Here is a 136,914-nt window from a genome sequence, read left to right as displayed (position 1 = left end):
AAATTAACTGTTAACAGACAGAGAACACAGGTGTAAATACACTGGGGATAATGAGGAAGATGGGGGATACTTGGAGGGGGTGGAGACAAGCACAAAGACAGGTGAAACAGATCAGGGTGTGACAGTTTGAGGAGCATGCTCTTGCTGCGCGACAGGTAATTCTGCCCAAACTCTGTATGCCATGGGCTCTCCAACCCTGTTCCTGCAGCTACCCAGTGCTTAATTTAGGAAACCAAGTGAAAATCTGTTCGGGAACATCGATTGTAACATGTTTTTGCAATAAAACATACAGAATTTCACTAAGCTGTTGACAGCCCGTCTACGCTGTCGAGAAAGGAATAAAAGAGAGAGAGGAGGAGATGGAAACTTACGGTGGTGAGATATTCTATGTAGCTAAAGGTAATGTCTCAGCCTATTAATTATGAAAATATAAAAAATGCCATATTACTAGGCTATTCAAAATCAAATACAAATGCACTATAATTATAGGCTAACTGTGAGCCTCCCTGCACAATCAATGAACCAACAGCATCGCCTAGGGCTATAGTTTCTCTCCTAGACTCGTGGATAGACATGTTTGCATTTTGGAGCGTAGCATAATGTACGTAACCAGTCCATCCAGTATGCATAATAATACAGTCCACACTCGAAGGCGTTTAACTTCTTCAAATTTATTATCACAGTGAGGTGAGTTTTAAAAGCAAGATACTGTTTTGATGATGAGTGTTTGATGTGATTTTTAGATTGTATTTGCATTGACGTCAGAGTGGTTAGAGGGACAGTAGAGCTCTGAGTACCAGGTCATTAGTGACCTGATGGTCATTAGCAAGTAGGGTACTACCAAAACATGTCCAGAGTACATAAAAGGAGATTACCGTGACTCAACGGTCATATGGAATTTTACTGTGGTCCTGACTCATGACTGCCGGTGTGTCGGTAATAAGGTCACTGCAACATCCCTCTGCCTGGCACTTACCACCATACCCCGTTCAAAGGCACTTACATTTTGTGTCTTGCCCATTCACCCTCTGAACGGCACACACACACAATCCATGTCTCAGTTGTCTCCAGGCTTAAAAATCCTTCTTTAACCTGTTTCCTCCCCTTCATCTACACTGATTGAAGTGGATTTAACAAGAGACATCAATAAGGGATCATAGACTATCCAGGTGAAAGCTGTGTCACAGAAAGAGCAGGTGTTCTTAATGTTTTGTGCACTCAGTGTATATTAGAATGAGATACGGTATGTGAAGAATGCAGTATGTAAATACACACTGTGAAATCGGTATTAAAAGAAACAGGAAGTGTCCAGTGTTGAATTAAGCAATAAGGCACGGTGGTAATTTTTATTTATTTTTATTTAACCAGGCAAGTCAGTTAAGAACAAATTCTTATTTACAATGAAAACCTAGGAACAGTGAGTTAACTGCCTTGTTCAGGGGCAGATCGACAGATTTTTACCTTGTCAGCTCAGGGATTCAATCCAGCAACCGATCGGTTACTGGCCCAACGCTCTGACCACTAGGCTACCTGCCGCCCAATCCTTGGCCTGGCTAAGGGCTGTTATTTTGTACGACGCAACATGTAGTGCCTGGATACAGCTGTTAGCCGTGGTATATTGGCCATATACCACAAACTCCAGCGGTGCCTTATTGCTATTATAAACTGGTTACCAACGTAATTAGAGCACTTCAAATAAACGTTTAGTCATACCCTGGTATACAGTCTGATATACCACGGCTGTCAGCCAATCAGCATTCAGGGCTCGAACCACCCAGTTTATAATGTCTCTTTATATGATAAACATAAAACACAGGCGAAGAATTTACATGAATCCACAGTATGTACACTACATGATCTGTGCTGAGGTAAAAACAAAAGTTGTCATTCGCTATGAGTAGTGGTTTGTTTTTGTTCCACTGGCTGTCCTCCCAGAGGATGAGCAGATTTTGGAGGTGGCACTCAGAATTTTGAGAGTGCTTTCAAATGCAATTTCAGACACATTTCCATTCCATAGCTTTTAGCTCATAACTTTGTGTCTGAATTCTACCCAGTCTATGTGAGCTCCTCATATTTCATTCATGAATCTTAAATTATATACACTTGGTCCCTATTTCACCAGACTAACCTGTTCTGGGAAACAGAGTTATATAAAGGTCTCAAAGGCCTTGACTTTGCTATTGTATGCATCACACATACTGTCATTGTTTTAGTATTATAGGTGGCTAATTCAATTTTAGTCCTTGTGTCTTCTGGGTGATTTGAACTAGTATGAAATAGAGACGGGCGTAAAAAGGGCATGTGCCAAACAAATTTCACAGTAAATCATAGTGTACTACATGTTTATGAACATTAGAAAATGCAATGATTAATAGTGAAGGAAATGGATCTGCGCGTTCGAAAAGCAAGTGTGCATATATTTCAGCATGGTTTCTTTCCTGGTTAGCGGGCCAGGAAGTGTAATGTAGAGGTTAGTATGAGTATGTGAAGAATCACAAGTAAAGCTGTAGCCTGCTGTTAGATGAAGCTGAGTGAGCGTTTGAAGTGATGGAATGAAGTGCTATGCACAGGAGGGCTTTTTAAACCTCTCTGTAAATCATTCATAGAAAGGTGGCGATAAATTAAACATGAAACATACACTGCTCTCAGCTACAGGCCAACATGCATGGTGCTCGGATGGAAAGTATAATAACTCTTAATGTACTGTATAAAGAATAGGGTCATTGGGCTGCGTAGTACTGCTCTAAAATTTTAACATAACATCACTGAGTGGAAAATGAAAAAGTGTCAAGGGCTCATTTGTAACCAGGTTACTAAACATTACAGTAATGGGTTGTCTGATGTTGCTCACCAGACTCTGGTCATGTGACACGCTGTGCAAACATTTCAGTGGAGGGAGGAAGGAAACGAGGGAGGGAGAAAGGAAAGGCAATGTGTTGGTGATGGGAGCTAAGGCCTCTTAGCTGAGTTAACAAGAATGTAAAGCCAGCCACCAAACGTCCCTGGAGAACAGGAGGTGAAAAGAGCCCAGTGAACCACACAAGGCGAACTCAGCCAGACCCAGCCAGACCAAGCCAGACCCAGCCAGACCAAGCCAGACCCAGCCAGACCAAGCCAAACCCAGCCAGACCAAGCCAGACCCAACCAGACCAAGCAATGGAAAAAATTAAGAGGTCATACAGTAACTGTTACAGAGGAACACCAACACAGCCATCAGACAGCTACAGGGGCAGGTAGAGACCAGCCATCAGACAGCTACAGGTACAGGTAGAGACTAGCCATCAGACAGTTACAGGGGCAGGTAGAGACTAGCCATCAGACAGCTACAGGGGCAGGTAGAGACTAGCCATCAGACAGCTACAGGGGCAGGTAGAGACCAGCCATCAGACAGCTACAGGGGCAGGTAGAGACTAGCCATCAGACAGCTACAGGGGCAGGGAGAGGCCAGCCATCAGACAGCTACAGGGGCAGGGAGATAATAGCCATCAGACAGCTACAGGGGCAGGTAGAGACCAGCCATCAGATGGCTACAGGGGCAGGGAGAGACTAGGCATCAGACAGCTACAGAGGCAGGTAGAGACCAGCCATCAGACAGCTACAGCGGCAGGGAGAGACCAGGCATCAGACAGCTACAGGGGCAGGTAGAGACCAGCCATCAGACAGCTACAGGGGCAGGTAGAGACTAGCCATCAGACAGCTACAGGGGCAGGTAGAGACTAGCCATCAGACAGCTACAGGGGCAGGTAGAGACTAGCCATCAGACAGCTACAGGGGCAGGTAGAGACCAGCCATCAGACAGCTACAGGGGCAGGTAGAGACTAGCCATCAGACAGCTACAGGGGCAGGGAGAGACCAGCCATAAGACAGCTACAGGGGCAGGGAGATAATAGCCATCAGACAGCTACAGGGGCAGGTAGAGACCAGCCATCAGACGGCTACAGGGGCAGGGAGAGACTAGGCATCAGACAGCTACAGAGGCAGGTAGAGACCAGCCATCAGACAGCTACAGAGGCAGGTAGAGACCAGCCATCAGACAGCTACAGGGGCAGGGAGAGACCAGGCATCAGACAGCTACAGGGGCAGGTAGAGACCAGCCATCAGACAGCTACAGGGGCAGGTAGAGACCAGCCATCAGACAGCTACAGGTGCAGGTAGAGACTAGCCATCAGACAGCTACAGGTACAGGTAGAGACTAGCCATCAGACGGCTACAGGGGCAGGTAGAGACTAGCCATCAGACAGCAACAGGGGCAGGGAGAGAATAGCCATCAGACAGCTACAGGGGCAGGTAGAGAATAGCCATCAGACAGCTACAGGGGCAGGTAGAGACCAGCCATCAGACGGCTACAGGGGCAGGTAGAGACCAGCCATCAGACAGCTACAGGGGCAGGTAGAGACCAGCCATCAGACAGCTACAGGGGCAGGGAGAGACTAGGCATCAGACAGCTACAGAGGCAGGTAGAGACCAGCCATCAGACAGCTACAGGGGCAGGGAGAGACTAGGCATCAGACAGCTACAGCGGCAGGTAGAGACCAGCCATCAGACAGCTACAGGGGCAGGGAGAGACTAGGCATCAAAAAGCTACAGAGGCAGGTAGAGACTCGGCATCAGACAGCTACAGGGGCAGGGAGAGACTCGGCATCAGACAGCTACAGGGGCAGGTAGAGACTAGCCATCAGACAGCTACAGGTACAGGTAGAGACTAGCCATCAGACAGCTACAGGTACAGGTAGAGACTAGCCATCAGACAGCTACAGGTACAGGTAGAGACTAGCCATCAGACGGCTACAGGGGCAGGTGGAGACTAGCCATCAGACGGCTACTGGGGCAGGGAGATAATAGCCATCAGACAGCTACAGGGGCAGGTAGAGACCAGCCATCAGACAGCTACAGGTGCAGGTAGAGACCAGCCATCAGACAGCTACAGGGGCAGGTAGAGACCAGCCATCAGACAGCTACAGGTGCAGGGAGATAATAGCCATCAGACAGCTACAGGGGCAGGTAGAGACTAGCCATCAGACAGCTACAGGGGCAGGTAGAGACTAGCCATCAGACAGCTACAGGGGCAGGTAGAGACCAGCCATCAGACGGCTACAGGGGCAGGTAGAGACCAGCCATCAGACAGCTACAGGGGCAGGTAGAGACCAGCCATCAGACAGCTACAGGGGCAGGGAGAGACTAGGCATCAGACAGCTACAGAGGCAGGTAGAGACCAGCCATCAGACAGCTACAGGGGCAGGGAGAGACTCGGCATCAGACAGCTACAGGTACAGGTAGAGACTAGCCATCAGACAGCTACAGGGGCAGGTAGAGACTAGCCATCAGACGGCTACAGGGGCAGGTAGAGACTAGCCATCAGACGGCTACAGGGGCAGGGAGATAATAACCATCAGACAGCAACAGGGGCAGGGAGATAATAGCCATCAGACAGCTACAGGGGCAGGTAGAGACCAGCCATCAGACGGCTACAGGGGCAGGTAGAGACCAGCCATCAGACAGCTACAGGGGCAGGTAGAGACCAGCCATCAGACAGCTACAGGGGCAGGTAAAGACTAGCCATCAGACAGCTTCAGGTACAGGTAGAGACTAGCCATCAGACAGCTACAGGTACAGGTAGAGACTAGCCATCAGACAGCTACAGGTACAGGTAGAGACTAGCCATCAGACAGCTACAGGTACAGGTAGAGACTAGCCATCAGACGGCTACAGGTACAGGTAGAGACTAGCCATCAGACGGCTACAGGGGCAGGTAGAGACTAGCCATCAGACGGCTACAGGGGCAGGGAGATAATAGCCATCAGACAGCAACAGGGGCAGGGAGATAATAGCCATCAGACAGCTACAGGGGCAGGTAGAGACCAGCCATCAGACAGCTACAGGTGCAGGTAGAGACCAGCCATCAGACAGCTACAGGGGCAGGTAGAGACCAGCCATCAGACAGCTACAGGTGCAGGGAGATAATAGCCATCAGACAGCTACAGGGGCAGGTAGAGACTAGCCATCAGACAGCTACAGGGGCAGGTAGAGACCAGCCATCAGACGGCTACAGGGGCAGGTAGAGACCAGCCATCAGACAGCTACAGGGGCAGGTAGAGACCAGCCATCAGACAGCTACAGGGGCAGGGAGAGACTAGGCATCAGACAGCTACAGAGGCAGGTAGAGACCAGCCATCAGACAGCTACAGGGGCAGGGAGAGACTCGGCATCAGACAACTACAGGGGCAGGTAGAGACTAGCCATCAGACAGCTACAGGGGCAGGTAGAGACTAGCCATCAGACTGCTACAGGGGCAGGTAGAGACTAGCCATCAGACGGCTACAGGGGCAGGGAGATAATAGCCATCAGACAGCTACAGGGGCAGGTAGACACCAGCCATCAGACAGCTACAGGTGCTGGTAGAGTCCAGCCATCAGACAGCTACAGGGGCAGGTAGAGACCAGCCATCAGACAGCTACAGGTGCAGGGAGATAATAGCCATCAGACAGCTACAGGGGCAGGTAGAGACTAGCCATCAGACAGCTACAGGGGCAGGTAGAGACTAGCCATCAGACAGCTACAGGGGCAGGTAGAGACTAGCCATCAGACAGCTACAGGGGCAGGTAGAGACCAGCCATCAGACAGCTACAGGGGCAGGTAGAGACCAGCCATCAGACAGCTACAGGGGCAGGGAGATAATAGCCATCAGACAGCTACAGGGGCAGGTAGAGACCAGCCATCAGATGGCTACAGGGGCAGGGAGAGACTAGGCATCAGACAGCTACAGAGGCAGGTAGAGACCAGCCATCAGACAGCTACAGGGGCAGTGAGAGACCAGGCATCAGACAGCTACAGGGGCAGGTAGAGACCAGCCATCAGACAGCTACAGGGGCAGGTAGAGACTAGCCATCAGACAGCTACAGGTACAGGTAGAGACTAGCCATCAGACAGCTACAGGTACAGGTAGAGACTAGCCATCAGACAGCTACAGGTACAGGTAGAGACTAGCCATCAGACGGCTACAGGGGCAGGTAGAGACTAGCCATCAGACGGCTACAGGGGCAGGGAGATAATAACCATCAGACAGCAACAGGGGCAGGGAGATAATAGCCATCAGACAGCTACAGGGGCAGGTAGAGACCAGCCATCAGACAGCTACAGGGGCAGGTAGAGACCAGCCATCAGACGGCTACAGGGGCAGGTAGAGACCAGGCATCAGACAGCTACAGGGGCAGGTAGAGACCAGCCGTCAGACAGCTACAGGGGCAGTGAGAGACTAGGCATCAGATAGCTACAGAGGCAGGTAGAGACCAGCCATCAGACAGCTACAGGGGCAGGGAGAGACTAGGCATCAGACAGCTACAGCGGCAGGTAGAGACCAGCCATCAGACAGCTACAGGGGCAGGTAGAGACTAGCCATCAGACAGCTTCAGGTACAGGTAGAGACTAGCCATCAGACAGCTACAGGTACAGGTAGAGACTAGCCATCAGACAGCTACAGGTACAGGTAGAGACTAGCCATCAGACAGCTACAGGTACAGGTAGAGACTAGCCATCAGACGGCTACAGGGGCAGGTAGAGACTAGCCATCAGACGGCTACAGGGGCAGGGGAGATAATAGCCATCAGACGGCTACAGGGGCAGGGGAGATAATAGCCATCAGACGGCTACAGGGGCAGGGGAGATAATAGCCATCAGACGGCTACAGGGGCAGGTAGAGACCAGCCATCAGACAGCTACAGGTGCAGGTAGAGACCAGCCATCAGACAGCTACAGGGGCAGGTAGAGACCAGCCATCAGACAGCTACAGGTGCAGGGAGATAATAGCCATCAGACAGCTACAGGGGCAGGTAGAGACCAGCCATCAGACGGCTACAGGGGCAGGTAGAGACCAGCCATCAGACGGCTACAGGGGCAGGTAGAGACCAGCCATCAGACAGCTACAGGGGCAGGGAGAGACTAGGCATCAGACAGCTACAGAGGCAGGTAGAGACCAGCCATCAGACAGCTACAGGGGCAGGGAGAGACTCGGCATCAGACAGCTACAGGGGCAGGTAGAGACTAGCCATCAGACAGCTACAGGGGCAGATAGAGACTAGCCATCAGACAGCTACAGGTACAGGTAGAGACTAGCCATCAGACAGCTACAGGTACAGGTAGAGACTAGCCATCAGACGGCTACAGGGGCAGGTAGAGACTAGCCATCAGACGGCTACAGGGGCAGGGAGATAATAACCATCAGACAGCAACAGGGGCAGGGAGATAATAGCCATCAGACAGCTACAGGGGCAGGTAGAGACCAGCCATCAGACAGCTACAGGGGCAGGTAGAGACCAGCCATCAGACGGCTACAGGGGCAGGTAGAGACCAGGCATCAGACAGCTACAGGGGCAGGTAGAGACCAGCCGTCAGACAGCTACAGGGGCAGTGAGAGACTAGGCATCAGATAGCTACAGAGGCAGGTAGAGACCAGCCATCAGACAGCTACAGGGGCAGGGAGAGACTAGGCATCAGACAGCTACAGCGGCAGGTAGAGACCAGCCATCAGACAGCTACAGGGGCAGGTAGAGACTAGCCATCAGACAGCTTCAGGTACAGGTAGAGACTAGCCATCAGACAGCTACAGGTACAGGTAGAGACTAGCCATCAGACAGCTACAGGTACAGGTAGAGACTAGCCATCAGACAGCTACAGGTACAGGTAGAGACTAGCCATCAGACGGCTACAGGGGCAGGTAGAGACTAGCCATCAGACGGCTACAGGGGCAGGGAGATAATAGCCATCAGACGGCTACAGGGGCAGGGGAGATAATAGCCATCAGACGGCTACAGGGGCAGGGAGATAATAGCCATCAGACGGCTACAGGGGCAGGTAGAGACCAGCCATCAGACAGCTACAGGTGCAGGTAGAGACCAGCCATCAGACAGCTACAGGGGCAGGTAGAGACCAGCCATCAGACAGCTACAGGTGCAGGGAGATAATAGCCATCAGACAGCTACAGGGGCAGGTAGAGACCAGCCATCAGACGGCTACAGGGGCAGGTAGAGACCAGCCATCAGACGGCTACAGGGGCAGGTAGAGACCAGCCATCAGACAGCTACAGGGGCAGGGAGAGACTAGGCATCAGACAGCTACAGAGGCAGGTAGAGACCAGCCATCAGACAGCTACAGGGGCAGGGAGAGACTCGGCATCAGACAGCTACAGGGGCAGGTAGAGACTAGCCATCAGACAGCTACAGGGGCAGATAAAGACTAGCCATCAGACAGCTACAGGTACAGGTAGAGACTAGCAGTCAGACAGCTACAGGTACAGGTAGAGACTAGCCATCAGACAGCTACAGGTACAGGTAGAGACTAGCCATCAGACGGCTACAGGGGCAGGGAGATAATAGCCATCAGACGGCTACAGGGGCAGGGAGATAATAGCCATCAGACAGCTACAGGGGCAGGTAGAGACTAGCCATCAGACAGCTACAGGGGCAGGTAGAGACTAGCCATCAGACAGCTACAGGGGCAGGTAGAGACCAGCCATCAGACAGCTACAGGGGCAGGGAGATAATAGCCATCAGACAGCTACAGGGGCAGGTAGAGACCAGACAGCTACAGGGGCAGGGAGATAATAGCCATCACACATCTAAAGGGGCAGGAAGAGACTAGCCATCAGACAGGGGCAGGGAGATAATAGCCATCAGACAGCTACAGGGGCAGGTAGAGACCAGCCATCAGACAGCTACAGGTGCAGGTAGAGACCAGCCATCAGACAGCTACAGGGGCAGGTAGAGACCAGCCATCAGACAGCTACAGGTGCAGGGAGATAATAGCCATCAGACAGCTACAGGGGCAGGTAGAGACTAGCCATCAGACAGCTACAGGGGCAGGTAGAGACTAGCCATCAGACAGCTACAGGGGCAGGTAGAGACTAGCCATCAGACAGCTACAGGGGCAGGTAGAGACCAGCCATCAGACAGCTACAGGGGCAGGGAGATAATAGCCATCAGACAGCTACAGGGGCAGGTAGAGACCAGACAGCTACAGGGGCAGGGAGATAATAGCCATCACACAGCTAAAGGGGCAGGAAGAGACTAGCCATCAGACAGGGGCAGGGAGATAATAGCCATCAGACAGCTAAAGGGGCAGGGAGTTACTAGCCATCAGACAGCTAAAGGGGCAGGGAGTTACTAGCCATCAGACAGCTACAGGGGCAGGGAGAGACCAGCCATCAGACAGCTACAGGGGCAGGGAGATAATAGCCATCAGACAGCTACAGGGGCAGGTAGAGACCAGCCATCAGATGGCTACAGGGGCAGGGAGAGACTAGGCATCAGACAGCTACAGAGGCAGATAGAGACCAGCCATCAGACAGCTACAGGGGCAGGGAGAGACCAGGCATCAGACAGCTACAGGGGCAGGTAGAGACCAGCCATCAGACAGCTACAGGGGCAGGTAGAGACCAGCCATCAGACAGCTACAGGTACAGGTAGAGACTAGCCATCAGACAGCTACAGGTACAGGTAGAGACTAGCCATCAGACAGCTACAGGTACAGGTAGAGACTAGCCATCAGACGGCTACAGGAGCAGGTAGAGACTAGCCATCAGACGGCTACAGGGGCAGGGAGATAATAACCATCAGACAGCAACAGGGGCAGGGAGATAATAGCCATCAGACAGCTACAGGGGCAGGTAGAGACTAGCCATCAGACAGCTACAGGGGCAGGTAGAGACCAGCCATCAGACGGCTACAGGGGCAGGTAGAGACCAGCCATCAGACGGCTACAGGGGCAGGTAGAGACTAGCCATCAGACAGCTTCAGGTACAGGTAGAGACTAGCCATCAGACAGCTACAGGTACAGGTAGAGACTAGCCATCAGACGGCTACAGGGGCAGGTGGAGACTAGCCATCAGACGTCTACAGGGGCAGGGAGATAATAGCCATCAGACAGCAACAGGGGCAGGGAGATAATAGCCATCAGACAGCTACAGGGGCAGGTAGAGACCAGCCATCAGACAGCTACAGGGGCAGGTAGAGACCAGCCATCAGACAGCTACAGGGGCAGGTAGATAATAGCCATCAGACAGCTACAGGGGCAGGTAGAGACTAGCCATCAGACAGCTACAGGGGCAGGTAGAGACCAGCCATCAGACGGCTACAGGGGCAGGTAGAGACCAGCCATCAGACAGCTACAGGGGCAGGTAGAGACCAGCCATCAGACAGCTACAGGGGCAGGTAGAGACCAGCCATCAGACAGCTACAGGGGCAGGGAGAGACTAGGCATCAGACAGCTACAGAGGCAGGTAGAGACCAGCCATCAGACAGCTACAGGGGCAGGGAGAGACTCGGCATCAGACAGCTACAGGGGCAGGTAGAGACTAGCCATCAGACAGCTACAGGGGCAGATAGAGACTAGCCATCAGACAGCTACAGGTACAGGTAGAGACTAGCCATCAGACAGCTACAGGTACAGGTAGAGACTAGCCATCAGACGGCTACAGGTACAGGTAGAGACTAGCCATCAGACGGCTACAGGGGCAGGGAGATAATAGCCATCAGACGGCTACAGGGGCAGGTAGAGACCAGCCATCAGACAGCTACAGGTGCAGGTAGAGACCAGCCATCAGACAGCTACAGGGGCAGGTAGAGACCAGCCATCAGACAGCTACAGGTGCAGGGAGATAATAGCCATCAGACAGCTACAGGGGCAGGTAGAGACTAGCCATCAGACAGCTACAGGGGCAGGTAGAGACTAGCCATCAGACAGCTACAGGGGCAGGTAGAGACCAGCCATCAGACAGCTACAGGGGCAGGGAGAGACTAGGCATCAGACAGCTACAGAGGCAGGTAGAGACCAGCCATCAGACAGCTACAGGGGCAGGGAGAGACTCGGCATCAGACAACTACAGGGGCAGGTAGAGACTAGCCATCAGACAGCTACAGGGGGCAGGTAGAGACTAGCCATCAGACTGCTACAGGGGCAGGTAGAGACTAGCCATCAGACGGCTACAGGGGCAGGGAGATAATAGCCATCAGACAGCTACAGGGGCAGGTAGACACCAGCCATCAGACAGCTACAGGTGCTGGTAGAGTCCAGCCATCAGACAGCTACAGGGGCAGGTAGAGACCAGCCATCAGACAGCTACAGGTGCAGGGAGATAATAGCCATCAGACAGCTACAGGGGCAGGTAGAGACTAGCCATCAGACAGCTACAGGGGCAGGTAGAGACTAGCCATCAGACAGCTACAGGGGCAGGTAGAGACTAGCCATCAGACAGCTACAGGGGCAGGTAGAGACCAGCCATCAGACAGCTACAGGGGCAGGTAGAGACCAGCCATCAGACAGCTACAGGGGCAGGGAGATAATAGCCATCAGACAGCTACAGGGGCAGGTAGAGACCAGCCATCAGATGGCTACAGGGGCAGGGAGAGACTAGGCATCAGACAGCTACAGAGGCAGGTAGAGACCAGCCATCAGACAGCTACAGGGGCAGTGAGAGACCAGGCATCAGACAGCTACAGGGGCAGGTAGAGACCAGCCATCAGACAGCTACAGGGGCAGGTAGAGACTAGCCATCAGACAGCTACAGGTACAGGTAGAGACTAGCCATCAGACAGCTACAGGTACAGGTAGAGACTAGCCATCAGACAGCTACAGGTACAGGTAGAGACTAGCCATCAGACGGCTACAGGGGCAGGTAGAGACTAGCCATCAGACGGCTACAGGGGCAGGGAGATAATAACCATCAGACAGCAACAGGGGCAGGGAGATAATAGCCATCAGACAGCTACAGGGGCAGGTAGAGACTAGGCATCAGACAGCTACAGCGGCAGGTAGAGACCAGCCATCAGACAGCTACAGGGGCAGGTAGAGACTAGCCATCAGACAGCTACAGGTACAGGTAGAGACTAGCCATCAGACAGCTACAGGTACAGGTAGAGACTAGCCATCAGACAGCTACAGGGGCAGGTAGAGACTAGCCATCAGACGGCTACAGGGGCAGGGAGATAATAGCCATCAGACGGCTACAGGGGCAGGGAGATAATAGCCATCAGACGGCTACAGGGGCAGGTAGAGACCAGCCATCAGACAGCTACAGGTGCAGGTAGAGACCAGCCATCAGACAGCTACAGGGGCAGGTAGAGACCAGCCATCAGACAGCTACAGGTGCAGGGAGATAATAGCCATCAGACAGCTACAGGGGCAGGTAGAGACCAGCCATCAGACGGCTACAGGGGCAGGTAGAGACCAGCCATCAGACGGCTACAGGGGCAGGTAGAGACCAGCCATCAGACAGCTACAGGGGCAGGGAGAGACTAGGCATCAGACAGCTACAGAGGCAGGTAGAGACCAGCCATCAGACAGCTACAGGGGCAGGGAGAGACTCGGCATCAGACAGCTACAGGGGCAGGTAGAGACTAGCCATCAGACAGCTACAGGGGCAGATAGAGACTAGCCATCAGACAGCTACAGGTACAGGTAGAGACTAGCCATCAGACAGCTACAGGTACAGGTAGAGACTAGCCATCAGACGGCTACAGGGGCAGGTAGAGACTAGCCATCAGACGGCTACAGGGGCAGGGAGATAATAACCATCAGACAGCAACAGGGGCAGGGAGATAATAGCCATCAGACAGCTACAGGGGCAGGTAGAGACCAGCCATCAGACAGCTACAGGGGCAGGTAGAGACCAGCCATCAGACGGCTACAGGGGCAGGTAGAGACCAGGCATCAGACAGCTACAGGGGCAGGTAGAGACCAGCCGTCAGACAGCTACAGGGGCAGTGAGAGACTAGGCATCAGATAGCTACAGAGGCAGGTAGAGACCAGCCATCAGACAGCTACAGGGGCAGGGAGAGACTAGGCATCAGACAGCTACAGCGGCAGGTAGAGACCAGCCATCAGACAGCTACAGGGGCAGGTAGAGACTAGCCATCAGACAGCTTCAGGTACAGGTAGAGACTAGCCATCAGACAGCTACAGGTACAGGTAGAGACTAGCCATCAGACAGCTACAGGTACAGGTAGAGACTAGCCATCAGACAGCTACAGGTACAGGTAGAGACTAGCCATCAGACGGCTACAGGGGCAGGTAGAGACTAGCCATCAGACGGCTACAGGGGCAGGGAGATAATAGCCATCAGACGGCTACAGGGGCAGGGAGATAATAGCCATCAGACGGCTACAGGGGCAGGGAGATAATAGCCATCAGACGGCTACAGGGGCAGGTAGAGACCAGCCATCAGACAGCTACAGGTGCAGGTAGAGACCAGCCATCAGACAGCTACAGGGGCAGGTAGAGACCAGCCATCAGACAGCTACAGGTGCAGGGAGATAATAGCCATCAGACAGCTACAGGGGCAGGTAGAGACCAGCCATCAGACGGCTACAGGGGCAGGTAGAGACCAGCCATCAGACGGCTACAGGGGCAGGTAGAGACCAGCCATCAGACAGCTACAGGGGCAGGGAGAGACTAGGCATCAGACAGCTACAGAGGCAGGTAGAGACCAGCCATCAGACAGCTACAGGGGCAGGGAGAGACTCGGCATCAGACAGCTACAGGGGCAGGTAGAGACTAGCCATCAGACAGCTACAGGGGCAGGTAGAGACTAGCAGTCAGACAGCTACAGGTACAGGTAGAGACTAGCCATCAGACAGCTACAGGTACAGGTAGAGACTAGCCATCAGACGGCTACAGGGGCAGGGGAGATAATAGCCATCAGACGGCTACAGGGGCAGGGAGATAATAGCCATCAGACAGCTACAGGGGCAGGTAGAGACTAGCCATCAGACAGCTACAGGGGCAGGTAGAGACTAGCCATCAGACAGCTACAGGGGCAGGTAGAGACCAGCCATCAGACAGCTACAGGGGCAGGGAGATAATAGCCATCAGACAGCTACAGGGGCAGGTAGAGACCAGACAGCTACAGGGGCAGGGAGATAATAGCCATCACACATCTAAAGGGGCAGGAAGAGACTAGCCATCAGACAGGGGCAGGGAGATAATAGCCATCAGACAGCTACAGGGGCAGGTAGAGACCAGCCATCAGACAGCTACAGGTGCAGGTAGAGACCAGCCATCAGACAGCTACAGGGGCAGGTAGAGACCAGCCATCAGACAGCTACAGGTGCAGGGAGATAATAGCCATCAGACAGCTACAGGGGCAGGTAGAGACTAGCCATCAGACAGCTACAGGGGCAGGTAGAGACTAGCCATCAGACAGCTACAGGGGCAGGTAGAGACTAGCCATCAGACAGCTACAGGGGCAGGTAGAGACCAGCCATCAGACAGCTACAGGGGCAGGGAGATAATAGCCATCAGACAGCTACAGGGGCAGGTAGAGACCAGACAGCTACAGGGGCAGGGAGATAATAGCCATCACACAGCTAAAGGGGCAGGAAGAGACTAGCCATCAGACAGGGGCAGGGAGATAATAGCCATCAGACAGCTAAAGGGGCAGGGAGTTACTAGCCATCAGACAGCTAAAGGGGCAGGGAGTTACTAGCCATCAGACAGCTACAGGGGCAGGGAGAGACCAGCCATCAGACAGCTACAGGGGCAGGGAGATAATAGCCATCAGACAGCTACAGGGGCAGGTAGAGACCAGCCATCAGATGGCTACAGGGGCAGGGAGAGACTAGGCATCAGACAGCTACAGAGGCAGATAGAGACCAGCCATCAGACAGCTACAGGGGCAGGGAGAGACCAGGCATCAGACAGCTACAGGGGCAGGTAGAGACCAGCCATCAGACAGCTACAGGGGCAGGTAGAGACCAGCCATCAGACAGCTACAGGTACAGGTAGAGACTAGCCATCAGACAGCTACAGGTACAGGTAGAGACTAGCCATCAGACAGCTACAGGTACAGGTAGAGACTAGCCATCAGACGGCTACAGGAGCAGGTAGAGACTAGCCATCAGACGGCTACAGGGGCAGGGAGATAATAACCATCAGACAGCAACAGGGGCAGGGAGATAATAGCCATCAGACAGCTACAGGGGCAGGTAGAGACTAGCCATCAGACAGCTACAGGGGCAGGTAGAGACCAGCCATCAGACGGCTACAGGGGCAGGTAGAGACCAGCCATCAGACGGCTACAGGGGCAGGTAGAGACTAGCCATCAGACAGCTTCAGGTACAGGTAGAGACTAGCCATCAGACAGCTACAGGTACAGGTAGAGACTAGCCATCAGACGGCTACAGGGGCAGGTGGAGACTAGCCATCAGACGTCTACAGGGGCAGGGAGATAATAGCCATCAGACAGCAACAGGGGCAGGGAGATAATAGCCATCAGACAGCTACAGGGGCAGGTAGAGACCAGCCATCAGACAGCTACAGGGGCAGGTAGAGACCAGCCATCAGACAGCTACAGGGGCAGGTAGATAATAGCCATCAGACAGCTACAGGGGCAGGTAGAGACTAGCCATCAGACAGCTACAGGGGCAGGTAGAGACCAGCCATCAGACAGCTACAGGGGCAGGTAGAGACCAGCCATCAGACGGCTACAGGGGCAGGTAGAGACCAGGCATCAGACAGCTACAGGGGCAGGTAGAGACCAGCCGTCAGACAGCTACAGGGGCAGTGAGAGACTAGGCATCAGATAGCTACAGAGGCAGGTAGAGACCAGCCATCAGACAGCTACAGGGGCAGGGAGAGACTAGGCATCAGACAGCTACAGCGGCAGGTAGAGACCAGCCATCAGACAGCTACAGGGGCAGGTAGAGACTAGCCATCAGACAGCTTCAGGTACAGGTAGAGACTAGCCATCAGACAGCTACAGGTACAGGTAGAGACTAGCCATCAGACAGCTACAGGTACAGGTAGAGACTAGCCATCAGACAGCTACAGGTACAGGTAGAGACTAGCCATCAGACGGCTACAGGGGCAGGTAGAGACTAGCCATCAGACGGCTACAGGGGCAGGGGAGATAATAGCCATCAGACGGCTACAGGGGCAGGGAGATAATAGCCATCAGACGGCTACAGGGGCAGGGAGATAATAGCCATCAGACGGCTACAGGGGCAGGTAGAGACCAGCCATCAGACAGCTACAGGTGCAGGTAGAGACCAGCCATCAGACAGCTACAGGGGCAGGTAGAGACCAGCCATCAGACAGCTACAGGTGCAGGGAGATAATAGCCATCAGACAGCTACAGGGGCAGGTAGAGACCAGCCATCAGACGGCTACAGGGGCAGGTAGAGACCAGCCATCAGACGGCTACAGGGGCAGGTAGAGACCAGCCATCAGACAGCTACAGGGGCAGGGAGAGACTAGGCATCAGACAGCTACAGAGGCAGGTAGAGACCAGCCATCAGACAGCTACAGGGGCAGGGAGAGACTCGGCATCAGACAGCTACAGGGGCAGGTAGAGACTAGCCATCAGACAGCTACAGGGGCAGATAAAGACTAGCCATCAGACAGCTACAGGTACAGGTAGAGACTAGCAGTCAGACAGCTACAGGTACAGGTAGAGACTAGCCATCAGACAGCTACAGGTACAGGTAGAGACTAGCCATCAGACGGCTACAGGGGCAGGGGAGATAATAGCCATCAGACGGCTACAGGGGCAGGGAGATAATAGCCATCAGACAGCTACAGGGGCAGGTAGAGACTAGCCATCAGACAGCTACAGGGGCAGGTAGAGACTAGCCATCAGACAGCTACAGGGGCAGGTAGAGACCAGCCATCAGACAGCTACAGGGGCAGGGAGATAATAGCCATCAGACAGCTACAGGGGCAGGTAGAGACCAGACAGCTACAGGGGCAGGGAGATAATAGCCATCACACATCTAAAGGGGCAGGAAGAGACTAGCCATCAGACAGGGGCAGGGAGATAATAGCCATCAGACAGCTACAGGGGCAGGTAGAGACCAGCCATCAGACAGCTACAGGTGCAGGTAGAGACCAGCCATCAGACAGCTACAGGGGCAGGTAGAGACCAGCCATCAGACAGCTACAGGTGCAGGGAGATAATAGCCATCAGACAGCTACAGGGGCAGGTAGAGACTAGCCATCAGACAGCTACAGGGGCAGGTAGAGACTAGCCATCAGACAGCTACAGGGGCAGGTAGAGACTAGCCATCAGACAGCTACAGGGGCAGGTAGAGACCAGCCATCAGACAGCTACAGGGGCAGGGAGATAATAGCCATCAGACAGCTACAGGGGCAGGTAGAGACCAGACAGCTACAGGGGCAGGGAGATAATAGCCATCAGACAGCTTCAGGTACAGGTAGAGACTAGCCATCAGACAGCTACAGGTACAGGTAGAGACTAGCCATCAGACGGCTACAGGGGCAGGTGGAGACTAGCCATCAGACGTCTACAGGGGCAGGGAGATAATAGCCATCAGACAGCAACAGGGGCAGGGAGATAATAGCCATCAGACAGCTACAGGGGCAGGTAGAGACCAGCCATCAGACAGCTACAGGGGCAGGTAGAGACCAGCCATCAGACAGCTACAGGGGCAGGTAGATAATAGCCATCAGACAGCTACAGGGGCAGGTAGATAATAGCCATCAGACAGCTAAAGGGGCAGGAAGAGACTAGCCATCAGACAGGGGCAGGGAGATAATAGCCATCAGACAGCTAAAGGGGCAGGGAGTTACTAGCCATCAGACAGCTAAAGGGGCAGGGAGTTACTAGCCATCAGACAGCTACAGGGGCAGGGAGAGACCAGCCATCAGACAGCTACAGGGGCAGGGAGATAATAGCCATCAGACAGCTACAGGGGCAGGTAGAGACCAGCCATCAGATGGCTACAGGGGCAGGGAGAGACTAGGCATCAGACAGCTACAGAGGCAGATAGAGACCAGCCATCAGACAGCTACAGGGGCAGGGAGAGACCAGGCATCAGACAGCTACAGGGGCAGGTAGAGACCAGCCATCAGACAGCTACAGGGGCAGGTAGAGACCAGCCATCAGACAGCTACAGGTACAGGTAGAGACTAGCCATCAGACAGCTACAGGTACAGGTAGAGACTAGCCATCAGACAGCTACAGGTACAGGTAGAGACTAGCCATCAGACGGCTACAGGAGCAGGTAGAGACTAGCCATCAGACGGCTACAGGGGCAGGGAGATAATAACCATCAGACAGCAACAGGGGCAGGGAGATAATAGCCATCAGACAGCTACAGGGGCAGGTAGAGACTAGCCATCAGACAGCTACAGGGGCAGGTAGAGACCAGCCATCAGACGGCTACAGGGGCAGGTAGAGACCAGCCATCAGACGGCTACAGGGGCAGGTAGAGACTAGCCATCAGACAGCTTCAGGTACAGGTAGAGACTAGCCATCAGACAGCTACAGGTACAGGTAGAGACTAGCCATCAGACGGCTACAGGGGCAGGTGGAGACTAGCCATCAGACGTCTACAGGGGCAGGGAGATAATAGCCATCAGACAGCAACAGGGGCAGGGAGATAATAGCCATCAGACAGCTACAGGGGCAGGTAGAGACCAGCCATCAGACAGCTACAGGGGCAGGTAGAGACCAGCCATCAGACAGCTACAGGGGCAGGTAGATAATAGCCATCAGACAGCTACAGGGGCAGGTAGAGACTAGCCATCAGACAGCTACAGGGGCAGGTAGAGACCAGCCATCAGACGGCTACAGGGGCAGGTAGAGACCAGCCATCAGACAGCTACAGGGGCAGGTAGAGACCAGCCATCAGACAGCTACAGGGGCAGGTAGAGACCAGCCATCAGACAGCTACAGGGGCAGGGAGAGACTAGGCATCAGACAGCTACAGAGGCAGGTAGAGACCAGCCATCAGACAGCTACAGGGGCAGGGAGAGACTCGGCATCAGACAGCTACAGGGGCAGGTAGAGACTAGCCATCAGACAGCTACAGGGGCAGATAGAGACTAGCCATCAGACAGCTACAGGTACAGGTAGAGACTAGCCATCAGACAGCTACAGGTACAGGTAGAGACTAGCCATCAGACGGCTACAGGTACAGGTAGAGACTAGCCATCAGACGGCTACAGGGGCAGGGAGATAATAGCCATCAGACGGCTACAGGGGCAGGTAGAGACCAGCCATCAGACAGCTACAGGTGCAGGTAGAGACCAGCCATCAGACAGCTACAGGGGCAGGTAGAGACCAGCCATCAGACAGCTACAGGTGCAGGGAGATAATAGCCATCAGACAGCTACAGGGGCAGGTAGAGACTAGCCATCAGACAGCTACAGGGGCAGGTAGAGACTAGCCATCAGACAGCTACAGGGGCAGGTAGAGACTAGCCATCAGACAGCTACAGGGGCAGGTAGAGACCAGCCATCAGACAGCTACAGGGGCTGGGAGATAATAGCCATCAGACAGCTACAGGGGCAGGTAGAGACCAGACAGCTACAGGGGCAGGGAGATAATAGCCATCACACAGCTAAAGGGGCAGGAAGAGACTAGCCATCAGACAGGGGCAGGGAGATAATAGCCATCAGACAGCTAAAGGGGCAGGGAGTTACTAGCCATCAGACAGTTAAAGGGGCAGGGAGTTACTAGCCATCAGACAGCTAAAGGGGCAGGGAGAGACCAGCCATCAGACAGCTAAAGGGGCAGGGAGAGACTAGCCATCAGACAGGGGCAGGGAGTTACTAGCCATCAGACAGGGGCAGGGAGTTACTAGCCATCAGACAGCTAAAGGGGCAGGGAAAGACTAGCCATCAAACAGCTACAGAGGCAGGGAGATAATAGCCATCAGACAGCTAAAGGGGCAGGGAAAGACTAGCCATCAAACAGCTACAGAGGCAGGGAGTTACTAGCCATCAGACAGGGGCAGGGAGTTACTAGCCATCAGACAGGGGCATGGAGTTACTAGCCATCAGACAGCTAAAGGGGCAGGGAGTTACTAGCCATCAGTCAGCTAAAGAGGCAGGGAGTTACTAACCATCAGACAGCTAAAGGGGCAGGGAGAGACTAGCCATCAGACAGCTAAAGGGGCAGGGAGTTACTAGCCATCAGACAGCTAAAGGGGCAGGGAGTTACTAGCCATCAGACAGCTAAAGGGGCAGGGAGTTACTAGCCATCAGACAGCTACAGGTACAGGTAGAGACTAGCCATCAAACAGGGACAGGTACAGGGAGAGACCAGCCATCAGACAGCTAAAGGGGCAGGGAGAGACTATCCATCAGACAGGGGCAGGGAGTTACTAGCCATCAGACAGGGGCAGGGAGTTACTAGCCATCAGACAGCTAAAGGGGCAGGGAAAGACTAGCCATCAAACAGCTACAGAGGCAGGGAGATAATAGCCATCAGACAGCTAAAGGGGCAGGGAAAGACTAGCCATCAAACAGCTACAAAGGCAGGGAGTTACTAGCCATCAGACAGGGGCAGAGAGTTACTAGCCATCAGACAGGGGCAGGGAGTTACTAGCCATCAGACAGCTAAAGGGGCAGGGAGTTACTAGCCATCAGACAGCTAAAGAGGCAGGGAGTTACTAGCCATCAGACAGCTAAAGAGGCAGGGAGAGACTAGCCATCAGACAGCTAAAGGGGCAGGGAGAGACTAGCCATCAGACAGCTAAAGGGGCAGGGAGTTACTAGCCATCAGACAGCTAAAGGGGCAGGGAGTTACTAGCCATCAGACAGCTAAAGGGGCAGGGAGTTACTAGCCATCAGACAGCTACAGGTACAGGTAGAGACTAGCCATCAAACAGGGACAGGTACAGGTAGAGACTAGCCATCAGACAGCTACAGGGGCAGGTAGAGACTAGCCATCAGACATCTACAGGTACAGGTAGAGACTAGCCATCAGACAGCTACAGGGATGGGTAGAGACTAGCCATCATATCTACAGGGATAGGTAGAGACTAGCCATCAGACATCTACAGGTACAGGTAGAGACTAGCCATCGGACAGCTACAGGTACAGGTAGAGAGTAGCCATCGGACAGGTACAGGTAGAGACTAGCCATCAGACAGCTACAGGGGCAGGGAGAGACTAGCCATCAGACAGCTACAGGGGCAGGGAGAGACTAGCCATCAGACAGCTAAAGGGACAGGTAGAGACCAGCCATCAGACAGCTACAGGTACAGGTAGAGACTAGCCATCAGACAGGTACAGGTAGAGCCTAGCCATCAGACAGCTACAGGTACAGGTAGAGACTAGCCATCAGACAGCTACAGGTACAGGTAGAGCCTAGCCATCAGACAGCTACAGGTACAGGTAGAGACTAGCCATCAGACAGCTACAGGGACAGGTAGAGACTAACCATAAGATAGCTACAGAGACAGGTAGAGACTAGCCATCAGATAGCAACAAGACAGGTAGAGACTAGCCATCAGATAGCAACAAGACAGGTAGAGACTAACCGTCAGTCATCTACAGAGGCAGGTAGAGACTAGCCATCAGACAGCTACAGGGACGGGTAGAGATTACCTATCAGACATCGACAGGGACAGGTAGAGACTAGCCATCAGACAACTACAGAGACAGAGACTAGCCAATGAGCTCCTCTTTTCCCCATAATCCATCCTTATCCACTTTTTTTATTCACTTCAACTGTTTTCTCCATCCCATTGTTTCCACTCTGCACAGGACTGCTTTGAGATTGCTGAAATATTAATAAGATAATACAGACTGCAGAAGCAGCCACTGAAATTTGACTTCAATGAAAAGCCCTCCCTTTGATTATTGTATCACTACTTCACTGATATGATTAGAGAAACTCTTCCTTTAACTAACTGCCATGATTGCCATTAATATTAGTTGGAGCAGTGAGTTTTTATGCAGCCTCAATCACTATCAACTCACTCACCTCTGCCGTGCTTTCCCTCTCTCTGCAGTTAAATGTATCTGTTGTGTTTTTATTCACTGTTGAAGGCAGGGATACCGACCCCCTATAAATCAATACCTAACGCAGTGAAGAATCCATGTTGGTTCCTTGGGGCCATTGTTTTATTATTTCAGTCACAATTACCTAGTTTAGTTTATTTGATCATTTAAAACAAGGTACTGTCATGACGTTGGCCTGTGGGTAAGGTTTATGACCCCCCCCCCCCATAAATACCTTTCTCTCTTCCCTCTCTCTCTGACTCTACTGAAGGACTCTTGAATAGCCTTTGTTAAACATAGAGAGTCTGGGAACATCAAACAAGTGGGGGGAAAGGAACCATATTTCGGTAATAGAACCAGTTGAAAATATGCGTTGGTACTTAATGAATATGATGTCAGTTCGGTTGTCATCTGAGACATTATGACTGATGGCAGGACGACATAAACTGTATCTGGGAAAGTCTACACATTCTAGTTATCAGAGTCACATGGAATTGTTGTGCAATTTAAATGTTTGAATATGAAACTATTTGTGAAAAGATAAAATGTAATTTTAGCTTCCAAATGAGAGAATTGGGTTTTCATAAGGTTAGAGCCCTGCTCAATCAGTGGCCCGCCCTTGTGAAGAGACATGCGTTATAAACTATGAAACACACCCTTCTCTCCCTCCACTATATAAGCCCTTGACGAAAATGTACCCTTCTGTTCCGAGGACGATAGGACGACGGTCCATACTTTAAAAAGGACTAACATGTCAACTACAGAACTAAGCCAACCTCAGCGTGAGCTTTGGTTGTGAATGGTATGAACTTTGAACTCTTATTCACTAAAGAAGTGAGACATCCTAGCCGTTGAGTTAGCAACAGCAGCTGTAAACGTGGGCTAGGAAAGGACGGACGACTTATCCAGTCTAACACACAACGAAGATATTACAACATATCCAATTTACCACCAGAGACATTCTTCTGAGGACAGCAAGCTCTCTGTTGGGCAACACGACCAGCATCTACGACCAACCTACCGAAGCGCAGCTCAGAGTAAATATTTATTGCATTTTCCTTTTCCAAATGGGCGGTAATTTAGAATGCATAAGATACTGTATTTACGATAGCACAGCTTCTCCCTTTGTTCTTCAGTCTTCCCGCTCTTTCACTCAAACCCAACCCCCTCCCTTTGTGTAACCAGCCGTCATGTCGGCTCCGTCCACCAGGGATGTTTTCTGTATGACATAATTTGCATTCTGTGTATATGTAATTCTGTGTGATTAGTTAGGTATTTAGTAAATAAATAATTAAACCCAATTTTGTATTGCTGATTCAACTTGCTAGCCAGGGTTCGTGACGATAACCAAGAATTTACAACTTTCAGATGAGACTGAAATAAGGTGACGATTAATATTGACTGCTATTGATGTAAAATATTACTAGGTCTTTAAGAGTTTATTCGGAAGATAACAGCTCTATAAACATTATTTTGTGGTGCCCCGACTTTCTAGTTAATTACATTTACAAGATTAGCTTAATCAGGTAATATTAATTACAGAGAAAGGATTTTTATAGAATAGCATGTCATATCACTTAATCCGGCATAGCCAAAGACACGACAGTACACATACAAATTACACACTTGATTAATACTCATTGAGGATAATCACAAAGAAGTATACAATTTATATCCGTTGTGGTCCTCATGCCCCAAGGAACACATTTCCACCATTTAATTAGACCAGGAGAGTTGCGTGTACTCTGTAATGGCTGTGCTGTCATTGAAAATAAACAAGTGGGCATAAAAATAGATCCAGAGAATCCACAAAATAGTTAATCAGCTCCAGATCCTTTCCATTGACAGTTTCAAAGGCAAACAGATCAATATCTGATTGCTGTGCAGTTCAATACCTCACAAGCTTCCTGCAGGTACATATGACTGATCATTACGTATGTACTCTTCTCCAATTCTGAGAACTTCTTTTTGTACAATGTGCATTAAATATATCCAGTATATATATTTTATTTACATTTTATTGAAGTTAACAGAATCAAGTCCCATTACTGTTGCAGAATTAACCAATATTTCAGTACAGTTGCATTAAATGGTGATCCCATTCACACACGTGGGATTGTGCTGTATGTTTGTTTCGGTCAATGGTCATTGGCTAGTTGTAAATGGTAGGTTGAATGAATGTCAGAGTGCTGAATGCCGCTTTTGCCCACATGAATAATTCAAGTGAGGGAATAGAATCGCCACAGCTTGTAATACTGTTTCTTTATCGTCTTATTAGGATGCTGTTGATCCTATATGTTCCTCCTCAGGCTGTGTCTGTGATCGTCACCACCTTTTCTCTTCAGCCATTCATTTGTCTAATTAAAAATGTTGCCCAGGCACAGTATCCAGGTAGGATATAGTGAGAGCTATTTGAACATGAATTTTGTATTTGTAAGTGGTAGGGCAAACATGACACCACATAACTTTATTTTAACAGTGAAGACATTGAGAACTAGGTCTCTTTTTCAAATGTGCCCTGTATGATAAGACATAAATATACACATTATATAATAATATATACACTACCGTTTGGTGTCACTTAGAAATGGCCTTGTTTTTTTAAAGAAAAGCACATTTTTTGTCCACTAAAATTACATCAAATTGATCAGAAATGCAGTGTAGACATTGTTAATGTTGTAAATGACTATTGTAGCTGGAAACGGCAGATTTTTTATGGGAATATCTACATAGGCGTACAGAGGCTCATTATTAGCAACTATCACTCCTGTGTTCCAATGGCCCGTTGTGTTAGCTAATCCAAGTTTATCATTTTAAAAGGCTAATTGATAATTTGAAAACCCTTTTGCAATTATGTTTGCACAGTTGAAAACTGTTTTCCTGATTTAAAGAAGCAATTAAACTGGCCTTCTTTAGACTAGTTGAGTATCTGGAGCATCAGCATTTGTGGGTTCAATTACAGGCTCAAAATGGCCAGAAACAAAGAACTTTCTTCTGAAACTCGTCAGTTTATTCTTGTTCTGAGAAATGAAGGTTATTCCATGCGAGAAATTGCCAAGAAACTGAAGATCTCATACAAGGCTGTGTACTACTCCCTTCACAGAACAGAGCAAACTGTCTCTAACCAGAATAGATAGAGCAGTGGGAGGCCCCGGTGCACAACTGAGCAAGAGGACAAGTATATTAGAGTGTCTAGTTTGAGAAACAGACGCCTCACAAGTCCTCAACTGGTAGCTTCATTAAATAGTACCTGCAAATCACCAGTCTCAACGTCAAGTGAAGAGACGACTCCGGGATGCTTGCCGTTTAGGCAGAGTTCCTCTGTCCAGTTTCTGTGTTCTTTTGCCCATCTTAATCTTTTCTTTTTATTGGCCAGTCTGAGATATGGCTTTTCCTTTGCAACTCTGGACTAGAAGGCCAGCATCCCGGAGTTGCCTCTTCACTGTTGACATTGCGACTGGTGACCCTTTGCTATGAGACTCGAAATTGAGCTCAGGTGCATCCTGTTTCCATTGATCATCCTTGAGATGTTTCTACAACTTGATTGTAGTCCACCTGTGCTAAATTCAATTGATTGGACATGCTTTCGAAAGGCACACACCTGTTGATATAAGGTCCCACAGTTGACAGTGCATGTCAGAGCAAAAGCCACGCCATGAGGTGGAAGGAATTGTCCGTAGATCTCCAAGACAGGATTGTGTCGAGGCACAGATTTGGGGAAGGGGACCTAAAAATGTCTGCAGCATTGAAGGTCCCCAAGAACACAGTGGCCTCCATCATTCTTAAATGGAAGAAGTTTGGAACCACTAAGACTTTTCCTAGAGCTTGCCGCCCGGCCAAACTGAGCAATCGGGGGAGAAGGGCATTGGCCAGGGAGGTGACCAAGAACTCGGTTGTCACTCTGACAGAGCTCCATAGTTCCTCTGTGGAGATGGGAGAACCTTCCAGAAGAACAACCATCTCTGCAGCACTCCACAAATCAGGCCTTTATGGTACAGTAGAGTGGCCAGACAAAAGCCACTCCTCAGTAAAATGCACATGACAATCCACTTGGAGTTTGCCAAAAGGCACCTAAAGACTCTCAGACCATGAGAAACAAGATTCTCTGGTCTGATGAAACCAAGATTGAACTCTTTGGCCTGAATGCCAAGCGTCACATCTCGAGGAAACCTGGCACCATCCCTACGGTGAAGCATGGTGGTGGTAGCATAATGCTTTGGGGATGTTTTTCAGTGGCAGGAACTGGGAGACTAGTCAGGATCGAGGGAAATATGAACGGAGCTAAGTACAAAGAGATCCTGGATGGAAACCTGCTCCAGAACGCTCAGGACCTCAGACTGGGTTGAAGGTTCACCTTCCAACAGGACAAAGACCCTAGGCACACAGCCAAGACAACGCAGGAGTGGCTGAATGTCCTTGAGTGGCCCAGCCAGAGCCCAGACTTGAACCCGGTCGAACATCTCTGAAGAGACCTGAAAATAGCTGTGCCCCATCACAGAGCATGAGAGGATCTGCAGAGAAGAATGGGAAAAACTTCCCAAATACAGGTTTGCCAAACTTGTAGCGTCATACCCAAGAAGACTCTAGGCTGTAATCGCTGCCGAAGGTCCTTCACCAAAGTACTGAGTAAAGGGTCTGAGTACTTACACTACCGGTTTTAGAACGCCTACTCATTCAAGGGTTTTTCTTTATTTTTTATTATTTTCTACATTGTAGAATAATAGTGAAGACATCAAAACTATGAAATAACACATATTGAATCATGTTGTAACCAAAAAAGTGTTAAACAAATCAAAATATATTTGAGATTCTTCAAATAGCCACCGTTTGCCTTGATGACAGCTTTGCACACTCTTGGCATTCTCTCAACCAGCTTCATGAGGTAGTCACCTGTAATGCATTTCAATTATCAGGTGTGCCTTCTTAAAAGTTCATTTGTGAAATTTCTTTCCTTCTTAATGCATTTGAGCCAATCTGTTGTGTTGTGACAAGGTAGGGGGGTATACAGAAGATAGCCCTATTTGATAAGAGACCAAGTCCATATATTATGGCAAGAACAGCTCAAATAAGCAAAAAGAAACAACAGTCAATACTGAAAATTTCAAGAACTTTTAAAGTTTCTTCAAGCGCTACGATGAAACTTGGCTCTCATGAGGACCACCACAGGAATGGAAGACCCAGAGTAACCTTTGCTGCAGAGGATAAGTATATTAGAGTTACCAGCCTCAGAAATAGCAGCCCAAATAAATGCTTCACAGAGTTGAAGTAACAGACACATCTCAATATCAACTGTTCAGAGGAGACTGTGTGAATCAGGCCTTCATGGTCAAATTGCTGCAAAGAAACCACTGCTAAAGGACCCAACAAGAAGAAAAAGACACTTGCTTGGGCCAAGAAACACGAGCAATGGACATTAGACCGGTGGAAATGTGTCCTTTAGTATTGAGTCCAAATTGGAGATTTTTGGTTCCAACCACCGTGTCTATGTGAGATGCGGTGTGGGTGAATGGATGATCTCCGCATGTGTGTTTCCCACCGTAAAGCATGGAGGAGGAGGTGTTATGGTGTGGGGGTGTTTTGCTAGTGACACTGTCTGTGATTTATTTAGAATTCAAGGCACACTTAACCAGCATGGCTACCACAGCATTCTGCAGTGATACGTCATCCCATCTGGTTTGGGCTTATTGGGACTATCAATTGTTTTTCAACATGGTTTGGGATGAGTCGGACCGCAGAGTGAAGGAAAAGCAGCCAACAAGTGCTCATCATATGTGGGAAATCCTTTAAGACTGTTGGAAAAGCGTTCCAGGTGAAGCTGCTTGAGAGATTGCCAAGAGTGTGCAAAGCTGTCATCAAGGCAAAGGGTAGCTATTTGAAGAATCTCAAATATAAAATATATTTAGATTTGTTTAACACTTTTGTGCTTACTACATGAATTCCATATGTGTTATTTCATAGTTTTGATGTCTTCACTATTATTCTACAATGTATAAAAATAGTAAAAATAAATAAAAACCCTTGAATGAGTAGGTTTTCTTAAACTTTTGACCGGTTTAAAAATATATACACATTTGCACAAAATTTCTAAGAACGTGTTGTTGCTTTGTCATTAGGGTGTATTGTGTGTAGATTGATGAGGGGAAAAAAATATCGAATCCATTTTTGAATAAGGCTGTAACGTAACAAAATGCGGAAAGTCAAGTCAATTGGTCTGAATACTTTCCGAATGTACTGTATACACATACATTAAAATAAAAAACACAGTCATGGGAAGCACAAATAAAACATCACAAATCAACCAGAAAAACAGTTACATTACTCCACAAATAAGTCCCCGTCAATGCTTTAAATTGCCTGAAAGCCACCAGAACATCAAGATGAAATGTTTTTAGAATTTTGTTCCATCAATACGGTGCATTAAAACTAAAAGCAGATTTACCTAGCTCGGTGGAGACCCGAGGATCCTCAAGAGTTAACCAATCCTGTGAATGTGTTAGGCAATCAGTTGTCTATACTTCAACAGAAAAGTTAGATAAAGATGGAAGTTTATGAAGTAGGGCCTTGTAAGCAAAAAGGGAGAAATGTAGAGATCTGTGGGTCTTCAGCAAAGTCCAGCCAACCTTTTGATGCAGTGGTGAATTTCAAAACTGTCACCTGTAATAAAAAACCAAGGGCGCTATGGTAGATGTCATCCAAAGTTTAAGAGTAGTAGCAGATTCACTTTGATAAATAATATCACCATAATCAAGAACAGAGAAAAAGGTTGACTGAATCATCTGCTTCCTACTGCTTAGAGAGAGGCACAATTTGTTTTGGTAGAAAAAGCAAGTTTTAAATCTTAGCTTCTTAACTTGCTGATCTATATGTTTTTTTTAAACGTCAAATCCATATCAATCCAAATGCCTAAGTTTTTTTACATGCAGGAATACGTTCAATTGGAGAACCATCTAATGAGTGAACATGTAGTTCATCTGAAACATTCTTCCTAGAGTTTAAAAACATAATGTATTCCGTTTTGCCCGTAAAGCACACGTTTTAAATCAGCAAGGGATTCCTGCATAGCTATAAAATCTGACTGTAGTTTTGACACAGCCAGATCAACAGTAAGGGCAACAGCATACATAATAGTATCATCCACATATATAGATTAAGTTTCACATTTTCAACAGATTGACCAATAGTGTTTATATAAATAGTGAAGAGAACTGGTCCCAAAATTGACCCCTGTGGTACACCTTTAAGTTCATCAAGAAATTCAGACTTAACCCCATCAATCATGATGGCCTGAGTTCTGTCACTAAGATAATCATTAAACCATGAACAGGTGTCAGCTCAGGCCTATCAAGGACAACTTGGTCAATAAAATAGCATGATCAACAGTATAAAAAGCTTTTGACAAGTCCACAAACTAAGCAGCACATTTCCTTTGAGTATCTAAGATTATTAACAACTAAAGTGGTAGCTATAATAGTGCTGTGCCCAGGCCAAATTCCTGATTGGTTTACATTCAAAATGAATTTCTCAGATACATTAACTAAGGATTCAAGAATCTTAGCTAGACAAGGAAGCCTTGAAATGGGGCGATAATGATTAAGATCACTGCTATTCCCAACCTTACGAAGCTGCCCTGTCTTGTCTTCTTCTCTGGCTAGGTATTAAAGCTTAAACACTGCCTGAAATTCCACTCCTATTGCTTTCTAATCAAGCTGCCCTATAAATACTGTGGGAAAACAGAATCTTTAGGAATGGGTCGAGACTGAGTATAAAATATGAAGTGTATTCCCCCAGTAAAACTGCTGAGTCAAACTTCATTAGCTATGGTGCATTCAAACACTCTGAGCAGTCTGTAGGCTTTTGGTATATCAAATAACATTCATTATCTTTGTTTCCTATCAGCCTAATGGCGGCAGGTAGTCTAGTGGTCAAGGGTGTTAGGCCAGTAAATGAGAGGTTGCTGGTTTGAATCCCTGAGCTGACTAGGTAACATAATCTGTCGATGTGCCCTTGAGCAAGGCACTTAACCCTAATTGCTACTGTAAGTTGCTCTGGATAAGGAGTGTCTGCTAAATGACTTAAATGTATTCTGTTCTGTGTTTTCATTGGTTATGGAAGTGAGTATGTGTTATCGGAGAGAGGGAGAGCACAATAGAGAGGGTGGGGGGGGGTTGAGCAAGCAAATGAGAGGTAGAGTTGGAGAGAGTGAGAGCAAGCGGAGTCACAGTGCTGAGTGAGAGGAGAGAGTGGAGCTAAGGCTAAGCATGAGAATCACTCCCCCACTATCCTGTGTGCGATATGGTTCCGTTCCAGGAGAGGGGCTTGTTCATGCCTGGTTTTAAATCTCCTATTGCCTTTGCTTTCTCTTTTCTGACACATTGGACCCTTCATCCCACGTTGTCTTCAGCTTTAGTGCATGGTAAGTAGCTATGATCTTCATTTCTCCAGATACATCGCTAGACATTTAAAAGCCTTAATAGTAATGGAACAGACACATAACTTCAAGAGTTATTCAGATGTATGTTATTCAGATGTATGTTATTCAGATGTATGTTATCCAGATGTACATAACATACTCTACAATACACTGACATATATACATCGATTTAAAAAAATAATCCATACCTGAATTTAAGTGCTAGTCTAAAGATACTTTAGTTGAAATTATGCCTTTTCCTTAGGGCTATTTCATATTTCATTTTCCTTTGACTGAGTGGCCATGTTGTTGTAAGCAACAACATGGCGAGCACATTAACATGAGGAGCACATTAACATGAGGCACACATTAACATGAGGAGCACATTAACATGAGGAGCACATTAACATGAGGAGCACATTAACATGAGGAGCACATTAACATGAGGAGCACATTAACATGAGGAGCACATTAACATGAGGCACACATTAACATGAGGAGCACATTAACATGAGGAGCACATTAACATGAGGCACACATTAACATGAGGAGCACATTAACATGAGGAGCACATTAACATGAGGACCACATTAACATGAGGAGCACATTAACATGAGGCGCACATTAACATGAGGCGCACATTAACATGAGGAGCACATTAACATGAGGAGCACAGTAACATGAGGAGCACATTAACATGAGGCGCACATTAACATGAGGCGCACATTAACATGAGGAGCACATTAACATGAGGAGCACAGTAACATGAGGAGCACAGTAACTTGAGGAGCACAGTAACTTGAGGAGCACAGTAACATGAGGAGCACAGTAACATGAGGAGCACATTGACATGAGGAGCACATTAACATGAGGAGCACAGTAACATGAGGAGCACATTAACATGAGGAGCACATTAAAGTAACACTTTACATAGAAGACTAAGTGAACACAGCGTGAAAGCCTCATTTAACTTGTAGACATTAGTACTCGACTGATATGTGAGATTTCTCTGTTTTTGTTTACTGTAGTGGATCTAATTCCTGTCCACTGCAGCAGGAATGCTGTCTTATAGTGTCTTATTCAAATCAAATCAATCAAATCAAATCAAATTTATTTTTATATAGCCCTTCGTACATCAGCTGATATTCTCAAAGTGCTGTACAGAAACCCAGCCTAAAACCCCAAACAGCAAGCAAAGCATGTGAAAGAAGCACGGTGGCTAGGAAAAACTCCCTAGGAAAAACTCCCTAGAAAGGCCAAAAACCTAGGAAGAAACCTAGAGAGGAACCAGGCTATGAGGGGTGGCCAGTCCTCTTCTGGCTGTGCAGGGTGGATATTAAAACAGAACATGGTCAAAATGTTAAAATGTTAAAATGTTCATAAATGACCAGCATGGTCAAATAATAATAATCATAGTAGTTGTCGAGGGTGCAACAAGCACGTCCGGTGAACAGGTCAGGGTTCCATAGCCGCAGGCAGAACAGTTGAAACTGGAGCAGCAGCACGGCCAGGTGGACTGGGGACAGCAAGGAGTCATCATACCAGGTAGTCCTGAGGCATGGTCCTAGGGCTCAGGTCCTCCGAGAGAAAGACAGAAAGAGAGAAAGAGAGAATTAGAGAGAGCATATTTAAATACACACAGGACACCGGATAAGACAAGAGAAATACTCCAGATGTAACAGACTGACCCTAGCCCCCGACACATAAACTACTGCAGCATAAATACTGGAGGCTGAGACAGGAGGGATCAGAAGACACTGTGGCCCCATCCGATGATACCCCGGACAGGGCCAAACAGGCAGGATATAACCCCACCCACTTTGCCAAAGCACAGCCCCCACACCACTAGAGGGATGTCTCCAACCACCAACTTACCGTCCTAAGACAAGGCCGAGTATAGCCCACAACGATCTCCGCCATGGCACAACCCAAGGGGGGGGCGCCAACCCAGACAGGAAGACCACGTCAGTGACTCAACCCACTCAAGTGACGCACCCCTCCCATGGACGGCATGGAAGAACACCAGTAGGCCAGTGACTCAGCCTCTGTAAAAGGGTTAGAGGCAGAGAATCCCAGTGGAAAGAGGGGAACCGGCAAGGCAGAGACAGCAAGGGCGGTTCGTTGCTCCAGCCTTTCCGTTCACCTTCACACTCCTGGGCCAGACTATACTTAATCATAGGACCTACTGAAGAGATAAGTCTTCAGTAAAGACTTAAAGGTTGAGACTGAGTCTGCGTCTCTCACATTGGTAGGCAGACCATTCCATAAAAATGGAGCTCTATAGGAGAAAGCCCTACCTCCAGCCGTTTGCTTAGAAATTCTAGGGACAATTAGGAGGCCTGCGTCTTGTGACCGTAGCGTACGTGTAGGTATGTACGGCAGGACCAAATCGGAAAGATAGGTAGGAGCAAGCCCATGTAATGCTTTGTAGGTTAGCAGTAAAACCTTGAAATCAGCCCTTGCCTTAACAGGAAGCCAGTGTAGGGAGGCTAACACTGGAGTAATATGATCAAATTTTTTGGTTCTAGTCAGGATTCTAGCAGCCGTATTTAGCACTAACTGAAGTTTATTTAGTGCTTTATCCGGGTAGCCGGAAAGTAGAGCATTGCAGTAGTCCAGCCTAGAAGTAACAAAAGCATGGATTAATTTTTCTGCGTCATTTTTGGACAGAAAATTTCTGATTTTTGCAATGTTACGTAGATGGAAAAAAGCTGTCCTTGAAACAGTCTTGATATGTTCTTCAAAAGAGAGATCAGGGTCCAGAGTAACGCCGAGGTCCTTCACAGTTTTATTTGAGACGACTGTACAACCATCCAGATTAATTGTCAGATTCAACAGAAGATCTCTTTGTTTCTTGGGACCTAGAACAAGCATCTCTGTTTTGTCCGAGTTTAAAAGTAGAAAGTTTGCAGCCATCCACTTCTTTATGTCTGAAACACAGGCTTCTAGCGAGGGCAATTTTGGGGCTTCACCATGTTTCATTGAAATGTACAGCTGTGTGTCGTCTGCATAGCAGTGAAATTTAACATTATGTTTTCGAATGACATCCCCAAGAGGTAAAATATATAGTGAAAACAATAGTGGTCCTAAAACGGAACCTTGAGGAACACCGAAATTTACAATTGATTTGTCAGAGGACAAACCATTCACAGAGACAAACTGATATCTTTCCGACAGATAAGATCTAAACCAGGCCAGAACTTGTCCATGTAGACCAATTTGGGTTTCCAATCTCTCCAAAAGAATGTGGTGATCGATGGTATCAAAAGCGGCACTAAGATCTAGGAGCACGAGGACAGATGCAGAGCCTCGGTCTGACGTCATTAAAAGGTCATTTACCACCTTCACAAGTGCAGTCTCAGTGCTATGATGGGGTCTAAAACCAGACTGAAGCGTTTCGTATACATTGTTTGTCTTCAGGAAGGCAGTCAGTTGCTGTGCAACAGCTTTTTCTAAAATTTTGGAGAGGAATGGAAGATTCGATATAGGCCGATAGTTTTTTATAATTTCTGGATCAAGATTCGGCTTTTTCAAGAGAGGCTTTATTACTGCCACTTTTAGTGAGCTTGGTACACATCCGGTGGATAGAGAGCCGTTTATTATGTTCAACATAGGAGGGCCAAGCACAGGAAGCAGCTCTTTCAGTAGTTTAGTTGGAATAGGGTCCAGTATGCAGCTTGAGGGTTTGGAGGCCATGATTATTTTCATCATTGCGTCAAGAGATATAGTACTAAAACACTTTAGTATCTCCCTTGATCCTAGGTCCTGGCAGAGTTGTGCAGACTCAGGACAATGGAGCTTTGGAGGAATACCCAGATTTAAAGAGGAGTCTGTAATTTGCTTTCTAATGATCATGATCTTTTCCTCAAAGAAGTTCATAAATGTATTACTGCTGAAGTGAAAGCCATCCTCCATTTGCGAAGGCTGCTTTTTAGTTAGCTTTGCGACAGTATCAAAAAGAAATTTCGGATTGTTCTTATTTTCCTCAATTAAGTTGGAAAAATAGGATGATCGAGCAGCAGTAAGGGCTCTTCGATACTGCACGGTACTGTCTTTCCAAGCTAGTCGGAAGACTTCCAGTTTGGTGTGGCGCCATTTCCGTTCCAATTTTCTGGAAGCTTGCTTCAGAGCTCGTGTATTTTCTGTATACCAGGGAGCTAGTTTCTTATGACAGATGTTTTTAGTTTTTAGGGGTGCAACTGCATCTAGGGTATTGCGCAAGGTTAAATTGAGTTCCTCGGTTAGGTGGTTAACTGATTTTTGTCCTCTGACGTCCTTGGGTAGGCAGAGGCAGTCTGAAGGGCATCAAGGAATCTTTGGGTTGTCTGAGAATTTATAGCACGACTTTTAATGCTCCTTGGTTGGGGTCTGAGCAGATTATTTGTTGCAATTGCAAACGTAATAAAATGGTGGTCCGATAGTCCAGGATTATGAGGAAAAACATTTAGATCCACAACATTTATTCCATGGGACAAAACTAGGTCCAGAGTATGACTGTGGCAGTGAGTAGGTCCAGAGACATGTTGGACAAAACCCACTGAGTCGATGATGGCTCCGAAAGCCTTTTGGAGTGGGTCTGTGGACTTTTCCATGTGAATGTTAAAGTCACCAAAAATTAGAATATTATCTGCTATGACTACAAGATCCGATAGGAATTCAGGGAACTCAGTGAGGAACACTGCATATGGCCCAGGAGGCCTATAAACAGTAGCTATAAAAAGTGAGTGAGTAGGCTGCATAGATTTCATGACTAGAAGCTCAAAAGACGAAAACGTCATTGTTGTTTTTTTTTGTAAATTGAAATTTGCTATCGTAAATGTTAGCAACACCTCCGCCTTTGCCGGATGCACGGGGGGTATGGTCACTAATGTAACCTGGGGGTGAGGCCTCATTTAACACAGTAAATTCATCAGGCTTAAGCCATGTTTCAGTCAGGCCAATCACATCAAGATTATTATCAGTGATTAGTTCATTGACTATAACTGCCTTGGAAGTGAGGGATCTAACATTAAGTAACCCAATTTTGAGATGTGAGGTATCACAATCTCTTTCAATAATGGCAGGAATGGAGGAGGTCTTTATACTAGTGAGATTGCTAAAGCGAACACCGCCATTTTTAATTTTGCCCAACCTAGATCGAGGCACAGACACGGTCTCAATAGGGGAAGCTGAGCTGACTACACTGACTGTGCTAGTGGCAGACTCCACTAAGCTGGCAGGCTGGCTGGCTAACTTTTGATTGGGGGAATATCTTGTGCACAGTTATGCATCTGGGTTGGGTCACCTGTCTGAGACGGGTCTGTTGGTTAGAGAGACCGGTCTGTTGGTTAGAGGGACGGGTCTGTTGGTTAGAGGGACGGGTCTGTTGGTTAGAGGGACGGGTCTGTTGGTTAGAGGGACGGGTCTGTTGGTTAGAGGGACGGGTCTGTTGGTTAGAGGGACGGGTCTGTTGGTTAGAGGGACGGGTCTGTTGGTTAGAGGTAGGGGTCTGTTGGTTAGAGGGAGGGGTCTGTTGGTTAGAGGGACGGGTCTGTTGGTCAGAGACGGGTCTGGGTACACTCCAGCTCCCTCACAAGGCAGACTAGATGTTTCATGGATACACCCTAACACCTCTCTTGTTCAGAAGAGTGACATTTAAATTCAAAACAAAATATAGTAATTGAATCTCGGGATTTAATGGTAACCTTTTTTATATTGAAATTCAATTCAGCATTCTTTATGTTATTACACATTGAAAGCATATTCCCTTTGTGGATTGATATTGAAGAGGTACAGTTGTGTGGTTGATATGATGTGTTTAAAGATCAAAGGAGCACAGCGCTTATTTGGGTTGAAGCTCTGTACAGATTGACAATTATTGCAAAATGGACATTTAAGTATAAGGATTGTATTTCTATTGGTACAACTGTTTGGTCTGGGTTCTAAATATCATTCAAACATGGTCAACTTCAAAGTTTCCTTTGTGAGGAACCTCTCTGTTTGTATTTTGAAGCTCAGACTTTTAAGCAGTTCACCCAAGCTGTGACACAAATAGATGTAGCATACCGTGCCTTTACAGCCTGTGCTGCTCAATATCTAAGTTGTGTGTGTTGTGTGTCTTGACAGGTATAAAAAGGGACGACCATACAAGGGATATAAACGCCTAAGACTCTAACTTTTCCATTCAGAAGGCCTCTCAGACATCAGAGAAATCGATTACACTTAAGGTTTGGTTGTGCATTTGAGAGAGAGGGATAGAGAAACTAAGGGACAAAGAGAGCCATCCATAATCAAAGTTGGAGAGCAACACTGCAAGGGAGAGAAGAAAAGCAAGAGAAAAATATGTCTATCTTGCATCTTCGGGGAACATCATCACAATTTAATACGAATTTGAAAACCACAGCACTGCAACCAATCTGTCTTCTGAGAGAGGGGAGGCCGCAAGCAAAGGCCGGAGACTTCAACCACTAGTTCTCTGGAAGTCTTTTTAAACACTACTGAAAAGCCATATACAGTATTGTTCTACAATATCACTGTGCTATTATTTATATGAGAGGTCAATAGTCTGATGTTTTATGAATCAGAGTAAGTTTTCCTGAGCTATTCCAATGGCTTGACCTTTGTTCCCGCCACAACTACCGTGACCCTTTTCTTTGACAATGAAAACACTATCATCTCTCTACCAGCATTACTTCTCCCTCTCCTGTTGAAACCGATGCACAAACAAATTGACAGACTGGGAATGGAGGCAAGCCAATCTGGTTGTTGAGGCCTTCAGTTTGGACGGATGATTAGATTGGCTATACCTATCCTTTTCCTTCTGATCAGAAAAGACCCAGAAATAACCATCAAGTACCTAGAGACTCTCTGTACCATTGCTCAACATCCCGTTTACTGCTGAAACATAAGCTACTAAACAAAATGGCTGCTGGAGTTGCAACATGGATGCCCTTTGCTCGGGCAGCAGCCGTGGGCTGGCTACCACTGGCCCAACAGACCATGCCCAAGCCTCCTGTGGACAAAACAAGTCGCAGTGATGAGATCCTGTTTGTTAATGTGAGTGGACTACGCTTCCAGACATGGAAGAACACACTGGACCGTTATCCGGACACCCTTCTAGGCAGCTCAGAAAAGGAGTTTTTCTACAATGAGGAAACTCAGGAATATTTCTTTGACAGGGATCCAGAGATGTTCCGCCATATACTCAACTTTTTTAGAACAGGCAAGCTACATTATCCCCGACATGAATGCATTCAGGCCTTTGAGGAGGAGCTGGCTTTCTATGGCATAATACCTGAGATCATAGGTGACTGCTGTATGGAAGAGTACCGGGATCGTAAGAAGGAGAACCAGGAGCGTTTGGCTGAGGACACAGAGGCAGAGAATGCCGGAGACGCTCCCCTGCCCCCAGACGCCACATTACGTGATAAGCTATGGAGGGCCTTCGAGAACCCTCACACCTCCACCATGGCTCTGGTGTTCTACTACGTCACCGGCTTCTTCATCGCTGTGTCTGTTATTGCCAACGTTGTGGAAACGGTTCCCTGCCGACCACTCAAAGGGAGTATAAAGGACCTGCCGTGTGGTGAGAAGTTTTCAGTGGCTTTCTCTTGTTTGGACACGGCCTGTGTGCTTATCTTCTCCTGCGAGTACCTCATGAGGCTGTATGCTGCCCCCAGCCGCTGTGATTTTGCACGTTCGGTGATGAGTGTGATTGACGTGGTGGCCATCTTGCCCTTCTACATCGGCCTTGTCATGCCTGAGAACGAAGAAGTCAGCGGGGCCTTTGTTACCCTGCGAGTCTTCCGGGTGTTCCGAATCTTCAAGTTCTCCCGCCACTCTCAGGGCCTGCGCATCCTGGGCTGCACTCTGCAGGCCTGCGCCTCGGAGCTGGGCTTCCTCCTCTTCTCCCTCACCATGGCTGTCATCATCTTCGCCACCGTCATGTTCTACGCTGAGAAAGGCACCAAGGGAACCACGTTTTCCAGCATCCCCGCCTCCTTCTGGTACACCATTGTCACCATGACAACACTAGGGTAAGTGTTTGGATGTTGTTATACTACTTAACCTTTATATACTGCAAGAGCATCATCACCAGTTCCATATCAACTTCTACCACCCACATACTGTTGCATAGGCCTCCGAATATTTTACTTTGCTGCTCTGAATATGAAATGGGTGGGAGTATTCCCAGTAGAATCAATCGAGAAATGTCTTGGACTGTGAATTAGTAATTTTATAGTGCCAATCCCTTGTCGTCACCTCAGTGCTACACTGCTCTCAGGTGTCACACTCTCAAACACTCTCCCTGCAGATGTGTTATGAATGGGGGAGTAATGGGTTGTGTGCTGTGAATGGGAAATGAATGGGGTTCAGAAGATTTGACAGCCCACTCCAGGCACTTGATGTACACGACCAGGGTTTAACAATACTGATTTTAGTTTGCATTTGCGATTGAGTAGTAAAAAAATCCTGTAGCATGTTTTATTTGACATAACGTTTATCATTATGTAATAATAGTACTCTGGGCTGTAGAAAGATACTGAATTTTGTATTACAGTTCCCCAATGTGGGGAACCTGTCACATCATTTCATTTACTTTGCGAACATGTAACCATTGCTAATGAATGCGGATCTTAACATATCAAAATACCACAAAAATATTTTTGGAAATAAGTGCAGCGTTTGGCAGATGAGTATCATGCTGTTGTGGAGGGGAATAAAATATGCGGAGTGAGTGCAGGAAAATAGATATTTAAGGGACTGCATGCTGTTTCAAACTGTCCTTCATCAGACTACCACTGCAGCAGAGAGTACATGTTGTTTTGGTGATTGAGGACTCATATGTTGGATTATTTCAAGTGCGGCTGGGCAATGACAGTACCCCAGTGAGCCATGGTCCTCGCCCTGTCTTCACCCAGGCCTCTTTCTTCAGTACGCCCCATTTTCAACCTTTCACCCGGCTTGTTTTTATGGCAATCCCCCAGGCCATTAAACTCAAAACAGTATGTGTCCAAGCACTAAATGGGCTTAAGTAACGCAGCACATAAGCTTTTACTACTGTCTCCATTTTGCCTGACAAACTTCAGCCCCCATTATGATTTCAGCTTCGAACCAATTTGACTCTGAGACTATCAATGTGTTAATATGTAGAGAGATTTAATGTACCATGATGCCATAAAACTTCATGCAATCTCCTCGATTTCCTCTGCAGAATTACAAAGTCATCCAGTTGTAAAATATCTGTGTTTGCAAATTTCCTTCAATGGATTAGAAAATGGATGTGTGGTTTTGGCCTTTTAATGTAAAAAAATAAAAAAATAAAGTTATTTAACTAGGTAAGTCAGTTAAGAACAAATTCTTGTTTACAATGACGGCCTACCCTGGCCAAACGCAGACGACACTGGGCCAATTGTGCGCCACCGTATGGGACTCCCAATCACGGCCAGATGTGATACAGCCTGGATTCGAACCAGGGACTGTAGTGAAGCCTCTTACATTGAGATGCAGTTTGTTAGACCGCTGCGCCACTCGGGAGCCCATGTAGTGCCTGTAGTGTGGTAACATATATCTGTGTCCATCTTACCACATGTCGAATGACAGCCATCTAGCGCTGGCTTACGACTGTAGCTTCAACCTTAGCTAATGATCTAGCAAGAGATGCTTGATGAGCCTCTACTGAAGTGTAGCAACCATGCTATCAACGGAGAAATGGGCTCTGTCAGACGGACTGCTCCAGGTTTCTAGCTATCACCGCTACAACTGCATCTTTCCATTTGATTGATGAAGGTTGGAGCCTGTTTCAGTGTCAGCGTGCTAACGGTCAGAGCCAAAGAGATCAGAGAAGGGAGAACTAGCTTGGCCTATTGTTTTCCTCACACCAGTGGAGGCTGGTGGGAGGGGCTATATGAGGACGGGCTCATTGTAAGGGCTGGAATGGAGTAAATGGAACAGAGTCAAACGTGGTTTTCATGTTTGATGTGTTTGATACCATTCCATTTATTACATTCCAGCCATTACAATGAGCCCGTCTTCCTATAGCTCCTCCTACCAGCCTCCCCTGTGTGACACATGTATGTGTGATGTCAGGTGACCTGTTTTGACCTGGGTTTCTGCTATTGTTTGGAGGCTGCCTGAGAGTATGATGTAACAATGTAGATGCATGGGCTTTCCTCGGCAGTGACATTTTTCTGCTTTTCAAGAATTTATTAACAGTTCAATGGCAGTCAATAGCAGGGCTGTGTTAAAGGCCCAGTGCAGTGTTTAATGTATACACTGAGTGTACAAAACATTCTGAACACTTTTTGCCCTCATAACAGCCTCAATTCGTCTGGGCATAGACCCTACAAGGTGTCAAATGTTGATTCCAGTGCTTCCCACAGTTGTCAAGTTGGCTGGATGTCCTTTGGGCGGTGGACCATTCTTGATACACACGGGAAACTGTTTCACGTGAAAGACCCAGCAGCGTTGTAGTTCTTGACACACTCAAATCAGTGCGCCAGGCAACTACTATCATACCCCGTTCAAAGGCACTTAAATCTTTTGTCGTGCCCATTCACCCTCTGAATGGCACACATACACAATCCATGTCTCAACTGTCTCAAGGCTTAAAAATCCTTCTTTAACCTGTCTCCTCCCCTTCATCTACACTGATTGAAGTGGATTTAACAAGTGATATCAATAAGGGATCATAGCTTTCACCTGGATTCACCTGGTTAGTCATGGAGAGTGTGTGTGTAGAGTGCTGGTGTTCTTAATGTTATGTACACTCTGTGTATTTTCACCCTATGAGGTTGGAATAATACTATCAAATTGTGAAAATGATGATAATGCCCTTTTAGTGTAAGAGCTGTTTGAAAAGACCACCTGAAATTTCTGCCTGTTTTGGTGGAATGATGTTTTGGCCTGCCTGGCAACATCACCATTCGGAAAGAGAGTTCCTAACATCTCTGCCGTTAACAGCTAGTTTTCAGTTTCCCCTCCCCACTCGGACCAGTCCCAGACGATCCTAGCTAAATTCTTGCGTGAGAAATTGCTCTTTGCTAAGAAAGCTATTTTTGTTTTCAATTAAAATGGTTAAAAAAAGAATCACAGTAAGGTACTTATTTGTTACCCATAAATCATTTGATATATGAGACAAAAACGGCTGCATTGGACCTTTAACCACCATTTCAGATCAAAAGCTTTGCCTACTCATTCTAAAGAAAATGACCATGACAGAGGGAAGGAACATGGGGATGGAGATTACTATACTGTGGTTATTCTATGTTATAGAGTAAGCTGTTTATTATTGTGCAATTATACAACAGAAAGGGAAAGTAAAGATATATTCTGGTATTATACTGTAGTCTGCCGGGTCCCCAACATCCGGATGTTCCGGTTTTCAGGGGAAATGGAAAGAGAGCCTGTGACGTTAAGAAGGTGACACTCCATCTTAACTCCTCCTCCACATTTACTGGATTGGTTGAGCAGTGCAGAAGAGAACCTCACCCAACAGTTATTTTTCTTCTTGTCAAGATCAGTATGTAGGGGACCTACTTTCAGGTCTTTCTTTTACGCCTGCTACGTTAGGTTAGCACCTACTTTATCCTCTCAGGTTTGGAGCACGTCCGGGTTATATGTATGACACCATCCTCCCAAAATGGAAACATGCATAATTATCCAAAACCCCTTATTCTTGCCGTTTCCTCTTGGAATGCTATCATAATTAAACTGAAGAGGAAAAAGGATTTGAAAACTGCAAATCTCACATTCTCATGATAACTGTTACACTATTACAGAACTTGTGTTTTCCTTTGATATGTTTTAATTTTCAATAATGATCTTAGATATTGTCAGAGCAGACTACTTTGAAGTAACTTGATGTCCCTGAAATTGACCTTATTTTGTCTAGATATAGGCGGCAGGTAGGTAGCCTAGTGGTTAAGAGAGTTGGGTCAATAACCAACAGCTTGCTGGTTTGACTCCCCTGAGCCGACTAGATGATAATCTGACTGTGCCCCTTTGAGCAAGGCACTTAACCCTAATTGCTCCTGTAAGCCGCTCTAAGAGTGTCAGCTAAATGACTGTAAATGTCTAAGCATGTAAATACAGTACTGGGCTGTAGTAGAATGTGCATACTGAAGAGGAATCAAAACACATTATCAGCCTGTCAACGTTTGACTTTTTGAGAGTGGATCCTGGCAGAATTACAGACAGATGGAACCGTTCCCTAATAGTGTAAAGAACTGCTACTGCTCAGAATAGAGCGCTATACAGTCATTCTTAATGGTAATTAAGCATTTTGTTTATGCTGGCATGGTTATACATTTTCCTATAATGTACTCTCTATCTGTTCAGGTTCTGAGTAATGTACTCTTTGTCTGTTCAGGCTAGACTCTGGGTAATGTATTCTCTATCTGTTCAGGCTAGACTCTGGGTAATGTATTCTCTATCTGTTCAGGCTAGACTCTGGGTAATGTATTCTCTATCTGTTCAGGCTAGACTCTGGGTAATGTATTCTCTATCTGTTCAGGCTAGACTCTGGGTAATGTATTCTCTATCTGTTCAGGCTAGACTCTGGGTAATGTATTCTCTATCTGTTCAGGCTAGACTCTGGGTAATGTATTCTCTATCTGTTCAGGCTAGACTCTGGGTAATGTATTCTCTATCTGTTCAGGCTAGACTCTGGGTAATGTAGTCTCTATCTGTTCAGGCTAGACTCTGCGTAATGTATTCTCTATCTGTTCAGGTTCTGAGTAATGTACTCTCTGTCTGTTCAGGCTAGACTCTGGGTAATGTACTCTCTATCTGTTCAGGTTCTGAGTAATGTACTCTCTATCTGTTCAGGCTAGACTCTGGGTAATGTATTCTCTATCTGTTCAGGCTAGACTCTGGGTAATGTATTCTCTATCTGTTTAGGCTAGACTCTGGGTAATGTATTCTCTATCTGTTCAGGCTAGACTCTGGGTAATGTACTCTGTCTGTTCTGGGTAATGTATTTTATATATTTTCAGGCTAGACTCTAGGTAATATGCTATGCTCACTGATGATAGTTCATTAAACATTATGCTTTAGTCTTCCTTTGCAGAAGTATTGCATGTAATGTAGCTATGCTGATCAAAGCAGAGGGGAAAGACTTATGGAGGCTCCAATAAGTGCATTTTTCTATTTGTAATTACTTGACCATGTCTCTAAGGCAACTGACTTGATTCCTCCTTAATAGGACTTCATATCTACCTTTTTTTCATTCCCCGTTTGAGCTTGGCCTATTCCCATCCAGCACATTGGCTAATAGTTTAGAAGGAAAGGAATTATTCAAGATAGTAGTACGAAATAACTAGCCTTGAAAACCTTCCCACAATATCATCACAGTCCCTTTTTCCTATATGCAGCAATTATTTATTTACTCTTATTACAAATATTATTAAGAAATAACCATTATTATATACAGTATTTATACATCATGCATACCTTGTTCATTGTGAAACTCTCCAATCCCATCAGGAACAGGTGAAATACATTACAAAAGGAGGTGAAATACCTAATTGACTTTGATCCTTGATTTTGGTTAAATGACAAGCCTCTTTACTTCTGTTGCATCATTTTCCTCTCTCTTGAGTAATTCACTCCCAACACACATCAGTCACCATCTGTTACTGTATTACGTAAGTGCCTTTTGGGAGCGCCTCTATCCTTGAACAATAATAGGCTGACTGACTGGGCTCACCAACACCAAAATGTTTTATGAGTGAGTGCACGTATCTTCCGTGACAAACTGTTGTATCTCAACGTGTAGTTCTGACTAAGAGCTCCTTTGCCTGAGATTGGGTTTAGTATTTATGAACAAATTGTTATCTTGTGATGTAACGTTCCTTAATCTTCATTTCTAATGTATGTGATACTTAGAAATCGCCTTCTACTTTCCAAATACTGTACCGGACGGCATGTCTTTTCTACCTACCTGCTGGTGGTATTAACATTGCTACTGGAGGTTGAGAACACCCATGAAGAGAAACTGATTTTAGTTGACTTGAAATTAGTTTTGTTTCCTTTTGTTGAAGAATCTCATTTTAACCATGTCAGCCAAGTACCATATATCGTATGATTTTTCATACTGGTCTGACCTTTTGTTCTCAAACTGCTCTCGCCCACTGGATGGCAGAACACAGTGTTCCCAGAAGTCAACACTCCTCAGAGAGAGAGGTGGAGAACAGCCGGTGCCAAAGCAGCGATCCAACATTCACTATATATTTTACTTTTCTGAGACGCTGACTGTTTGTCAGGACATGCAAGGGTTCGTTTTTCATGGAGCCTTTTCTAAGCTCTTTTCTATACCATTAGATGGATTGTCATGTATTATTATGCTATCATTTTGACAGTACTCTGCAGCTTGAAAATGACAAGCTATCCATAATCTTTGGAAAAAGCAGACAACTGGATTTTCTACAGATAACTGGATTTGTTGACCCATTAAGGTGTCCAGATTGGCTGTGCGTTGCGCGGATTAGTGTCATGTGAAACCATTTACATTTACATTTACATTTAAGTCATTTAGCAGACGCTCTTATCCAGAGCGACTTACAAATTGGTGCATTCACCTTATGATATCCAGTGGAACAACCACTTTACAATAATGCATCTAAATCTTTTAAGGGGGGGGTTAGAAGGATTACTTTATCCTATCCCAGGTATTCCTTAAAGAGGTGGGGTTTCAGGTGTCTCCGGAAGGTGGTGATTGACTCCGCTGTCCTGGCGTCGTGAGGGAGCTTGTTCCACCATTGGGGTGCCAGAGCAGCGAACAGTTTTGACTGGGCTGAGCGGGAACTGTGCTTCCTCAGAGGTAGGGGGGCCAGCAGGCCAGAGGTGGATGAACGCAGTGCCCTTGTTTGGGTGTAGGGCCTGATCAGAGCCTGAAGGTATGGAGGTGCCGTTCCCCTCACAGCTCCGTAGGCAAGCACCATGGTCTTATAGCGGATGCGAGCTTCAACTGGAAGCCAGTGGAGAGAGCGGAGGAGCGGGGTGACGTGAGAGAACTTGGGAAGGTTGAACACCAGACGGGCTGCGGCGTTCTGGATGAGTTGTAGGGGTTTAATGGCACAGGCAGGGAGCCCAGCCAACAGCGAGTTGCAGTAATCCAGACGGGAGATGACAAGTGCCTGGATTAGGACCTGCGCCGCTTCCTGTGTGAGGCAGGGTCGTACTCTGCGAATGTTGTAGAGCATGAACCTACAGGATCGGGTCACCGCCTTGATGTTAGTGGAGAACGACAGGGTGTTGTCCAGGATCATGCCAAGGTTCTTAGCACTCTGGGAGGAGGACACAAGGGAGTTGTCAACCGTGATGGCGAGATCATGGAACGGGCAGTCCTTCCCCGGGAGGAAGAGCAGCTCCGTCTTGCCGAGGTTCAGCTTGAGGTGGTGATCCGTCATCCACACTGATATGTCTGACAGACATGCAGAGATGCGATTCGCCGCCTGGTTATCAGAAGGGGGAAAGGAGAAGATTAATTGTGTGTCGTCTGCATAGCAATGATAGGAGAGACCATGTGAGGATATGACAGAGCCAAGTGACTTGGTGTATAGTGAGAATAGGAGAGGGCCTAGAACAGAGCCCTGGGGGACACCAGTGGTGAGAGCGCCGTGGTGCGGAGACAGATTCTCGCCACGCCACCTGGTAGGAGCGACCTGTCAGGTAGGACGCAATCCAAGCGTGGGCCGCGCCGGAGATGCCCAACTCGGAGAGGGTGGAGAGGAGGATCTGATGGTTCACAGTATCAAAGGCAGCAGATAGGTCTAGAAGGATGAGAGCAGAGGAGAGAGAGTTAGCTTTAGCAGTGTGGAGAGCCTCCGTGACACAGAGAAGAGCAGTCTCAGTTGAATGCCCAGTCTTGAAACCTGACTGATTAGGATCAAGAAGGTCATTCTGAGAGAGATGGCAGGAGAGCTGGCCAAGGACGGCACGTTCAAGAGTTTTGGAGAGAAAAGAAAGAAGGGATACTGGTCTGTAGTTGTTGACATCGGAGGGATCGAGTGTAGGTTTTTTTCAGAAGGGGTGCAACTCTCGCTCTCTTGAAGACGGAAGGGACGTAGCCAGCGGTCAAGGATGAGTTGATGAGCGAGGTGAGGTAGGGGAGAAGGTCTCCGGAAATGGTCTGGAGAAGAGAGGAGGGGATAGGGTCAAGTGGGCAGGTTGTTGGGCGGCCGGCCGTCACAAGACGCGAGATTTCATCTGGAGAGAGAGGGGAGAAAGAGGTCAAAGCACAGGGTAGGGCAGTGTGAGCAGGACCAGCGGTGTCGTTTGACTTAGCAAACGAGGATCGGATATCGTCAACCTTCTTTTCAAAATGGTTGACGAAGTCATCCGCAGAGAGGGAGGAGGGGGGGGGGAGGAGGATTCAGGAGGGAGGAGAAGGTAGCAAAGAGCTTCCTAGGGTTAGAGGCAGATGCTTGGAATTTAGAGTGGTAGAAAGTGGCTTTAGCAGCAGAGACAGAAGAGGAGAATGTAGAGAGGAGGGAGTGAAAGGATGCCAGGTCCGCAGCGAGGCGAGTTTTTCTCCATTTCCGCTCGGCTGCCCGGAGCCCTGTTCTGTGAGCTCGCAGTGAGTCGTCGCGCCACGGAGCAGGAGGGGAGGACCGAGCCGGCCTGGAGGATAGGGGACAGAGAAAATCAAAGGATGCAGAAAGGGAGGAGAGGAGGGTTGAGGAGGCAGAATCAGGAGATAGGTTGGAGAAGGTTTGAGTAGAGGGAAGAGATGATAGGATGGAAGAGGAGAGAGTAGCGGGAGAGAGAGAGCGAAGGTTGGGACGGCGCAATACCATCCGAGTAGGGGCAGAGTGAGAAGTGTTGGATGAGAGCGAGAGGGAAAAGGATACAAGGTAGTGGTCGGAGATTTGGAGGGGAGTTGCAATGAGATTAGTGGAAGAACAGCATCTAGTAAAGATGAGGTCAAGCGTATTGCCTGCCTTGTGAGTAGGGGGGGAAGGTGAGAGGGTGAGGTCAAAAGAGGAGAGGAGTGGAAAGAAGGAGGCAGAGAGGAATGAGTCAAAGGTAGACATGGGGAGGTTAAAGTCACCCAGAACTGTGAGAGGTGAGCCATCCTCAGGAAAGGAACTTATCAAGGCGTCAAGCTCATTGATGAACTCTCCAAGGGAACCTGGAGGGCGATAAATGATAAGGATGTTAAGCTTGAAAGGGCTGGTAACTGTGACAGCATGGAATTAAAATGAGGAGATAGACAGATGGGTCAGGGGAGAAAGAGAGAATGTCCACTTGGGAGAGATGAGGATTCCAGTGCCACCACCCCGCTGGCTCAATGCTCTAGGGGTATGCGAGAACACGTGGGCAGACGAGGAGAGAGCAGTAGGAGTAGCAGTGTTATCTGTGGTAATCCATGTTTCCGTCAGCGCCAGGAAGTCTAGGGACTGGAGGGTAGCATAGGCTGAGATGAACTCAGCCTTGTTGGCCGCAGACCGGCAGTTCCAGAGGCTGCCGGAGACCTGGAACTCCACGTGGGTCGTGCGCGCTGGGACCACCAGGTTAGAGTGGCAGCGGCCACGCGGTGTGAAGCGTTTGTATGGCCTGTGCAGAGGGGAGAGAACAGGGATAGACAGACACATAGTTGACAAGCTACAGAAGTGTTGTTTCTTGTATTATTGTCTCTTGTGTCTTTAGAGAACTGTTTCACTTTGATATCCTTTTTCTTCTGTCCTGATTTTCTCTTTCTTTTCTTCTGTTAACTAGATATTCTTTGTTGTTCTTCGTTAGCTAGCTAGCTTCTTCCAAAAGAGTCCCTAGCAACTGCTTAGCAACTGGTAAACAATTCAGCTAGCTAAGATAACTACAATTTTATGAAAAATAGTTTAAAAATAGTTATTTTTCAAAAGCCTATCTTCTTTGTTTGTTGCTTGTTTTTTCTCCTTATTCAGTCTTGCAGTTTTCTTTTGCTTTTTTCCGATGTACTTCACTCTAAAAACCATGTAAATTTCAATATTTGTAGGAGCTCATTTTTCAGCTGCTGCTGCTCAAATTGGAATTCCGGAACCTTCAAACCACACACTGACAAGGACCTGGAAGTTGGGAGTCAGAAGAGTATGCTACTTTCTCTGGTCAATCAAATCGGTCAATAGAAATTGAAAAGATAATTGGTATTAGGTTAAAACTCTTGTTATAACCCAGTTATTGTAGAAGAGATTCAGTGTGCACTGTGCAAATGCTAAGCTGATTTGAGTTCTTTCAGGGACCATTCTGAGGTCACAGCAATTGAAAGCTGTTTTGTGGACTTTGATGAACCTCCAGGATAAAGCACACGTGAGGAGAGGTGGCTCCGTAGGGGATTCTATTCCAAAGAAGACAACATAAGCAAAACACAACAGGTTGAGGTAATGGCCCTTGGCTTAATTGATGTCATGCAGCCGATAGGGCAGCAGGTAGCCTAGTGGTTAAGAGCATTAAGCCAGTAACCGAAGGGTTGCTGGTTCGAATCCTAGAGCTGACTAGGTGAAAAATATGTTCGACGTGCCCATGAGCAAGGCACTTAGCCCTAATTGCTCCTGTAAGTCGCTCTGGATAATAGCACCAGCTAAATGACTCACATATAAAGTGGTATACGTCTGCACTGCAGTCAGGGAGTTTAACATAGACTGAACAAATAGAAGGGAAGATCTGCACCATGATGTCTTCTTTAATTTAATGGTACTGTATACTGTACAATCAATCACAATGCTGATCTCTGTTGTCCATGTAGCTTACAAGTTAAATAGCCACTCTGCATACATTGCATGACATGTAGTAAGTAGGTAGGTAGGCTATATCACAACCGGCCATGATTGGGAGTCCCATAGGGCGGCACACAATTGGCCCAGCGTCGTCCGGGTTTGGCCGGTGTAGGCCGTCATAGTAAATAAGAATTTGTTCTTAACTGACTTGCCTAGTTAAATAAAGTGTAATGACCAGGCTAGATCATAAATGAACAATTGTCCGGAAAGAGGTTTGAGTTTACGAAATCCCGGTTTATTAACCCAACTCAACACAGGCTACTGTTGAACTGTAGCTCACGCCAAATAAATGAAGGATACCCGTATAAAACAACTGTGACCATCTCTTGTTAAGACCTGACGTAAGAGAGAGAGAACAATGGCTAAACATGATCTTAAACTTGTGATGCTCCACCCCCCTGCCAAACCCCCTTCCGCCGCTCCACCAACCACCAGGATGCCCGGCACCAGAACATTCCAGGCATTCCCGTGGTTGGCAGATGGCAGGTTGACTGGCATGTCGGACCCCGTGAACACTGGATACTGCCTTCAGAAGGCAGGGACATGGGGGTCAAGGATGAGGGAACGGGAATACAGTCCGTGGCTCTGGGGAACCACGCGATAACACAGGGAGGGAGACCACGCGATAACACAGGGAGGGAGACCACGCGATAACACAGGGAGGGAGACCACGCGATAACACAGGGAGGGAGACCACGCGATAACACAGGGAGGGAGACCACGCGATAACACAGGGAGGGAGACCACGCGATAACACAGGGAGGGAGACCACGCGATAACACAGGGAGGGAGACCACGCGATAACACAGGGAGGGAGACCACGCGATAACACAGGGAGGGAGTCAGGGTGAGCGGGCTGTCTGGAGCCTTGTCTGCGGCGCCTGGGGGTGGGTGCTTGGGGAATGTCATTGCATGAAAGGGGAATTGTGGGAGAAAGGTGCACCCGGTACACAACCTCCCCTACCCTCTCCAGGACGCTGCAGGGCCCCACCCAGTGGCTGTCCAACTTGGGGCATCTGTCTTTCTTTCTCAGGGGGCTGTAGACCCAGACCAGCTCCCCAGCCACAAAGTGCCTTCCCCGGGTGTGCATGTCATAGTTCCTCTTCTGCCTCACACCTGCATTCACCAGCTGCTCTCTGGAGAAGGTGTGGGCTGTCTCCAGGCGGTCCTGGAGTCTCCGGGCATACTCTGGCCCCTGGGGGAACAGGAAGGCTATCCAGGGGCCGACCAAATGTCATCTCCACAGGGGTGCGGCTCTCTCTCCCCAGCATGAGGAGGGCAGGTGTGCAGGAGGTGGAGTCTTGGACAGCGGGGCGACATGCCATGAGGACCATGGGCAGGTGCTTGTCCCAGTCACGCTGGTGTTTGGCAGAGACTATGGCAAGCTGCTGTCCAAGCGTTTTGTTGAAGTGCTCCACAAGGAGTAGTGAGGGTCTTGTGCATACCCAGCCTCTCACACATGGTGGCGAACACACAGGACTCAAAGTTTCTGCCTTGGTCGCTGTGAATGGACTCCGCAGCTCCAAACCTGCTGAACATCCCCGCTGTCAGTGCGTTGACGATGGTCTCTGCCACCTGGTCAGGCAGAGCATAGGCCTCGGGCCATTTTGTGAAATAGTCCATGGCCGTGAGCACCCAGCGGTTTCCACTGTCTGTGGTGGGGAACGGCCCAACTACATCCACTCACACCCTCTCCATGGGAGCCCCAACTGGGAACTGTTGGAGCTGAGCATGAAAACGGCCTGGAGGGCCCTTTCTCGCTGTGCAGTTGTCACAGCGACGGCAAAAGTCCTCCACATCCCTCTTGTGCTACCCCCAGTTTGGTGACCCCAAAGTGTCCAGTCCCCATCTCCCCATGAGTGCTCTGGAGCACAGCCTCCTGCAGTGCTTTTGGGACTGCCATCTTTCCTCCCGTAGCTGGCTCCTTCCATGCCTGCTGTAGCACGCCATCAGCCAGCCACAGTCTCTCAAACTTTGACCACAACCCTTTGGTCACGAGTGAGAGCGCTGCCACCTCTTCCCACGGTGGTCTCAGCTGTGCCTCTACCCACTGTAGCACTGGCTGTAGGTCTGTGTCCCGTCCCTGCTGCTGTCCCCATTCAGCCACGTCGACAGTCTGCAGCTCAGAGCAGACAGGGCCGCTCACCCGACACACTGTGGCACAGACCCCCTCCTCCCCACACAGCTCTCTCTCACGGCCCTTTCTCCACTCACAGTGGCATCACCCATCTGTAGTATAGGGCCGTCGGGACATGATGTCGGCATTGCCCCTGCCCTGTGCACCACTGTGAAGTCGTACGGCTGAAGCTCCTCCAACCAGCGTGCCAACTGCTCCTCTGGCTCTCTGAAAGACATGAGCCACTGGAGAGCAGAGTGGTCAGTCCTTACTGTAAAGGTACTTGAAGTGTTTGATGGAAGCCACAACAGTCAGGAGCTCCAGCCAGGTAACACAGTAGCAGCACTCATGTTTGTTGAATGTTTTGCTGAAGTACGCCACCACTCTCTCCCCTCTGGCCCCACCCCACACATGCCCACATTGCTTGCGTCTGTGTCCAGGAGAAAGGGCAAGGTGAGGTCATGGAGGGCTAGCACAGGGGCCTCGATCATTGCACGTTTGAGGGTGTTGAAGGCCTCCTCACACTCCACTGTCCAAGTGAAGGCCTCCTCACACTCCACTGTCCAAGTGAAGGCCTCCTCACACTCCACTGTCCAAGTGAAGGCCTCCTCACACTCCACTGTCCAAGTGAAGGCCTTGAACTTCGGCAGCAGGCAGTTCAGGGGAGCAGCGACGCTTGAGAAGCCCCGTACAAACCTCCTGTAGTACAAGGCCAGGCCCAGGAAGCCCTGTACAAACCTCCTGTAGTACGAGGCCAGCCCCAGGAAGCTCTTCATCTGATGCTTGTGGGGGTGGGCCAGTCTCAAACAGCCCCAACTTTGTCCTCCATGGTGCTGATACCCTCCTTCCCCACTTGGTGGCCCAAGAAGGACACCTCTCTTCTCATGAAGAGTCACTTCTCGGGATGGAGCTTCAGGCCTGCGGCAGCCACGCTCTCCAGCACACGCTGTAGCGCCCCCAGGGCTGACTGGAAGGAGCTGCCATGGGCCAGGATGTCGTCGAGGTATACCAGACAATCCTGTCGGGGGATGCCATCCAGCACCCTATCCATCAAACGCTCAAAAGTAGCTGGAGCGTTGCACAGGCCTGAAGCACAGGACCTTTAACTGCCAGTGTCCTCTGTTAGTGGAGAACTTAGTTTTGGCTCTGGCCTCTGGGGAGAGGGGCACCTGCCAGTAGCCACTGTGGAGGTGTAGTGAGGAGAACCAGGAGGACCCCCTAACCAGGTCCAGTGAGTCATCGATACGTGGTATGGGGTATGAGTCCTTCCTGGTTACCTCATTCAGCCGCCTGTAGTCTGCACAGTACCTCAGCTTGCCCCCCTTCTTAGGAACTATGACGACTGGTGCCACCCAGGGGCTGTCAGAGGGCTGCATCTCCAACACAGCCTTGTCTGCCGCCTCCTGGCGTGCCAGTGGGATACGGCGGGGCGCATCTTGATGGGCCGAGCATCACCTGTGTCGATCTCATGCTGCACCAGATGAGTCTGACCCACCTCTTCCTTAGTGCAAAGCTGTCTCTAAATTCAAAAAGCAACTGCCACAACCGTTCCTGCTGCTCGGGGTCAAGACCAACACAGTTCCTCCCCCATCTCTCCCTCACTGCAGACAGTGTCCTCTCCTCTCCCATCTGGGGTAGCTGGGCCGGGGGAGACGCGGCCCGGGCTCACGGCGTGATGTGTCATGGAGGTAGCTGGGGGAATGTAACACACAGCCGTAGGTGACAGAGGGGCTGGGGAAAAGTCACACACAGATGTGGGGGAGGGGGGGCAGCCATGAGTCTCTGCTGCTTCATCTGTTGGTGTAAGGGGGTTGTTGGGTTGTGTTAATGTGACATTAGGGGGGGCCATGGTAACTGCCGGCCCTCCCTGGAAGCTCAGTGTGCCCCCATTTAGGTCTAACTGGCAGCCTGTGCTCCTAAGTCCAACCCCAGGATACAAGGGTCCTGCACAGCCGCCACCCACACAGGATGACACACAGACCTGCCCCCTACTGTCAGTCATTATTCCCTTCCCTTTCATGGGTGCCAGCTCACCTGTGACTGTGCGGAGCTGCACAGTTGTGGGCTCAAACTGAGTCCAACCTGGCACAATATCCGGCCTCATCGGGGTTACTGTGGACCCAGTGTCCACCAGGGCAGGGCAGGGCACCCCCTCCACAGTGACAGGGACATGACAAAAGTCCACAACACAGGTCCGGCCCATCACAACAACAGGCTCCATCCGCTTGCCCTCGTCTGCTTCTGAGGGATGTGGAGCCTTGCTTCCCCGTCTGTGTTGGTGGGCTCCTCCTGAAGATGGTGGTGGTTGGGAAAGAGAGCCATGGGTCCGCACTACCCCGTCTATGCGGACCCCGAGCTGTTTCCCTGAGCACTGGGGGACATGGAGCAATTCCGGCGCAGATGGCGTGTTGTGTGCCACCTGTAGCGACACAGCACGAATGAGTTCCGTCATTTCAGCCACCCATGCAGGCTTTTCCGGCTCTGGGTAGCTCTGCCCCGGTTAGTGGGTGTGTCTCCCTGCACCCCCAGCTGAAGCCCCAGCCCACAGGTGCTCCCTATCCAAAGCCATCTCCAAGGCTATCTGCAATGACTCAGGATGAACTAGCTGGGTCTGTATGCGCAGCTCCGTAGGAGAAAGCGCCTGGATGAACTGGTCCCGTGCTAGCTCGCTCTGCACGGAGGGGGGCATGTGAGCGAGAGAGGCTCTCAATGTCATTAGCTAGCACCCGTAGTGGCTCTCCAGGCTGCCTGTGTCTATGACTCAGTTCGGAGTGCAGCAGCCCGGGTTGTACACACTGTCCAAAGCGCCTCCTCATTGCTCGCACTAAGGCACCATAATCACGTCTGTCCTCGGGGCTAATCAATATCAAACAGGACAGAGCCTCATCCGTGAGGCACAAAGCCAACTGCAGTGCCCCATCTTCATTCGACCACCCCCCAAAATGAGCTAACAGTTCAAACTGAGCATGAAAATCTTCCCAATCCTCCTTACCGGAGTACTTTGTGGGTCTTAACAGATACGGATGCAATCGGAGACTGGGCGCCGCCATGTTTGTTAACATCCTGAGCCCCAGTCTCCTCGTCACGCAGCGTCGACGTCACCCCTTCGGTCCGCCCACCAGAATCCGCACAAACCACAGTCGACGAAGCGTTCATGCACGCTTCAGCCGCCATCATTCTAGCCGTCACCCTCAAGCGGTCTCTGTGCTCCGATGCCCTGGCGATCTCCTTGGCCGGATCCTCCGATGTCCATACACACGCACCTCCTTGGCCATAATCGTCCCCTACCTCCACCTTCACTTTCGGATTCCCTCGAAGCATTTTTAACACCCGTTCACCACGTAACGTTAGCTAGCCACAGTAGTCAGTTAGCTAGCTGGCTAACTTGTATCTAAGTTTTTACTTCCGACACCAATGTAATGACCTGGCTGGATCATAAATGAACAATTGTCCGGACAGAGGTTTGAGTTTACGAATTCCCTGTTTATTAACCCAACTCAACACAGGCTACTGTTTGGCCGTAGCCACGCCAAATAAATAATAAATCAAGGATACCCGTATAAAACAACTGTGACCATCTCTTGTTAAAACCTGACGTAAGAGAGAACAATGGCTAGACATGATCTTAAACTTGCGATGCTCCACCCCCCTGCCAAACCCCCTTCCGCCGCTCCACCAACCACCAGGATGCCCGGCACCAGAACATTCCAGGCATTCCCGTGGTTGGCAGATAGCAGGTTGACTGGCATGTCGGACCTTGCGGACACTGGGTACTGGTACGTACAACACAACCAATGAATAGCATAACACAACACACAGCTGTCTGTGCGGGTCGCTACAAAAGGTTAAATAAAAAAAGTATAGTAGTAAGTTAGTAGATAGGACGTTAGTAGGACGTTGGTAGTAAGTAAGTAGTACGTTAGTAGGAAGTTGGTAGTGAGTAAGTAGGAGGTAAGTAGTATGTTAGTTGTAGGTAAGTAAGTGCTTAGCATGAAACCTTAAACGAGGTCAGTAAAACGTATGACTAAGAGCACCAGTCTTACATGTTTCAGTAGAAAAAATACATCCTATTCTGCTATTCCTTTTTTCCCCTTCCTGTTCTTTATGTAGCTTTGTGTTGGCTTCCTCTCTAAGTAATTGGATGTGCTCACAGATTTGGGCAGGCTCTCGCTGTGGCCCTTCTGCCTTCTCAGGCTGACCTATTTACAGGCTGCGTGGAGCGATGACAACGCTGACGTATCTTCCTCCCAAGTCCCCGTCTGCCTCAGTAGTATCCACACCTCTCCCCGCGGAGCTCTCAGGAATGGGCCGACACTGTACAGCTGTGGCGCTTAGACTCTGTCTCTGAATATCTCTCTCGCTGAGGCAGAGAGCACAGCCACTGAACAAAAAAACTCCAGCGAATACTCTACTCTCATCAATTATTTTCATTAAGTTTCCTTGCACTTATAACTGCATCACAGTGTATATTTAAAGGGCCTGAAATCCACACTGGGCTAAGCTGGGTTATATCATTCTTTTGTTTCCATGGTTTTGTTTTACTTGATAATATAAACACTTGCATGCACGCACGAATACGTATGTAGCCTAGCCAAAATGTGAGATTGTGAGTTATTAGTGGAATATAACTCGGCTCAACCTCCACAATAAGATGAAAATAACAAAGATGACCCTCTGAGGACATACTGTACAGTGATCCATATTAATTTGTTCAAAATGGGAGCTCCTTAGCTCTAGCATAGCACCAAATCAATAACACAATTTGCTAAAATGGCAATACAATGCTTGAGATGAGCAATTTAACTGCATCTAACTGGGTCTTTACTGCAAATGAATTTCTGGACAGTTTACTCCATCAGTACTTATTGCAGTTTCCTTCTCTCCAAGAAAATCTACAAAAAAATGTTTTCTCTGTGCAGTGTTTATATTCTGTCTCTACTGTATGTGTTTAACATATATGACCCACATATTGCTACAGTAGATAGCTCTGGTTTGTTAGAAGCACACGCACATGCCATTGCTCTCGTTGTGTGATCAACGTAACACTCTCAATGGGGGAAAAATACATGTAATTGTGCCCATTCTGTGGTTAATCATCGTTCATTTATATGACTATAATGAGCAAAGCATGTTTCTTGTCTTGAGTGGGGGGAACACGGGATTCAGTCATGGCTCTCCAACCCTGTTACAGAAGGGTAGATCTCCAGGAACAGAATTGGAGTGTAAACCTACAGGAGAGAAGCTCTCCGGGAACAGGGTTGGAGTGAAAACCTACAGGAGACTAGCTCTCCAGGAACAGGGTTGGAGTGAAAACCTACAGGAGACTAGCTCTCCAGGAACAGGATTGGAGTGAAAACCTACAGGAGACTAGCTCTCCAGGAGCAGGATTGGAGTGAAAACCTACAGAAGGGTAGCTCTCCAGGAACAGGATTGGAGTGAAAACCTACAGGAGACTAGCTCTCCAGGAACAGGATTGGAGTGAAAACCTACAGGAGACTAGCTCTCCAGGAGCAGGGTTGGAGTGAAAACCTACAGAAGGGTAGCTCTCCAGGAACAGGATTGGAGTGAAAACCTACAGGAGACTAGCTCTCCAGGAACAGGATTGGAGTGAAAACCTACAGAAGGGTAGCTCTCCAGGAACAGGATTGGAGAGTGGAATCCACTGGCACTTGGACTTGTCACAACAATCACTACCATTTCAATTACAGCACCATATGTTTTTCCTACCTGAATCTTGACGACATTTTCGCCCCATTTCACTGTGAGAAGATGCAAGAAGATAGCCTCTGTACTCACTATAACAAAATGTTTACATGGACTTCTTTTGCACAGCTTTCTAAATCAATTCTTACTTTCATCTGGATAAGAGCGTCTGCTAAATGACTCAAATGTAAATGTAAACAACAACAAAAAACATTGACAATACAGTTTCAGAGACTATGACTCCTCATCCAGAGAGCATTATCAGAAGTATTCATCCCTTTGTTATGGCAAGCCTAAATAAGTTCAGGAGAAAACATGTGCTTCACATACTAAATTGCATGGACTCACTCTGTGTGCAATTATAGTGTTTAACATGATTTTTGAATGACTACCTCATCTCTGTACCCCACACATATACAATTATCGGTAAGGTCCCTCAGTCGAGCAGTGAACTTCAAACCCAGATTCAAACACAAAGACCAGGGAGGTTTTCCAATGCCTGGCAAAGAAGGGCACATATTGGTAGATGAGTAAACATTTTTAAAAAAGCAGGCATTGAATAAGCTTTTCAGCATGGTGACATTATCAATTACACTTTGGATGGTGTATCAATACACAGAGTCACTATAAAGATACAGGCATCCTTTCTAACTCAGTTGCCGGAGAGGAAGGGAACCGCTCAGGGATTTTACCATGAAGCCAGTGGTGACTTTAAAACAGTTACAGAGTTTAAAGTAAAGATTCACCCAGTTTTTCTGCTAAGGGGACAGGACAACTTCACCGCATCAAAGGGACAATGGACGGGGCCATGTACTGTCAAATCTTGGGTGAGAACCTCCTTCCCTCAGCCAGGGCATTGATAATGGGTCGTGGATGGGTATTCCAGCATGACAATGACCCAAAACACACGGCCAAGGCAACAAAGGAGTGGCTCAAGAAGAAGCAGATTAAGGTCCTGGAGTGGCCTAGCCAGTCTCCAGACCTTAATCCCATAGAAAATCTGTGGAGGGAGCTGAAGGTTCGAGTTGCCAAACGTCAGCCTCGAAACCATAATGACTTGGAGTATCTGCAAAGAGGAGTGGGACAAAATCCCTCCAGAGATGTGTGCAAACCTCGTGGCCAACTACAAGAAACGTCTGACCTCTGTGATTGCCAACAAGGGTTTTGCCACCAAGTACTAAGTCATGTTTTGCATAGGGGTCAAATTCTTATTTCCCTCATTAAAATGCAAATAATTTTATAACATTTTTGACATGTGTTTTTCAGGATTTTTTTGTTGTTATTCTGTCTCTCACTGTTCAAATAAACCTACTATTAAAATTATAGACTGATCATTTCTTTGTAAGTGGGCAAACGTACAAAACAAGCAGGGGATCAAATACTTTCCCCCCCCCACTTGTATCTGGATTTGGGTGAGGGAGAAATGGGGAGGCTTGGGCAAGTTGCTGTGGGGGGTGCAGGGCTGTTGACCAGGGTAGGGGTAGCCAGGTGGAAAGGATGGCCAGCTGTAGAAAAATGCTTGTTGAAATTCTCAATTATCGTGGATTTATTGGTGGTGACCATGTTTCCTAGCCTCAGTGCAGTGGGCAGCTGGGAGGAGGTGCTCTTATTATCCATGGACTTTACAGTGTCCCAGAACTTTTTGGAGTTTGTGCTACAGGATGCAAATTTCTGTTTGAAAAAGCTAGCCTTTGCTTTCCTGACTGCCTGTGTATATTGGTTCCTAACATCCCTGAAAAGTTGCATATTGCGGGGGCTATTCAATGGTAATGCAGTACACCACTGGATGTTTTTGTGCTGGTCAAGGGCAGTCAGGTCTGGAGTGAACCAAGGGCTATATCTGTTCCTGGTTAATAAAAAATGAATGGGGCATGCTTATTTAATTAAGATAGTGAGGAAGGCACTTTTAAAGAATAACCTGGCATCCTCTACTGACGGAATGAGGTCAATATCCTTCCAGGATTCCCGGGCCAGGTTGATTAGAAAGGCCTGCTCGCTGAAGTGTTTTTGGGAGCGTTTGACAGTGATGAGGGATGGTCGTTTGACCGTAGACCCATTACGGGCGCAGGCAATGAGGCAGTGATCGCTGAAATCCTGATTGGAGACAGCAGAGGTGTATTTGGAGGGCAAGTTGGTTAGGATGATATCTATGAGGGTGCCCATGTTTACAGATTTGTGGTTGTACCTGGTGGGTTCATTGATAGTTTGTGTGAGATTGAGGGCATCAAGCTTAGATTGTAGGATGGCCGGGGTGTTAAGCATGTCCCAGTTTAGGTCACCTAACAGCACGAGCTCTGAAGATAGATGGGGGCAATCAATTCAAATATGGTGTCCAGGACACAGCTGGGGGCAGAAGGTGGTCTATAGCAAGCGGCAACGGTGAGAGACTTGTTTCTGGAAAGGTGGATTTTTAAAAGTAGAAGCTCAAATTGTTTGGGCACAGACCTGGATACTAATACAGAACTCTGCAGGCTATCTCTGCAGTAAATTGCAACTCCGACCCCTTTGGCAGTTCTATCTTGTCGGGAAATATTATAGATAGGGATGGAAATTTCAGGGTTTATTGAGCAGGGCTGGAGGCTCTACAGTGAAATAAGACAATAATCACTAACCAAAACAGCAATGGACAAGGCATATTGACATTAGGGAGAGGCATGCATAGCCGAGTGATCATAGAGGTCCAGTGAGTAGCTAGGCGGGCTGGAGACACGGCGATTCAGACAGCTAGTGGGCCGGGCTAGCAGAAGGGCCTTATAGGGACATCGCGGCGGAAGAAGTCTGTTGTAGCCACCATCGTGCGGTTACGTCGGCAGACCGGTCGTGATGGATCAGCAGGGCTCCGTGTAGTAAAAGGGTCCAGGCCAATTGGCAAAATAGGTATTGTAGCCCAAGAAATTGGCTGATGGACCTCTTCAGCTAACAGTCCGATATGCTCTTTACAGCTAGCGGGCCGCAGCTAGCAGGCTAGCAGATGGGCATTCAGGGGTCATTGCGACAGAGGAGCCTGTTGAAAAAAAACCCTCGGGCGGATTACGTTGGTAGTCCAGTCGTGATGAATCGGCGAGGCTCCGTATCGGAAGTAAAAGGGGTCCAGGCCAATTGGCAGAAGAGGTATTGTAGCCCAAAGAGTGGCTGATGGACCTCTTCAATTAGCTGGGAGATGTGCCTAGCATATGCTAGCTCCAGGCTAATTGGTGCTTGCTTTGGGACAGAGACATTAGCCAGGAGTAGCCACTTGGATAGCAACTAGCTAGCTGCGATGATCCAGGTGAAAAGGTTCAGAGCTTGCGGTAGAAATCTGGAGATATGGAGAAGAAGTCCGATATGCTCTGGTTTGAGTCGCGCTGTGCAGACTGGCAGGAGTTGTCCGGGCTAAAGGTTAGCTGATGACCGCTAGTTAGCTGGCTAGCTTCTGTTGGGGGTTCTGGTTCTAAAGTAAAGAAAATAGCAGATCCATACCACATTGGGTGAGGCGGGTTGCAGGAGAGTATGTTGAAGTTGAGGTTCAAATCAAATCAAATTTATTTGTCACATACACATGGTTAGCAGGTGTTAATGCAAGTGTAGCGAAATGCTTGTGCTTCTAGTTCCGACCATGCAGTAATATCTAACAAGTAATCTACCAATTCCACAACAACTACCTTATACACACAAGTGTAAAGGAATGAAAACGAATATGTACATAAAAATATATAAATGAGTGATGGCCGAACGGCGTAGGAAAGATGTAATAGATGGTATGGAGTACAGTATATACATATGAGATGAGTATTGCAGGGTATGAAAACATATAAAGCGGCATTGTTTAAGGTGGCTAGTGATACATTACATCAGGATGGCATAGAGTACAGTATATACATATGAGATGAGTAATGTAGGTTATGAAAACATTATATAAAGTGGCATTGTTTAAAGTGGCTAGTGATACATCTAATACATCAAGATGGCAAGATGCAGTAGATGGTATAGCGTACACTATATACATATGAGATGAATAATGTAGGTTATGTAAACATTATCTAATATAAATAATATAAAGTGGCAAGTGATAAATTGATTGCATACATTTTCCCAGTATTAAATTGGCTTGAGTTGAGTCAGTATGGTGGCAGCAGCCACTCAATGTTAGTGATGGCTGTTTAACAGTCTGATGGCCTTGAGATAGAAGCTGCTTTTCAGTCTCTCGGTTCCAGCTTTGATGCACCTGTACTGACCTCACCTTCTGGATGTTAGCGGGTGAACAGGCAGTGGCTCGGGTGGTTGCTGTCCTTGATGATCTTTTTGGCCTTCCTGTGACATCGGGTGGTGTAGGTGTCCTGGAGGGCAGGTAGTTTGCACCCGGTGATGCGTTGTGCAGACCTCACTACCCTCTGGAGAGCCTTCCGGTTATGGGCGGAGCAGCTGCCGTACCAGGCGGTGATACAGCCCGACAGGATGCTCTCGATTGTGCATCTGTAATAGTTTGTGAGTGTTTTTGGTGACAAGCCAAATTTCTTCAGCCTCCTGAGGTTGAAGAGGCGCTGCTGCGCCTTCTTCACCACGCTGTCTGTGTGGGTGGACCATTTCAGTTTGTCCGTGATGTGTACACCGAGGAACTTAAAACTCTCCACCCTCTCCACTACTGTCCCGTCAATGTAGATAGCGGGCTGCTCCCTCAAGTCCACGATCATCTCTTTTGTTTTGTTGACATTGAGTGCGAGGTTATTTTCCTGACACCACACTCCGAGGGCCCTCACTAGGCCGTTTCGTCGTTGTTGGTAATCAAGCCGACCACTGTAGTGTCGTCGGCAAACTTGATGATTGAGTTGGAGGCGTGCATGGCCACGCAGTCATGGGTGAACAGGGAGTACAGGAGAGGGCTGAGAACACACCCTTGTGGGGCCCCAGTGTTGAGGATCAGCGGGGTGGAGATGTTGTTACCTACCCTCACCACCTGGGGGCGGCCCGTCAGGAAGTCCAGGACCCAGTTGCACAGGGCGGGGTCGAGACCCAGGGTCTCGAGCTTAATGACGAGTTTGGAGGGTACAATGGTGTGAAATGCTGAGCTGTAATCGATGAACAGCATTCTTACATAGGCATTCCTCTTGTCCAGATGGGTTAGGGCAGTGTGCAGTGTGATGGCGATTGCGTCGTCTGTGGACCTATTGGTGTGGTAAGCAAATTGGAGTGGGTCTAGGGTGTCAGGTAGGGTGGAGGTGATTTGGTCCTTGACTAGTCTCTCAAAGCACTTCATGATGACGGAAGTGAGTGCTACGGGGCAATAGTCATTTAGCTCAGTTACCTTAGCTTTCTTGGGAACAGGAACAATGGTGGCCCTCTTGAAGCATGTGGGGACAACAGACCGGGATAAGGTTGATTGAATATGTCTGTAAACACACCAGCCAGCTGGTCTGCGCATGCTCTGAGGACGCGGCCGGGGATGCCGTCTGCTGCGTCCTCAGAGCATGCGCAGACCAGCTGGCTGGTGTGTTTACAGACATATTCAATCAATCCTTATCCCAGGTTAAGAAAAATATAAAACAATATATGCGAAGAAAAAAGATATTAAAAGATATATACAGTGCCTTGCGAAAGTATTCGGCCCCCTTGAACTTTTCGGCCTTTTGCCACATTTCAGGCTTCAAACATAAAGATATAAAACTGTAATTTTTTGTGAAGAATCAACAACAAGTGGGACACAATCATGAAGTGGAACGAAATTTATTGGATATTTCAAACTTTTTTAACAAATAAAAAACTGAAAAATTGGGTGTCCAAAATTATTCAGCCCCCTTAAGTTAATACTTTGTAGCGCCACCTTTTGCTGCGATTACAGCTGTAAGTCGCTTGGGGTATGTCTCTATCAGTTTTGCACATCGAGAGACTGAAATTTTTGCCCATTCCTCCTTGCAAAATAGCTCGAGCTCAGTGAGGTTGGATGGAGAGCGTTTGTGAACAGCAGTTTTCAGTTCTTTCCACAGATTCTCGATTGGATTCAGGTCTGGACTTTGACTTGGCCATTCTAACACCTGGATATGTTTATTTGTGAACCATTCCATTGTAGATTTTGCTTTATGTTTTGGATCATTGTCTTGTTGGAAGACAAATCTCCGTCCCAGTCTCAGGTCTTTTGCAGACTCCATCAGGTTTTATTCCAGAATGGTCCTGTATTTGGCTCCATCCATCTTCCCATCAATTTTAACCATCTTCCCTGCCCCTGCTGAAGAAAAGCAGGCCCAAACCATGATGCTGCCACCACCATGTTTGACAGTGGGGATGGTTGGTTCAGGGTGATGAGCTCTGTTGCTTTTACGCCAAACATAACGTTTTACATTGTTGCCGAAAAGTTCGATTTTGGTTTCATCTGACCAGAGCACCTTCTTCCACATGTTTGGTGTGTCTCCCAGGTGGCTAGTGGCAAACTTTAAACGACACTTTTTATGGATATCTTTAAGAAATGGCTTTCTTCTTGCCACTCTTCCATAAAGGCCAGATTTATGCAGTATACGACTGATTGTTGTCCTATGGACAGAGTCTCCCACCTCAGCTGTAGATCTCTGCAGTTCATCCAGAGTGATCATGGGCCTCTTGGCTGCATCTCTGATCAGTCTTCTCCTTGTATGAGCTGAAAGTTTAGAGGGACGGCCGGGTCTTCGTGGATTTGCAGTGGTCTGATACTCCTTCCGTTTCAATATTATCGCTTGCACAGTGCTCCTTGGGATGTTTAAAGCTTGGGAAATCTTTTTGTATCCAAATCCAGCTTTAAACTTCTCCACAACAGTATCTCGGCCCTGCCTGGTGTGTTCCTTGTTCTTCATGATGCTCTCTGCGCTTTAAACGGACCTCTGAGACTATCACAGAGCAGGTGCATTTATACGGAGACTTGATTACACACAGGTGGATTCTATTTATCATCATTAGTCATTTAGGTCAACATTGGATCATTCAGAGATCCTCACTGAACTTCTGGAGAGAGTTTGCTGCACTGAAAGTAAAGGGGCTGAATAATTTTGCACGGCCAATTTTTCAGTTTTTTATTTGTTAAAAAAGTTTGAAATATCCAATAAATTTTGTTCCACTTCATAATTGTGTCCCACTTGTTGTTGATTCTTCACAAAAAATTACAGTTTTATATCTTTATGTTTGAAGCCTGAAATGTGGCAAAAGGTCGAAAAGTTCAAGGGGGCCGAATACTTTCGCAAGTCACTGTACACGGGACAAGACAAAGACGCCTGACTGCTACGCCATCTTGGATTGTTTAGTAGTTCTGTTCTTGTAGTTCTGTTCTTTGAAGTGCGTTTTGCTACAATACATGATTATTAGTCTCTCAAAAATAATCACCTTGCAATTATATTTCAAACTAAATCACGTCTGTCTGTTCACTAGCCCATGTCATGGTAAGATAAAAAAAATTATAGCTGTCTTTCACAGATGTATTTTTAATAAATGTCAAGTTACCAACATTTCTGAAAATGTATATATTGCGTTTTGGAATGAAACTCTTCAATTATGTTAATCCAAGTTATATATATATACTGCTCAAAAAAATAAAGGGAACACTTAAACAACACATCCTAGATCTGAATGAAATAAATAATCTTATTAAATACTTTTTTCTTTACATAGTTGAATGTGCTGACAACAAAATCACACAAAAATAATCAATGGAAATCCAATTTATCAACCCATGGAGGTCTGGATTTGGAGTCACACTCAAAATTAAAGTGGAAAACCACACTACAGGCTGATCCAACTTTGATGTAATGTCCTTAAAACAAGTCAAAATGAGGCTCAGTAGTGTGTGTGGCCTCCACGTGCCTGTATGACCTCCCTACAACGCCTGGGCATGCTCCTGATGAGGTGGCGGATGGTCTCTTGAGGGATCTCCTCCCAGACCTGGACTAAAGCATCCGCCAACTCCTGGACAGTCTGTGGTGCAATGTGGCGTTGGTGGATGGAGCGAGACATGATGTCCCAGATGTGCTCAATTGGATTCAGGTCTGGGGAACGGGCGGGCCAGTCCATAGCATCGATGCCTTCCTGTTGCAGAAACTGCTGACACACTCCAGCCACATGAGGTCTAGCATTGTCTTGCATTAGGAGGAACCCAGGGCCAACCGCACCAGCATATGGTCTCACAAGGGGTCTGAGGATCTCATCTCGGTACCTAATGGCAGTCAGGCTACCTCTGGGGAGCACATGGAGGGCTGTGCGGCCCCCCCAAAAAAATGCCACCCCACACCATGACTGACCCACCGCCAAACCGGTCATGCTGGAGGATGTTGCAGGCAGCAGAACGTTCTCCACGGCGTCTCCAGACTCTGTCACGTCTGTCACGTGCTCAGTGTGAACCTGCTTTCATCTGTGAAGAGCACAGGGCGCCAGTGGCGAATTTGCCAATCTTGGTGTTCTCTGGCAAATGCCAAACGTCCTGCACGGTGTTGGGCTGTAAGCACAACTCCCACCTGTGGACGTCGGGCCCTCATACCACCCTCATCCAGTCTGTTTCTGACCGTTTGAGCAGACCCATGCACATTTGTGGCCTGCTGGAGGTCATTTTGCAGGGCTCTGGCAGTGCTTCTCCTGCTCCTCCTTGCACAAAGGCGGAGGTAGCGGCCCTGCTGCTGGGTTGTTGCCCTCCTACGGCCTCCTCCACGTCTCCTGATGTACTGGCCTGTCTCCTGGTAGCGTCTCCATGCTCTGGACACTACGCTGACAGACACAGCAAACCTTCTTGCCACAGCTCGCATTGATGTGCCATCCTGGATGAGCTGCCCTACCTGAGCCACTTGTGTGGGTTGTAGACTCCGTCTCATGCTACCACTAGAGTGAAAGCACCGCCAGCATTCAAAAGTGACCAAAACATCAGCCAGGAAGCATAGGAACTGAGAAGTGGTCTGTGGTCCCCACCTGCAGAACCACTCCTTTATTGGGGGTGTCTTGCTAATTGCCTATAATTTCCACCTGTTGTCTATTCCATTTGCACAACAGCATGTGAAATTTATTGTCAATCAGTGTTGCTTCCTAAGTGGACAGTTTGATTTCACAGAAGTGTGATTGACTTGGAGTTACATTGTGTTGTTTAAGTGTTCCCTTTATTTTTTGGAGCAGTGTATAAATGTCCTCAAAGAAAATACAAAATACCACCAATTTATGTAGTTATTTATCTTGAAAATCAGGGAGGGAATCCATTAACTTTCGAATAGCCCGAGTATTTAAAAATAGGATTTCTCCATGGAGAAAAATAATGCATCTACGTATTCTAACAGTCCCCAAGGCATTCCACTGCGAATTATAATAATATATGCAATGAAATATCTTAGCACAAGCCATAATATAATCAGCCTACCATGGATAGTGTTTGTTTAGTGAAACTGGGTGTTTTTTTATGTAAAGGATCAGGGAAGACTAATGGATGTTCTGGATCCACTAATGTAGCCTAATAATGAAACAGTATAATGTATCGCTGCTGAGAAACATCTTTCAAAGGAAATTATGTCATTTCCGTCATTATGAATTCAATGTTTTGTTTCGATATAAATTTAAAGCTGTAATACTCTTCTACAGCCCACTATAAATGAACTACTTCCCCAATTTCGGTCATGCCACAAGGTATGGTCATTTTTTAAAATGAAATTTAGATGCCTCATGGTGACAGTGAAGAGCTAACACTTTTATACATATTTTATTTGGCCCCCAAAACATGTTCCTGATAGCCTGAGCAAGTACCCCTCCCTGTCCTGCCCCCGCTTTTTCCAGAGTCAGTGAACACATTAACTACAAGATGCCTTCCCCTAAAATACGTTGGAAGAAAATCGATCAGCTCTGCATCGCACAGCATTCTCTCTTATTCAGTCACATACACACATATCCACTTACTAAGGATACAAGAAAGCAATTATAGAATTATACAATTATATTTACAACAGTATGCCCATAACTGGACATTGAAGATGATGTGTAGCAACCAGTACAGTGGCATATGTCAAGTTGTAACTCAATTGGCGGTTGAGATATGCACATTGGATTATGTTATTATGCTTCTTCCAAAATCACTCCACCATATCATCTTCTCTCTTGTCTACTGCTGTGCCTTAACTAAATTAAGACCACTGTTTACATTGTGCAGAATGTTCTGGCATTGGCTGTTCCTAACAATACCTGATACTGCCAACCCATGTTACAGCTATTGAACAATGTTGATTTAACGAAACAAACTCTGTCTGCAACACTTTTTAAAACTGTCTACACACAAACCAAACAGCAAAAAGAGAATGATATATACAGTTACAGTAGACATGGTCAGCAACACACTTACTTACATACAACAGTCTTGTGCAGAAAAGGTCCATGCCGGGATGTGAGAGATGATTACTCCCTGTGTTTCTTCAGCCCCAACTCTTACAGGTAGACTACAGCAGAGCCATGTATTTAGAGAAATGGGACATTGAGGATTGTATATTATGATGCATTTACATGACACTATAACATTCTATGGCAGCCATGTTAGTGCCCCATTATGTCACGTCCTGACCAGTAAAGGGGCTGTTTGTTATTGTAGTTTGGTCAGGGCGTGGCAGGGGGTGTTTGTTTAGGGTGTTTCGGGGTTGTTTGGGTTATGTTCTATGTTAGTGTATTTCTATGGTTTCTAGTTGGTCTATTTCTATGTGGTGTTTATTGGGTTGACCTTCAATTGGAGGCAGCTGCTTCTCGTTGCCTCTGATTGAAGGTCCTATTTATAGGGGTGTTTGTTCTATGGGGGTTTGTGGGTAGTTATTTCCTGGTTTAGTGTTTGTTGCACCTGACGGGACTGTTTGGAGTCGTTTGTTTTGTATACGTGTTTATTTTGTTTTTCCTTCTTCAAATAAAAAAAGATGAGTATACATTTTCCCGCTGCGTTTTGGTCCACTCCTTACGACAGTCGTGACACTTTAAGTATTCCCCATGTAATGTTAATGTAACTGTCCAGTGAAATCCTCACTTTAAATGTTCATATTCTGTTAACTCATACCCAAATAATGTTGTTGACTCATCCTATACTCGTATTTGTGGCCAAAGCAAACATTGGAGAAAAAACACTTAAAGAAAACCCCTGGAAACACTGGACAGTTACTTTAAATAACTCTATCTAACTGTATGTCTAGAATTACAACAATATCAAAAATGACAAGTTTGCCCAACTCTCTAAATATATGGCTTTGGCCTACAGTACCTGTATTTTAATACAGTATAGCCTACAGTACCTGTATTTTAATCCAGTATATCTCCAGGATCTCATTGTCCTCGTGATGTGTGGTCCTCGTGATGTGTGGTCCTCGTGATGTGTCGTCCTCGTGATGTGTGGTCCTCGTGATGTGTGGTCCTCGTGATGTGTCGTCCTCGTGATGTGTCGTCTCCAGGAGACAGCAGCTCCCAATCGCTCTCTGAAAATAAACAGACAGGAACACATTTCTAAAGCGAGCTTCCTCATAATCATGAAATGTTTTCTGCAAATTCCACTCCTCTGTATGCTAATGAACTCTCAGCCATCAATCAGAATTACATAAATGGAAATAACCATTGCAACTGTAATGTAATAACACTCTTTTTTTATATATGTGTACATTTTCTCACCTTGTTGCTGTAATCCTGAGGTACAGTAGTTTAAGATGCCTTTTGTAGTCTTGTACATCCAATCATATAACTACAATATTTGTTGAGACAATTAACAGGTGGTCTAAATCTTTATTTCTGGTCTACAAACAACCTCTGCCCATACTTCACCTACTGTAGGCCTAAATGTGGGTAGTTTAAGGTTTGGAAACTGAGTAATTGAACATGAACAATCAGCGCGTTAATGTACAGTTGAGGTGTCAAAACCTGTAAAAATTGCCCAAATGGCAATTCAGTGTCATGTTTCTCCTTAAATTATGAGGTAATTTGCAGTGTTCAGAGGACTTTGTTGCGAGGGGCGATGCCTCACATTCATTCTCAGCACAGCCACTAATTTAACACCTTTTATGCACAGTTCTGGATTTATGTCCTCTGTCAATTCTAACATTAATCACAGGAGATGGCTGGGATGCATCGCCTCTGCTTTCAGCCATTACAGCCAGCCTTGTCAGACTGGGCTGGGGTCAGCACCGGGACTGGGCAGGGCAGTGTTTTCACCGGGACTGGGCAGGGCAGTGTTTTCACCGGGACTGGGCAGGACAGTGTTTTCACCGGGACTGGGCAGGGCAGTGGTTACTGGGCGGGGCACTGGTTACACTGAGACTGGGCAGGGCACTGGTTACACTGAGACTGGGCAGGGCGGTACTGGTTACACTGAGACTGGGCAGGCCTCTGGTTACACTGAGACTGGGCAGGCCTCTGGTTACACTGAGACTGGGCAGGGCACTGGTTACACTGAGACTGGGCAGGGCACCAGTTACACTGAGACTGGGCGGGGCACTGGTTACACTGAGACTGGGCAGGGTACCAGTTACACTGAGACTGGGCAGGCCTCTGGTTACACTGAGACTGGGCAGGGCAGGGTACCAGTTACACTGAGACTGGGCAGGCCTCTGGTTACACTGAGACTGGGCGGGGCACTGGTTACACTGAGACTGGGCAGGGTACCAGTTACACTGAGACTGGGCAGGCCTCTGGTTACACTGAGACTGGGCAGGGCACCGGTTACACTGAGACTGGGCAGGGCAGGGTACCAGTTACACTGAGACTGGGCAGGGCACTGGTTACACTGAGACTGGGCAGGGCACTGGTTACACTGAGACTGGGCAGGGCAGGGCACCAGTTACACTGAGACTGGGCGGGGCACTGGTTACACTGAGACTGGGCAGGGCACCAGTTACACTGAGACTGGGCGGGGCACTGGTTACACTGAGACTGGGCAGGGCACCAGTTACACTGAGACTGGGCAGGGCACTGGTTACACTGAGACTGGGCAGGGCACCGGTTACACTGAGACTGGGCAGGGCAGGGTACCAGTTACACTGAGACTGGGCGGGGCACTGGTTACACTGAGACTGGGCAGGGCACCGGTTACACTGAGACTGGGCAGGGCAGGGTACCAGTTACACTGAGACTGGGCAGGGCAGGGCACTGGTTACACTGAGACTGGGCGGGCCTCTGGTTACACTGAGACTGGGCAGGGCACCGGTTACACTGAGACTGGGCAGGGCAGGGTACCAGTTACACTGAGACAGGGCGGGGCACTGGTTACACTGAGACTGGGCGGGGCACTGGTTACACTGAGACTGGGCAGGGCACCAGTTACACTGAGACTGGGCGGGGCACCGGTTACACTGAGACTGGGCAGGGCACTGGTTACACTGAGACTGGGCAGGGCACCGGTTACACTGAGACTGGGCAGGGCACTGGTTACACTGAGACTGGGCAGGGCAGGGCACTGGTTACACTGAGACTGGGCAGGGTACTGGTTACACTGAGACTGGGCAGGCCTCTGGTTACACTGAGACTGGGCAGGGCACTGGTTACACTGAGACTGGGCAGGGCACCAGTTACACTGAGACTGGGCAGGGCAGGGCACTGGTTACACTGAGACTGGGCAGGCCTCTGGTTACACTGAGACTGGGCAGGGTACCAGTTACACTGAGACTGGGCGGGGCACTGGTTACACTAAGACTGGGCAGGCCTCTGGTTACACTGAGACTGGGCAGGCCTCTGGTTACACTGAGACTGGGCAGGGCACCAGTTACACTGAGACTGGGCAGGGCAGGGTACCAGTTACACTGAGACTGGGCGGGGCACTGGTTACACTGAGACTGGGCAGGGCACCGGTTACACTGAGACTGGGCAGGGCAGGGCACTGGTTACACTGAGACTGGGCAGGGCACCAGTTACACTGAGACTGGGCAGGCCTCTGGTTACACTGAGACTGGGCAGGGCACCGGTTACACTGAGACTGGGCAGGGCAGGGCACTGGTTACACTGAGACTGGGCAGGGTACCAGTTACACTGAGACTGGGCAGGCCTCTGGTTACACTGAGACTGGGCAGGGCAGGGTACCAGTTACACTGAGACTGGGCAGGCCTCTGGTTACACTGAGACTGGGCAGGCCTCTGGTTACACTGAGACTGGGCAGGCCTCTGGTTACACTGAGACTGGGCAGGGCACTGGTTACACTGAGACTGGGCAGGGCACTGGTTACACTGAGTCTGGGCAGGGGAGACTGGGCAGGGCACCGGTTACACTGAGACTGGGCAGGGCACCGGTTACACTGAGGCAGGTGGAACATACACTGAGTGTTTAGGGGGGGAAATAGTCTCCCTCCCACATTAACAATGTTTCCATAGCGCTGTTTCCCTACATCTGGGATTTAATAGACTAGGAAAAAGTTGTACAACATGACTGGGACTACTGACTGCTCAATACCCCAACGTTGTATCTTCAGTACCAGCCTCATTCAGGCTGTATCTACCAGCCTCATTCAGGCTGTATCTACCAGCCTACCGCTGTATCTACCAGCCTCATTCAGGCTGTATCTACCAGCCTACCGCTGTATCTACCAGCCTCATTCAGGCTGTATCTACCAGCCTCATTCAGGCTGTATCTACCAGCCTCATTCAGGCTGTATCTACCAGCCTACCGCTGTGTCTACCAGCCTCATTCAGGCTGTATCTACCAGCCTACCGCTGTATCTACCAGCCTCATTCAGGCTGTATCTACCAGCCTACCGCTGTGTCTACCAGCCTCATTCAGGCTGTATCTACCAGCCTACCGCTGTATCTACCAGCCTCATTCAGGCTGTATCTACCGCTGTATCTACCAGCCTCATTCAGGCTGTATCTATCAGCCTCATTCAGGCTGTATCTACCAGCCTCATTCAGGCTGTATCTACCAGCCTCATTCAGGCTGTATCTACCAGCCTCTTTCAGGCTGTATCTACCAGCCTCTTTCAGGCTGTATCTACCAGCCTCTTTCAGGCTGTATCTACCAGCCTCTTTCAGGCTGTATCTACCAGCCTCATTCAGGCTGTATCTACCAGCCTCATTCAGGCTGTATCTACCAGTCTACCGCTGTATCTACCAGCCTCATTCAGGCTGTATCTACCAGCCTCATTCAGGCTGTATCTACCAGCCTCATTCAGGCTGTATCTACCAGCCTACCGCTGTGTCTACCAGCCTCATTCAGGCTGTATCTACCAGCCTACCGCTGTATCTACCAGCCTCATTCAGGCTGTATCTACCAGCCTCATTCAGGCTGTATCTACCAGCCTCATTCAGGCTGTATCTACCAGCCTCATTCAGGCTGTATCTACCAGCCTCTTTCAGGCTGTATCTACCAGCCTCTTTCAGGCTGTATCTACCAGCCTCTTTCAGGCTGTATCTACCAGCCTCATTCAGGCTGTATCTACCAGCCTCATTCAGGCTGTATCTACCAGCCTCATTCAGGCTGTATCTACCAGCCTCATTCAGGCTGTATCTACCAGCCTCATTCAGGCTGTATCTACCAGCCTCATTCAGGCTGTATCTACCAGCCTCATTCAGGCTGTATCTACCAGCCTCATTCAGGCTGTATCTACCAGCCTCATTCAGGCTGTATCTACCGCTGTATCTACCAGCCTCATTCAGGCTGTATCTACCAGCCTCATTCAGGCTGTATCTACCAGCCTCTTTCAGGCTGTATCTACCAGCCTCTTTCAGGCTGTATCTACCAGCCTCATTCAGGCTGTATCTACCAGCCTCATTCAGGCTGTATCTACCAGCCTCATTCAGGCTGTATCTACCAGCCTCATTCAGGCTGTATCTACCAGCCTCATTCAGGCTGTATCTACCAGCCTACCGCTGTGTCTACCAGCCTCATTCAGGCTGTATCTACCAGCCTCATTCAGGCTGTATCTACCAGCCTACCGCTGTATCTACCAGCCTCATTCAGGCTGTATCTACCAGCCTCATTCAGGCTGTATCTACCAGCCTACCGCTGTGTCTACCAGCCTCATTCAGGCTGTATCTACCAGCCTCATTCAGGCTGTATCTACCAGCCTCATTCAGGCTGTATCTACCAGCCTACCGCTGTGTCTACCAGCCTCATTCAGGCTGTATCTACCAGCCTCATTCAGGCTGTATCTACCAGTCTACCGCTGTGTCTACCAGCCTCATTCAGGCTGTATCTACCAGCCTCATTCAGGCTGTATCTACCAGCCTACCGCTGTATCTACCAGCCTCATTCAGGCTGTATCTACCAGCCTCATTCAGGCTGTATCTACCAGCCTACCGCTGTGTCTACCAGCCTCATTCAGGCTGTATCTACCAGCCTCATTCAGGCTGTATCTACCAGCCTCATTCAGGCTGTATCTACCAGCCTACCGCTGTGTCTACCAGCCTCATTCAGGCTGTATCTACCAGCCTCATTCAGGCTGTAACTACCAGCCTACCGCTGTATCTACCAGCCTCATTCAGGCTGTATCTACCAGCCTCATTCAGGCTGTATCTACCAGCCTACCGCTGTGTCTACCAGCCTCATTCAGGCTGTATCTACCAGCCTACCGCTGTGTCTACCAGCCTCATTCAGGCTGTATCTACCAGCCTCATTCAGGCTGTATCTACCAGCCTCATTCAGGCTGTATCTACCAGCCTACCGCTGTGTCTACCAGCCTCATTCAGGCTGTATCTACCAGCCTCATTCAGGCTGTATCTACCAGCCTCATTCAGGCTGTATCTACCAGCCTACCGCTGTGTCTACCAGCCTCATTCAGGCTGTATCTACCAGCCTACCGCTGTGTCTACCAGCCTCATTCAGGCTGTATCTACCAGCCTCATTCAGGCTGTATCTACCAGCCTCATTCAGGCTGTATCTACCAGCCTACCGCTGTGTCTACCAGCCTCATTCAGGCTGTATTTACCAGCCTACCGCTGTGTCTACCAGCCTCATTCAGGCTGTATCTACCAGACTCATTCAGGCTGTATCTACCAGCCTCATTCAGGCTGTATCTACCAGCCTACCGCTGTGTCTACCAGCCTCATTCAGGCTGTATCTACCAGCCTCATTCAGGCTGTAACTACCAGCCTACCGCTGTATCTACCAGCCTCATTCAGGCTGTATCTACCAGCCTCATTCAGGCTGTATCTACCAGCCTACCGCTGTGTCTACCAGCCTCATTCAGGCTGTATCTACCAGCCTCATTCAGGCTGTATCTACCAGCCTCATTCATGCTGTATCTACCAGCCTCATTCAGGCTTTATCTACTAGAGATAACGTTCCCCGGGACGAGAGATAACGTTCCCCGGGACGAGAGATAACGTTCCCCGGGACGAGAGATAACGCTGCCCCCATTGCCACTCACACTATTTTACAGTTTGATTCTGATAAATCAATGCACATACTACCCATAATCTAAAGGTTTCATACCTCCATTTGATTCTACTGCTGCACAACACTACTTAAACTGCTCCTTCATTTTAAACCACTGAGACGAGCACGTCAAAGCCGTTAAAGGTGTGAACAAAGTTGATGTTTATACTGTAATAAAACAATTATAATCTCTTCAGGTCTGTCAAGCAGAATGGAGTGAACGTGTTGAGTAGCGATCTACAAGCAACTTCAATGCACAGTGCTCTTGTGTCTCACTAGGGTGTGTGTGGTTCTGTCGCTCCATTTCAGCTGCATACCACAGGATCACTGAAGAAAGAGGTGTAAACAATTCAATATCAGGGACTAGCAAAGAGCATAGTAACACAAAATACCAATCCTTCCGCCTGCAACTTTTATACGTTTCTTATCAATAAATAATATTCAATTGAATATTACACTGTTTTGATGAACTGTTGGAATGGGAGAAGATATGCACACGCTACCTACTGTATGTGGTACTGAAAAGGACATAGACGCTTAGCTAAATTACATTTAAATCAATTGTATGTACAGAAGCTACATTGTGAATGTGGCATGTTTCTATAAACTAAGTCTTTTTGAATTGAGTGATTTAAAAAATATATATATTGCATAGTGCTATTTACATTATTCATGAACATACTTTACAGTAATATATAAGCAAATGGCTCAATGGAACAGTAATGTTGGTCCTTTAGTTCCTTCTATGAAAAGACAGTTTCTCTGACAACTACATGACAGTTCTCCGTTGCACTTGAGCAATCTGCTATTATGGAGACTTGATTTAAATGTAATTTCCCTGACAGAAGATTGTCTTTAATATTCATGGAAAATCTAATGAAATTGTATTTGTCACATTCGTTGAGTACAAAAGCTTGTCTTGGTCGACAATGGCAGTCTACAGTCGGTTATTCTGTTAGTATGATAAAATACAGTTTTATTCCAGACCTATAGTAGGCCAAATAGAATTATGTTCTTATCGTGTTGATATTTGGTCATGCATAAAATGACAGTGTAATGGTTATAATAAGATTCTCTAAATGCTCATGAGGACTTACTTTGACCGAGTCATTCTTTCGAGAATACAGTACTGTACATGATGACTGAAAGTAGACTATATGAGAATGTTATGTCACGGGTGTCGTAGGGTAGAGACCAAGACGCAACAGGGAAGTGTATACTCATCTTCTCTTTTTTAATATATAAGAAGGAGAAACAAAATAAACACGTATACAATTAACAGAAACGACACTAACAGTTCTGTCAGGTGACAAGCACAAAACAGAATACAACTACCCACAATACAAACACCCCTAATTATAGGACCTTCAATCAGAGGCAATGATAGACAGCTGCCTCCAACTGAAGGCCCCAACACCAATTAACTAAACATAGAAATACAAATGACTAGACAGAACATAGAAATAAGCTAACATAGAACAATAACCAAAACCCTGGACTAATAAAGCAAATACCCCTCTCTACATGGACACATACACACAACCACCCTGAACCACATAAAACAAATACCCCCTGCCACGTCCTGACCAAACTAAACACTAACAAATAACACCTTTACAGGTCAGAACGTGACAGTATATCTCTTTATGAAGGCCATTATAAACCACGTCGTTCAAGCCCTAGATGCTGATTGGCTGAAAGCCGTGGTATATGAGACAATATACCACGGATAAGATGCACAACTACTTGTTTACTGTTCTAATTATGTTGGTGACCTGTTTGAGGTATATGGCCAATATACCACGGCTAAGGGCTGTATCCAGGCACTTCGCTTTGTGACTAAGAACAGCCCTTAGATGTAGTATATTGCCCATATACCTCAAACAGGTTACCAACATAATTAGAACAGCAAACAAGTAGTTGTGCATCTTCCCCTCTGGCCTTATTGCTTAATTATGACATTATAATTCCTAATGTCATTTATAAATGACAGAATATCTCATAAATCATCTCTGGGTGAAAATACAAGGATCATTAGTTAAAGGTTAAAAGGTTAATGTGATGGAGTTACGCATTATGTTCTCTAAGAGGTACTGTATCTGTAGCCCTTTTCTGCAGTCAAAAGACAAGTGGCCTCATGGGTGGAATGTTATTCATCTTTTTCATAATTTCATCATGTTTTTTTTTTTTACAGCCGGAAATGTAATGCATTTCAACTCTATACCTAACATGGTCCAGGTGTCTTCGTTTTTAAACCCATTAACCATGTGTTTGAGGTGTATACTTTAGTTTCAAAGACTACCAAGATACTGAGAGGTGTCTTCTGAGAAGTGTCTTCTGAGAGGTGTCTTTAAGAGGTATCTTGAAGAAGTATCTTTCTCTAGTAGATTTGCAAATGGCAAAGGCGTTATTTGCAAAGTGATCTTTGTGTTCATTGCATTAACCCTCTGCATGGACGTGGCTATATTTAGAACAGAAAATAAGTCCCTATTTGAAGTAGCGGACGTGAATTGCTCTGCAGTGATGTGTTCACTGCAATTCATTGAGGCTTTGTCATTATTATCTGAGAGATATAAGAAACATTTGTTATTTTTTTAACATGTATTTAACCCTTTATTTTTGGTACTAAACAATCTAAACTCTGTCTAAGCCGGCGGAGGATAATTTTGCTATTTGATTTAGAATTTTAATAACTCTTGAAGTATCCAAAACACTTTTATTTGGCCTTACTGCTATTAGCCCATAAAAACGCGTTGAATAACAGATTCACTACATGGAACAACAGATAGTCCCCTCAAAAAAAGTTTGTCCTGAAGTGTCTATCCTATATCTGAGAGACATAAGAAAGACATAAGAAAGATCAAGAAACAATATATATATTATATTATACATATTTAACCCCTTATCTTTGGAACTAAACAGTGGATGTGGATTAAGGCAGCCCTCCACACCTCTCTGATTCAGAGGGGTTGGGTTAAATGCGGAAGACACATTTCAGTTGAATGCATTCAGTTGTACAAGTGACTAGGTACCCCCCCCCCCTTTTCCTTTTCCATATATACTTCCATAAATTTTTTTCAACTGGTTCCGGGAGACCTTCAGACGAGTCTTGTGAGGCCTGTGGGAGTCCTATATTAAAACAACAAACATGCATGTGTTCGTGAGAGTCTCACCTTTACCCAGAGGATCATAGTGTGTAGCACTAATTGTTCGGACGCTACATACAGAAGTTGGCAGATTGGCTGTACCGACTTCAGATAAGTCCCAAGACACCTATGGGGTTACATTTTGTGAGAATACCGATTTTTGGGATGTCTCATGGTCTGACAAACACAGCTCTAGCTCTGTCACCTTTCACCGCATATGCGGAAGTGTGACATAGGCGGATGTGGTGGATTGAGACGCTGGTGGATTGAGACACATCCAATGCAAAAACGGATAGCTCTAGCTTAAACTGACAGATTTGTATGGGGATTTTTGTATTATGCTAATTCGATTTCCATGAGGGTTAAGTTATAGGCAGAGTATGGATTAGATAGCATGGTGCTAGGCTTTGAAAGAGTGGACCTCTGCTTTTAATTGCATTCTTTGTTTCTCCCTAAGCCCCAAGCTGTAGGGAGGTATATATTTTACTGTAGCTTCTAGTAGTATAGAATTGATATTCCACCAGATGCTGGTGGAATATACCTCTTCTCTGGGGTAATATTTACCTCACAATACCATTATCCTTCCAGGTCCTGCACTCCAGTCAGACAATTTATACATAATAACCAGAGGCCGAACTTACTGTATATTTTTTGATATTTACAAAAATCTAATATCACTTCCCCTCAAGTTTTAGCTGGGGCACAGAGAATAACCAACTGGCCACCCAGAAGATAGAAGTTCAATGCAGTGGTTTTTAAAAGAGAGAGATTTCACAGTATATTGTTTGTTTGGGTTATGATAATTCAATTTTAATGCACCAGTAACTAAGCCTAAGTAAATTGAATGGGCCGATCGTGATCGTTCATCTTAAGAATAATTACTTTTGCCTACGTAATTTATTTTTAATTGCATGTACAGTATAAACAAATATTAACTTAGAGAAAAGTTCATGAGCTACTTGCAAAAATGTGCATGTAGGCTAGCTGAAAAATATTGACAAAACAATATAATTAGTCTATTCTGAAATAGTGTAGTAAACCAGGAAATGACCATTAGCAAAAATACTTAAAACAAACAACCACATATGGCATCCAAACCAAAGTCAAATCAAATCAAATTGTATTGGTCACATACACATGGTTAGCAGATGTTAATGCGAGTACATCGAAATGCTTGTGCTTCTAGTTCCAACAGTGCAGAAATATCTAACAAGTAATCTAACAATTCCCAACAACTACCTAATACACACAATCTAACAAGTAATCTAACAATTCCCAACAACTCCCGTGTGGCTCAGTTGGTAGAGCATGGTGTTTGCAACGCCAGGGTTGTGGGTTCGATTCCCACGGGGGACCAGTGCGGAAAAAATGTATGCATTCACTACTGTAAGTCACTCTGGATAAGAGTGTCTGCTAAATGACTAAAATGTACCTAATACACACAATCTAACAAGTAATCTAACAATTCCCAACAACTACCTAATACACACAAATCTAAAGGGGGTGAATGAGAATATGTACATATAAATATATGGATGAGCGATGGCTGAGCAGCATAGGCAAGGTGCAGTAGATGGTATAAAATACACTATATACATGTGATATGAGTAATGTAAGATATGTAAACAATATTAAAGTGGCATTATTTAAAATGACTAGTGATCCATTTATTAAAGTGTCCAGTGATTGGGTCTCAATACAGTATATATTTTTTATTTAACTAGGCAAGTCAGTTAAGAACAAATTCTTATTTACAATGACGGCCTAGGAACAGTGGGTTAACTGCCTTGTTCAGGGGCAGAACAACAGATTTTTACCTTGTCAGCTCGGGGATTCGATCCACCAAACTTTCGGTTACTGGCCAAACGCTCTAACCACTAGGCTACCTGCCGCCCCACATATACATGTGATAAGAGTAATGTAAGATATGTAGACATAATTAAAGTGGCATTATCTTACATTACCATCATTAAGTTTGCTGATGATACAACAGTGGTAGGCCTGATCACCGACAACGATGGGACAGCCTATAGGGATGAGGTCAGAGACCTGGCCGTGTGGTGCCAGGACAACAACCTCTCCCTCAATGTGATCAAGACAAAGGAGATGATTGTGGACTACAGGAAAAAGAGGACTGAGCACGCCCCCATTTTCATCGACAGGGCTGTAGTGGAGAATTCTGAGAGCTTCAAGTTCCTTGGCGTCCACATCAACAACAAACTACCATATTTTATTTATTTTTTATTTCACCTTTATTTAACCAGGTAAGCTAGTTGAGAACAGGTTCTCAATTACAACTGCGACCTGGCCAAGATAAAGCAAAGCAGTGCGACAGAAACAACAACACAGAGTTACACATGGAATTAACAACCGTACAGTCAATAACACAATAGAAAAAAAAGTCTACCTTGGTCCAAGCACACCAAGACAGTCGTGAAGAGGGCACGACAAAACCTATTCCCCCTCAGGAGACTGAAAAGATTTGGCATGGGTCCTCAGATTGTCAAAAGATTTTACAGCTGCACCATCGAGAGCATCCTGACAGGTTGCATCACTGCCTGGTATGGCAACTGCTCGGCTTCCGACCGCAAGACACTACAGAGGGTAGTGCATACGGCCCAGTACATCACCGGGGCCAAGCTTCCTGCCATCCAGGACCTGTATACCAGGCGGTGTCAGAGGAAGGCCCTAAAAATTGTCAAAGACTCTAGCCACCCTAATCATAGACTGTTCTCTCTGCTACTGCAGGGCAAGTGGTACCGGAGCACCAAGTCTAGGTCCAAGAGGCGTCTAAACAGCTTCTACCCCCAAGTCATAAGACTCCTGAACAGCAAATCAAATGGCTAGCAAGACTATTTGCACCCCCCCACTACGCTGCTGCTACTCTCTGTTATTATCTATGCATAGCCACTTTAACGACCCTACCTGCCCAACCCAACCCTACCTATACATAATTATCTCAAATACCTCGACACCGGTGCCCCCGCACATTGACACATTGACTCTGTACCGGTACCCCCTGTATATAGCCCCGCTATTATTATTTACTGCAGCTCTTTATTTGTTTTTCTTATCTCTTACTATAAAAAAAGTAAGGTTAAGGGTTCGTAAGTAAGCATTTCACTATAAGGTCTACACCTGTTGTATTCGGTGCATGTGACAAATACGATTTGATTTGAAAGTGGCATTGTTAAAGTGACTAGTGATCCATTTATTAAAGTGTCCAGTGATTGGGTCTCAATGTAGGCAGCAGCCTCTCTGAGTTAGTGATTGCTGTTTAACAGTCTGATGGCCTTGAGATAGAAGCTGTTTTGAAGCTTCTCGGTCCCAGCTTTGATGTACCTGTACTGATCTCGCCTTCTGGATGATAACGGTGTGAACAGGCAGTGGCTCTTGATGATCTTTTTGGCCTTCCTGTGACATCGGGTGGTGTAGGTGTCATGGAGGGCAGGTAGTTTGTCGCTGGTGATGCGTTGTGCAGACCACACCACCCTCTTGAGATCCTTGCGGTTGAGGGCGGTGCAGTTGCCGTACCAGTCGGTGATACAGCCCGACAGGATGCTCTCGATTGTGCATCTGTAATAGTTTGTCAGGGTTTTGGGTGACAAGACAAATTTCTTCAGCCTCCTCTTGTTGAAGAGGCGCAACTTCTTCACCACACTGTCTGTGTGGGTGAACCATTTCAGTTTGTCTGTGATGTGTACACCCAGGAACTTAAAACGTTCCACCTTCTCCACTACTGTCCCGTCGATGTGGATAGGGGGGGTGCTCCCTCTGCTGTTTCCTGAAGTCCGCGATCATCTCCTTTGTAGCTGCAGTAAACATTACGTTTAGTTGCCCTTTCTCGTCTCCTTCTGAAATCAGATTAGATGTGGGTTGTGTATGATATACTGTTGATTGCGATCTAATGCCTCTCTCTGCCTTAGTCATCACAAATGGATTTGTATCTGCTCAATCTGGCTCGACACAACCAGCTAAGGATGCTCTCCGAGTACTCTCTTTGATATGCTGAACAATTAATCAAATGGCTACCTGGACTATTTACACTGACTCCCCCCACCCTTTGTTTTTACACTGCTGCTACTGGCTGTTTATTATTTATGCATAGTCACTTTACCCCTACCTACATGTACAAATTATCTCGATTTACCTGTACCCCCGCACATTGACTCGGTACTGGTACCCCCTGTATATAGCCTCATTATTGTTATTTTATCGTTTAACTTTTTACTTCAGTTTATTTAGTAAATATTTTCTTAACTGTATTTTTACAGCTTACTGAACCTCTGTTTAGTGTATAATCCATGTATAATCCATCAGGTTTCATTTAACTCCAATGGGTCTGCTTTGATTGATCTAATATTTTGGTAGGGTTATCCCTTAGAGCAATGGTCACCTCAAGCTCAAAATGAAAATGGAAGATGGCAACATCTAATTAGAGGTAAATAAATGGTGCCAATCTTTTATTTGGGATTTACTTTGTTTTCTGTTTGATATAGAGTACTTTGAGTGCCATGCAAAGATTAAAGTCATTGTTATTATTATTCTTGCGTAATGACTTTCTGTAATCTGCATTAGAATATTCGCTCAAAATGAATGTACACATTGTCTACACTGTGTACTTCCAGGACATTCAGATCCCCTGGCACACTGGCTGACTCCTCTAAATAGCAGACTCCTTATCCATTGGAGCATAGGGGGCATTTCGAATGCCCTTCCTGCTAAGAGAGCCACAACATTCCACCTGACCCCTTTGACATGGTCACAAACAGCCACTCTGGGGATGTGTACAGGTTTTATGTTCTATCTCAAGGCCCTGCTCCTTTTATCAGCATGTTCACTGGTGTCCTCTTGATCATCAGCCTGTTCCCCCATGCTCCTCTTGTTTCCTTGACCTCTCCTGGACTTCCTCTTCCTTACCCTTTTATTTGTCCTTGGCCCACCTCTTCCACTTATCCACCTCTGGCGTCCTGACAAGCCGGCACTCACACCTCCTTTCCTTATTATCACTACACCTTTCCATTTAGCTGGTGTCCATTTCTCTGCTCTTTCCTTTTTACCTTCACTACTCTCTCTTCCTCCTCTCTCTCTCTCTGTCTCTCTGTGTCTGTCTCTCAGCGCTTTCTCTCTCTGTCTGTCTCTCTGTCTCTCTCTCTGTCTCTCTTCCTCCTCTCTGTCTCTCTGTCTCTCTCTGTCTCTCTTCCTCCTCTCTCTCTGTCTGTCTCTCTCGCTGTCTCTCTGTCTCCCTGTGTTTGTCTCTGTCTGTCTCCCTGTTGCTCTTGCTCTCTCTGTACCCTGCCCCTCTCTCTCTCTCTGTCTCTGCCCCTCGCTGCTGTCCTACCTAGACTATAGGATGGATTCCTGTCTCGATACCACACTCGGATAATAACGTCAATGTCTAACAGAGATGAGTGAGAACAGGTCTGGAGAGGAGGGTAGAGGGGTAGACAGGTACACAGTCTGGTGAGGAGGGTAGAGGGGTAGACAGGTACACAGTCTGGAGAGGAGGGTAGAGGGGTAGACAGGTACACAGTCTTGAGAGGAGGGTAGAGGGGTAGACAGGTACACATAGAAGGATACAATCTTAGAAAAAATGGTTCTATCTAGAACCTTAAAGGGTTATTCAGCTTTCCCCATAGGAGAACCCTTTGAAGAACCATTTTTATAAATAAATACAGTAGGGGAAGAGGTAGTTGTTTGGGCTATTTACAGATGGGCTATGTACAGGTGCAGTGATCTGTGAGCTGCTCTGACAACTGGTGCTTAAAGCTTGTGAGGGAGATATGAGTCTCCAGCTTCAGTGATTTTTGCAGTTCGTTCCAGTCATTGGCAGCAGAGAACTGAAAGGAAAGGCGGCCAAAGTAAGAATTGGCTTTGGGGGTGACCAGTGAGATATACCTGCTGGAGCGCGTGCTACGGGTGGGTGCTGCTATGGTGACCAGTGAGCTGAGATAAGGCGGGCTTTACCTAGCAGAGACTTGTAGATGACCTGGAGCCAGTGGGTTTGGCGGCGAGTATGAAGCGAGTGCCAGCCAACGAGAGCGTACAGGTCGCAGTGGTGGGTAGTATATGGGGCTTTGGTGACAAAACGGATGGAACTGTGATAGACTAAAAAAAAAATATATATATTTTTTTATTTTTTTATTTCACCTTTATTTAACCAGGTAGGCAAGTTGAGAACAAGTTCTCATTTACAATTGCGACCTGGCCAAGATAAAGCAAAGCAGTTCGACAACATACAAAAACAGAGTTACACATGGAGTAAAACAACATACAATCAATGATGCAGTAGAAAAAAATAAAAAAATAAGACTATATACAATGTGAGCAAATGATGTGAGATAAGGGAGGTAAAGGCAAAAAAATGCCATGGTGGAAAAGTAAATAAAGTATAGCAAGAAAAACACTGGAATGGTAGATTTGTAGTTTGAAGAAAGTTCAGAGATAAAATATAAATAATATGGTGCAAAGGAGCAAAATAAATAAAATAAATAAATACAGTAGGGGAAGAGGTAGTAGTTTGGGCTAAATTATAGATGGGCTATGTACAGGTGCAGTGATCTGTGAGCTGCTCTGACAGCTGGTGCTTAAAGCTAGTGAGGGAGATAAGTGTTTCCAGTTTCAGAGATTTTTGTAGTTCGTTCCAGTCATTGGCAGCAGAGAACTGGAAGGAGAGACGACCAAAGGAGGAGTTGGCTTTAGGGGTGACCAGAGAGATATACCTGCTGGAGCGCGTGCTACAGGTGGGTGCTGCTATGGTGACCAGTGAGCGGAGATAAGGGGGGACTTTACCTAGCAGGGTCTTGTAGATGACCTGGAGCCAATGTGTTTGGCGACGATTATGAAGCGAAGGCCAGCCAACGAGAGCGTACAGGTCGCAGTGGTGGGTAGTATATGGGGCTTTGGTGACAAAACGGATGGCACTGTGATAGACTGCATCCAGCTTGTTGAGTAGGGTATTGGAAGCTATTTTGTAAATGACATCGCCAAAGTCGAGGATTGGTAGGATGGTCAGTTTTACGAGGGTATGTTTGGCAGCATGAGTGAAGGATGCTTTGTTGCGAAATAGGAAGCCAATTCGAGATTTCACTTTGCATTGGAGATGATTGATGTGAGTCTGGAAGGAGAGTTTACAGTCTAACCAGACACCTAGGTATTTGTAGTTGTCCACAAATTCTAAGTTAGAACCGTCCAGAGAAGTGATGCTGGACAGGCGGGCAGGTGCAGGCAGCGATCGGTTGAAGAGCATGCATTTAGTTTTACTTGTGTTTAGGAGCAGTTGGAGACCACGGAAGGAGAGTTGAATGGCATTGAAGCTCGTCTGGAGGGTTGTTAACACAGTGTCCAAAGAAGGGCCAGAAGTGTACAGAATGGTGTCGTCTGCGTAGAGGTGGATCAGAGATTCACCAGCAGCAAGAGCGACATCATTTATGTATACAGAGAAAAGAGTTGGCCCAAGAATTGAACCCTGTGGTACCCCCATAGAGACTGCCAGAGGTCCAGACAGTAGGCCCTCCGATTTGACACACTGAACTCTGTCAGAGAAGTAGTTGGTGAACCAGGCGACGCAATCGTTTGAGAAACCAAGGCTACTGAGTCTGCCGAAGAGGATGTGGTGATTAACAGAGTCAAAAGCTTTGGCCAGGTCAATGAATACGGCAGCACAGTATTGTTTCTTATCGATGGCGGTTACGATGTCGTTTAGGACCTTGAGCGTGGCTGAGGTGCACCCATGACCAGCTCTGAAACCAGATTGCATAGCGGAGAGGGTGCGGTGGGATTCGAAATGGTCGGTAATCTGTTTGTTGACTTGGCTTTCGAAGACCTTAGAAAGGCAGGGTAGGATGGATATAGGTCTGTAGCAATTTGGGTCAAGAGTGTCACCTCCTTTGAAGAGGGGGATGACAGCAGCTGCTTTCCAATCTATGGGAATCTCAGACGACACGAAAGAGAGGTTGAACAGGCTAGTAATAGGGGTTGCAATAATTTCGGCAGATAATTTTAGAAAGAAAGGGTCCAGATTGTCAAGCCCAGCTGATTTGTAGGGGTCCAGATTTTGCAGCTCTTTCAGAACATCAGCAGAATGGATTTGGGAGAAGGAGAAATGGGGGAGGCTTGGGCGAGTAGCTGTGGGGGGTGCAGTGCTGTTGAATGCAGTAGGGGTAGTTAGGTGGAAAGCATGGCCAGCCGTAGAAAAATGCTTATTGAAATTCTCAATTATAGTGGGCTTATCGGTGGTGACAGAGTTTCCTATCCTCAGTGCAGTGGGCAGTTGGGAGGAGGTGTTCTTATTCTCCATGGACTTTACAATGTCCCAGAACTTTTTAGAGTTGGAGTTGCACGAAGCGAATTTCTGTTTGAAAAAGCTAGCCTTGGCGTTTCTAACTGCCTGTGTGTATTGGTTTCTAACTTCCCTAAAAAGTTGCATATCGCGAGGGGAGTTCGATGCTAATGCAGAACGCCACAGGATATTTTTGTGTTGGTTAAGGGCAGTCAGGTCTGGGGAGAACCAAGGGCTATATCTGTTCCTGGTTCTAAATTTCTTGAAAGGGGCATGCTTATTTAAGATGGAGAGGAAGGCATTTAAAAAAAATAACCAGGCATCCTCTACTGACGGGATGAGGTCAATATCCTTCCAGGATACCAGGGCCAGGTCGAATAGAAAGGCTTGCTCGTTGAAATGTTTCAGGGAGCGTTTGACAGTGATGAGTGGAGGTCGTTTGACCGCTGACCCATTACGGGTGCAGGCAAAGAGGCAGTGATCGCTGAGATCTTGGTTGAAAACAGCAGAGGTGTATTTAGAGGGCACGTTGGTTAGGATGATATCTATGAGGGTGCCAGTGTTTGCGGCTTTGGGGTTGTACCTGGTGGGTTCATTAATAATTTGTGTGAGATTGAGGGCATCAAGCTTGGATTGTAGGATGGCTGGGGTGTTAAGCATGTCCCAGTTTAGGTCACCTAGTAGCACGAGCTCTGAAGATAGATGGGGGGCAATCAGTTCACATATGGTGTCCAGAGCACAACTAGGGGCCGAGGGGGGTCTATAGCAGGCGGCAACGGTGAGAGACTTGTTTTTGGAGAGGTGGATTTTTAAAAGTAGAAGTTCAAATTGTTTGGGTACAGACCTGGATAGCAGGACAGAACTCTGCAGGCTATCTCTGCAGTAGATTGCAACACCGCCCCCTTTGGTCGTTCTATCTTGTCTGAAAACGTTGTAGTTAGGGATGAAGATTTCAGAGTTTTTGGTGGACTTCCTAAGCCAAGATTCAGACACAGCTAGGACATCCGGGTTGGCAGAGTGTGCTAAAGCAGTGAATAAAACAAACTTAGGGAGGAGGCTTCTAATGTTAACATGCATGAAACCAAGGTTATTACGGTTACAGAAGTCATCAAAAGAGAGCGCCTGGGGAGTAGGAGTGGAGCCAGGCACTGCAGGGCCTGGATTCACCTCTACATCCCCAGAGGAGCAGAGAAGAATAAGTATGAGGGTACGGCTAAAAGCTATAAGAATTGGTCGTCTGTGACGTCCAGAATAGAGAGAAAAAGGAGCAGGTTTCTGGGGGCGATAAAATAGCTTCAAGGTATAATGTACAGACAAAGGTATGGTGGGATGTGAGTACAGAGGAGGTAAACCTAGGCATTTAGTGATTATGAGAGAGATATTGTCTCTAGAAACATCATTGAAACCAGAAGATGTCATAGCATGTGTGGGTGGAGGAACTGAGAGGTTGGATAAGGTATAATGAGCAGGGCTAGAGGCTCTACAGTGAAATAAGCCAATAAACACTAACCAGAACAGCAATGGAGAAGGCATATTGACATTAAGGAGAGGCATGCTTAGCCGAGTGATCAAAGGGTCCAGTGAGATTCAGACAGCTAGCCGGGCCATAGGTAGCAAGCTGGTGGAAGATGGGAGGGAGGTCTGTTTTTAGCCACCTCGTGCGTTTCCGTCTGTGGGTTAGTGGGGTTCCGTGTGGAAGGGGGGACCAGTCCAAGTTGGCAAAATAGTTAGTTATAGTGGCCCAAGAAAAGTGTCCGATAGACCTATTCAGATCGCAGCCGAAAAGACAGCTAACGATTAGCGGGCCGCAGATGGGCGATCAGGTTACGTCGCGACGGAGGGGCAGTTGGATAACTCCCTCGGGCAGATAACGTCGGTGGTCCAGTCGTGAAGACCCGATGGGGCTCCGCATCGGCAGTAAAACGGGTCAGGATAGGTGAGTTGTAGCCCAGGAGACACTTCAGCTGGCTAGCTCATGAATAGCCCAGGAGTGGCTGACGGAACTCTTCAGCTGGCTAGCTGGCTAGCTCCGTAATAATGTGTGTTAATTCCGTGACCGACGTTGCCAATAGTCACTCAGGTAGCAGCTAGTTAGCTGCAAGATCCAGGTGTAAATGTCCAGAGCCTGCGGTAGAAATCGGGGAAAGGAGAGAGAATAGGTCCGGTATGCTCTGGTCTGAATCGCGCTGTACAAAAACTGGCGATAGCTTTTCGAGCTAATGGATAGCTGAGGACAGCTAACCGTGGCTAGCTGAACTTCAACGTTAGCCAGTGAAAATGGCTAAACACTTGCTAGCTTCTGTTGTGGAATTCAGATGAGGTAAATAATACTTTCTTTTTTAAATTGGTGAGGCGGGTTGCAGGAGGTTGAGTATTTAGAATTAAAAAAAAAAAAAATATATATATATATATATATATATATATATATATATATATATATATATATAAAGATAAGTGAAGAAAAAAAAATATGTAAATATATATATACACGGGACACGACAAGAGGAGGGTAGAGGATGTCTGAACTGCTACGCCATCTTGGAAAATAACTCACTTCTCTTTGTATTCACACTGCCACTGCCTTTGAATGAGGACTCAACTCTTTTGCCAGTTAACTTCTCCTATATTGTGGTCCGAGTCCTCTTTGCATTCACATTGCTATGTTTTGAAAGGAACCATGATCTTTTTTGTAACATTCACTCAATGATCTCTGGGTTTTTACAAAGTGCAGGACAAGCCATTCCATCAGAACGTGTTATCGGACGGCTAGATATACATACTTACATTTTGTCAAAAAGATGAGACATAATAATTGTAATCAGAAGATGCTATTAACATGTAGATATTATTGGTAAGAGAATAAATAGCAGAAGAATAACTGCAGTTTATATAATGCTGTAATTGAACATTGTACTCCCAATGTAGGCTACTGGCCCTTTAAGAGCTAGAATAGATTTTGTACCCTATGTTGTGATTCTCACCAAATATGTTGTTGTCTTCTCACACTATTCAAACCCCACAATGGAATAAACAGCTTATGAAGCTCTCTTAGCATTTAAATCACATATTGCAGACAAATCATCAGAAATAAAAACTCCACACATACTGTATTTTGGCATTTCTGTGCGTCCTTGACAATCACTAATCATTAGCTCCCGAGTGGTGCAGCGGTCTAAGGCACTGTATCTCTGTGCTAGAGGTGTCACTACAGACCCTGGTTCGATCCCGGGCTGTATCACAACTGCTGTAATTGGGAGTCCCATAGGGCAGTGCACAATTGGCCCAGCGTCGTCCGGGTTTGGAGGGTTTGGCTGGGGTAGGCCGTCATCGTAAATAAGAATTTGTTCTTAACTGACTTGCCTCGTTAAACAAAGATAAAATAATCAATATCCAAAAATCTGCACATAATTGAACCCCCCCAAAAAGTATCTTACTGTTGAGAGTTAGAATTGTAGAATACACAAATTTGCTTCTGCATCAGAAATGTTTTTATTTTTATGTCAATCACTCACAGTCACTCAATTAGCCATGTCAGCTACCAGTTTTCAGATTGGTAAATTAGTCTAGCTAGCAATCTAAAACTTGTAGTAATCAAGGCCACATACCGACCTGTCATGCAGGGCATGTGCCCAGGGGTCCTGACCTCCAGGGGTCCCACATTGATTTTGTTAGTCACAAAATGTGTAGAATTTCAGGAAATTTGCTTTAAAACTGAAAAAAGTAAGTATTTCAGTTAGTCCACACCTGTTGTTTACGAAACATGTGATGAATACAAATTGTTTTGATTCTACCCCATTGCCAAATGGGTAGAATTGCAGGAAATTAGCTGTTTGCTCAACCAAATCTTGCTTAGGGCCCCCACAAACCTACAGCCGGCCCTGCACATTTCCCTCTCACGATGGTCTCAATTCGGTTCGATTCAGGGACTCTTTTAAGGGGTCTGAGTTCCTTTGGAGTGTTCACACTAATCAAAAAAATCACAAAGATTGGCTGTAAGGGAGCAGGTGTGAATACACCATAAGAATGTAGTTATCCGCAATATCCATCCGTCAAAACTCTTCTGGAGGCCTTTCACTCTTTGTCATTAGATTCCAGTTGAGTATCTGTTACCAGTTCCTCAATATTTACTTCAAAGCCACAATCATTTTTAAACGAGTTAGCCTGCTTTAGACAGAGCAAAATCCTGATTTTATGAAAGCAAGCAATGAACCTCGGTCGTGCTGAGGGAAGTAGCCTACTTATACTGTAACTTATGACGTCATCAGCTTTAGCGCTCGGCTATGCAGACCGAAGGCTCTGGGTATGGTGGTAGAACATTCCAGATTAAATATTGAAAGGCAAAGAACAAAAACCTCAAATGATCATCCTCTGAATAAAGTTCCATTAAAAAGTTATCTGTTACAGCCAGACTGTCAATGACTTGTCTGTATAATTAAAATTTTCTTGATTGTAAATCCATATCTTGGGGATATTTTTAGTAATATATGTAGATTGTCCTTGGTCTGAAATAGCGTGTTGGTCCCGGTCTAGTCTGACAGCGATGCTGCAGTCTCTCAGTCCTTCGCCCTGGGCTTGAAGCCAATAGACGCTGTCGGCTTGGGTTGCATTTCCCTTTTTAAACAGAGGTATCTTGAAGGGCAAGGCTAAAAGCAAATATGATACAACTGCCTGCATTGTGTCTGTCCATTATTTATCATGAGAGCTCTGCACACTAAAATCATTTCAGCCATAATGAGGTGCGGGTACTTATTCAAACCACTGAGATGCAGATAGGAAGCCCCAGTGCAGGTGATATAATGTAATGGTTAGCTGTGTATTCCCCTCTAGCGTTGGAAAGGTTTATTAAGACTGGCGTACACCTGAACAAGCATACCTTATAAACAGGCAAGCATATTTCTAGAACTGGTATTAATATGACATTTTGAGACAAAACAGCTCTGAAACAAAATTATGAACCAAGTCTGTAAGTTAAGTAGATGGAGGAAGAGGAGGAGGGGGAGGAGGAAGGGGGATTATGAAATCTTGTGGATGCATTATTGTTTTTGCTAGAAAATGAAAACACCCATTGAGGAACAGTTCTGTTTTGAGATTATGAAATGGACGTTTTTTATTTTATTTTTGGTATTATTGTTGGTAATTAGTCTTCGTCATTTGTGTTCCCTGTAGAATGACATTTACAATGGAATGAGAGTGCTTCCAGAATGACCTCAAATGGAATGTTGTGCCCGTCCAAGGCCTGGCATACAGCAGACATTGGAATGTAGAGGTACACACGTCATAGTCATGCTTTATGTGGCTGAGGATGCCGAGCATCAGGTGGAAGGTTCAGGTTTATGTTAAGGATACATACAGTACAGCACACAACAGTAGTTGTAGTGAATGACGGCATGAGAAAGACGTATAGTGTGTCATCAGTAAACTGATTGACCTTTTCATACATGATGACACACTGTACGGTACGTCTTTTTATGAGGTCATTTACTACAACCACTGTTGTTGTGTACAGTTTCCATCCGTGTCACATGTGGTAACTCTTTATTTCAGAGGCCTTCAGTTGATCCCTCTGGGGAGGAATAACACATTCTCTCTGTGCTACTATGTGGAATCCCATGGGAGGAATAACACATTCTCTCTGTGCTACTATGTGGAATCCCATGGGAGGAATAACACTATCTCTCTGTGCTACTATGTGGAATTTGTGTATATTCTGCAGTGGCAATACAGAATGTTCTTCCTCAAATTAGATGTAGCTTCACTGTTTTTAATAAAGGATCCTGAATGAGATCTAGCTTCACTGTTTTTTAATAAAAGATCCTGAATGAAATCTAGCTTCACTGTTTTTAATAAAGGATCCTGAATGAGATCTAGCGTCACTGTTTTTAATAAAGGATCCTGAATGAGATCTAGCTTCACTGTTTTTAATAAAGGATCCTGAATGAGATCTAGCTTCACTCATTTTAATAAAGGATCCTAATGAGATCTAGCTTCACTGTTTTTAATAAAGGATCCTGAATGAGATCTAGCTTCACTGTTTTTAATAAAGGATCCTGAATGAGATCTAGCTTCACTGTTTTTAATAAAGGATCCTGAATGAGATCTAGCTTCACTCATTTTAATAAAGGATCCTAATGATATCTAGCTTCAATGTTTTTAATAAAGGATCCTGAATGAGATCTAGCTTCACTCATTTTAATAAAGGATCCTGATGAGATCTAGCCTCACTGTTTTTAATAAAGGATCCTGAATGAGATCTAGCTTCACTCATTTTAATAAAGGATCCTGAATGAGATCTAGCTTCACTGTTTTTAATAAAGGATCCTGAATGAGATCTAGCTTCACTCATTTTAATAAAGGATCCTGAATGAGATCTAGCTTCACTCATTTTAATAAAGGATCCTGAATGAGATCTAGCTTCACTGTTTTTAATAAAGGATCCTGAATGAGATCTAGCTTCACTCATTTTAATAAAGGATCCTGAATGAGATCTAGCTTCACTCATTTTAATAAAGTATCCTGCATATAGTGCTCAGCTAATGAAGACCTTTGACCTAATTATCTAGTTTGTAGCGTCAACACCTCAATGAGCATCATGTCAAGATGGCTTATTGAATGTAAAAAGTGTCTATTCGCTCAAGAGAACCATTTAGCTAAACCTGTGAAAAAGAGGAGAACAGTTTGTTTTGAGTGAATTCCTTCAGGCTGTTTTGTTAACTCACTTAACGGTGCAGTTCAGTATTTGGATTCCTTATCTCTGGAGTGTAAAACAGTCAAACAAACACAAAGGAGAACTTCATCCACATCTTTCTCACTGAGAAAACGGAAAGGTTTTTCTTCACTTTATCTCCATCAGTACAGAACTGGATGTAATCTGTTTTCTGAGGATAATGTAAAGTCATTTATATTGGTCCAGAGATCCAATAACACAGTCAACATTCTCATACAGTATCACTCTGCATGTATGTCTTGCACTCCCACGTTAGTCACCTTGTCATGTTTACATTTACAGTCATTTAGCAGACACTCTTATCCAGCGTGACTTACAGGAGCAAATGCCTTGCTCAAGGGCACATAAATAGATTGTTGACCTAGTCGGCTTGGGTGTGATGCTACAAGCTTGGCACACCTGTATTTGGGGAGTTTCTCCAATTCTTCTCTGCAGATCCTCTCAAGCTCTGTCAGGTTGGATGGGGAGCGTCGCTGCTCAGCTCTTTTCAGGTCTCTCCAGAGATGTTTGAGTCCGGGCTTTGGCTGGGCCCTGAAGGACATTCAGAGACTTGTCCCGAAGCCTTTCCTGCATTTTCTTGGCTGTGTGCTTAGGGTTGTGGTCCTGTTTAAAGGTGAACCTTCGCCTCGGTCTGAGGTCCTCTTGGAGTTCAATCTTCGTTTCATCAGACCAGAGAATCTTGTTTCTCATGGTCTGAGAGTCCTTCAGGTGCATTTTCTCAATTCCAAGCGGGCTGTCGTGCCTTTTACTGAGGAGTGGCATACGTCTGGCCACTCAACCATAAAGACCTGATTGGTGGAGCGCTGCAGAGATGGCTGTCCATCAAGGAGTTTCTCTCATCTCCACAGAGGACCTCTGGAGCTCTGTCAGATTGACCATCGGGTTCTTGGTCACCTCCCTGACCAAGGCCCTTCTCCCCCGATTGCTCAGTTTGGCCGGACGGCCAGCTCTAGGAAGAATGTTGGTAGTTCCAAACTTCTTCCATTTAAGAGTGATGGAGGCCACTGTGTTCTTGGGGACCTTCAATGCTGCAGAAATGTTTTGGTACCCTTCCCCAGATCTGTGTTTCGACGCAATCCTGTCTCGGAGCTCTATGGACAATTTCTTCGACCTCATGGCTTGCTTTTTGCTCTGACATGCACTGTCAACTGTGGGACCTTATATAGACAGTTGTGTGCTTTTCCAAATCCTGTCCAATCAATTGATGTGAAAATGGGGTCGCGAAAGACACTCTGTGCTTGGTTCATAGAACAGGGGTTATTAACCTTTGTTAGCTGCTAGATGCGGTTGTAGTAAACAGAGCAGTTTCTGTTTTATTCCTACAAATGTGGCTCTACCTTTTGAATGGTTTAAGCTACAAAATAGTCTATAGACTGAGGGAAAAAGAACATCATCAATGATGAAAGTCTTTTCTACACAGAAGATCATACAAAATGATTGCCTGATGATCTTCTGAACTTCTCAAGACCATACTTCCTTCAGATTGAAACACTGTCAAAAGTACTGACAGACTCATTTGTAATAGACTGTCATAGCCCCAATAAAAAAAGTAAATATTGGCCGTTGATTACATCACCTTTTTTTTTTACATGGTGGAGTCTCAATTCTTTTTTAATATCAAAATGAGGTCACGGGCCAAAAGAGTTTGGAAACCTCTCCATAGCAGCTGTTTATCATGTACAGTGGATCAGTTTTAAACCAATCACAGCTGCCGCACACAATCACCATTCCACTCACAACTAACAAGTCAATATCAGTTCCATGCATATTATGTGATAGTCAGTATTGATTAGGTGAGACTCCTGATCTTAGACGGTAGGTTCAACTTGGGTGACTCCAGCACAATGGACTTGTTTGTGGTCACTTCATGAACTTGTCTTCTAACATTTTAGGTTCGGATCATCCTATGAGAACGCTGGATGTGGCTCGTTTGAATCAGACCTCTTAGTCACAGTTGGGTTTTTTTCTCAGGCTTGCCGTCCAACACAGGAGGTTGGTGGCACCTTAATTGGGGAGGACGGGCAAGTGGGGATGGCTGGAGTGGAATCAGTGGAATGGTATGAAACACACTGTTTCCGTTCATGTCATTTCGTTACACTGTTCCATCCATTATTATGAGCTGTCCTCCCCTTTAGCAGCCTCCACTGACGTGCAACATATAGCACTGTTATTAGACATGAAAACAGCCTTTGGGCTGGATACATTGATCATGGACAAAACCTCTCCTTCAAGCAGCCAAATATCATGACTTGATTGTAAAGAGACAGGCATAAAGCGATGCAGTGTCTGTAGTGCTAATGGTGTTTCATCTGAAAAGCATTGTTGTACTGCATTCACATGGCTACCAAGCATTTTGGGTAGCCATAGAAATAACAGTTGACCTTAAAAGACATGTTCAAAATGAATTTTGTGAATCATTTACCAGTAGGGCTGTTTTTAGAAAAAGAGGAGTTAACAGTCTTTTTACATTTTTCGGTTCACTCCTCTCTTCTCAATCTTACATTTTAACTACTGAAATCCATCCCTTGACCCTTTTCTGGACCCACATCTAGGCCAGGCTGCCTCTCTCTCTCCTCTTTCTCTCCTCTTTCTCTCTCTCTCTCTCTCTCTCTCTCTCTCTCTCTCTCTCTCTCTTTCTCTTTCTCTATTGCTCTTTCTCACAGCGGGGAGGCATCTGTCTAAGACATTATTCTATTATGGCTGATGAGAAACACATGGATATTGCTGTGTAAGAAAACACAGATACGCTGATACTGATCGCCTGCCTGTGTACAGTAGTTTTCTGGTTTTCATATCAAATTTTCATTTGAATAATATTAATGCCTGTGTTCAATCGAATGTAAATATTCCCTTGGTAAAATTGATATGGTTTGCAATTATGCAGTATAGCTTTCATAGCATGATATCAATGAGCATTAACATTCGTAGCACATAGAGAGACAATTATGATAATGACCATCTTTCTACAGATCTATGTATATCATTGAACCCAGAGCCATCTGCAGATATCATTCCTTTTGATCGTTTTGATGTTTTCCAGTGCGGAGATTAGAGGCTGGGGTTGATGTAGATTGGTCCAGGGAGCGCAGAGCCCCTTAAGGGCTATTGAAGAAAGGGAATGCAACAATGGGCAGCATCTTCCCATTAGAAGCAGGCAGCAGGCAGGATTTGAGCAAACACTTTGTGTTATGGGCTTTCTGAGAATTATTCTTCCGGGTATGGGCTGGTCGCTTTGTTTCCTCGCTAACTTGCAACCAGGTAAAACGTTGCTCACATTCATCTATTTTTTTATTTCAAAGGGAAAACAGTTAGCTGTGGAATTTATTAGGATCAGACCTAGGATGGATTTGAATGATTCTGCAGTAAACAAATATATACTGTTGTTTCTTATACTTCATAAAGTCCCATTTGCTTATGATAGATTACTTGTTTAATAAGACGTGTGAGTCTCGCTGTGAGCATGTCAATTCTGTCCTGAATGAAGATATACAGTTTTCATGTACAGTATCAGCATACTAAACCAAAGGCCAATACTAATTCTACTAATATTACTGAACAACCATCTCCACTGCAGCTCTACCTTTACAGTGCTCTTACAACTACTGAGATGGTTGTAAATGGCTGAAGCTCTACCTTCACAGTGCTATTACAACTACTGAGATGGTTGTAAATGGCTGAAGCTCTACCTTCACAGTGCTCTTACAACTACTGAGATGGTTGAAAATGGCTGAAGCTCTACCTTCACAGTGCTATTACAACTACTGAGATGGTTGAAAATGGCTGAAGCTCTACCTTCACAGTGCTATTACAACTACTGAGATGGTTGTAAATGGCTGAAGCTCTACCTTCACAGTGCTATTACAACTACTGGGATGGTTGTAAATGGCTGAAGCTCTACCTTCACAGTGCTATTACAACTACTGAGATGGTTGTAAATGGCTGAAGCTCTACCTTTACAGTGCTATTACAACTACTAAGATGGTTGTAAATGGCTGAAGCTCCTAAGCATGATTATGGTGTGTTGCAATAACTACAATTTGAGGCACAAAAAAAAGGCTTCAAATGGTGCCAATCTAAAGGGCTTGGTTGGTTTACAAATGTCCCCAGTCCCAAGTAACTCCATTAGCTTTCCTATCAATTGTAGAGTCATCTTTCTCAGCACTCTGTTTCCCCCTGCAGTTATCCAGCACTGATTTCAACTGTAGAAAAAAGGGTTCCAAAAGGGTTCTTCGGCTGTCCCCATAGGAGAACCCTTTTTGGTTCCAGGTAGAACCCTTCTTGGAAATGATTCTACATGGAACCCAAAATAGTTCTACCTGGAACCAAAAGGGTTGGACCTGGAACCAAAACGGTTCTTTAAAAGGGTTATCCTATGGGGACAGCCGAAGAACAATTTTAAGCTCTAGATAGCATCTTGTTTTTCTAAGGCTGTGTGCCTTGAGGAGTCCATCAGTAGCTTAACATTTCAGCAGTAAATCAAATATGTTTGTGGGCAGTGTTCCTATATATTTTAATCCTACAGCATTAGACTTTTGTATCAATATTTTCTGAATCAATATACTACTGTAACAGTGATTGGCTGTTTAGGTATGCAGATCCCAATATGTTCATGCTTGTTATTGTACCTACAGAATGTTGTCAAATGGGCAACCTGTTGAGAATATTAGTGTGCTACATACTGTAGTACCACTGTGTGGTCTGATTGTTGTTACATACTGTAGTACCACTGTGTGGTCTGATTGTTGTTACATACTGTAGTACCACTGTGTGGTCTGATTGTTGTTACATACTGTAGTACCACTGTGTGGTCTGATTGTTGTAACATACTGTAGTACCACTGTGTGGTCTGATTGTTGTAACATACTGTAGTACCACTGTGTGGTCTGATTGTTGTTACATACTGTAGTACCACTGTGTGGTCTGATTGTTGTAACATACTGTAGTACCACTGTGTGGTCTGATTGTTGTTACATACTGTAGTACCACTGTGTGGTCTGATTGTTGTTACATGCTGTAGTACCACTGTGTGGTCTGATTGTTGTTACATACTGTAGTACCACTGTGTGGTCTGATTGTTGTAACATACTGTAGTACCACTGTGTGGTCTGATTGTTGTAACATACTGTAGTACCACTGTGTGGTCTGATTGTTGTTACATACTGTAGTACCACTGTGTGGTCTGATTGTTGTAACATACTGTAGTACCACTGTGTGGTCTGATTGTTGTAACATACTGTAGTACCACTGTGTGGTCTGATTGTTGTAACATACTGTAGTACCACTGTGTGGTCTGATTGTTGTTACATACTGTAGTACCACTGTGTGGTCTGATTGTTGCTACATACTGTAGTACCACTGTGTGGTCTGATTGTTGTTACATACTGTAGTACCACTGTGTGGTCTGATTGTTGTAACATACTGTAGTACCACTGTGTGGTCTGATTGTTGTTACATACTGTAGTACCACTGTGTGGTCTGATTGTTGTTACATACTGTAGTACCACTGTGTGGTCTGATTGTTGTTACATACTGTAGTACCACTGTGTGGTCTGATTGTTGTTACATACTGTAGTACCACTGTGTGGTCTGATTGTTGTTACATACTGTAGTACCACTGTGTGGTCTGATTGTTGTTACATACTGTAGTACCACTGTGTGGTCTGATTGTTGTAACATACTGTAGTACCACTGTGTGGTCTGATTGTTGTAACATACTGTAGTACCACTATGTGGTCTGATTGTTGTTACATACTGTAGTACCACTGTGTGGTCTGATTGTTGTAACATACTGTAGTACCACTATGTGGTCTGATTGTTGTTACATACTGTAGTACCACTATGTGGTCTGATTGTTGTAACATACTGTAGTACCACTGTGTGGTCTGATTGTTGTAACATACTGTAGTACCACTATGTGGTCTGATTGTTGTTACATACTGTAGTACCACTATGTGGTCTGATTGTTGTTACATACTGTAGTACCACTATGTGGTCTGATTGTTGTAACATACTGTAGTACCACTGTGTGGTCTGATTGTTGTAACATACTGTAGTACCACTGTGTGGTCTGATTGTTGTTACATACTGTAGTACCACTATGTGGTCTGATTGTTGTAACATACTGTAGTACCACTGTGTGGTCTGATTGTTGTTACATACTGTAGTACCACTGTGTGGTCTGATTGTTGTAACATACTGTAGTACCACTGTGTGGTCTGATTGTTGTAACATACTGTAGTACCACTATGTGGTCTGATTGTTGTTACATACTGTAGTACCACTATGTGGTCTGATTGTTGTTACATACTGTAGTACCACTGTGTGGTCTGATTGTTGTTACATACTGTAGTACCACTATGTGGTCTGATTGTTGTAACATACTGTAGTACCACTGTGTGGTCTGATTGTTGTAACATACTGTAGTACCACTGTGTGGTCTGATTGTTGTTAAATACTGTAGTACCACTATGTGGTCTGATTGTTGTAACATGCTGTAGTACCACTGTGTGGTCTGATTGTTGTAACATACTGTAGTACCACTATGTGGTCTGATTGTTCTTACATGCTGTAGTACCACTGTGTGGTCTGATTGTTGTTACATGCTGTAGTACCACTGTGTGGTCTGATTGTTGTTACATACTGTAGTACCACTGTGTGGTCTGATTGTTGTAACATGCTGTAGTACCACTGTGTGGTCTGATTGTTGTAACATACTGTAGTACCACTATGTGGTCTGATTGTTCTTACATGCTGTAGTACCACTGTGTGGTCTGATTGTTGTTACATACTGTAGTACCACTGTGTGGTCTGATTGTTGTTACATACTGTAGTACCACTGTGTGGTCTGATTGTTGTAACATACTGTAGTACCACTGTGTGGTCTGATTGTTGCTACATACTGTAGTACCACTGTGTGGTCTGATTGTTGTAACATACTGTAGTACCACTGTGTCGTCTGATTGTTGCTACATACTGTAGTACCACTGTGTGGTCTGATTGTTGCTACATACTGTAGTACCACTGTGTGGTCTGATTGTTGTAACATACTGTAGTACCACTGTGTGGTCTGATTGTTGTAACATACTGTAGTACCACTGTGTGGTCTGATTGTTGTAACATACTGTAGTACCACTGTGTGGTCTGATTGTTGTTACATACTGTAGTACCACTGTGTGGTCTGATTGTTGTAACATACTGTAGTACCACTGTGTGGTCTGATTGTTGTTACATACTGTAGTACCACTGTGTGGTCTGATTGTTGTTACATACTGTAGTACCACTGTGTGGTCTGATTGTTGTAACATACTGTAGTACCACTGTGTGGTCTGATTGTTGCTACATACTGTAGTACCACTGTGTGGTCTGATTGTTGTAACATACTGTAGTACCACTGTGTGGTCTGATTGTTGCTACATACTGTAGTACCACTGTGTGGTCTGATTGTTGCTACATACTGTAGTACCACTGTGTGGTCTGATTGTTGTAACATACTGTAGTACCACTGTGTGGTCTGATTGTTGTAACATACTGTAGTACCACTGTGTGGTCTGATTGTTGTAACATACTGTAGTACCACTGTGTGGTCTGATTGTTGTAACATACTGTAGTACCACTGTGTGGTCTGATTGTTGTTACATACTGTAGTACCACTGTGTGGTCTGATTGTTGTAACATACTGTAGTACCACTGTGTGGTCTGATTGTTGCTACATACTGTAGTACCACTGTGTGGTCTGATTGTTGTAACATACTGTAGTACCACTGTGTGGTCTGATTGTTGCAACATACTGTAGTACCACTGTGTGGTCTGGTTGTTGTAACATACTGTAGTACCACTGTGTGGTCTGATTGTTGTAACATACTGTAGTACCACTGTGTGGTCTGATTGTTGCTACATACTGTAGTACCACTGTGTGGTCTGATTGTTGTAACATACTGTAGTACCAGTGTGTGGTCTGATTGTTGCAACATACTGTAGTACCACTGTGTGGTCTGATTGTTGTTACATACTGTAGTACCACTGTGTGGTCTGATTGTTGTAACATACTGTAGTACCACTGTGTGGTCTGATTGTTGTAACATACTGTAGTACCACTGTGTGGTCTGATTGTTGTTACATGCTGTAGTACCACTGTGTGGTCTGATTGTTGTAACATACTGTAGTACCACTGTGTGGTCTGATTGTTGTAACATACTGTAGTACCACTATGTGGTCTGATTGTTGTTACATACTGTAGTACCACTGTGTGGTCTGATTGTTGTTACATACTGTAGTACCACTGTGTGGTCTGATTGTTGTAACATACTGTAGTACCACTGTGTGGTCTGATTGTTGTTACATACTGTAGTACCACTATGTGGTCTGATTGTTGTTACATACTGTAGTACCACTGTGTGGTCTGATTGTTGCTACATACTGTAGTACCACTATGTGGTCTGATTGTTGTTACATACTGTAGTACCACTGTGTGGTCTGATTGTTGTAACATACTGTAGTACCACTGTGTGGTCTGATTGTTGCAACATACTGTAGTACCACTGTGTGGTCTGATTGTTGTTACATACTGTAGTACCACTGTGTGGTCTGATTGTTGTAACATACTGTAGTACCACTGTGTGGTCTGATTGTTGTAACATACTGTAGTACCACTGTGTGGTCTGATTGTTGTTACATACTGTAGTACCACTGTGTGGTCTGATTGTTGTAACATACTGTAGTACCACTGTGTGGTCTGATTGTTGTAACATACTGTAGTACCACTGTGTGGTCTGATTGTTGTTACATACTGTAGTACCACTGTGTGGTCTGATTGTTGTTACATACTGTAGTACCACTGTGTGGTCTGATTGTTGTAACATACTGTAGTACCACTGTGTGGTCTGATTGTTGTTACATACTGTAGTACCACTGTGTGGTCTGATTGTTGTAACATACTGTAGTACCACTGTGTGGTCTGATTGTTGCTACATACTGTAGTACCACTGTGTGGTCTGATTGTTGTAACATACTGTAGTACCACTGTGTCGTCTGATTGTTGCTACATACTGTAGTACCACTGTGTGGTCTGATTGTTGCAACATACTGTAGTACCACTGTGTGGTCTGATTGTTGTAACATACTGTAGTACCACTGTGTGGTCTGATTGTTGTAACATACTGTAGTACCACTGTGTGGTCTGATTGTTGTAACATACTGTAGTACCACTGTGTGGTCTGATTGTTGTAACATACTGTAGTACCACTGTGTGGTCTGATTGTTGTTACATACTGTAGTACCACTGTGTGGTCTGATTGTTGTAACATACTGTAGTACCACTGTGTGGTCTGATTGTTGTAACATACTGTAGTACCACTGTGTGGTCTGATTGTTGTAACATACTGTAGTACCACTGTGTGGTCTGATTGTTGCAACATACTGTAGTACCACTGTGTGGTCTGGTTGTTGTAACATGCTGTAGTACCACTGTGTGGTCTGATTGTTGTAACATACTGTAGTACCACTGTGTGGTCTGATTGTTGTAACATACTGTAGTACCACTATGTGGTCTGATTGTTGTTACATACTGTATTACCACTGTGTGGTCTGATTGTTGTTACATACTGTAGTACCACTGTGTGGTCTGATTGTTGTAACATACTGTAGTACCACTGTGTGGTCTGATTGTTGTTACATACTGTAGTACCACTATGTGGTCTGATTGTTGTTACATACTGTAGTACCACTGTGTGGTCTGATTGTTGCTACATACTGTAGTACCACTATGTGGTCTGATTGTTGTTACATACTGTAGTACCACTGTGTGGTCTGATTGTTGTAACATACTGTAGTACCACTGTGTGGTCTGATTGTTGCAACATACTGTAGTACCACTGTGTGGTCTGATTGTTGTTACATACTGTGGTACCACTGTGTGGTCTGATTGTTGTAACATACTGTAGTACCACTGTGTGGTCTGATTGTTGTAACATACTGTAGTACCACTGTGTGGTCTGATTGTTGTAACATACTGTAGTACCACTGTGTGGTCTGATTGTTGTAACATACTGTAGTACCACTGTGTGGTCTGATTGTTGTAACATACTGTAGTACCACTGTGTGGTCTGATTGTTGTAACATACTGTAGTACCACTGTGTGGTCTGATTGTTGTAACATACTGTAGTACCACTGTGTGGTCTGATTGTTGTAACATACTGTAGTACCACTGTGTGGTCTGATTGTTGCTACATGCTGTAGTACCACTGTGTGGTCTGATTGTTGTAACATACTGCAGTACCACTGTGTGGTCTGATTGTTGTAACATACTGTAGTACCACTGTGTGGTCTGATTGTTGTAACATACTGTAGTACCACTGTGTGGTCTGATTGTTGTTACATACTGTAGTACCACTGTGTGGTCTGATTGTTGTTACATGCTGTAGTACCACTGTGTGGTCTGATTGTTGTTACATACTGTAGTACCACTGTGTGGTCTGATTGTTGTAACATACTGTAGTACCACTGTGTGGTCTGATTGTTGTAACATATTGTAGTACCACTGTGTGGTCTGATTGTTGCTGCTCCAAGGTGCTGACAGTGCCACAGCTGCCATATGTGTCTTACTGTATGGACTTTTTTGTGCATTTATTATAAATGTTTAATTGGTAGTTACAGTCTTGTCCCATCGCTGCAACTCCTGTACGGACTCAAGGTCGAGAGCTGTGTGTCCTCCGAAACACGACACAATACTCGCTTAACCCAGAAGCCAGCCGCACCAATGTGTCGTAGGAAACACCGTACATCTGGCGACCGTGTCAGCGTGCACTGCGCCTGGCCCGCCGCAGGAGTCGCTAGAGCGTGATGGGACAAGGACAAACCGTCTGGCCAGACCCTCCCCTAACCCGGACGACGCTGGGCCAATTGTGCGCCGCCTCATGGGTCTCCCGGTCGCGGCTAGCAGCGACAAAGCTTGGGATCGAACCAGGATCTGTAGTCATGCAGCTCGCAATGCAATGCAGTGCCTTAGACTGAGGCGCCTCTCGGGAGGCCCAAGAGACTGTATGTTGATAAGCAACTGCTTGCTAAGGTTAGGGTTAGGTTTATAATAAGGGTATTGGTTAAGGTTAGGGTTAGGGTTAGTGGACAGTAAGTTGAAATGTGGTTGACAGTTATTGACCATCTACAAACCATCTACAAACCATCTACAAACCATCTATCCAAATAAAGTGTTACCGGGGTTTGTAGTGTTTGTCTCGGACAGCAGCCCCCTTCCCTGTTGGAGCACAGCTTCTCTATGTACAGTAGGGTAGTCCTTACTGTAATGAGACAGCTTCTCTATGTACAGTAGGGTAGTCCTTACTGTAATGAGACAGCTTCTCTATGTACAGTAGGGTAGTCCTTACTGTAATGGGACAGATTCTCTATGTACATCAGGGTACTCCTTACTGTAATGGAACAGCTTCTCTGTGTACAGTAGGGTAGTCCTTACTGTAATGGGACAGCTTCTCTATGTACAGTAGGGTAGTCCTTACTGTAATGGGACAGCTTCTCTATGTACAGTAGGGTAGTCCTTACTGTAATGGGACAGCTTCTCTATGTAGGGTGGTCCTTACTGTAATGGGACAGCTTATCTATGTAGGGCAGGCCTTACTGTAATGGGACAGCTTCTCTATGTAGGGCAGGCCTTACTGTAATGGGACAGCTTCTCTATGTAGGGTAGTCCTTACTGTAATGGGACAGCTTATCTATGTAGGGTAGGCTTACTGTAATGGGACAGCTTCTCTATGTAGGGCAGGCCTTACTGTAATGGGACAGCTTCTCTATGTAGGGTAGTCCTTACTGTAATGGGACAGCTTCTCTATGTAGGGCAGGCCTTACTGTAATGGGACAGCTTCTCTATGTAGGGTAGGCCTTACTGTAATGGGACAGCTTCTCTATGTAGGGCAGGCCTTACTGTAATGGGACAGCTTCTCTATGTAGGGCAGTCCTTACTTTAATGGGACAGCTTCTCTATGTAGGGCAGGTCATACTGTAATGGGACAGCTTCTCTATGTAGGGTAGTCCTTACTTTAATGGGACAGCTTCTCTATGTACAGTAGGGTAGTCCTTACTGTAATGAGACAGCTTCTCTATGTACAGTAGGGTAGTCCTTACTGTAATGGGACAGCTTCTCTATGTACAATAGGGTAGTCCTTACTGTAATGGGACAGCTTCTCTATGTACAGTAGGGTAGTCCTTACTGTAATGGGACAGCTTCTCTATGTACAGTAGGGTAGTCCTTACTGTAATGGGACAGCTTCTCTATGTACAGTAGGGTAGTCCTTACTGTAATGGGACAGCTTCTCTATGTACAGTAGGGTAGTCCTTACTGTAATGGGACAGCTTCTCTATGTAGGGTGGTCCTTACTGTAATGGGACAGCTTATCTATGTAGGGCAGGCCTTACTGTAATGGGACAGCTTCTCTATGTAGGGCAGGCCTTACTGTAATGGGACAGCTTCTCTATGTAGGGTAGGCCTTACTGTAATGGGACAGCTTCTCTATGTAGGGTAGGCCTTACTGTAATGGGACAGCTTCTCTATGTAGGGCAGGCATTACTGTAATGGGACAGCTTCTCTATGTAGGGTAGGTCATACTGTAATGGGACAGCTTCTCTATGTAGGGCAGGCCTTACTGTAATGGGACAGCTTCTCTATGTAGGGCAGGTCATACTGTAATGGGACAGCTTCTCTATGTAGGGCAGTCCTTACTGTAATGGGACAGCTTCTCTATGTAGGGTAGGTCTTACTGTAATGGGACAGCTTCTCTATGTAGGGCAGGCCTTACTGTAATGGGACAGCTTCTCTATGTAGGGTAGTCCTTACTGTAATGGGACAGCTTCTCTATGTAGGGCAGGCCTTACTGTAATGGGACAGCTTCTCTATGTAGGGCAGGTCATACTGTAATGGGACAGCTTCTCTATGTAGGGTAGTCCTTACTTTAATGGGACAGCTTCTCTATGTAGGGTAGTCCTTACTGTAATGGGACAGCTTCTCTATGTAGGGTAGTCCTTACTGTAATGGGACAGCTTCTCTATGTAGGGTAGTCCTTACTGTAATGGGACAGCTTCTCTATGTAGGGCAGTCCTTACTGTAATGGGACAGCTTCTCTATGTAGGGTAGTCCTTACTGTAATGGGACAGCTTCTCTATGTAGGGTAGTCCTTACTGTAATGGGACAGCTTCTCTATGTAGGGCAGGCCTTACTGTAATGGGACAGCTTCTCTATGTAGGGTAGTCCTTACTGTAATGGGACAGCTTCTCTATGTAGGGTAGGCCATACTGTAATGGGACAGCTTCTCTATGTAGGGTAGGCCTTACTGTAATGGGACAGCTTCTCTATGTAGGGTAGGTCATACTGTAATGGGACAGCTTCTCTATGTAGGGTAGGCCTTACTGTAATGGGACAGCTTCTCTTTGTGGGGTAGCCCTTACTTTAATGGGACAGCTTGCTGATCAGAAATCAGGTGGCATATTCCTCCAATGCACTGCAATGGTTATGATGAATGTGGGAAATGTTGTCTCCACCACACCTGAATGGCTTCTGACACCCCTCCACTTTAATTTATTTTCAACAGTCGCTCAGCTCAGCACCAATGGAACAAACTATGCCAATCAGAGGCCAGATGGTGTACTTCATGAGGCAACCACCAGCAACTTGTGTGCATGATAGCATGTGCTAACAGAAAGTGGGAAAAAAGTGTGTGCGCGTGTGTGTGTTCAGTCAGAGGGAAGGAGAGAGACAGAAATATTTTTCTTAACTGCTCTGGCGTGATCATTCTCAGTCATGATAAGGGATGGATGGAAATGTACAGAGTGGTTACCTGGATGAAAATGGGGGAGGGTCATGCTTTTTCCATTTCAGTCAAGGGCAGGTTTAGTATTATTTAGATCTAGTCCTGGGGAGGGTCATGTCATTTGTAATTGATGAAGTGTCAATATTTCTCTGTGTTTTAGAATGAGTTGGTTGTTAGGCTGTATATCGATGTGTGCCCGATGCTGCCCCTCATCTCTGATTCTCCGCTGGGCGCACAATATCAAGTGTACCTATATGCTAGATTAGTGTGGTCTCAATAAAATGATCCCTAGCCTATAGGCTATTTAGTGTGGTCTCAATAAAATGATCCCTAGCCTATAGGCTATTTAGTGTGGTCTCAATAAAATGATCCCTAGCCTATAGGCTATTTAGTGTGGTCTCAATAAAATGATCCCTAGCCTATAGGCTATTTAGTGTGGTCTCAATAAAATGATCCCTAGCCTATAGACTATTTAGTGTGGTCTCAATAAAATGATCCCTAGCCTATAGGCTATTTAGTGTGGTGTCTATCAAATGATCCCTAGCCTATAGACTATTTAGTGTGGTCTCTATCAAATGATCCATAGCCTATAGACTATTTAGTGTGGTGTCTATCAAATGATCCCTAGCCTATAGGCTATTTAGTGTGGTGTCTATCAAATGATCCCTAGCCTATAGACTATTTAGTGTGGTGTCTATCAAATGATCCCTAGCCTATAGACCATTTAGTGTGGTCTCTATCAAATGATCCCTAGCCTATAGACTATTTAGTGTGGTGTCTATCAAATGATCCCTAGCCTATAGACCATTTAGTGTGGTCTCTATCAAATGATCCCTAGCCTATAGACTATTTAGTGTGGTCTCTATCAAATGATCCCTAGCCTATAGACTATTTAGTGTGGTGTCTATCAAATGATCCCTAGCCTATAGACTATTTAGTGTGGTCTCTATCAAATGATCCCTAGCCTATAGACTATTTAGTGTGGTGTCTATCAAATGATCCCTAGCCTATAGACTATTTAGTGTGGTGTCTATCAAATGATCCCTAGCCTATAGACTATTTAGAAGCTATAGACTCTGAGAAGCTGCTGGGATGGTGTAAACAAAACTAAACTGCATTACACCCTGCAATGCGCTCTAAAAAGAAAAGGTTCCTGGAGTATCTTTTAGGGGTTCTTCAAATTGAAACTGTTGTGGAACCTCTATAAGTTCTTTAAAGAACCCCTTTTAATGGGTCCTCGAAAAACCTTTTGAAGAACCTTTTGGGGTAAATGTTTAACTACCCCCCTCCCCTATTATTATTATTAATAATATGCATAACAATAACAACAATAACAACAATAACACAATATTTTAGTTCTCAGTGTTTATTATGATTTTAGTGGCAAAGCAATATGCTTACAGGACGAAGTTCCTGGTCTGTCCAAGAAGTGAGGGTAAATGGTAGGCATGTTCTCTGCTATCCACTTTATGTTTTAATTATTATTTCGGGTTTAGGTGATGTTCACTTGTTTTTTTTAAGCGTTCAGGGAAGGTTTAGTTCAAATATATTTTGCTAAAGGGAGAGCCATCCATTCTCATTTCAGAGAGGTCTGATTTTTCTACAGGTAACCCTTATTATAAACAACGTACACTCCCTAATCAGCCTTTCTTTAATGAAGTGTTCAATTACAAAGATACGGTTCTGAATTTGGACAAGTACTGAATTATAAATATGTTCATACATGCGCAGTGAAGACCTGTCACCATGGACATACAGTATTGAAGTCTCACTACACATACTGCAGTAAGAGTATGCTTCAGTTGATTTCATTCTCTTCTCACCCTATGTGTTTCCAATCTGAATATGTTTTCTCACTGGTGGTAGAGTGCTGTAATTGTCATCTATTTCTGCCACATTGAAATTCAAGGCAGGACGATTGACACGCTTACACTCACAGCCGCTGGTTTGTACCTCTTTCTGTCTGTCTATACTGTGATGTTGAGATACAACTGTTCCGTCGCACTAGTCCCCGTAATGCCCCGAGAGAAGCGTTGCTCACATTAACCCCCCGCTGGCTTGTTGTTGCTGTTTTCAGATACGGAGACATGGTTCCAGACTCCATAGCGGGCAAGATATTTGGCTCCATCTGCTCTCTCAGTGGCGTGCTGGTGATTGCTCTACCTGTGCCTGTCATAGTCTCCAACTTCGCCAGGATCTACCACCAGAACCAAAGGGCAGATAAGATGAGGGCACAGCAGGTAAATGAGAGAGAGGCATGATGTCATTCTTATCATGTGTGTGTCACATTGTTGTTCTTTTGCTGTATTGTGTGATATGTGTGATAACTAAGTAGGAGGAATCTACCTTCAAATAACAAGGTGCGCTTGTCAGGTAAAAAGCCTATTGTAAAGCTACGAGGAAACACACTGTCTTGTGAAATGGGAGTGTTGTTTTTATTCCCCAGATATTGCTCACTGGGTTGTATGTGGAACAAGTGCTGACACAGGCATTTTTGTCCATTTCTTTTCCATTCTCCAGAAAGTGCGTCAGGCAAGGATTCGAATGGCTAAAAAAGGGGCCACCAATGCATTCTTGCAGCACAAAGAGGATGGGGGATTGCAGGTGAGGAATTCACATGAACAAATGTTACCTTATGGTCATACACAGACAATCAAGGTTATTTCACGTGTTCACGTTTGGATTTGAAATGTACAGAATACAGTATTTAATCTAAAGTATGTTCAACACAGTAGGGAAGAGTGAATAGTGAAAGGTTAAATATACCTACATTAATGCTTTTAGCAGAGGCTACAAAGTGCTGGGATGGACTGATAAGATCAAGCACTTGTTCAGCCTTGTGATGAAACAAAATAACACTAAAGCTTTTTTCTCTGAAGCTTTTTCTGTTCAGGAGACAGTTTTGTTGCCATGGTATCATTTATTGTAGCTTGTAACTAACTGCAGCTTGTAACTAACTGTAACTTGTAACTAACTGTAGCTTGTAACTAACTATAGCTTTTAACTAACTAGAGCTTGTAACTAACTGGAGTTTGTAACTAACTGGAGCTTGTAACTAACTGCAGCTTGTTCTTGGCCAGTAATGACTGTATTCACTTCAGAATTAGACAGATAACTGTTCTCTCTGTCTCTCTTTCTCTCTCTCTATTTCTATCTCTTACGCTCTCTCTCCATTCTGGAACACCTTCCTTTCACCAGCACGTTCTGCTGCAGTTCCACTAAATCTGCATAAGAATGTCATGTCACTGTGATTGTTGTGGGGATCAGTCATCTTCAGTTCTCATTTACAACTGCGACCTGGCCAAGATAAAGCAAAGCAGTTCGACACATATAACAACACAGAGTTACACATGGAGTAAAACAAACATACAGTCAATAATACAGTAGAAAAATAAGTCTATATACAATGTGAGCAAATGAGGTGAGATAAGGGAGGTAAAGGCAATAAATAGGTCATGGTGGCGAAGTAAATACAATATAGCAATTAAAACACTGGACTGGTAGATTTAACAGTAGATGAGTGTGCAAAGTAGAAATACTGGGGTGCAAAGGAGCAAAATAAATAAATAAATACAGTAGGGGAAGAGGTAGTTGTTTGGGCTATTTACAGATGGGTTATGTACAGGTGCAGTGATCTGTGAGCTGCTCTGACAGCTGGTGCTTAAAGCTAGTGAGGGAGATAAGTGTTTCCAGTTCCAGAGATTTTTGTAGTTTGTTCCAGTCATTGGCAGCAGAGAACTGGAAGGAGAGGCGGCCAAAGGAGGAATTGGCTTTGGGGGTGACAAGTGAGATATACCTGCTGGAATGCGTGCTACGGGTGGGTGCAGCTATGGTGACCAGTGAGCAGAGATAAGGCGGAACTTTACCTAGCAGGGTCTTGTAGATGACCTGGAGCCAGTGGGTTTGCCGACGAGTATGAAGCGAGGGCCAGCCAATGAGAGCGTACAGGTCGCAGTGGTGGATAATATATGGGGCTTTGGTGACAAAACGGATGGCACTGTCATAGACTGCATCCAATTTGTTGAGTAGGGTGTCGGAGGCTATTTTGTAAATGACATCACCAAAGTCGAGGATCGGTAAGATGGTCAGTTTTACGAGGGTATGTTTGGCAGCATGAGTGAAGGATGCTTTGTTGCAAAATAGGAATCCATTTCTAGATTTAACTTTGGATTGGAGATGTTTGATGTGAGTCTGGAAGGAGAGTTTACAGTCTAACCCCCACCTAGGTATTTGTAGTTGTCCACATATTCTAAGTCAGAACCGTTCAGAGTAGTGATGCTAGTCGGGCGGGCGGGTGCGGGCAGCAATCGGTTGAAGAGCATGCATTTAGTTTTACTAGCATTTAAAAGCAGTTGTAGGCCACGGAAGGAGAGTTGTATGGCATTGAAGCTCGTCTGGAGGGTTGTTAACACAGTGTCCAAAGAAGGGCCAGAAGTATACAGAATGGTGTCGTCTGCGTAGAGGTGGATCAGAGACTCACCAGCAGCAAGAGCGACATCATTGATGTATAAAGAGAAGAGAGTCGGCCCGAGAATTGAACCCTGTGGCACCCCCATTGAGACTGCCAGAGGCCCGAACAACAAGCCCTCAGATTTGACACACTGAACTCTGTCGGAGAAGTAGTTGGTGAACAAGGCGAGGCAGTCATTTGAGAAACCAAGGCTGTTGAGTCTGCCGATGAGGATGTGGTGATTGACAGAGTCGAAAGCCTGGCCAGGTCAATGAAAACAGCTGCACAGTACTGTTTCTTATCGATGGCGGTTAAGATATCGTTTAGGACCTTGAGCGTGGCTGAGGTGCACCCATGACCAGCTCTGAAACCAGATTGCATAACGGAGAAGGTACGGTGGGATTCATATTTTATTAATAATTAATATTTCATCCCAAACTTCCACTTGATTAAATCTATCCACTGGAGTCAGTCCTGCAATTATGAAGGGTCACTTGCTACACAAAAATGGAATCCTGGCAAATATGAACCCCCTCCCCCTTCCTCAGAATGAGACAAAGTCTCATTGACACTGTGTTAACCAATGACATAAGGTCCCTGGCTATATGTGGCATTCTTGTGAGGTGTGTGTTTGTAATGTGGAATCCTATTGTGAGGTCATCGAGTCAGAGGACAGAAAGCAGATGTTGTGGACAGGTGGGTTATGGACACACAGAGATAATGATGTTAGCAACGGGGACCAGAACAGATAAAGAGAGTTACTAGAGGATGAGTTGCAATGCACTGCTCTCAGTAGTCACCCTCCACTCCTAGCTGTTTTCACCTCAGTTGTATTTCCAGTACCCAGAACCTCACCTAAATGAAACATTCTAACATACAGTATCTAGCTTGTTATCACTTGGATTTCCCTAGTTATTGCCCTCCTGAGGAAAAATCACATCATATACTGTAAAATCATGTCATATAGTATAAAATCATGTCATATAGTATAAAATCATGTCATATAGTGTAAAATCATGTCATATAGTGTAAAATCACATCATATAGTGTAAAATCATGTCATATAGTATAAAATCACGTCATACAGTATAAAATCACGTCGTATAGTGTAAAATCATGTCATATAGTATAAAATCATGTCATACAGTATAAAATCATGTCATATAGTATAAAATCATGTCGTATAGTATAAAATCACGTCATATAGTGTAAAATCATGTCATATAGTATAAAATCACATCATATAGTGTAAAATCACGTCATATAGTAAATTGGCCATATCCTGTTTTGAAATGCCCTGTCCTATATGGAATATAGGCATTGGGTAACTATTCTAATGTTATCATCATTGCACATAACACATAACCCCTCCAGGATGACCCCTCCTCACAGAGATTTTACCCCATGTAATTATTGCAGTTCATGGGGTTGCTATGCCAACGGCGGTTGGTAATCATTGGTTGTTTTATTTGTGTTGTTTGATTTTAAAGAAATTCTGCATTCTACCGTAAGAGGAGAGAATAGCCTGTGGGTAAAGCTTTGACTGCAGCTGTACCTACAGACATACAGTACTGTGTGCATGGCAGATTAGTGTATTTAGTAACTGTGTGTTGAATGCATTCTTAGAACAGAAGGTGCTACCTAGAACCATAAAGTATTCTTCAATTGTCAAATTACTATTGTTTTGGTTCCAAGTGGAACCCTTTCACAAATACAAGGTTGTAAGTGTTATATTTACCTTTATTTAACTAGGCAAGTCAGTTAAGAACAAATTCTTATTTACAATGACGGCCTACACCGGCCAAACCCGGACGACACTGGGCCAATTGTGGACCGCCCTATGGGACTCCCAATCACAGCCGGTTGTGATACAGCCTGGATTCAAACCAGGGTGTCTGTAGTGACAACTCTAGCACTGAGAGTGCCTTAGACCGCTGTGCCACTCGGGAGCCATATCCATATACATGGAACCCTTTCACCACTAAAAAGTATTACCTGCTTCACCACCAAAGGGTTTGACTACCTGAAACCAAAAAAGGGTTCTCCTATGGGGACAAACGAAGAATTCTTTTTTTTTCTAAGAGCGTGCCAATTATGATTGAAAACAATTCAACTGTAAATATCTCCTGTAACTTTCCTTAATAGCCGTAGCCAGGGGAAGGAGGTGAAGAAGTGTTCCATCTTCCTTGCAGACATATTTCAGTATCCTAATCTCTCTTCACACCAGTGGAGGACAGAAGAATATGAGAAGACATTCTGCTGATTTAAGGACTAGAGGTGATAGAGGAGGAGGAGGAGGCAAAGATAGAGAGAAATTGAATTCCCATCTTTACTAATGTACCAGGTTGAGTCCTGAGTAGTCTTTATTCTGTTTCTTCTCAGCAGTTGAAGTCACTATAATCCAATATTTACAATCCCAGAGTGAGATCAGGGATCTATAAACCCATTACTAGCAGGACTGCAGAGCTATTTATAAATCTAGAGGGGTTGTTTTCTCTCCCAGGTCTTTTCTTGGTTTTGGCTGCAGTGTAGTCTCTATATCAGTTCGTGGGACGATGTTATCAGACATGTCTGTAGTGAATCCAGCAGGTCTCCAGACTGGCTTTGTGACTAACAGAGCTATTTCCCTGCTCCCTCCCTCCCAGCCTGGCACACTCATGTCTCTCAGTCTAACAAAGTAGATCATCTGTATGCTAAGGATTTTGACAGGCTGTTCACCGTCTATAACAGTTATGATGGTGATCAACCACCTTGACCTGGAAATCTCAGCTCCACAGCCAGTTATTTATCTCTGAACGAACCACAAAGAAACAGCTTTTTAGGAAGCATCTGAGGTGCCACTGGTTCTCTGGGGTTCTGTGTTCAAATCAGAGTTTATTATTCACAGATGTACAGTAATTGAAGGGTACAATGAAATTCTTAAGCTTAAGCTGCAAGCTCCATCAATGCAGGTCAAAGATAAGTGAGTGAGACAATAGTAATAATACCAGTAATAATACAATAAATAATATTACCAGTACTAATAATAGTAATAATACTAGTAGTAATATAAGTAATCATAGCAATAGTACTAATAATAGTAACAATACTAATAATAAAGTAATAATTGCAATAATACTAATACCAGCACTAATAATAGTAATAATGATAGTACTCACACATGCAATAATAATAGCACTACTAGTAATAATACTAGCAATAATAGAAATAGCAACAACACAAGTAATAATACTAGTAATATTACTAGTAATAATACAAGTAATAATATTAGTAGTAGTACTGGTAATAATACAAGTAATAATGGTAATAATAATAGTAATAATAGTAGTACGAATACCAGCAATAATACAAATAATAATACTAGTAATACAAGTAATAGCAATAATACAGTAACACCAGTAATAACACCAGTAATAATAGCGATAGTAATAATAGTGATAGCGATAATACACGTAATAATACTAGTAATAATACAATTAATAATAGTAACAGTAATAATAATAGTACTAATAACAGTAACAACAACAGTAATAACACTAATAATAATACTAGTAATACTAGTAATAATAATAGTACTAATAATAGTAATAATACCAGTAATAATACCAGTAACAATAGTGATAGTAATAATAATAGTACCGATAATAGTGATGATACAAGTAACAACACTAGTAATAATAGTACCAACAATAGTAATAATATCAGTGATAACAGTAATGGTAATAATACTGGTAATAATTCTAGTAATAATAGTAATAAAACTAATAACTGTAATAATAATAGTAATAGTAATAAAAATAATACCATTGATAACACTAGTAATAATAGTAATAGTAATAATACTAGCACTAATAACAGTAATAATAACAGTACTAAAAATACTAATAATACAACTAATAACATTTATAGTAATAATAATAGTACTAATAATAGTAATAACACCAGTTATAATACCAGTAATAATACTAGTGGTAATAGAAACTATAATAGTAGTAACAGTAGTAATAATACTAGTAGTAATACTACTAGTAAGAGTAGTAACAGTACTAATAATAGTATCAATAAGAGTAATAATAATAATACTAATAATAGTAATAATAATAGTAATAATACTAGTAGTGGTACCAGTAATACTAGTAATAATAGTAGTGGCAAAATAATAGTACAAATACTAGTGATAATACCAGTAATAATGGTAATAGTAATAATAGCACTAATAACAGTAATAATAACAGTACTAATAATAGTACTATCACTAGTAAAAACACCAGTAATAATACTAGTAAAATTGGTAAAAGTAATACTAATAGTACTAATAACAGTAATAATAACAGTACTAATAAAAGTAATAATACTGGTAATGACAGCAATAGTAATAATAATAGTACTAATAATAGTAATATCACCAGTAATAATACCAGTAATAATACTAGTAATAATACCTGTAATAATACCTGTAATAATAGCAATAAATGATACTAGTAATAACAGAGATAATAATACTATTGATAGTAATAGTACTAATACCAGTAACATTAGTAATACCACAAGCAATAATAGTGGTGATAATAGTAGGAATATTACAAGTAATAATACTAGTAATAATGTTAATAGTAATAATAATAGTACTAGTGTTAGTAATGATACTAGTAATAATAGTAACAACAATAATAATACTGCTAACAATAATAGTAATAATACTTGTAATAATGCTGGTAATGATACTAGTGATAATAGTAATAATAATAATAATAATTATAATAATAATACTGGCAATAATAATAGTAATAATACCTGTAATAATACTAGTAATAATGCCAGTAATAATATCAATATTACTAATATCAGTACTAATACTAGTAATAATAGTAATAGTAATAATACCAGTAATAATACCTGTAATAATAGCAACAGTAATAATAATAGCACTAATAATAGTAATGATTCTAGTAACAATGCTAGTAATGACACTAGTAATAACAGTGTTAATAATACCAGTAATAATAATTGTACTAATACTAGTAATAACACCAGTAATAATAGTAGTTCTAATAGCAGTAATAATAGTAGTAGTATTACTAGTAATAATAGCAATAATAATAGTACTAGTGATAGTAATGATACTAGTAATAATGCTGGTAATGATACTAGTAATAATATTAATAATAATACTTGTAATTATACTAGTAATATTACAAGTAATAATACCAGTAATAGTAGCAATAGTACTAATACTAGTACTGATACCGGTACAAATACAGGTAATACTAGTAATAGTAATAATATTAGTAATAATACTCGCAATAACAGTAATAGTAATAATACTAGTACTAGTAATAGAAATGGTACTAGTAATAATAGTAATAATAATAATACAAGTGATAATAAATGTACTAATACCAGTAATAACACGAGTAATAATACAAGTAATAATACCTGTAATAATAGTAATAGTAATAATAATAGCAATAGTAATAGTACTGGTAACAGTAATGATACTAGTAATAATACTAACAATAATAATACTGGTAATAATAAAAGTACTAACACTAGTAATAACACGAGTAATAATACCAGTAATAATACCAGTAGTGATAGTACTGATACTAGTATTAATACTGGATAATAGTAGTAATAGTTACAATAATAGTATAGATAATAGTAATGATACCAGTAATAATACTAGTAATTATACCAGTGATAATAGCAACAATAATAATACTAGTAATAGCAATAGTAATAATACTAGTAGTTATGTTGGTAATAATACTAGTAATAATACAACTCGTAATAATACTAGTAATAATGGCAGCGATAATAGCAGTAGTACTAATAATAGTACCAACAATAGTAATAATACTAGTGATCATACTGGTGATACTACTAGTACTAATAGCAATAGTAATAATAATAGTAATAATAGTAATAATAATAGTACTGATAATAGTAATGATACTGGTTATAATGCTAGTAATTATACTGGTAATACTAGTAACAATAATAGTACTTGTGGTAATAGTAATAATACCAGTAATAATAGTAATAGCAATAATACTAGTAATACCACTAGTAATACTACTAGTAATAATAGCACTAATAATAGTAATAATAATGGTAATAATAATAGTAATAATACCAAGTAAAATAATAGAATATCGAAAGATCACAAGACAGCACCTTGTCTTGTCTACATTTATATATTTACAATTAGTTAAAAATTCTATACAGTTGCTGCAGTTAAGTGGCGAAGTGTGTAAACAAAGATTGTGACAAGTGACTAACAAGTATAAATGTTTATTGGGGGGTGAGGGGGTGCAGGGGCCAGTGGATAAATATATGTTTGGGGGGAGAACAGGCTGGCTCAGGCTGGGTTCCCTGATGATTTTCTTTGCCTTCCTGTGACACCTGGTGTTGTAGTTGTCCTGGAGGACAGGCAGTGTGCAGCCAGTGGTGCGTTCGGCTGAGCATACAACCCTCTGTAGTACCTTGTGGTCAGCGGTGGTGGAGTTGCTGTACCAGGCTGTGATGTAGCCTGACAGAATGCTCTCGATGGTAATCCTGTAGAACACTGTGAGTGCTCTCAGGGACAGGCCGAATTTCTTCAGTCTCTTGAGGTTGAAGAGTTGCTGTCGTGCCTTCTTCACTACGGTGTCTGTGTTGTTTGACAATTTCAGCTCCTTGAAGATGTGGGACTTTACAAGGGACTTGACGTTTTTGACCGTCTCCATGGCGGCTCCGTTGATGAGGATGGGGGCGTGCCCAGCCTGGTTCCTCCTGAAGTCCACAATCAGCTCTTTTATTTTGCTGACGTTGAGGGAGCGGTTGCTTACCTAGCACCACGACGTCAGAGTACCTACCTCTTCTCTGTAGGCCGTCTCGTCGTTGTTGGTACTCAGGCATAATATTGTCGTCTGCAAACTTGATGATGTAGTTGGAACCGTGTGAGACCACGTAATCGTGGGTATAAAGGAAACAGTTCTTTGTGTCCGGGTTAACATCACTAGAGAGGGAGAAGACTTACTGTACAATCAGACAGTCAAGGGCAGTCACTCAGTAATAAGCTGTGGAGGTATACTGTCTACTCATCAGTATACCGTCTACTCATCACTATACTGTCAACTCATCAGTATACTGTCAACTCATCAGTACACTGTCTACTCATCATGATACTGTCGACTCATCAGTATACTGTCTACTCATTTGATTTATTTATTTTAATTTTATTTGACCTTTATTTAACCAGGTAGGCTAGTTGAGAACAAGTTCTCATTTACAACTGCGACCTGGCCAAGATGAAGCAAAGCGGTGCGACACAAACAACAACACAGAGTTACACATGGAATAAACAAACATACAGTCAATAACACAATAGAAAAAAAGAAAGTCTATATACAGTGTGTGCAAATGGCGTGAGGAGGTAGGCAATAAATAGGCCATAGTAGCAAAATAATTACAATTTAGCAGATTAACACTGGAGTGATAAATGAGCAGATGATGATGTGCAAGTAGAGATACTGGTGTGCAAAAGAGCAGAAAAGTAAATAAAAACAATATGGGGATGAGGTAGGTAGATTGGGTTGGCTATTTACAGATGGACTATGTATAGCTGCAGCGATCGGTTAGCTGCTCAGATAGCTGATGTTTAAAGTTGGTGAGGGAAATATAAGTCTCCAGCTTCAGCGATTTTTGCAATTTGTTCCAGTCACTGGCAACAGAGAACTGGAAGGAAAGGCGGCCAAAGGAGGTGTTGGCTTTGGAGATGACCAGTGAGATATACATGCTGGAGCGCGTGCTACGGGTGAGTGTTGTTATCCTGACCAGTGAGCTGAGATAAGGCGGAGCTTTACCTAGCATAGACTTATAGATGACCTGGAGCCAGTGGGTCTGGCGACGAATATGTAGCAAGGGCCAGCCTTCTAGAGCATACAGGTCGCAGTGGTGGGTGGTATAAGGGGCTCTGGTAACAAAACGGATGGCACTGTGATAGACTGCATCTAGTTTGCTGAGTAGAGTATTGGAAGCTATTTTGTAGATGACATTGCCCGAAGTCGAGGATCGGTAGGATAGTTAGTTTTACGAGGGTAAGTTTGGCGGCGTGAGTGAAGGAGGCTTTGTTGCGAAATAGAAAGCCGATTCCAGATTTGATTTTGGATTGGAGATGTTTAATATGAGTCTGGAAGGAGAGTTTACAGTCTAGCCAGACATCTAGGTATTTGTAGTTGTCCATATATTGTAACTCAGAACCGTCCAGAGTAGTGATGCTAGTCGGGCGGGCGGGTGCGGGCAGCGAACGGTTAAAAAGCATGCATTTGGTTTTACTAGCGTTTAAGAGCAGTTGGAGGCCACGGAAGGAGTGTTGTATGGCATTGAAGCTCGTTTGGAGGTTAGTTAGCACAGTGTCCAAAGAATGTCCAAAGCAGGATGGATATAGGTCTATAACAGTTAGGGTCTAGAGTGTCACCCCCTTTGAAGAGGGGGATGATCGCAGCAGCTTTCCAATCTTTAGGGATCTCGGACGATACGAAAGAGAGGTTGAACAGACTGGTAATAGGGGTTGCAACAATGCCGGCGGATAGTTTTAGAAATAGAGGGTCCAGATTGTCTAGCCCAGCTGATTTGTACGGGTCCAGGTTTTGCAGCTCTTTCAGAACATCTGCAATCTGGATTTGGGTGAAGGAGAAGCTGGGGAGGCTCGGGCAAGTAGCTACGCGGGGGACGGAGCTGTTGGCCGGGGCTGGGGTAGCCAGGTGGAAAGCATGGCCAGCCGTAGAGAAATGCTTATTGAAATGTTCGATTATCGTGGATTTATCGGTGGTGACCGTGTTACCTAGCCTCAGAGCAGTGGGCAGCTGGGAGGAGGTGCTCTTGATCTCCATGGACTTTACAGTGTCCAATAACTTTTTGGAGTTAGAGCTACAGGATGCAATTTATTTTAGAAAAAGCTAACCTTTGCTTTCCTGACTGACTGCGTGTATTGGTTCCTGACTTCCCTAAACAGTTGCATATCGTGGGGACTATTCGATGCTATTGCAGTCCGCCACAGGATGTTTTTGTGCTGGTCAAGGGCAGTCAGGTCTGGAGTGAACCAAGGGTTATATCTGTTCTTAGTTCTACATTTTTTGAAAGGAGCATGCTTATTTAAGATGGTGAGGGGATTACTTTTAAAGAACGACAAGGCATCCTCGACTGACGGGATGAGGTCAATATCCTTCCAGGATACCCGGGCGAGGTCGATTAGAATGGCCTGCTCACAGAAGTGTTTTAGGGAGCGTTTGACAGTGATGAGGGGTGGTCGTTTGATCGCGGACCCATAGCGGATGCAGGCAATGAGACAGTGATCGCTGAGATCCTGAATGAAAACAGCAGAGGTGAATTTGGAGGGCAGGTTGGTCAGGATAATATCTATGAGGGTTACATGTTTACGGATTTAGGGTTGTACCTGGTGGGTTCCTTGATGATTTGTGTGAGATTGAGGGCATCTAGCTTAGCTTGTAGGACTGCCGGGGTGTTAAGCATATCCCAGTTTAGGTCACCTAACAGAACAAACTCTGAAGATGGATGAGGGGCAATCAATTCACATATGGTGTCCAGGGCACAGCTGGGAGCTGAGGGGGGTCTATAACAGGCGGCAGCGGCAAGATACTTATTTCTGGAGAGATTAATTTTTAAAATTAGAAGCTCGAACTGTTTCGGCATAGACCTGGAAAGTATGACAGAACTTTGCAAGCTATCTCTGCAGTATAGTGCAACTCCTCCCCCTTTGGCAGTTCTATCTTGACGGAAAATGTTGCAGTTGGGTATGGAAATCTCCGAATTTTTGGTGGCCTTCCTAAGCCAGGATTTAGACACGGCAAGGACATCAGGGTCGGCGGAGTGTGCTAAAGCAGTGAGTAAAACAAACTTAGGGAGGAGGCTTCTGATGTTAACATGCATGAAACCAAGGCTTTTTCGATTACAGAAGTCAACAAATGAGAGTGCCTGGGGACACGCAGGGCCTGGGTTAACCTCCACATCACCCGAGGAACAGCTGAGGAGTAGGATGAGGGTACTGCTAAAGGCTATCAAAACTGATCGTCTAGTGCGTTGGGGATAGAGAATAAAAGGAGCAGATTCCTGGGCGTGGTAGAATAGATTCAGGGTATAATGTGCAGACATGGGTATGTTGGGTTGCGGGTACAGCGGAGGTAAGCCCAGGCACTGAGTGATGATAAGAGAGGTTGCATCTCTGGACGTGCTGGTTATACTGGGTGAGGTCACCGCATGTGTGGGAGGTGGGACAATGGAGGAATCTGAGGCATGTTGAGTGGGACTAGGGGCTCCACTCTAAACTAAAACAATGATAACTATCCTAAACAACAGTATACAAGGCATATTGACATTTTGAAAGAGACATAAAGCGAGGCATAAAGCAATCACAGGTGTTGATTGGGAGAGCTAGCTAAGACAACAACGAGTAAGACAACAACAGCTAATCAACTAAGACAACAAAAGGTAAAATGGCGATGAATGGGCAGAGAGGGTCGGTTAACTACACACAGGGCCTGAGTTCGGGGCTAGGGCCAACAGATAAAAAAAGTATACTGTCTACTCATCAGCATACTGTCTACTCATCAGTATAATGTCTACTCATCAGTATACTGCCTACTCATCAGTGTACTGCCTACTCATCAGTATAATGTCTGCTCATCAGTATAATGTCTGCTCATCAGTATACTGTCTACTCATCAGTATAATGTCTACTCATCAGTATAATGTCTACTCATCAGTATACTGCCTACTCATCAGTGTACTGCCTACTCATCAGTATACTGCCTATTCATCAGTATAATGTCTACTCATCAGTATACTGTCTACTCATCAGTATACTGTCTACTCATCAGTATACTGTCTACTCATCAGTATAATGTCTACTCATCAGTATACTGCCTACTCATCAGTGTACTGCCTACTCATCAGTATAATGTCTGCTCATCAGTAAAATGTCTGCTCATCAGTATACTGTCTACTCATCAGTATAATGTCTACTCATCAGTATAATGTCTACTCATCAGTATAATGTCTACTCATCAGTGTACTGCCTACTCATCAGTGTACTGCCTACTCATCAGTATACTGCCTATTCATCAGTATAATGTCTACTCATCAGTATACTGTCTACTCATCAGTATACTGTCAACTCATCAGTATACTGTCTACTCATCATGATACTGTCTACTCATCAGTGTACTGCCTACTCATCAGTATACTGTCGACTCATCAGTATAATGTCTACTCATCAGTATAATGTCTACTCATCAGTATAATGTCTGCTCATCAGTATACTGTCTACTCATCAGTATAATGTCTACTCATCAGTATAATGTCTACTCATCAGTATACTGTCAACTCATCAGTATACTGTCTACTCATCATGATACTGTCTACTCATCAGTATACTGTCTACTCATCAGTATAATGTCTACTCATCAGTATAATGTCTACTCATCAGTATACTGTCGACTCATCAGTATAATGTCTACTCATCAGTATAATGTCTACTCATCAGTATACTGCCTACTCATCAGTGTACTGCCTACTCATCAGTATACTGTCTACTCATCATGATACTGTCTACTCATCAGTATACTGTCTACTCATCAGTATAATGTCTACTCATCAGTATAATGTCTACTCATCAGTATACTGTCTACTCATCAGTATAATGTCTACTCATCAGTATACTGTCTACTCATCAGTATACTGTCTACTCATCAGTATACTGTCTGCTCATCAGTATAATGTCTACTCATCAGTATAATGTCTAGTCATCAGTATACTGCCTACTCATCAGTTTACTGTCTACTCATCAGTATACTGTCTACTCATCAGTATAATGTCTACTCATCAGTATACTGCCTACTCATCAGTATAATGTCTACTCATCAGTATAATGTCTACTCATCAGTATAATGTCTGCTCATCAGTATACTGTCTACTCATCAGTATAATGTCTACTCATCAGTATAATGTCTACTCATCAGTATAATGTCTACTCATCAGTATAATGTCTACTCATCAGTATAATGTCTACTCATCAGTATACTGTCTACTCATCAGTATAATGTCTACTCATCAGTATAATGTCTACTCATCAGTATAATGTCTGCTCATCAGTATACTGTCTACTCATCAGTATAATGTCTACTCATCAGTATAATGTCTGCTCATCAGTATACTGTCTACTCATCAGTATAATGTCTACTCATCAGTATACTGCCTACTCATCAGTGTACTGCCTACTCATCAGTATAATGTATGCTCATCAGTATAATGTCTGCTCATCAGTATAATGTCTGCTCATCAGTATACTGTCTACTCATCAGTATAATGTCTACTCATCAGTATAATGTCTACTCATCAGTATAATGTCTACTCATCAGTATACTGCCTACTCATCAGTGTACTGCCTACTCATCAGTATACTGCCTACTCATCAGTATAATGTCTACTCATCATGATACTGTCTACTCATCAGTATACTGTCTACTCATCAGTATACTGTCTACTCATCAGTATACTGTCAACTCATCAGTATAATGTCTACTCATCAGTATAATGTCTACTCATCAGTATAATGTTTACTCATCAGTATACTGTCTACTCATCATGATACTGTCTACTCATCAGTATACGCTCTACTCATCAGTATACTGTCTACTCATCAGTATACTGTCTACTCATCAGTATAATGTCTACTCATCATGATACTGTCTACTCATCAGTATACTGTCTACTCATCAGTATACGCTCTACTCATCAGTATACTGTCTACTCATCAGTATACTGTCTACTCATCAGTATACTGTCTACTCATCAGTATACTGTCTACTCATCAGTATACTGTCTACTCATCATGATACTGTCTACTCATCAGTATACGCTCTACTCATCAGTATACTGTCTACTCATCAGTATACGCTCTACTCATCAGTATACTGTCTACTCATCAGTATACTGTCTACTCATCAGTATACGCTCTACTCATCAGTATACTGTCTACTCATCAGTATACTGTCTACTCATCAGTATACTGTCTACTCATCAGTATACTGTCTACTCATCAGTATACTGTCTACTCATCAGTATACTGTCTACTCATCAGTATACTGTCTACTCATCAGTATACTGTCTACTCATCAGTATACGCTCTACTCATCAGTATACTGTCAACTCATCATGATACTGTCTACTCATCAGTATACGCTCTACTCATCAGTATACTGTCTACTCATCAGTATACTGTCTACTCATCAGTATACTGTCTACTCATCAGTATACGCTCAGCTACGTCAACTCATCATGATACTGTCTACTCATCAGTATACGCTCTACTCATCAGTATACTGTCTACTCATCAGTATACGCTCTACTCATCAGTATACTGTCTACTCATCAGTATACTGTCTACTCATCAGTATACGCTCTACTCATCAGTATACTGTCTACTCATCAGTATACGTACTCATCAGTATACGCTCTACTCATCAGTATACTGTCTACTCATCAGGATACTGTCTACTCATCAGTATACGCTCTACTCATCAGTATACTGTCTACTCATCAGTATACTGTCAACTCATCAGGATACGGTCTACTCATCAGTATACGCTCTACTCATCAGTATACTGTCTACTCATCAGTATACTGTCTACTCATCAGTATACTGTCTACTCATCAGTATACTGTCTACTCATCAGTATACTGTCTACTCATCAGTATACTGTATTCTACAATGTTTGTTGGACAAAATCACCTCCCATTTGTGTTTATAATGTGAAGTTTGCTTACCACAGCAATAAGTTGCCAACTACTAATTCAACTATTGATGTGATCGTGTTTACACTGACAATGTCTTTTCATGTGTGGCTATGTTGGGCTAAGCGAGTTGCTATCTTGCTGTGTCCCTCAGGGTGGTGATGGTGACAGCACAGCCCTTTGTGTGAAGAACAGGTCCGCCTTTGAGCATCAACATCACCATCTATTGCAGTGCTTGGAGAAAACCACTGTGAGTGCTGCTTTTTTTATCTCATGGATTATTTTGTCTGATATGTTTATTGCTCACTTTGATGTACTGTATCTATACTCGGCAGTGTTTCACACTGTTTCACACTTTCAGCAGTTATGAGAAGTTATCATATAGTATACAGCCACCTGCAGCTAGTTTAAAGATGGCCATTCAGAGGCCAGGATAGACGTCTTTCTTTCTTTTATGTGTCGACAGAATCACGAGTTCACCGATGAAGTCACCTACAGTGAGGTGTGTATGATGGACTCGATGGGCTTCCGCACCAGCCGCAGCACTTCCTTGTCCAGCCAGCAGGGGGCCACCACCACCTGCTGCTCCCGGCGGGCCAAGAGGAGGGCCATCCGCCTTGCCAACTCCACCGTATCTGTCAGCCGGGGAAGTGTGCAGGAGCTGGACACGCTGCACGTCACCAAGACACCTGTTGGTACTCAGTACCCACAGAGGTACTGTACAGCACACACTACCCACCTGATCCAAGGAGCCCACTCCTCCCTTTCTATCTTTGCCTCACCACTTAATCACCTGTAGAGGCTGTTGATGTTTTACTACGTTTAGCTCTGGCCGATTAATTAACAAGAACATTCTGCTGATCCTGAATTACAAGCTGAGTTCGAACCGTTTCTAAGTTGTTCAAACTCTGCTTGCTCTAACTATTTTGATGCTGTTGATGTTTTTCAAAACAACCTCCATGGATTTAATGAGAAATGTTTTATTGAGCGCTTGCATTTTTATACATAGTTGCTATGATGGATGTATCACTATACAGACGGTGGAAGAACAAACTACTAGAATACACTGATCTAATTACAATGATGACACATAAAAGTCCTCTCAACATAAACACATTTTGACTATTTTGGGGTAATAGTGACAGATACGTGCATTGTCTAACTTTATTTCTCTCTCTCTGTGTGTGTGTGTGTGTGTGTGTGTGTGTGTGTGTGTGTGTGTGTGTGTGTGTGTGTGTGTGTGTGTGTGTGTGTGTGTGTGGGTGTGTGTGTGTGAGAGAGCAGTCGCTCCAGTCTAAACGCCAGAACTGAAGACCTGAAGCTGAACTGTACTGACTACACAGCAGCCATCATCAGTATCCCCACTCCCCCAGCCAACAGTCCTGATGAGAGTCTACCTAACTCACCCGCCATCCCTGGCATCCTACGCAACTCTCGCTCCAGTATCTATAACACCCAGGAAACTGTCAAGATCTCCTCTTTATAACCCTCTAAAGCACAGGACCTTGACCCATTGCACAAAACAAGAGGAATGGGGTCCGTCAGAGAAGGACATTGGAAAGAAGGATGATAACGTCCACACTCTTTGCAAATGCTTCACTCTGATACCAACGTAATGTCTACTGAATAGTCAAGGTAGGGGAAGCGTGAGAAAAAATATATAAATGAATTGTAACTATTTGATGTGCTGGAACAGATACTGTGAGGTTGACCTTTTGGCCCAAGGAGATACGGGGGGGTGTTGAAGCAGTACCACAGACACAATCTGAGCTGACCAGGAACAGATGACAATGCCTGTTGGACTCAGAGAAGGGACACAGATGGATGGTGTGGTTAGTAAGAGTGCTTTTCAACAATAATATACCCACCGTGGCATCGAAAGCCTTTAACTTTTTCAAGATATGCAACGTTAGAACAAGCAGGAAAAACTAATATACATAATTGGTGTAAAGAAATTGCAGGGAGAGATTATAAAGGTTATGAATAATTGCACAATCATATTGATATTTAAATACATCTTTACAGACGGAAATATGAATACTGTATTCTGCAATAGATATTCTTAACACAAATGAATGAGAAAATAAAGGAGTGATCGTTAGATGGAACTACATATGTAACATATTTTGTATCATACGTCTCTAAATCACATGCATCTTCAAACTTTACCAAAAAATGTCAGTGTACTGACTAGCTTAATACAGCAGTGCATGTTCCTGTTCAGTAGACGGTGGAGAAGAGAAGCTACTGATATTAGTGGTGTCAGATATGACTTGCTCATCTGGTTTTTTGCATGTTATCTTATTCTTTCTCTCAGAACAGTTTGTTTGATTTATTTTTCCTGACAACAACATTGTAACGTAATAATGATGTCTGCACCGGAAGTGTACATTAGGTAAAAAATGAATTAAATAAAAAACATTCAGGCATGTTCCTCGCCAGAATGCAAAGTGGGTGAGTCCGATTGTATGGTCTGTGTGTAGTAGGTTGGGAGGACTTGTGTTAATTGATCGCAGATATGCATGGATACCGTTTTAGGTATTTTACATGTTTTTTCCCTTGGGAAATCAAATGTAGAGGAGGGATTGAGCAACATCCATTGTCAATGAGTCAGAAATAAGGGAGAAGAGGTTACCAGTAAGAAAAAAGTATCTATCCATCTTTGAGTTCACAGTAACCTATCATTGACATCCATTATCATCACAGTGTTATTCAGTTTAGACCCTCTTGTAATATTGTGTTACAGGTTTAAGTGTATGCAGCCTGTTGACGGCTGTGTAATACACAAACTACTTTTCTGTTCAACATGCTAACATATCGGTGCTGTTACTGTACTTGATTGGACTATGAGATCTGGCGTTTACAATCCTACTTTTTTTCTCCTACAATTATTATTATTTGCATAATATTGCAATGAAAAATCTGAAACTGTGCACTACAGCTGTTTTAAAGTTACTTTAGTATTTATTCGTTAGCTTTATTTTGGGTTATATAATGCAGATAGGACTAGAGTAATGAGCACTGTTATGGATAACTACAGATTGTACACCAGACAATGAGATATAACCAAAGATTTTTGGCATCTATTCCTGGACGCTACAGGTTTGCCTATTCAAAACGATGCCATAGATTCTTCAACAACTTGAGGCTCCCGAGTGGCGCAGCAGTCTAAGGCACTGCCTCTCAGTGCTAGAGGCGTCACTACACACCCTGGTTTGATTCCAGGCCGTATCACAACGATTGGCCCAGCGTCGTTAGGGTTTCGCTGGGGTAGGCCGGCATCGTAAATAAGAATTTGTTCTTAACTGACTTGCCTAGTTAAATAAAAATAAAATACTAACCTGGTATTGGCGATACTCTTTCTTTTGAAATCTGGAAAACAGTTGTCTTATACAGTAAAGGTCGTTTATAAGACAACTGTTTTCCAGAATCGAGAACGAAGAGAGTATCGCCAATACCAGGTCAGTTGAAGAAGCTATGGCAGCGCTTTGTGTAGGCCAACCTGTAACGTGCAGTAATGGATGCCAAAAATCTGTGGTTATATCTCATTATCTGGTGTACAATCTGCAGCTATGTTATGGACATCTCACACATATTTGCCAACATTAATTTCCAAACATATATAGCTATATGAATCACATTATTTACACAATGTCATTTTCTGATGGAAGTGATAACAGCTGGGTAAAGTTGTGTCATATGATATATATATATATGGATGGTGTACGAATAAAATAAATGTTTGCGTGGAAGGTTGTGTAGTAGCCATGAGAACCTTATACATACTGCTCCTCATAAACCTGATCCAATGACAAGTGAGCGGATGTGCAGGTTCAGCAGAGGTGGCACCAGTACTCATGCCGGCAATAGAGATACACTGATTCCCTAGAGCAGGGGTATTGAACTCTGAGCCTGCGAGGTCTGGAGACGACTGCTGGTTTTCTGGTCTACCTGATAATTAACTTTCACACACCTGGTGTCCCAGCTCTAAAGCAGTCCCTGATTAGAGGAGAACAATAAAAATATGCAGTGAAACTGACTTGGAGGTCCAGAGTTGAATTTGAGGGCCCTAGAGGATGATGGCTGAAAGAGACCAGAGGCACAGAGGTGCGTATTCTGTTCCACAAATAAAGCAACAAGAATTCAGAAAATGGTTTTGCTATCAAGTTGTTTGTTTGTTCTAGTGTTTCTCCCCCTGAATGATGGTGATATGTTTATATTTTTATTTTACATATATTATTTGTTTTTACCTATAATGCCCTCCATGGTGAGATTTGATAAGTCACCAGTAGGGGGCGCTACAGTGTGTGATACAAAATCTTCACCTTTCACCTTTACGCTCAAATGACGGTAGAGTCCTGTTTCTTAATCCTGGTCCTGGGGACCTAAAGAGACAAACTTTTTGTTTTTTGTCCTAGCACTACACAGCTGATTCAAATGATCAACTCATCATAAAGCTTTGATTATTTGAATCAGGTGTGTAGTGCTTGTGCAAAAAATTAAATGTTTGTCCCTTTAGGTCCCCAGAACCAGAATTAAAAAACACAACTGTAAATGAAAAATGTCTCCCCTTTGTGTCCCCAGAACCAGGATAAAGAAACACTGCAAGTAGACAACGGATGACATAATCCCAATAGTTTATTCTTTTTTTCATTTATTACAATTACCAACGGTCTGTTTTCATAAATAGTGCAGAATAAATACCTTGCAGTTAAAATCTCAAGTACTGTGTGATTAGTTTAAGACCACTGGATGATCTAACCATAATATGACCTGTATTCGCTGACGCTGTCCATCTCTGTCTGTCAGTCTGTCTTAATCTTCCTGACATTGGCACTGACCTTTGAAGTGCCACTTAACCTGTTTAAAATGACATCACTAACATGATTTGTGGCATTGACTGTCAGAGCTAGCTAGAGAATGACTGAATGGTATTCACGGCTTCACTCCTATATGACAATAGACCATTAGGCCTCACTGTCACCATGGTTACTGGGGTGTCTTATGCAATAGCCCGTTTTAGAAACCCACATGCTTTGTATTACACCTAAACTTTTTCAATGAAATAAATGAATAACAAACAAAGAAAGAGATGGAGACACCGTATAATATAAGAGTTCATCTAAATTGCAAGTTCAATTTAAGGACATTCAATACCTACAGTATGTGAAAGAAACAGTCAGTGCATCGCCTCACTACGATGGAAGATGTGGTTTCTGTTAGCAGAGATGTCTCTGTGGTATGTGTTTTTCTCATGAAATGAAAGCAAGCATTGCAAGTACAGTAGTTTTATGATAATCATCATCGTAGACATCCAAGCATTTCTTTAACACATGTTGGCTACTAAGTTACATCCAAAGCAAAAATTAATTAACATAAACATGATGCATACAATTATTATCTTCAGTCATATTGCAACAGAGGAAAGTTTCAGAGTGCATTTTATCTGTGCTTAACTAAGTGCTTCTTTAAAAGTACCCTGGCAGGCAGCCCTGCCACAAAAAAAGATCTTGGCTCTTAGATGGCAATCACCTCACAATTAAGGCCTGGACAAATATACTTGACTCCGTAAAGAATAATCTCAGCTAAAGCCCAATACATACAGTTTACATATACCTTAGCCAAAGACATTTAAACTCAGTTTTTCACAATTCCTGACATTTAATCCTAGTAAAAATTCCCTGTTTTAGGTCAGTTAGGATTACCACTTTATTTTAAGAATGTGAAATGTCAGAATAATAGTAGAGAGAATGATTTATTTCAGCTTTTATTTCTTTCATCACATTCCCAGTGGGTCAGAAGTTTACATACACTCAATTAGTATTTGGTAGCATTGTCTTTAAATTGTTTAACTTGGGTCAAACATTTTGGGTAGCCTTCCACAAGCTTCCCACAATAAGTTGGGTGAATTTTGACCCATTCCTCCTGACAGAGCTAGTGTAACTGAGTCAGGTTTGTAGGCCTCCTTGCTCACATACGCTTTTTCAGTTCTGCCCACAAATTTTCTATAGGATTGAGGTCAGGGCTTTGTGATGGCCACTCCAATACCTTGACTTTGTTGTCCTTAAGCCATTTTTCCACAACTTTGGAAGTATGCTTTGTCCATTTGGGAGACCCATTTGAGACCCATTTGCAACCAAGCTTTAACTTTCTGACTGATGTCTTGAGATGTTGCTTCAATATATCCACATCATTTTCCTTTCTCATGATGCCATCTATTTTGTGAAGTGCACCAGTACCTCCAGCAGCAAAACACCAATACAACATGATGCTGCCACCCCTGTTCTTCACGGTTGGGATGGTATTCTTCGGCTTGCAAGCCTCCCCCTTTTTCCTCCAAACATAACGATGTTCATTATGGCCAAACAGTTCTATTTTTATTTCATCAGACCAGAGGACATTTCTCCAAAAAGTACGACCTTTGTCCCCATGTGCAGTTGCAAACCGTAGTCTGACTTTTTTATGGCAGTTTTGGAGCAGTGGCTTCTTCCTTGCTGAGCGGCATTTCAGGTTATGTCGATATAGGACTCGTTTTACTGTGGATATAAATACTTTTGCACCTGGTTCCTCCAGCATCTTCACAAGGTCCTTTGCTGTTGTTCTGGGATGGATTTGCACTTTTTGCACCAAAGTACGTTAATCTCTAGGAGACAGAACGTGTCTCCTTCCTGAGCGGTATGACGGCTGCGTGGTCCCATGGTGTTTCTACATGCGTACTATTGTTTGTACAGATGAACGTGGTACCTTCAGGCGTTTGGAAATTGCTCCCAAGGATGAACCAGACTTGTGGTCTACAAAATGTTTTCTTAGGTCTTGGTTGATTTCTTTTGATTTTCCCATGATGTCAAGCAAAGAGACACTGAGTTTGAAGGTAGGCCTTGAAATACATCCACAGGTACACCTCCAATTGACACAAATTATGTAAATTAGCCTATCAGTAGCTTCTAAAGCCATGACATCATTTTCTGGAATTTTCCAAGCTGTTTAAAGGCACAGTCAACTTAGTGTATGTAAACTTCTGACCCACTGGAATTGTGATACAGTGAATTTTAAGTGAAATAATCTGTCTGTAAACAATTGTTGGAAAATTATTTGTGTCATGCACAAAGTAGATGTCCTAACCGACTTGCCAAAACTATAGTTTGTTAACAAGAAATTTGTGGAGTGGTTGAAAAATGAGTTTTAATGACTCCAACCTAAGTGTATGTAAACTTTTGACTTCAAATGTACAAATAAACAATCTTTACAGCCCAACACATATATAAGAAAATATAAACACAACATGCAACAATTTCAAAGATTTTACTGATTTACAGTTCATATAATCAAATCAGTCGATTGAAAGATGTGAAGTTTCGGGATGTTGGCGGGAACTGGAAAATGCTGCTGTACACGTCAATCCAGAGCATCCCAAACATACTCAATGGGTGACATGTTTGGTGAGTATGCAGGCAATGGAAGAACTGGGACATTTTCAGCTTCCAGGAATTGTGTACAGGTCCGTGTGACATGGGGCTGTGCATTATCATGCTCAAACATGAGGTGATGAATGGCACGACAATGGGCCTAAAGATCACATCACGGTATGTCTGTGCATTCAAATTACCATCAATAAAATGCAATTGTGTTTGTTGTCCGTAGCACGCTGTTCACAACATTGACATCAGCAAACCGCATCAGCAATCCGCTCGCCCACATGACGCCACACATATATATATATATATACCTACCGTACCAGTCAAAAGTTTATACCTATTTTAATCTGTGTGTTACTTTCTTTGCTTTCAGACCCATGGGGAAGGGGTAGTATGTAGACGGTTTTCTCTGTTCACTGGGGGGAGGGGGGGAATCTAGGGGGTGAGGGGTGACTAGTTTATAGGTGGGTTGGGAAGGGTGGAAACATTGTTTCCAGGAGTGGGGGGTGGGGGGAGGGGTTGGATGGAGACATGCTAGCTGGGTGGGGTTTGGTGAATGGGATGGGAGGTTGGGGTGGAGGCGTGTTGGCTGGGTGGGGTTGGGTGAATGGGATGGGAGGTTGGGGTGGAGGCGTGTTGGCTGGGTGGGGTTGGGTGAATGGGATGGGAGGTTGGGGTGGAGGCGTGTTGGCTGGGTGGGGTTGGGTGAATGGGATGGGAGGTTGGGGTGGAGGCTTGTTGGCTGGGTGGGGTTGGGTGAATGGGATGGGAGGTTGGGGGTGGAGGCGTGTTTGCTGGGTGGGGTTGGGTGAATGGGATGGGAGGTTGGGGGTGGAGGCGTGTTGGCTGGGTGGGGTTGGGTGAATGGGATGGGAGGTTGGGGTGGAGGCGTGTTGGCTGGGTGGGGTTGGGTGAATGGGATGGGATGGGAGGTTGGGGTGGAGGCGTGTTGGCTGGGTGGGGTTGGGTGAATGGGATGGGATGGGAGGTTGGGGTGGAGGCGTGTTGGCTGGGTGGGGTTGGGTGAATGGGATGGGAGGTTGGGGTGGAGGCGTGTTGGCTGGGAAGGGTTGGGTGAATGGGATGGGATGGGATGGGAGGTTGGGGTGGAGGCGTGTTGGCTGGGTGGGGTTGGGTGAATGGGATGGGAGGTTGGGGTGGAGGCGTGTTGGCTGGGTGGGGTTGGGTGAATGGGATGGGATGGGAGGTTGGGGTGGAGGCGTGTTGGCTGGGTGGGGTTTGATGAGTGGGATGGGAGGTTGGGGTGGAGGCGTGTTGGCTGGGTGGGGTTTGATGAGTGGGATGGGAGGTTGGGGTGGAGGCCATGTTAGCTGGGTGGGGTTGGGTGAATGGGATGGGAGGTTGGGGTGGAGGCGTGTTGGATAGGTGGGGTTGGGTGAATGGGATGGGATGGGAGGTTGGGGTGGAGGCGTGTTGGCTGGGTGGGGTTGGGTGAATGGGATGGGAGGTTGGGGTGGAGGCATGTTGGCTGGGTGGGGTTGGGTGAATGGGATGGGATGGGAGGTTGGGGTGGAGGCGTGTTGGCTGGGTGGGGTTTGATGAGTGGGATGGGAGGTTGGGGTGGAGGCGTGTTGGCTGGGTGGGGTTGGGTGAATGGGATGGGATGGGAGGTTGGGGTGGAGGCGTGTTGGCTGGGTGGGGTTTGGTGAATGGGATGGGAGGTTGGCTTGGAGGCGTGTTGGCTGGGTGGGGTTGGGTGAATGGGATGCGAGGTTGGGGGTGGAGGCGTGTTGGCTGGGTGGGGTTGGGTGAATGGGATGGGAGGTTGGGGTGGAGGCGTGTTGGCTGGGTGGGGTTGGGTGAATGGGATGGGAGGTTGGGGTGGAGGCGTGTTGGCTGGGTGGGGTTGGGTGAATGGGATGGGAGGTTGGGGTGGAGGCGTGTTGGCTGGGTGGGGTTGGGTGAATGGGATGGGATGGGAGGTTGGGGTGGAGGCGTGTTGGCTGGGTGGGGTTTGATGAGTGGGATGGGAGGTTGGGGTGGAGGCGTGTTGGCTGGGTGGGGTTGGGTGAATGGGATGGGATGGGAGGTTGGGGTGGAGGCGTGTTGGCTGGGTGGGATTGGGTGAATGGGATGGGAGGTTGGCTTGGAGGCGTGTTGGCTGGGTGGGGTTGGGTGAATGGGATGCGAGGTTGGGGGTGGAGGCGTGTTGGCTGGGTGGGGTTGGGTGAATGGGATGGGAGGTTGGGGTGGAGGCGTGTTGGCTGGGTGGGGTTGGGTGAATGGGATGGGAGGTTGGGGTGGAGGCGTGTTGGCTGGGTGGGGTTGGGTGAATGGGATGGGAGGTTGGGGTGGAGGCGTGTTGGCTGGGTGGGGTTGGGTGAATGGGATGGGATGGGAGGTTGGGGTGGAGGCGTGTTGGCTGGGTGGGGTTTGATGAGTGGGATGGGAGGTTGGGGTGGAGGCATGTTAGCTTGGTGGGGTTGGGTGAATGGGATGGGAGGTTGGGGTGGAGGCGTGTTGGCTGGGTAGGGTTTGATGAGTGGGATGGGAGGTTGGGGTGGAGGCGTGTTGGCTGGGTGGGGTTTGATTAGAGGGATGGGAGGTTGGGGTGGAGGCCGTGTTAGCTTGGTGGGGTTGGGTGAATGGGATGGGAGGTTGGGGTGGAGGCGTGTTGGCTGGGTGGGGTTTGATTAGTGGGATGGGAGGTTGGGGTGGAGGCCGTGTTAGCTTGGTGGGGTTGGGTGAATGGGATGGGAGGTTGGGGTGGAGGCGTGTTGGCTGGGTGGGGTTGGGTGAATGGGATGGGAGGTTGGGGTGGAGGCGTGTTGGCTGGGTGGGGTTGGGTGAATGGGATGGGAGGTTGGGGTGGAGGCGTGTTGGTTGGGTGGGGTTGGGTGAATGGGATGGGAGGTTGGGGGTGGAGGCGTGTTGGCTGGGTGGGGTTGGGTGAATGGGATGCGAGGTTGGGGGTGGAAGCGTGTTGGCTGGGTGTTTTTTAAATGTATTATTACTTCAACTTTATAATATTATCAAAATGATCAATACTTTTTAGTTATGTGCAGCAGGTAGCCTAGCGGTTCAGAGGGTTGGGCCAGTAACCGGAAGGTGTAGGTTTGCATCCCTGAGACGGCAAGGTGGGAAAAATGCCGTTCTGCTCTTGAGCAAGGCAGTTAACACCAACAACAACGGCTCCCTGGGTGCAGTGGACGTCGGTTAAGGCAGCTCCCCGCACCTCTCTGATTCAGGTTGGGTTAAATGCAGAAGACGCATTCAGTTTTGCAACTGACTAGGTATCAGTCTGTATTGTATTCATTATGTTCTGTGGGAAATAATGAATTGAAATATATGAACAGAATATGGATTGAGGTTCATTTAAATATTGTAACTTTAACCCACCCGCCCACCCCCACCTCCCAACAAAAAAATGACAAAACATGTTTAAATATTTGCCACAAAAAAAAAGTACACTTGGATGATTGATAGGCCTACTCATAGTCTGAAGAGGTGTCCTCTTTGGAGAAGGAGAATTTCCCCTTCTACACATATAGAAGAACAGTGTGTACGAATGAAAATGCCTCTGCTAAAGACGATGAGCTTAATAAAAGTGTCCCTACCCTTTCCTCCTCTGAGATGGTAGGAGATAACTGCATCTCCCTCAGTAAGCAGACAGACCACAAAGCCACAGATCACTCAACATTTCCACTTAGCTGTCAAATCTCTTATCTCAGCCACAGCCACAGCCTGGCATAATGACGTCTTGCTGAGGGTCTCAGATTCGTTTTTTTGCTCATGAAAAACATAGTTGTTCAAGTTAAACTCATTTATATACCATGTTGAAAAATGCCATATGATACCTTACATGTTAAAAAAAATAAAAAAATAATGTTTTATTGTCACATACACCAAATAGCTGCATTGAAATGTGTTGTTTTACAGGTTCAGCCATAGTTGTACAGCGTCTCTGGAGCAAATTATGGTTATGTTCCTTGCTCAAGGGCACATTAAACAGTTTTTACACTTTGTCGGCTCGGGTATTCAAACGCAGAAACCTTTCAGTTACTGGCCCAATTCTCTAACTGCTAGGCTTCCTGCCACTCTATTGGTTACAAGAAGTGTGTGTTTACAGTAATTTAGGCTAATATAAGTTGCATTTGGTGTTCATATCTGGTTTTCACATGTCCTTTTTCTTTCTTAAGAGATATGAAACTCGATAATAACCTCTACTCTTGTAGTTATTTTAACAGTTGTAAGCACTCTGTGACAATAATGCATGTACCTTTACTGTAAATATATCAACCCTACTAAACTACATCTTACTATCATGAAATACTGATTCATATGACCACAAGAAAACCAT

At 45.2% G+C, this 136,914-nt stretch overlaps 1 protein-coding gene across 1 annotated transcript; it reads left to right on the top strand.

The window, feature by feature from the left end:
* The first annotated feature begins 30,974 nt into the window (after positions 1–30,974).
* On the top strand, positions 30,975–127,628 carry LOC106566490 (potassium voltage-gated channel subfamily D member 1). The gene is made up of 7 exons (XM_014134563.2): positions 30,975–31,150; positions 37,253–39,162; positions 109,012–109,174; positions 109,455–109,538; positions 125,333–125,428; positions 125,645–125,892; positions 126,463–127,628. The coding sequence occupies exons 2-7, from the start codon at positions 38,048–38,050 to the stop codon at positions 126,662–126,664; spliced, it is 1,908 nt and encodes a 635-aa protein (XP_013990038.1). The 5' UTR covers positions 30,975–31,150; positions 37,253–38,047; the 3' UTR covers positions 126,665–127,628.
* The last annotated feature ends 9,286 nt before the right edge of the window (positions 127,629–136,914 follow it).

Source organism: Salmo salar, chromosome ssa13, assembly GCF_905237065.1.
Source record: "Salmo salar chromosome ssa13, Ssal_v3.1, whole genome shotgun sequence".
Taxonomy (NCBI): domain Eukaryota; kingdom Metazoa; phylum Chordata; class Actinopteri; order Salmoniformes; family Salmonidae; genus Salmo; species Salmo salar.
This window is presented reverse-complemented; position numbering and strand designations above follow the sequence as displayed.

Excerpts from the sequence above, each read along its gene's own strand:
- LOC106566490 (XM_014134563.2), top strand. The coding sequence starts at position 38,048 with ATGGCTGCTGGAGTTGCAACATGGATGCCCTTTGCTCGGGCAGCAGCC. Across the intron at positions 39,163-109,011 it reads GTCACCATGACAACACTAGG|ATACGGAGACATGGTTCCAG; the intron begins GTAAGTGTTTGG and ends TGCTGTTTTCAG. Across the intron at positions 109,175-109,454 it reads ATAAGATGAGGGCACAGCAG|AAAGTGCGTCAGGCAAGGAT; the intron begins GTAAATGAGAGA and ends TCCATTCTCCAG.